At 35.3% G+C, this 144,179-nt stretch overlaps 1 protein-coding gene and 1 pseudogene across 1 annotated transcript; both read right to left on the minus strand.

Moving 5' to 3' along the window:
* Positions 1 to 17,575: 17,575 nt before the first annotated feature.
* Positions 17,576 to 100,824, minus strand: Cdh9 (cadherin 9). The gene is made up of 11 exons (XM_052159684.1): positions 100,600 to 100,824; positions 49,176 to 49,470; positions 44,783 to 44,902; positions 44,128 to 44,295; positions 42,216 to 42,403; positions 41,013 to 41,266; positions 23,659 to 23,795; positions 23,075 to 23,196; positions 22,049 to 22,166; positions 21,479 to 21,730; positions 17,576 to 18,063 (listed from the first exon to the last, which is right to left on the minus strand). The coding sequence occupies exons 1-11, from the start codon at positions 100,822 to 100,824 to the stop codon at positions 17,576 to 17,578; spliced, it is 2,367 nt and encodes a 788-aa protein (XP_052015644.1).
* On the minus strand, positions 86,102 to 86,220 carry LOC127667129 (uncharacterized; annotated as a pseudogene).
* Positions 100,825 to 144,179: the final 43,355 nt, after the last annotated feature.

A 144,179-nucleotide genomic window follows, 5' to 3' on the forward strand; every position in this document is an offset into this window, starting at 1 on the left:
GTTGTTCATTCAAGATTAAAAATCGAAACTTATTCTTGTTCAACTGCCAGCACAAACAATAAACTTAGCTCGGTGGGATCTTGCCCAGAGATCACCACTCCCTTAATCTCTTTCTACTTGAATATGGGATTCAGTTTCACTTCAATTCCTGGTGCCCCTTTAACACTTGAACCATATATTTTATAAGTTTTCTTTATAAGCTTGCTATGCTTAGTAAATATGCTCTTTGTGAGACTTAGCCAGAGAACAAAGTCTATGGGAGGTATTTCTGAGACTTCCCTTGTCAATCCAAGTCTCTTCACCTTAGCTTCAGGCAGACTCTTCAGATGAATGAAACAAGTAGTTCAGTTCTTCACCAAAATATAACATGAACAGTTTCTAGCCACATAGTAACTAACATTCCTTTCCTTTGAAAATTCTTGAACCAGGCCCCAGAGTTCAAATCACCCTCAGCAGCAATGTCTTCCATATTTTTAGTAGAATAGCCTATTAAGCCCCAGCTAATGCACTTCACTGCTTTCCAAATACAAAGTCCCCAAATCCACATTTCTCCAAACAAAAGCATGATCAGGCCTATCACAGCAATAACTGAGTCCCTAGTACTTCTGTCTTAGGGTTTACTGCTGTGAACAGACACCTTGACCAAGGCAAGCCACATAGAGACAACAATTATTTGGGGCTGGTTTACTGGTTCAATTGTTTAGTCTATTATCCTTAAGGGTGGAAAATGTATAATTTTCTTTTCTAAGCTTGCTGTGTTTGTTCAAACTGTTCTTCGCAAGACTTAATCAGAGACACATGGAAGCCTTCAGGCAGGCTAGAGCATAAGAAGCTAAGTGTTCTATATCTTCATCTGAAGGCAAACAGGAAAATAACTGGATTCCAAGAAGCTAGGAAAAGGTTATTAAAGGCCATGCCCACAATGACATACCTACTCCAACAAGACCACACTTTCTAGTAGTGCCACTCCCTGGACCACACATATACATACCAGCACAAAGAGTATAAACGTGACCCCACCTACAGTTGGGAGATGAGCATGGAGCATTGGTTTGGTTTGTTCTACCTTGTTATTCTTCACCAATAACATGCATATTGGTTCCCCTTACAGAGCTTTGTTGATCTCAACTCTTGGTAGTGCTGTCATTGAGAGATTATTACACAAGGATTGTTACTGAGGTTCCAAGGCCTCACTCCATGGTGGTTGATGACCCTTGTTGTTCCTTTAGTATTGAACTGGAGATGCTGGTTCATGCCTGGTGTGTCTTTCTGTTGAAAAGACTGGTCTGCAACTATAGAGTCCTATTTAGTATTTGTTCTGAGACTAAACTGCTGCCAACGAATATTAAGATGGGAACCCTAAGAACTATCACTGAACAGGTTCACTTCCCCATATCCTAATAAATTTTCTCTTCCACTACCTGTACTGTGTAGTGGGCTAGAGGAGAAGTCAAACACTTATTAGAAATAGGTCACAAAATTGAATTCCCACAGAGCATAATAATGCCTATACCAGAAAGTAGGTGGGTAATTTCACATGAATTAGAAAGACAAAAGAAGGGTTGTAGGGTAGAAACATAGACAAAATAACTATTGCACACTGTTGATGGGGATATAATTTAGACCTGAAGAAATGTGTGAATGTACCACACCACACACACACACACACACACACACACACACACACACGTAGATAAAACATTTGCTCCAGCTTCTCAAAGGTACACATACATGATTATGTTTTACAATGAAATTATTCTTCTGTTTAAATTGTCGGTCAGAAGCTGCTCACATGACTAAAATATGAGCACCTAACTATCAACCTATCAATCACCTATCTACCTACTTACCTATGAAGCATCTTTATAAATGTTTGTTTAACTAGCTTTTCTTTGGCTTTCCTCACATAGAATTATAGCACTTTCTCTAAGGATGCATCTAGAAACACTTCACTAGAATTTTAGCAGCACTGTTTCTGCTCCTCTGTCTCATGCAGTCATTGCAAACACAGTTTTATATCTGTGAGTCACATAAACAGGCACAGAACTTAAAGTTTCTTCTTTTGTCTATGCTTATTTATTTCGTGAAAACTAATAAAGTTAGGCACTTGAAATATTTAAGAAAGGAAATTTTCAAAAGTTCAACTTAAATTAGATAGACCAGTAGAGAACATCCACTTCTCTTACTGTCGAATGATTCTTTTGTTACTCATTTTAGATGATTCAGAATGTATTATTAGAAGGACCACACATCCTTAAGAGGCACAAGGACATTTTCCTATTAGCATACCATCTTAAACTATTGTCACCTTGGTTTATACTGGATTATAATTTAATTTTTCTTGAGCTTGAATTTCTCCTATATGGGTTTATTTAAAGATGCATTTTTTTTAAAAAAAAACTGCATTTTTTTTGCTCATGAGCTGGCTTAGAGTGCAAGGATAAGCTTTCTTTCTTTTTCTTCAGAACAGACTGTCATATCCACTTAAAAATATAATGCCCTAAGAGATGTTAGTCTCTCTTCTAGCTCTAGACTTTTTGCTTTGATCACTTCCTTTTACGAGTATTTTCTCTTGGTCCTTTCATAGAAACTTATAAAAGTAGCTTTTTCTTTATCAAATGTAAGTAGAATGTAAAAATTATCTAATATTCACCCCCGTGCTCCCAATGCACAATGAGTTTTTTCATAACATATGCAGGAATTTATGACAAACAGTTCTCTAAAGTAAATATAAATTTTTTTAGCCTCTTTGCTTTATTGAAGGTCTTCTGTTGACTGTAGATATACATATGTATTCTAAAATGGAAAATGAATAAAGCATGGAGAATGCATCTATAAGAAGCAGAAAATAAAAAGAGATCACAATAATTAATTTGTAATGTGTGAACTATCAGCAGGTACTTTATATCTATTAGTTCCAACTGAACTAACATATTTTTAAACATACCTTTTTAGATATTCTAAGCACTCTTACCCTTAACAAAGATTTGCATTTAAATAACTCTTAAAATTGTTTCTAAATTATTTGTTATTCAGTGAACAAAACTAATGGTTATTGCATTGAAGTTTTAATGAGTAAAGGTTGAGAATATTTAATATAATTCCATGATAATAAGTATGAGAGTAGATTAATAATGAAAAATGCAGAATTTGCTCTTTCATTATCACTGGAAGGTTAAGGAATTAATTTTACAGACCATGAAATGGAAATAGCTTCCCCACTATTTTATTAAGCAATACTTAGAGCTGTCTAATCAACTCTTGTATTCAGATCACATCTATTTCTTAGTGGCACTAGACCAGCATTCCCATCACTTCATTAGGTTAATATAACCCAATAAATAACAGCTAGATCATATTACATGATTATTTCTTGATAAGACACCATAGTTCATTAAGGAAACAATATCAATATTCAGAAACTGAAACAAGTATATATTAGTAGTCTATATTTTGTTCTTTTTTTCTAATTATGCAGTGATATCATGTTGCCATCAGGAGGGAAATAATTACCTTGAGGGTTGCTCATTGGTAGAACATTTACTAATTATATGATGTTTAAGGCCCTGGGTTCAATCTCTAGCAAATTATCATTAAAAATAAATAAATAAAACATAATAAGTACACAACAGGAGATTAAGAAACTTTCAGATGAATAGATAGATAGATAGATAGATAGACAGATAGACAGATAGACAGATAGATTTATGAGATATGCCAGAAGCTGGGAAGAAGAGAGGGTAGGCAATTGCCCAGCTACTGTGTTGCTTAAGGCATATTAAAATGTAAGGTTCTGTGTGGGCCTTTCTTCCATAAACATATGGTCACAGGCAAGAAGGAACTCCAGGATGGGATTTTTTAAATTATATTTTACTATCAACATCAAGATAAAGTATATGGGAAGGTTTGGAAGGAAAATGACAAGGGAGAAATTATATAATTTTATTTCTAATCTCAAACATAAAAGATATTTAAAGAGGGTAATTCTGAGACTGAAGACATAGCTCAACTTTTGTGGTGGTTTTAAGAAGAATTTTTCACCACAGGCTCATATATGTAAATGTTTGATCATTACGAAGTGTTGCTAGTTGACAGGAGTTAGGAATAAGGCATTGTTTGAGGAAGTATAGCCTTATTGAAGGAAGGTGGTGTACAACTCTCAGCCACCTCCTGAAGCACCACTTCTGCCTATATGCTGTCATATTTCCCATCATGATGATAATGGGCTAAACCTCCAATATTGTAAGTAATCATCAATTAAATGTGTTCTTTTACATGAATTATCTTGGTCATGGTGTCTCTTCACAATAAAACACTGGCTAAGATAGTTTTTAAGAGCACTTGATGGTTTATCAGAGAATCAGAGCTTAGTTCCAGCACTCACAGCAGGCAGAATACAGATACTGTAAATACAAACCCATATACACACACGCACATGCATGCACATTTACATACACACAGACAGTGAAAGACAGAGACAGAGAGTGAGAGAGACAGAGAGAACACACAGAGATATATACATATAATTAAAATATTACAGTATTTATATATTTATCCTGGTGTGATTATTATGTATAATTTGTGTAGAGTCATCACAATATATTCCTGGCATTCCCTGTTTTGGGTTTATTTGATTGTACTTTGGGCTTCCCACCTGGGCTCACCCAAGACACAGCCTACAAAGTTGAATTATCAGCCTACAGAGGAGAGCCCCGTTGACTATTCCAGAGAAGCATTGAGGGACCCCTAGAGCATCCTCCTTCTCTGTGAAAAGGCAGAAGCCTACATATTCACGGAAACTGAACAATGCTCACCTCAATGAACATTGGGTCAGAAAAGACATAAAGGAATTAAAGATTTTCTAGAACTCAATGAAAATGAGCACAGAACATACCCAAACTTATGGGAAACTATAAAAGCAGTGCTAAAAAGGAAGTTCATGCATTAAGTGCCCTCATAAAGAAATTAGTGATATCTCATACTAATGAATAAAAGTTCACCTAAAGGCACTAGAAAAAATTAGGAAGTAAACACACCAAGGAGGAGAAGATGACAAGAAATAATCAAACTTAGGGCTGTAACTAATTAGAAACAAAGAAAATGATAGAAATAATAAGAAAAACAAGAAATGCTTCTTTGAGATTATATACAAGATAGACTAACCCTGAGTCAAACTAACTAAAAGGCAGAGAAACAGTGCATAATACCAAATCAGAAATGTAAACGGAGGCATAACAGACACTGAGGGAATACAAAGAATCCTTAGGTCTTACTTCAAAAGCCTGTACTCCACAAAATTGGAAAATGTAAATGAAATGCAAGATTTCCTAGACATATACGAATTACCAAAGCTAATTAAAGCACAGATATACTATCAGAATAGTCCTTTAACCCCCCAGAAAGTAGAAACACTCATTAAAAGTCTCCCAACCCAAAACATAATCTACACATCAGATGAGGTACAAGAAGAAAGGAAGAGTGGCCCCTTGTTCTGGAAAGACTCAGTGAAGCAGTATTCAGCAAAACCAGAACGGAAGTGGGAAGGGGTGGGTGGGAGGACAGGGGGAAAGAAGGGGGCTTACGTGACTTTCGGGGAGTGGGGGGGCTACAAAAGGGGAAATCATTTGAAATGTAAATAAAAAAATATATCAAATAAAAAAAAAAGTCTCCCAACCAAAGAATGCCTTTGAGTCAGATGTTTCTAGTACCAAATTATATCTGACTTTTCAAAGAAGAGATAATGCCAATACTTCTCAAATGATTTCACAAAAGAGTAACAGAAATAAAGATTGCCAAACTCTAAAAGGTCATAGTCACCCTGATACCAAAACCACAAAAAAACTCAAAAAAGAAAGAGAATTTCTGACCAACTACATCGATGAATTTTGATGGAAATATACTCAATATAATATTTGCAAACTGAATCCAAGAACATAAAAAAGACATCTTCCACTATGATCAGGGTGATTCAATATATGAAAATCCCTCAATATAATATTACTACCATATAAACAAACTGAAAGAGAAAAAACCAACTCATTCTTTTTTTAGATGACAAAAATCTGCCCTAACCCTAACCCTAACCCTAAAAAAGATGTTGACAAAATCCAACAATGCTTTATGTTAAAAGTCTGGAGAGATCTGGCATACATGGTGAATAACTAAACACAATACATACAATAAAAAACAAGTCAATAAGCCATGCAGTGATGGTGCATGCCTATAATCCCAGCACTGAGGAGGTAGAGTCACACAGATTTCTGAGTTCGAGGCCAGCCTGGTCTTCAAAGTGAGTTCAACGACAGGCAGGGTTGTACTGAGAAACCCTGTATTAGAAAGAAAACAACAACAATAACAAAAAACCCAAAAACAAATCAATTGCTTTTATTAAATTAAACAGAGAAACTCAAAAGTAAGTCCCCTAAAATTGGGGGCAAGACAAGGCATTCTACTCTCTCCCTAGTTTGCCAATATAGTACTTGATGTTCTAGATAGAGCAATAAGACAACAAAGAGAGACCAAGGTAATAAAAACTGGAAAAGAAGTCAAAGATGATGTCATCATATATGTAAATGACCCCAGTACTGTTACCAGAGAACTCCTATAGCTAATAAACACCTTCAACAAATTAGCTGGATACAAAACTAAGTCAAGTAAATCAGTAGCCATCCTTTATACAACTGGTCAATGTATAAAAAAATTAGGAAGACAATACCACTCTCAATAGCTCCAAGAAATATAAAATAACTTAGTGTAACTCTCACCAAACAAGTTAATGACCTGTATGACATGAATGTCAAGTTTGAAGAATGAAATTGAAGAAGATACCAGATGATGGAAATATCTCCCATGCTTATGGATCAGTAAGATTAACATAGTGAAAATGGTTGACATACAAAAGCAATGCAGAGATTAAATACAAGTCTCATCAAAATTCTAATACAATTCTCTATAGATCTTGAAAAACTAATTCACAACTTCATATGGAAAAGCATAGAGTCAGTGGAAGCAATAGTGAACAATAAAAGTACTGCTGGAGGTATCACTATTCCAGATCTCAAGTTGTACTACAGAGCAGTAGTAGTAAAAACTGTATGGGTTTGGTACAGAGACAAGCAGGTTGATCAACTGAATCAAATAAAAGGCATTAACACAAACCCTAGAACCTACAACCACTTGATTTTTGACAACGAACAAACAAAAAAATTCCACATGCAATAGAACATACAAGAGAAAAAAGAATAGCATCCTCAAAAAATGGTGCTGAGAAACAGACTAGGGCTGAGGGGGTGCAGATCATATGTAGGGAGAACATATAAATGAAAAATTTGCAGTGATGGTGGGTCATTCTCTAGGATGTAAAAAAGATGTGGCATGGGGGATGCCCTGGAGGATCTATGAGGGTGAATCTAATTGAGATTCCTAGCAGTGGGGGATAGGGAAGCAATAAAGGTCATTTCCAGAAACCAGAGAAGGTCTCCCAGAGGAGGTATAAGAATAGCAACTCACCCAAAAGACCCTCATCCTAAAATTTGTCCTGCCTACAAGATGTGCGAGGAGAAAGACAGAGCAGCAGTTGAGGAAATGGCCAACCAATGACTGCTCCAAATTAAAACCCATCTTATGGGCAAGAACCAAACCCTGACACTATTGATAATAATCTGTTATGCTTGCAGACAGCAACGTAGCATAACTATCCTCTGAGAAGTTCCACCCAGCAGCCAATGGAAAGAGATGCATAGACTTTTACCCAAACATTAGACGGAGGTCAGGGAATCTTAAAGAAGAGTTGGGAGAAAGAAGGATTGAGGGACCTGAAGATGACAGGTACCCCACAGGACAAACAACAGAGTCAACTAACCTGTACCTTTGTGAACTCCAAAGAGCAAGCTGAGCTGGACCTGGGCACCATGAATACATTTAGCAGTTGAGCAGCTTGGTCTTTACGTAGGTCCCCCAATAACTGGAATAGAGGGAATGCCTGAACCTGTCGCCTGCTTGTCTGTTCCCCTAAATGGAATGCTTTGTCTGGCATCAGTGAGAGGAAGTTCCTAGTCCTTCAGGGACTTGATTTGCATGAAGGGGGCTTTAGTTTCAGGGGGGTGATTATATCTAGATTGGAGCTACCTATTCTCAAAACAGAAAGGAAGGTGGATTGGGAACAGGATTTCATGAGTGTCACTGGGAAGAAGGGTAGCTGATATTGGGGTGGACAGAGCATAAAAAAAAAGGAAGAAAAGTAGGGAGGAAAAATAGATATAAAACTAGAATATTTTATTCAGTATGTAAAGAAAAAGAAGGCATATGGAATTGTTTTGCATGTTTTTCATTCTTTCCTTCCATGTATTATCTACTTGTGTTACCTATGCATAAAACTGTATTATCCACTGCCAAGTAACCTTCTCAGATGAATAGAACTCATGATGAGTGTGATACTCTGATATTTTGTTATAGTTCATCCTCTGCCATAGCACGTAAAAGACATCAGGCCAACTTTCATTCTTGCTTGTCTTCACACTACAAAAACTTCTTTAACTTTTTCCAGGAGACACAGTATACTTTATTTTTTTTCCTCTTGAATGAAAACAGATTCTTCTTTTATCACGACCACAGTTTCCCCTCCCTCTACTTCTAGCTCCCCACACATTACCTCTCCCCCAGAACTACTTTTATAGCTATATGAAAAATGAAGCCATACCAAAGGACACAAATAATAAATATTTTAGCTACTGTGAATTTTAACACCTTATATGAACTAATATTTTACTTACATATATTACATGTATGTACACATATATTTTAAAATGTACACATATATGTACATTAAATCTGAATTTTCTTGAGAGAGTACACAGTGAAGAATCCAGCTGTGTTAACAACAGAAAGAGGGAAAAACATTGTTTGAAGAACGTCAGTGATGAGAGAGTTTTCAGAGAGAAGAAAAGACAATTGTATCTCCTTCTCTGAGGCTTAATAATCCCTTGGCAGACTCAAAAGACCTGGGGTAACTTTCTCTGGAATATTTTGGACTGTATATTCAGAAATTCCATAGCATCCATAATGCCCCACTGCCAAATTAGCAAGAAGACCGTGGAAAATTCATTCAGAGTTGCCTACTGTCCACCCAGATTATATGATTGGAGGGTCCCATCCCCATATGTGTGGGACCTTGTAGGGTAGGCTGTAGCCTGGTTGAACAAGGCTCACTTCAGAGACCCAGTAGAACATTCTACAAGGGACTGAACTCGTGAGATATGTTCCCAGACTTCTGACTCCTCAACTCCATAATCCTGCGGCCATCAGCCATGTATAGCCACACCCCAAGTCCCTGGTGTTCTGGCTCGACTCCATTCTTACAGTTACCAGGCTACAGGCAGGCTTCTCCAGCCCCATGGTTACATAGCAACAAAGCCCACTATTAAAAGAGGCTTCTTGCCCCCTCCTTGCTCTCTCGCCCCTCTCGCCCCTCTCGCTCCTCTCTTATCTCTCTCTGCCCTCTCTTATCTCTCTGCTCTCTCTTCTCTCTCTCTCTGCTCTCTCTTGCCCCTCTCTCTCTGTTCCCCCCTCTCTCACTCCATTCTACCTCCTCTTTCCACGTGGTCAAGGCCATCCTTCTATCTTCTCTTTATCTCTTTACTTTTCTATCTCCTTTTTTCTTCTTACCTTTCTATAATAAAGCATTGAAACTATGAACTGTCTCTTCTTATCAAAACCCGCTGCCTAAAAGCACAGAGCAGACCTCAGCATTTGTAGGCACCAGGGAAGGACCCAGCCTCATCTCAACCAAGCTTCCTCTACACGAACCCTGGAGGCCCATGCCAGAAGGGCACCACCTTCTCAGCAAGGACCTCACTCCCTGCTAGCCAGGCAGTCTCTATAGGTGTTCCGGTGCCAGCTCCCCCTACCCCAGTGCAGTGTGTGGGCCTTGCCAGTGTCCCCCCATGCCAGGTCTTCTATGCGGGCCTCCGCCCCGCCACCACCACTGCTTCATTCTTTCCCACACATATGCCCATTTTGCATCCATTTCTCACTCTGGTTTTTGATGTTTGTCCTGGACCGTGTGGTAATACAAGTGCTGCTCTTCTATCCATTCCTCAGAGCTACCTAGAGGTAGCTTCAGTGTTTATAGTTATTTCCATGTCCAAAGCGTAATGTAGGGTCTAATAGATGGATGCTTTTTGTTAGAAGCCACCCTTACTTGTAACTTAGTCTCTTATCATTATCTGAAATTCTTTTATCATTATCATAAGGGGATGAGTGTGGAGGGAGCAACCTGCCATCACCGGCTCAGAGTGGGATCCTTGTCTGATACAATGGGTCAGTTCCTAGCACACCGTGAGCGTCTGTTTTTGATGCCTAATGTTATGGGATTCTGTGTTCTAAGTGTAATATCCCTTTTAAACCTAATGTCCATTATCCTTCTTACATATTTGAGCCCCTCGGCAACTTTCATCTCTATCCTTTTCCCTTACTACTCACTGAGAGCTAATCAATGTTGTTTAGGCAATTAGGCTAACGTTATATAGGATACATTAAAAACTTAAATAAATTAAACCTGCCATAGTAGGGCATGTAATATGACGTAGATAGTTTATTAAGTATCAGTAATACAGATATTTACTCTTTACTCTATAGTTCAGCACATGCTTAATATTGGCAAAGGCTCAGTCAATATTTTGAGACAAAGAAAGAAAGAGGGAAAAAGCTTTAGGTTTGCACACAAGGTTTTAATACTATTATCTTTAGATTCTTTAAAAGTACTAAATAGGACCAGGGTACATGATTTAGTATCGAGGACTTTCTTTTTGTTTTCATTGGGATTGTTTATAATAATACTATTGGCTTAAAAAATAAGCAATAAGTTCATTTACAGCATATATAATATGAAATATTATATACAGATTGAACATTCATTAGCTCATGATCATGAAGATTCTGAAATAGTAATTAAATCATTTGAATACCACATTTTGAGTTTCATAATTTTAAATCAAATTTTGTTAACTACCAGAAAATGCCTTACAGTGTGCTCCAGGCTCCTGTCAGGAGCTGCTTACCTACAGCATCTGAAATGATCCCAGGACATTCCCTGGGTCACTCCACTGGACCTGATTTAAGCTTTCTTGGATGTATTGCTGGCATGCTCTTTTGGCATTTATAGGCATTTGTTTGCATTTGCCCAGGGAATACTACAATGAAAACAAGGGCCCTTAGGTCAAAAAACAGAAGGATGGGGCCCCAAAAGAACTTGCTTTAGAGTCTGAGACTCTACAAAGTATATTCAGACAAATAATATAGAATTAAGAAGTATACTCTGGAATATAGAATAATATAAAAGTATAGTCTGGAAAACAGCAAAATATATACAAGAAAATATTAGCATAAATGATTTTCTTAACTTTAAATATATGAGAAGTCACACTTATTATTCATGAAAATATTCAATGCTTTGTGTTTAAATTTTTTCAATATTTTATTTGCTTATTTAGACAGTTAAAAACTCAAAGAAACTATCTAGAGAAGTAGCAAAAGCTTATAAAATTATCTTGGGTAGAATAAAGTACAAGAAAAATGTCTTTAATTTTTCAATAAAATGTATAAACTTTGATTCCTGTTCATTGGTTTAATTTTAATGCTTAAATTAGGGTAACTTGATTAGTATTTTGTTTCTGTGTATGAGCTCACTGATTCTGCCAAATAATGACAAAAGATTAGATGAGGTGAAAAGTCACTCTGTGATGTTTATGACCTAGTTTTAAAGAACTTGGGTCTCCACATAGATTAGGATCAATAATGGATTATTTAGATCAAAATATTTCTTTTGGTTTTAAGAGCCTTATGAGTTTGAATATGCTTTGCCCAGGGAGTGGAGCTATTTGAGGGTGTGTCACTATGGGCATGGGCTATAAGACCTGTGTCCTAGCTGCCTAGAAGCCAGTCTTGTTTGCTTTTGGAACAAGATGTTGAACTCTCAGATCCTCTTGTCTCATATCTGCCTGGGCACTGCCATGCTCACATCTTGATAATGGACTGACCCACGAAATCAGTAATCCAGCTCCAACTAAATCGAGTCCTCTTAAGAGCTGGCTTGGCCATGGTGTCTGTTCACAGCAATAATTCCCTAAGACAGAGCCTATCTTCTAGTTCATCTTTATGAAATAATAGTGATCTATATAAAGATAAGATCACTGTTACAGTTGGAAATTAAAGCTCCTTCATTTCTTTCTTGTGATGACATTCTTTGAGATAATATTTAGAATCCTTGAGCAAAACATTGCAAAATCACATTAACTTCTTGTATCATAGATGAAATTATTGGTATATAAATATTATATTATTTTATGAACTGATAGAAAGGCTTGTTTATAATTTTTGTTAAAATTGAAAAAGAAATTTTAAACAAAATTTTAATTTTGTCTCCAAAAATTTATCAAGGATTATTTTCTGTCATAGTTTAGGTGAAATTTTCAGTTTCAGCAGTAGATAAATTGTCATAAATTATCATATTTCTCTCTTTGGGGTTCAAATTTGTTTTGCTTATAATGTTATATGAATTTATAATGTATGAGCAAATACAATTAATATAATAAAGTATAATTAATAATCTCATCTAAATATTGACAACTTTATTCAACTTTTGACAAATCTTTGATACCTTTCAACAAGACATGTGAAAATAATCAAGGTGCTTATGATGTTTTAACGAAAAAAGGAATATTTTTGAGATAGTTTAAGCATTTTAGAAGACAAAGAAAAACAAAAATTAAATTTGGACATTTAATAGAGTATCTTGATGGTGAAGCATATATTTATTTTGAAATTGGAAAAGAAAAATGTCAGTGAAGTCACAATATTTAACAGTTTATCAAAACCCTCACTAAGAAAGTGATTTTGGAAAAGGTCAATTACTTTCCTAGAGACCTTGGAAAACACTATTTCATGGAAAGTAGCTAGTTCCTGCAATAGAAACATGAATGACATTTTTGAAGAAGTACAAGGATCCCAGAATGGGTAAAGAAAAAAATTAAGGAAATAGAAGAAACACCAGAATGTTGATAGAGGCCTTTATAAAGTCCACTATGGCCAAAATCATATTGTAGTTTTGAACGAACAAATTCAATTCTTGGACTTACATGAAGAAAGAAATGAAGAAAATGAGTTATCGCAATCATATTTTGAATAAATTAAGTAATAAGGGTAGAATCTAAAAACCATGAGCATTTTGAAGGTAATTAAGCAATTTAGGTATAAATTTTAGACTTTGGTTGTAACACATGATAAAGTCCCTGTAACATAACAATGGTGAGTCAAAAATTTGCTAAAATATTACTTATGGGAGAAAGAAGAATGAGGAAAGTACAGGTTGACTCAGGTTTATAGTCCACATATTTAGTGTAGAAATATTAATTAGCTAGTACTTGTAATAAGAGAGTAATTTACTATTTGGCAGTATGGAATGAAATTTATGTATTCAAATAGAAATGTGTTATTTCCAAATACTCTGAGTGTCAAGTGATTAGTTGGATATCTGTTGAGATAATTAGAGTTGAAATAAGAATATTTGAAATAAGAATAGTTGAAATAAGAAAATTTGGTGTTAGATAATTATTGTATTCTCTAAAGAAGACTATTTCTCTTGCTCAGCTTCTGTGCCTGGAGTTACTTGTGGATGACTGAGAAATCTGGAACTTTCTTTCAGCCCTGAAGGCACACATGAAAGTAACAGTATAAGCGTTTGTAAAATGTTTTCATATACTTTGGAATGTGTGTGTCTATGTGTACACATGTGTGGTATAACTGTAGGAGGACTGGCTGTGACTACCTCTGCTAAAATGTCTGGGGTTGCGAAGAAGAGGCAACTCCTAGATGAAGACCTAATTGAAGATTGCCTAAACGACTAAAGATTGGTGATACAGACAATGCCTGACATTTGGGAACTGCTGCTCAGAAGAGACACTTGCTTAGGACCAATGGGGTACAGGTGTAGGGTAGTAAGGGTGCCCCCAGGATTAATGAATGGGCTTACAGCGGGGTTTAAACAAGCTTGCTGTGTCCTCTTAATCTGCTGCTGGAGTCTGATCCATTTATTCTGATCCACCTCATCTCCAACCCTCAGGGCCAAGCAGGGTCAGCAGCAGGCAGTCCAGTGCACGGGAAGCATAGAACAATTTTAAAGCCAATGAATTTGAATAAAGAACATGGAAGTATATTGAGAGGATTGAATGGAGGAAAGATAGGGGAAACATTATCTAATTATATCCTAGTCTGAAAATTGACGAAAATTATTTGTGTGTTTGTTTTTAAATTGATGCTAGTGTCTGGTAACCCTCCACAAGCTAAATAACTTCCAGTTCCTCCTTCTCTGCTCCACATCTCTTTTGACCAGCTATGACCTTCACACAAGGTAAAATGTTAAGCACTATTTACATAGCACTTAGTCCTCTAATGATAACAGAAGAACTTGATTTCCTTATTATGTTATATTTCTCAAGCACACTTTTCTTGTTTTCATCTGATCCTTCCTAGAAGATGTCTCATAGTGGGAAAACATATATTTAAATAAAAGTAAAAAATTTCAAACCTAAAATAATAAGGCTTTCTATTTCTGAACATGTATCTATTAAGTGGAAAGATTTCAAATACTTTTTAAAGGTCAAATATGATGCCTTTCATTATATTAAATTAAATACTTAATAAACATTATCCTTTGCTGATAAAATGAGTCACTCTTTAAAACCTTCTAAAAATAGCAACATAATAACATATAAGTACCTTTTTATAATATTGCAAGTGCCCATCAAAGAGAAGAGAGAACCCATAGAGACCATACCTAGAGGTTAGGCACAGCTGCCCACCCATCTCAAAAATATTAACCCAGAATTGCTCGAGTCTAAAGGAAATGCCGGGACAAGAGTGCAGCAGAGACTGAAGGAAAGGTCATCCAGAGACTGCTCCACCTGGGATCTCTCTCACGTGCAGCTAACAAACCCAGACACTACCTCTGATGCCAAGGAGTACATGCTGACAGGAGCCTGATACAGCCATGCCCTGAGAGGCGCTGCCAGAGCCTGACAAATACAGAGACAGATGCTCACAGCAAACCATTGGACTGAGCACAGGGTCCCATATGGAAGAGTTAGAGAAAGGACTGAAGAAGCCGAAGGGGTTTGCAAACCCATAGGAAGAACAACAATATCAACTAACCAGACACCACAGAGCTCCCAGGGACTAAATCACCAACCAAAGAGTACACATGGAGAGGCTCATGGCTCCAGCCACGTATATAACAGAGGATGACCTTATATGGCATCAATGGGAGGAGAGGCCCTTGGTCCTGTGAAGGCTCTATGACCAGCATAGGGGAATGCTAGGGTGAGAGGGTGGGGGAGCACCCTCATAGAAATAAGGGGAGGGGCATGGGATAGGGGGCTTGCAGAGGGTAACTGGGAAAACTGGAAGGTGGATAACATTTGAAATGTAGATAAATAAAATAACCAAAAAGCAGAACAAAATAAAACAAAAACAATCAAAAAACAAACCCTCTTAGTCACAAAGTAGCGAAACTTGAATTTGTCCCATATGAACTATGCCATTTATTACTGACATTGTGACTGATTCATGAAGGTGTGTCATTCTTGCCACAGAAAACAAGTACGACCTCCCTGTGGATTGTTATTTGGGTTTGATAACTCTAGGAAAACAGGAGCGGCATCATCCTCAAAGTCTTTCGCAGTTGGATAAATGTCTTGATTCATCTCCTATCTTCATTCACGTTTTAAAATGCCTGTCTACCATTTTATAGACAGTTCTAATTGTCACTAAAACAATTGACTTTAGTGGTTTCAAACACGTTCTCAAATTCTATGAATTTTAGGCTTTTTGGTAAGAATATTACTAAAAGCAAATATTGATGTCTGTCAACATTCATTTTAATTTTACTTCATTAATTCAAAATATTGTGATCATTATTCTTCACCTCCTCCAAATCTCTCAGACCCTTTCTACCTCCCTCTTTACAGAATTTCATGTTCTTATCATTCTCTCAGGAATACAGAAAACAAACAAAACTTCAAAATAAGTAAGATAAAGGGCATCAAAACAAATAGATCAAAACAAAACCAAAAGCATACAAAATTCATGAAGTCCTTTTAGCCGCCCTATTATCCTGGACAAGAGCTTGTTCTGGAGTATCACTCATTTGTCCAGGGCCACTCCATTTTCCCCCTCGGCATGTATCAGTTGGTAGCAGCTTCTTCGGGGTTTGAGTCTGTATTCACCTCAGCCTTGGGGCTTTGTTCAGTTTAAAAGTTTAGAGGTCACTATACATTTTCAATAAGTTAGCCGGAACTGAGAATGCATTCAATCAATTTCTAGATGCACACACACAGACACACACACATATACACACACACGCACACGCACACGCACATGCACACACACAAGCATACACACACATATACACACACGTGCATACACAAGTGCTTGTACACGCATGCGCGCCCACAGAAGAGTGCACGCACGCACACACACATACAAACACACACTAACATGCACAAACACACACACTCACATACACACATACACTCATAAGCACACACACACACTCACAATTACCATGTCTCATTTAAAACAATTATATATAAAATTATTGATATTTTGAGCTTTTTCTAATTTTTGAAACATGTGTGACTTACACTCCATTTATTCAAATACAATGCATTGTTTGGTAAATCTTGCAAAAGCTTAGTTTATTGGCCACAACCACATATATAATAATTTATACTTCAAATTGATTTCATAGTCTATGCATGAGTAGACATTAGTAGCTCAATAAACATTTGTCCACACTTAAATATTGAAACAGGAAAAACAACAATTCCTACTACATCCCACCCCTAGATATAACTCACTTTACATCGGTGACCTATGCAGTGACTGCTCAGCTGCTTTTCCCTGAGAAAATCGTGTTTTACTCTCAGAGCGAGAAAAACACTTCTGTTGTGAGATCAACTGCTCCCAGGACATAAATAAAATGGAATTTATTTTTATAAATATTAGTTTATTTCATAAAAATACAAAAATATAAATATACATTTAGAAAAATATGAGTGAATTAACACAAAGACATCTTTCCACTAAATAAATATGGCAGTAATAGTCACTCCTATTTCATTAGGTATATTTTCTTTCATATTAATTTACAAAGCAGTTGAACACATGTTTACTTTCATAGTATATGTGACTGACAATCAGTTAAGAAAACATTTATAAAGTTCCTATACTAAGACAAGGCACAAAAAGCCTTTCAAGAATTTTTATTGATTATTAATGTGATATATTTTTCCAAGCTTAATAGGCAAAGAGGGTGAACGGGTTATTATTACTGTTTTAAAATCTATATCATTCATACTCATTCACGGAAACTTACTGATTAAGCAAACCCTTACTAGGACAACACTTATGTATTGTTTGGAGGTGTTATTTTAAAATTTTCCTCCACAAAGGGACAACACAGGCCACTCAATCTGGTATCGATGACAGTTTTTCTACTAAGGTTGATCAAGTCATACAGGACTCAGTCCCGGTCACTGTCGTTACCCCCATACATTTCTGCGAGTTTTTTGAACCTAGGCCCCCAGTCGCTAAGGTAATCATAATCCTGGTTGCAATCAGCTGTGAGAGATTCTAAGGAGCTGAGAGAATTGGCTACAGAATCATTCCCTTCATAGGCATAAGTGGCCAGGGAGTCGTAAGGCGGCGCACTTGGGTCTGAGTCGTTTTCTTTCAATCTCCGGTGGATAAAATCTTGTACGTCAATATTTTCCCAGAGGGGCACAGTCCTCCTTATCTGAAAAATTGTTTCCGGCATGACATCTCTTCTAAGTTTACTGTCTTCTCTTGCTTCTGGGTTCCTTAATGTGCCGATGTCAAAGGCCTGTGTGTCTTCCTCTCCACCACCTTCGTCGTTATAGGTCACAATATTGTCCCGGACGTCATCCTTTGAAATGATCAGAGGCTCCTTTTTCCGTTGCCTCTTCAATGCAGCAAACAGCACAATTAGAGCTATTGGTTAGAAATGAAGAGATAGTGAGACTCCATGATTAGAGTTAATATGCATAATTATAGAGTATGTGAAGCTTGGATAATGATCTGGACATACAGGGTAGCTATCCAGTTGGAAGGATAGAGAGCGACATAGCATCATTTGAGATAAAATAGAAACAAAATAAAATGGTAAGAAATTAAAGAAAAGGAGATATTAAATTGTTACTAATTTACATTTTAAAACTTAAAGACTGACTTTGAAAAATATAATTACTATACTATTTCAAGTAAAATGAACTGAAATGTTATCCTCACCAATATACATTTACTTCAAATTTAAGGAAATAATTAATGGTTCAGTTGTCATCAAAGTGAATTTTACTTGAATAGTAATAATCTAGGGTTATGTATGCAAATAATGTCTCATAAAGATGAATATAAAATGCTGTACTTATTACATATATTTATTATATACAAACTCAGTTTATATATAATTGAATAATATATATAAATATATATATGAATATTGATTTTTTCTTATTAAATATTGTACAAAGGCTTATTCAAATTTCTTTATTGGTATGGTCATCAATGTTTTCTGAAACATATGAAATGTGACTCTAAGCCTGAAGATGTACATGCCCAGCATTCTCTCTGGGTACCAGATTTCTAAATCTATGTTTCTCAATCTGTGTTTTGTGTGAAAAATATTTTACCAACTGAGTCTTCTCCTCAGCTCCTGTAAAGTGCACTAAAATTAAAACATCAATATGATCTCTAAATCATGTTTATGCTAGAAATCATGCCATCTTCTCACTTATTCAAAAGGCAAATCAGAATGTGATAAAGACATATTCCCAGAAAACTATTACATAAGAAAAATTCATCAAATCGGGAAAAATATTCTCACAAATGTATTTAAATGGGAGAAACTGGAAAACTGCATTTCACTTAGTACAGCAAATCCCATGTCCCGCCAACATTATTTTTGAGGCAGTCTTGACTATGCGTGTTCATAGTTCCAGCGTGTTAGGACCTGGAGCGGTAAGTGGCCTGTGCTGCACACTGAGATATTGTCTCAGAGGACAGAAGAAAGGGAAGATGAAAAGCATAATTCACTGAAAATAAGAAAAAAACAGCACTGAACGTCCCACCGCTTTCGTTGAACTCTGATTTAACATCATTGTATGGTGCTATTTTTTCTTTTTAGCGTTGGGCTTTGAGCATATTAAAAAGCACTCTACCACCGAATAACATCTCCAGGTCCATTGTTAATCTCAAATAGAGTCGGCCAAAAAAGAGCTTGGGGACTTGGCCTTTATTCCAGTTCATCCAGCAACTATTAAAAATAAATGAAGCACTCCTGTTTTGAAATATATAGAACTATATAACTTAGTAAAAGCAGAATAAAAATTAAGACTGAAATAGTTTTAGCATTCACAGAGCATGTGTCATGAATTAAAAAAATAGAGTTATTTTGCAATGTAAAATCAAATGAGTGGATTTGATTTTGCCTTCGATATGCTGTATAGAAACACTAGGTAAGTAAACTTATCTGAAAGCTTTCCTAGATATGAATTTGTAATACTTCAATTAAGTGAATCTTTGAGGCATTCATGTCTATTTTGCTCTCTGTTCTCCTAGGTAAGAAATATCTGCTTCATTTAATGGGTAGAAAATAAATGTTGGGTGTAGGGTAGTACAATTCAGGCTATTTGGAAAAGGCATCAATATTTTCACCAATGTACGATTAGAATTTATTATTTATTTGCTAAATTCCTCACAACTTATATATATAAGCAATAAAAGAAAATCATAAAATAAACAGATTGTCTATTGTTATTTGACAGGTATTTTTAAACTTTATGAAATTTCTGTAGTTTGAGTATATATTCTTTTACTATTCATTATTTTTACTGACTTTTATTACTTATTTTTGGTTTTCATTGAATTTGGTATTAGAACTGTGGTCTTTTACTACTAAAATGCTTTGTCCCTGAGCTCCAAAATAAAACATTCTTCTCAATTAAGTTATTATGATAATTAAACCCATACGATTCATCACAGTGCCAAAGGTGCCTCTATGATCAAAATCCACAAAATCCCTGAACTAGGTTTTAGTTCCAAGGTCAATTTAAAAGAGTCATCAATCAGACAGTAATGGCATCTAAAGTGTGTACCCCTGCCCCTTTCTAAACTACCAGATGATGCTAATCTTAACAAATATTTTACACTTCCCTTTACCAAACCCCTAATGAAATCCCACAGTAATATCTGGCCAAAGGGCTTTTATCCACAGAGCTTGAAGGCATTTGCAATGAAAGGAAGCCAGGATACATGAGCATTAGATCATAAACTTGGCCAGCTCTCCTGCCCTAAGTGTAAGTATTTTGGATGAATATTTTATAGAGATAAGTTTTGGAGTGGTTTACCGTGAAACAAGTGTTTAATTGAATTAAATCCGTGCTGTGTTAGCGTGGGCTTAGATAAAACATGTGCTAACAGAAACATGACTGGAAAGTACCTAGTGAGCCATCTGTGAGCGCCCTCTCAAAAGGACACTTTCGACGCCGTGATATTTGTTAGTATGCTTGTTTGCCTTGTATGTGTCTCATAATAGTTCTCTGAACTAGTATGTATCTTAAGGTGGTTATATTAAAGCCTGATATATTCCTATACACTCTATATTATTAGTGAAAACATTTTTTTAATCTTGAAGTACTCTTGGTTTTGTGTTTAGAAGAGTGATTTAAGGCAGAAAGATCTATTAACCTGCCAGTTTATGCACTTTAGAAACATCATTCAGAAACTGGGGACACAGATCAATGGGTAAGCTGGCTTGTTTCACAAGAATGAGACCATTAGTACGGATCCACAGAAGACACATATAAGGCCAGACATGATGATAGCGTTCTGTAATTCAGAGCATAGGAATTTGAGACAGTAGGTTCCCAGAGCTCTACTAACCAGGAAGTGTCACAAGTCTGTAAGCTTCAGGTTTGGTGAGAGACCCAGTGTCACTTGATGCTAACCTCAGGACTGAACATATGATTACATGTTCTGGTGTGACATCTATTCCAGTACACACAGACATGCAAACATACAAGGAAAGGGCTGTACATGGTGTATTATTTAACTATTGCCTACTTGAACAGATTCTGTAGGATTAAATTACTCATTACGTCAAAAGTCATTACAACTATGGCCTTGCGTAGTCCTCAGAGGTCTGAGTGTATTAGCACTTGTGTTATTATATCTTTGTTTTAAAACTTTGTACAGATACTCCTTTTTCACAGAAAATAAGATGGGGGTGATATGATTTTTCTGATTCACAGTAATTTTAGTAAAATATTAAGTGTATGCAGTTTCCTATACAGTGGCGATGGAAATGACCACGGGGAGAGGAGAACCAAAAGGAGAGAGCGCAGCTTACTAAGCAGGATGATGACACACAGGAGGATCGCGATGAGCGCCCCTGTGCTCAGGCCTGCAGCGAGCATCAGGGCCTCCGCGTTGCAGGACTGCATGTTCCCTTGGTTATCACACGCGCACACACGGATCGTGAGCGTGCCAGTGCTGCTTTGAATAGGGTAATCATTGTCGAAGATTAAAACCGGCAGTAGGTAGGTGTTCATTTTGTTGCGGCTGTACCCGTCTTTTCGAGTTATAATTCCTGCTGTGTTATCTGAAGAGGAAAAATAAATTATTAGGAAAAATCTTCGTACTCATGTTCCTCTCTCCCTCTTCCTTCCTTTTCCTTCTTCTTTGGTGCCTTCCTCACATCCTTACTTTCTGTGTTATTTTGTTTTGTTTTTGAGATACAGTATCTTGTAGCCCAGGCTAGCGTCGACCTCATTAATGTAGACAATTGAACGTGCACTTGTTCCTGAGATCACTTCCAAGGTGCTGGGGGGGCAAAACCTACCACACCTTGCTTCATAGTTTCAATTTCAATTCTTAATCTTAAAAAATTACACTGTATAGTTTTATAAATGTTCTTTACCTTTATTGTCTACAATCGTGAAGTTTGGGTTTAGAGGAAATTCTGGCACTGGCTCAAAGAAGAACTTGTGTCCTCTGGGAGGATCGTCTTTGTCCATGACACTTATAGTTTGAATCAACTGAAACAAAAAACACATTCATTAATTAAATCCTTAAAACTAGAAACAATGCGCCATTAATTCAAGATCATTTTAAGTAGTTATGTTTTATTGGGGTCACATCCTTCTCAGTTTACATTTTTTATTTAATTAAAAATGTCAACTTATATATAATTTTCAGAAAGTCACTTTAGTGGATCTAATAAAGTTTCATATAAGATAACACTTAATCAATAATGAAAATTATCTCTGAAGAGAAGTGCATGGGGTCCTTCAGCGCATCATTTTCTCCTTTCTTATATCTCTCTCTAAGGAAAACATATTAATTTGACTAATATCATGCCATTGCTGAAGTCCTGATATTTCAACCTGTTTTATTTGTACTTTATCAGGATCTTGTTTACTTATTAGAAAAAAAAAAGTTAAACGAAGCATAAAGTACCTTTCCAGAATCAAAACTAAATAAAATATAGGAGGATTAATATCAATCCCACATATTTTTAACTGTCTTATTGAGAAATGTTTTAAATTTTAAATTTAAACTAAATTAAAATAAATCACAGAGAATATTTAGGTCACTCCTTATTCTTCTGAACTACTTAATATAGCAAAACATGATAAAAACACAATTACAACTGTTTATTAATACTGAGATATTTTTTCTTAAAACATTAGTAAATATAATTAAAAATCGGCTTAATTATAGCTCTATATGAAAGCTTTTGGTCATGCTCTACATGTATTTATTTTCCTATAGCCAAGATAAAAAAGCTCATTTTAGGAACTCCTATTTTAAAGATCACGGTGAGTACTCCAGTGCATGTAATGAAAGGAATGTAAGAACAGTAAAGCAGAGGTCAGGCTAGTGAAGCAATGATTCCTGCCTTCCTAAAGATACACATTTATAAACTTCATAATGATATAGTTACCTGGCCAGACTTTGCATTTTCACAAACAAATGTTTCATAGTACATGGCAAATTCCGGAGCATGATCATTTATGTCAAGAATTCTGATGAAGACAGGGATTTGGCTACTTTGTTTTGGGTTATCTGCAACAAGAACTTCAAGTGAGGTTTCAAGGCCATGCATGAAGGAAGCAGTAAAGCCACAATCATGATCAGTAACTTAGAGGCTGATCGATTCCCTGTAGCCTCTAGTGCATTTGCATGGATAACACGTATCTTAACTTTATTACTTGGTTCAAAAAATAAAACATATTAAAAGGAGAAAATACCCTGGAAGAAAATCAAGTAATACAGAGAGTATCCATAATCTCATGCATAAATTTTATCAGGCTAGGTGAAATTCAAATCCATAACTACTTGTAAAAGAATACAAAACATTTCAAATTAATTATTTGTTAGTCTGTAAATAAAAATGATCACAAAGTATTAACATCTTCTGACTCGTTTTCTTTCTTAGATATTGCCAGTATTGCAGCAATTTCCAAAGAGTATATTACTGTCATTTATTTGTTAATTTGGTGAAACACGGATATACCTAAAACTTACTTATTTCTGTGGCTGTGACGGTAATGTTGTGCCAAGGAGATGATTCCCGATCCAGGGGCTTCAGAGTGAAGATAGAGCCATTTTCTGGGTGAATACTGAAAACTCGGTCCATGTCAGTGTGCCGGTCCACAGAGTATCTGTCAGGAAAGAGACTTGTAAATCCAGCCCTGTCTGGAATTGACCATATCATTCTCTATGTCCTATTTTGATCTGACAAAAGCGTGAGTTGTAAGATGGTGAGTTTCCTGGGTCTGTTTTGTTTTGTTTTTGTTTTTGTTTTATCCAAATGGACGCATTATGAAACAATTTGAGGCTCTAACTATTCCCGTGGGAAGGTCAGGTTTGTATATTTAGAGACATTGCATAAGTACCATGGGTAATTGTGTAAATCTTAAAAGTATCAAGTGCTTCTTGATTTCCTTATTTTTCACAGCCCAGTCAGTATCAAACAAGTTCTAGTATAAACAGTCCGATTAAACATTAAGGTCAGTAATAATGTGCACATTGAACATGGCCATAGAGCAGACAGATAAAGGAAGATCATTAAAGGAGAAAAGTGGACTACCCTGACACCTAGGCACTGCTTATTTTTCTATGTGTCTTCTTAAAGGCTCTTACAAGAATGTTGTGATCTACTAAATTAGGGAGATTGCAAAGTCCTGTGTACTTTATTGTAGTTGTTTATTTTTGTTGCTGTATGTGTGTGTATGTGTGTGTATGTGTGTGTGTGTGCACATGTGCACATTCACATGCATGTGTTTAATTTTTGTCTTCTTGTTGGTTTATTTGTTTTCAGACATGGTTTCAGATAGCCAAGGATCGCCACTCACCATTTAGTCCAGGCTATCCATCAAAACCAGCTATTCCTGTCTTTCCTTCAAAAATACTGGAATTATATTTTGAGGCATGTTCTTCGTATGCACCCCAGGTTGGCATCTAACTTTCAGTTCTCCTTCCTAATTCTCAGCAGTCCTGGCACTAAAAGCACAGGCAGCGAGCTTAGCATTGTGATCTTGGGTATTGCTATAGGAAATATAAAATTGGAAGGAAACTGAATGTGAATTCAGTTCTTCTAAGGACAATTTTTTATTTTGTGTTGAAGAGTTCGGCTCATGAACTTTGGAAAGGTCATGGAACACTTGCCCCTCCTGAATTGAGAGGCTAATTAATATTCGTCAGACTATGGGAAGGTGGGGGAACTGGTGTAAGAGGGGGAGGCGACCTGCAAGTTGAGACACATTCCACAGGGCAGACCTTTGGCCACCTACAGACAAGGGAAGTCCTGGCCACCTCATTCCCTAAAGACCAATCCGTTTAGACATTACACAGTTCTGCCAATCACATTGTGCCTAATGGCAGCTGCCCTGAGGGCTGTATAAAGGCCTGATGAAGGGGCCGCACATAGTCTTTCTCTCCCCATGTGTGGGGCGACTACAGCACGCTGGATTAAATAAAATTCCTCTTTCTTTTGCTTGATTTCCATCTCCACGTTGTTCGCTCAGAGCTCTTCGATGAGGTAAGGATGGCCAGAGTCTCACAATGTGCATGTATGCTAATGTACTGCATGCATACTTCGAAATTTGGAGGCCAGAAGGGGAATGTGGATCCCTTGGAACAGGAGTTTCAGAAGATTAAAAGATTCCAGGTCGATGCTAAGAACAGAAGCCACGTTTTCTGGAGAGTCAGTGGTGTAAACCATCAAGATATTTCTTACCCCTGTAAACTCAGGTCATGGATTTAATTTTACCATTTTTAATGCAATGTATGTGAGTTCTTGTTAAAGTTTACTCTAACTTGTAAGGTAATCATTTCAGTGTTTTCAGTATTGCTGCATTACAGTTTTCAGACTCTTAGAAATATGAGCACCAACATCTGAGAAGGAAAAAGGCTAAAAATAGTTGAGTAGTTGCATATTTATTTACTATATTTGATTGTTTGGTTGGTTGGTTGTTGTTGTTGTTTTACTGTGGTTTGGAGACAGAATCTCAGGAAGTCCAAGTTTCTAATGAAATCTCTGTGTAGCTGAGGCACACCATAAAATTCCTACCTTACTCTTAACTCCCAGGTACTGCCATTACTTCTATACCTATGAAATATTATTCCTAATTATTGAATGTATCATCTCATTCATCAATATGAATTTTCAAAATATGGCCAAATGGGTGATAGTATTATCTCAAAATGTGTTGCTGTTTTTTTGTTTTCTTTGTGTGTGTGTGTATGTGTGTGTGTTTGTGTGTGTGTGTGTGTGTGTGTGTGTGTAATTTCTAGGTCTTCGATAATTTTATCAAGTGTTACTTAAATTCCCTTGAAAGATAAAAAATAAAACTTATTTGTGAGATCAGGTAAATTAAATCAAAATGATATGATGACATATTTCTGTTGAATAAAATGCAAATCACAGTGATTACCTATATATTTGTCTATTCCTTGGTAGGGAAGCCAGCAGTTAACCATTGTCTGATTATGTATAAATTGGTTGTTTTTTTTTTCCACTAGTTGAATGATGGACATAAAGAGAGAGAGAAAAAAAAAGCCTTTTGTATCAATTAACTTTTCCCTAGAGACTAATATAAGGACTCTGATGAAAAACAATAATTCTAATATAAAAGTCACAGACTGAATAACTTGTAGCTTATAGGGGACCAAAAGTAGATCTGAGCACCTGCCAGACCTCTACTTTGGTTTACCCTTCAGCAGACATGCGTTCCAGGCTATGAATTCACGGAGGAGAATCGTTTTGACAATTTGGAAATAAGCTCACTTTTTATCATTAACAGTGAAAACTTTCTGCTCTATTTTTAGATATTCCCCTCAGCGAGAATGATATCCCATGAATTGTCAAAGCCCAGAGATAATATTCTTTTACATGGCAGCCAAGTTCTATTTTCAACACAGAACTAGAACATTCTGAGTTACCAATTAATAATAAATACATTGAATAACCAGGAAATTTAAATGCATTAAACACTTAACACTGAAAAAAGTCATTCCTCTCTTCTAGAAAAAGGATTTATAAAATAAATAGTATTTTACTAATTTGACTTCACTGAATTTTGAACACCTATCTGAAACAGACTACTTACATAAAGCTATTGTGGGAATGCTATCTGAAAAGAAGGTACTCTTTCATATGGGTGACATAAAAATCAAAATGTCACAGCATAGCTTACTTGTAAACTCTCTGCTCAAAAATTAGTAGTTCTCATTTTATGTTGTACAATCAAACATTAAACACATTAATAAAATCCTGTGTTTTTTAATACAAAATACATAGAGGGCCCAATTGTAGACATGAGAGTTAGTGGTTGTGTCACTATGCTAAATTCTACCTCATTTTATCAATGGCTAAGTCAATGTAGTCAGAATATGGTTTTCCCCTTTTCTCTTCATAGGATAATTCTTTCCAGAAATGTGCTTTTTTCACAATGTGTACAGTAAAATCATTATGTTCATGGTTGAAATGGATTTAATGAAATTACTTATAGTTTCACAAAAAATTAAAAGGAAATTAAAAAAAATAATTGTTTTATTTTCTGAACAGCATTATTATTTTCAGATAGAGAGTGTCTGGCGTCCACAATGTATATTCTATACAATCCAAAATTACTTCATATCATGCTATAGGCATCTGTGTCTCAAGATTAAACTTCAACTACCACATCTGGCTAGATTCTTTTTTCACAGCATAGCAAAAGAAGAAATCTGGGATACCCTCTGTGTATTGATCTTCCCATGGATTTGGTACAGCACAAGTTAGAATGTGTGCCCTTTTCTGAAGCTTAACTCAATCCCTTGCCAATAACACTGTTTTGCTACTTACTTTTAATTGAAAGCAACTGAATTTCTTCTATAAAAAAAAATCACTGAACTTTAAAAATGCTGAACATAAAATAGGTGTGGATTGTGACAATATGTTCTTACAGAAATGCATATAATTATAGCAAACCTTAGAATCTGAGAGATCCAGAATGATTACTGGGGTGGAGCAGAAGTGGCGGCATCTGCTAACTGTGACAGTGAATTTATGTGGCCAGTAGCACTTCTTTTAAGCCAATAGGTTTGATGCACAGATTTTCCTGGTTTGTGGGTGTAAAATAATTCCTCAACTTTCCTTCTGAGTGTGCTTTTGATACTGATTTTATTCTTTCTGTTTTGGGATTCTCCCTCACTTCCTTTATCTTTGATGATTAGTTGCTGATTTTTCATTGGAAATCTAAAGAAGTTCTCATTACATTTTGCATTTCAGTGGATTTTGCTTTCTGTTTGCAGGCAGAGTTGTATTTGTTGGCAGATTTGGTGATATAATTGAAAGAATACCATAATTCTTGAGGATTTAGGACTTAGAAACAACATCTGAAACAACTTTCCCTCAAAAAAAAAATCGACTTCCCCCCACCACCACCACAAAAAAAATCCTAGGTTTTGACAAGAAGTGGAAACTTCAAATATATCACACACAATAAAGCAAGCATACACACTCTCTTGTTGGCCTTTTAAGCAGAAACATCCCTTTGAGTTACTATATTTGGGAAGTAAATTTACAAATATTCAAAATTACAAAGGTTCATAAATAATGCATGAATTGTAGTGCATTATTAATACAGAAAAATGTATGAAGGCATTTAGAGATTGAAAAATCATCATTAACAGTATAACTGTATAAATAAGGAGTCAATCAATTCAGAAGATAGCAGAAAGCTATGGTATTTTACTGAAAAACAGCATTTAATAGTACAGTAAAAATATGACTGATAGCCACTGGGTGGAGCATAAAATATTTTTCACTTACTGGGTAGAGCATAAAATATTTTTTTACTTACAGTAAAACTGGGCATGTATACAAAGGACATGCCAACATACAATAAGGATACTTACTCAACTAGGTTCATAGCAGCTTTATTCATAATACCCAGAAATGACAAATAACCTAGGTGTCCTTCAACCAAAGAATGCATAAAGAAAACATGGTACATTTACACAATGATGTGTTTGTTACTCCACTGTTAAAGACAACTATTTTATGACTTTTGCACGTAAATGGGTAGAACTAGAAAAGATCATTCTGAGTGAGGTAACCCAGACTCAGAGAGAAAAGCATGGTATGTACTCATATGAGTGGGTATTAGCTGCTAAGTAAATTATAACCATGCTACAGTCCACAGACCCAGAGGAGCTAAATAAAACATTCTCAAGTAGGAGGAGACATAAATGTCAAAAGGGAAATTAAATAAATATAGTGGGTGGAAAGCCTGCGGGAATTCAGAACAGAAGATGGAGATGGGAACAGGGGGAATCTGGTTGGGAACCACCACGGAAGCAGAGAACACTGGCAAAGACAACTGGAATGGAGGGACCATTATTGGGATGAACTAGAAACCAAACCTGGTGCAGTGGGAACTCCCAGGAATCAATGAGAGTGACCCTAGGTAAGACTCCTAGAAATGGAGAATATTAAGAATAAACCAGCCATCTTCTGTAACCAGGCAAGACTTCCAATGGAGGGATTGGGCTACCCACCTAGCCACAAAACCTTCAACCTACAATTTGTCCTGCTAAAGATTGATCTTGTGCTGAATTTAGCATGGCCTTTGTGGGGACAGAGTGATATGGTCCCTGCTCCTGGGGCAGACAACACTGTCCGTCTCCAGAAGAGTTGACAGCTGCTGTGGGCATTAGTCTTGTTTGTATAATAATGTTCATATTTACTGGAACCTGTACTAGCCCAAGAACTCTTTTTTTAATTTTTTATTCGATATAATTTTTTATTTACATTTCAAATGATTTCCCCTTTTCTAGCCCCCAACTCCACGAAAGTCCCATAAGCCCCCTTCTCTTCCCCTGTCCTCCCACCCACCACTTCCCACATCCCCGTTCTGGTTTTGCCAAATACTGCTTCACTGAGTCTTTCCAGAACAAGGGGCCACTCCTCCTTTCTTCTTGTACCTCATTTGATGTGTGGATTATGTTTTGGGTATTCCAGTTTTCTAGGTTAATATCCACTTATTAGTGAGTGCATACCATGATTCACCTTTTGAGTCTGGGTTACCTCACTTAGTATGATGTTCTCTAGCTCCATCCATTTGCCTAAGCATTTCATGAATTCATTGTTTCTAATGGCTGAATAGTATAGTACTCCATTGTGTAGATATACCACATTTTTTGTATCCACTCTTCTGTTGAGGGATACCTGGGTTCTTTCCAGCATCTGGCAATTATAAATAGGGCTGCTATGAACATAGTAGATCATGTATCCTTATTACATGGTGGGGAATCTTCTGGGTATATGCCCAGGATGGTATAGCAGGATCTTCTGGAAGTGAGGTGCCCAGTTTTCGGAGGAACCGCCAGACTGATTTCCAGAGTGGTTGTACCAATTTGCAACTCCACCAGCAGTGGAGGAGTGTTCCTCTTTCTCCACAACCTCTCCAACACCTGCTGTCTCCTGAATTTTTAATCTTAGCCATTCTGACTGGTGTAAGATGAAATCTCAGGGTTGTTTTGATTTGCATTTCCCTAATGGATAATGAAGTTGAGCATTTTTTAAGATGCTTCTCCAACATCCGAAGTTCTTCAGGTGAGAATTCTTTGTTTAACTCTGTACCCCATTTTTTAATAGGGTTGTTTGGTTTTCTGGAGTCTAACTTCTTGAGTTCTTTATATATATTGGATATCAGCCCTCTATCTGATGTAGGATTGGTGAAGATCTTTTCCCAATTTGTTGGTTGCCGATTTGTCCTCTTGATGGTGTCCTTTGCCTTACAGAAACATTGTAATTTTATGAGGTCCCATTTGTCAATTCTTGCTCTTAGAGCATACGCTATTGGTGTTCTGTTCAGAAACTTTCTCCCTGTACCGATGTCCTCAAGGGTCTTCCCCAGTTTCTTTTCTATTAGCTTCAGAGTGTCTGGCTTTATGTGGAGGTCCTTGATCCATTTGGATTTGAGCTTAGTACAAGGAGACAAGGATGGATCAATTCGCATTCTTCTGCATGCTGACCTCCAGTTGAACCAGCACCATTTGTTGAAAAGGCTATCTTTTTTCCATTGGATGTTTTCAGCCTCTTTGTCGAGGATCAAGTGGCCATAGGTGTGTGGGTTCATTTCTGGATCTTCATTCCTGTTCCATTGATCCTCCTGCCTGTCACTGTACCAATACCATGCAGTTTTTAACACTATTGCTCTGTAGTATTGCTTGAGGTCAGGGATACTGATTCCCCCAGATTTTCTTTTGTTGCTGAGAATAGTTTTAGCTATCCTGGGTTTTTTGTTGTTCCAGATGAATTTGATAATTGCTCTTTCTAACTCTGTGAAGAATTGAGTTGGGATTTTGATGGGTATTGCATTGAATCTGTAGATTGCTTTTGGCAAAATGGCCATTTTAACTATATTGATTCTACCGATCCATGAACATGGGAGGTTTTCCCATTTTTTGAGGTCTTCTTCCATTTCCTTTTTCAGAGTCTTAAAGTTCTTGTCATACAGATTTTTCACATATTTGGTAAGAGTCACCCAAGATACTTTATACTGTTTGTGGCTATTGTGAAGGGGGTCATTTCCCTAATTTCTTAATGCTGTGTAATTTCTCCCTGTTAAGGTTAATGACTCCATGATAATTAGAAGAAACAGGAATCCAAAAGTCTAGTATGTGGCTGTGTCTCAGCAAAAGGTAAGCACTAGGACCTTCAGGACAGGCCTTAAGACTATGGGAAAGAGGAAAGAGCTCTAAATGCACGAGTTTTAAAATATAATTTCTCAACTATGCAAAAAAATAAGGATGCAATATGAGTTATATGAGGGGCTTCAAGAGCCTAAAGGAACAGAAGCAACTGCCAGGGTCACCATGTCAGATAATTACTAAAGAAGGAGGTAAAGAGATTTAGGGAGTGGTGATTGTAGATCCCATCCTGATAAGTTTTTTGTTTATGCTTACAAAGGCTGATGGATTTCTGAGTTCAGCACCAGCCTAGAGCAGACTAAGGTTTGGCTCTAGTGTAGTGGAAATGGTATTTTCAGGGCAGTGTCCTACCCAACGAGTTTATCTTGTGTACTTAACAAAGGCAGCCAGAACCCTGAATTCCTTTGCAATGTTAAAAGAAATATGTGCTTGCTGACTCCTATGAATTCATGGGGTCCAGGGACGCTGATTCGTAAGATAACCAAAAGGAAACATCAAGTAAATGACTAGATCGATATGGAAAATAAAAGACCAGTGTCCTGCAGGAGATGCGCTATCCTGAGAATAGTTTTAGGATTAAAAAGAGAGAACTGGTTGAAGAAATGACACAAACAAGCAGGACATGGACAGAGAGCATTCTCAGAATGACAAGCAAGCAAAATAGAAGCAGAAAATCTCCAGAGAGGAAGCAGAACATATAAGCAGACTGGAAAAGCTGTTTCAAGCAGGACATAGGTCAGCTTGGACACACGATTTGACTTTGAGTTGTTCTTTTTGGTGCCAGACACCCCTTTCTCAGAATCCCTCTCCAAGACAAGGCTAAGCCTTGGAAATCTTCCGTAGATTTGGCACGGAAATTGTATGGAGTATTCAATTAATAACTAGTCCAGCTTGAGACCCATGCTATGAGAAGAAGCCCACCCTTGATAGTGACGTGGCCAGGACACACATGCTAGAGCCAAGCCCAGAGACTTAGGATAGAAACAAACATGACAGGATAACTGGCATTAAAACAAAACAAAACAATAGCAACAACAATAAAAAGAATATGAATCCTAAATTTAGTAGAATATAGATAGAGGATAGATAGATAGATAGATAGATAGATAGAGATATGGATATATATGAATATGCATATGCTTTTGTTTATATAAGCATCTTTGTAGGTCGCAGGAATATAAAAGAGTTCATGAAAATGTTGACTGTCCACAAAACAGGCCATCTCAATTAGCTTATTTTGAATTCCTCCTCTGCTAATGTTAGTTTTTGCTAAACAATTACATAGACCTAAGCATCTTCACATCTTTCCACTTTTTGGAAAAATCTATCCATATACTTCTTACTCATTCTCATCAATTTCCTAGTCATGCTCTTTCCAAATACCTGTCCACCCAGTAACTACATTGGCTATAGCCCATGGATTATGAACAATCAAACATCTGGGCATTTCTCCATTCACACAAAATTTATAACCATGTGTATTGCCAGTTTTGCCCATTGTGAAAATTTCCTCTCTTTTGTGTCTTTTTATTATCTTTTTCAGAAAAGGGCTACAGTTATCTACTTATGGATGGCCTTATGCTTCACTTCTTTAGTCAACAGATCAGAGGACATATCCCATGAAGCTATGAGTGCATGCTTTGGCAGCAGACACTATTGTCATGGGAGTTAAAACCATAGACACTTGGGCAATTTCTTCATGTAACTTCCTTGTGCCTTCTGAAACTGCTTATGTGTATATCATTTTCATTTTTTTTTTTGGTGTCATAAGTATGTAGTTATATCAGGCAATCTTTTACAGTGAAATATTAGAAAGACCCTTATATAGTCATATTCAGAGCAGGCATAACCAAATACTTAAAGTATACTCTTTCTTTTTTTTTTCAATTCGATATAATTTATTTACATTTCAAATGATTTCCTCTTTTCTAGCCCCCCCACTCCCCGAAAGTCCCGTAAGCCCCCTTCTGTTCCCCTGCCCTCCCACCCACCCCTTCCCGCTTCCCTGTTCTGGTTTTGCCGAATACTGTTTCACTGAGTCTTTCCAGAACCAGGGGCCACTCCTCCTTTCTTCTTGTACCTCATTTGATGTGTGGATTATGTTTTGGGTATTCCAGTTTTCTAGGTTAATAACCATTTATTAGTGAGTGCATACCATGATTCACCTTTTGAGTCTGGGTTACCTCACTTAGTATGATGTTCTCTAACTCCATCCATTTGCCTAAGAATTTCATAAATTCATTGTTTCTAATGGCTGAATAGTACTCCATTGTGTAGATATACCACATTTTTTGCATCTACTCTTCTGTTGAGGGATACCTGGGTTCTTTCCAGCATCTGGCAATTATAAATAGGGCTGCTATGAACATAGTAGAGCATGTATCCTTATTACATGGTGGGGAATCCTCTGGGTATATGCCCAGGAGTGGTATAGCAGGATCTTCTGGAAGTGAGGTGCCCAGTTTTCGGAGGAACCACTAGACTGATTTCCAGAGTGGTTGTACCAATTTGCAACCCCACCAGCAGTGGAGGATTGTTCCTCTTTCTCCACAACCTCTCCAACACCTGCTGTCTCCTGAATTTTTAATCTTAGCCATTCTGACTGGTGTAAGATGAAATCTTAGGGTTGTTTTGATTTGCATTTCCCTAATGACTAATGAAGTTGAGCATTTTTTAAGATGCTTCTCTGCCATCCGAAGTTCTTCAGGTGAGAATTCTTTGTTTAACTCTGTACCCCATTTTTTAATAGTGTTGTTCGGTTTTCTGGAGTCTAACTTCTTGAGTTCTTTATATATCTTGGATATTAGCCCTCTATCTGATGTAGGATTGGTGAAGATCTTTTCCCAATTTGTTGGTTGCCGATCTGTCCTCTTGATGGTGTCCTTTGCCTTACAGAAACTCTGTAACCTTATGAGGTCCCATTTGTCAATTCTTGCTCTTAGAGCATAAGCTATTGGTGTTCTGTTCAGAAACTTTCTCCCTGTACCGATGTCCTCAAGGGTCTTCCCCAGTTTCTTTTCTATTAGCTTCAGAGTGTCTGGCTTTATGTGTAGGTCCTTGATCCATTTGGATTTGAGCTTAGTACAAGGAGACAAGTGATCCATCATTTTCATTTTATACTAGATTGCAAATGTACACAACCTACTTTATGTCTTGATTGGTCAGACAATACTTAGTTCATGATCAAAATCTCAGAATGTTTTGTTCTTTTGGGCTATTGTTTCATGGAGGCTTGCTCTTTTCTGAAGAGGAAATAAAGGAGGAGTAGAACTGAGGGAGAGTGGAGGTGTTAGGGGGAGTTAGGAGAAGTAGAAGGAGGGGAAACTGTGGTCAGGTTGCATCATGCTACAAGACAAGAATGTATTTTCAATAAAAATAAAAAGAAAATTCTTGAATTGTGTTGGATTTTTTACCCATCCTCTGATAGGCATATGTGTTACCAAAAACTTGAAAGTTGTTGTTAACTCCTGTTCACTTGGTTAACTAGCACAATACCATCAATCCAGTGGAATAATGTGATATTTTTAAAAGAAACTGATCATCAAGACCCCTCCAAACAATGTATGTTACATGGCTGATTAGTTAATATATGCTTGAGGTAAAACTGTAAAGGTATTTTGCTGGCCTTTCAACTGAAAGTAAACTGATTCTGATGGTCTTTATATACAGGAACTAAGGAGCAAAATTTTCTAAATCAATAGCTGTTTATCGTATATAGTATATCAGAAATTAAACTTCAACTAGAGTCACTGATTTATTGAGTTTCTTAGAGTCATTCTCTATGGTCAATATGTCTTCTGAACTGACCATGCAGGAGAGTAAGTAGATGGTGTTGTGAGAACCACCAGTCCTACATCTTCTAAGACCTTGATGAGAACACTGATTTTTTTTTTACTATTCCTTCAAGGATTTGATTGTTTTTGATTTATTATTTTAAATGGCAGAGACAACTGTAAAAGCTTCCTTTAACTTTTCCAAATGTATTATGTGACAATGTGTAAGTCAGGAACCAATATGGGAATTCTACCATCTTCCAAGTATATCTATCTCAATTACATATTCTAAGGCTGAGGATATAACTACAAGATTTGATTACAGACACACTGGACCTACTGTGAATCAGATTTCACATTAAACTCTATTATCTTAACCCAATAAGCCTCTACTATAAGTGGGGAAAGGGGTCTTATTGTTTCTTGGTGGTCTCCAGAAATCAGCATCAATTCAGAATCAAGGTTCAATAGATGTTACAAAGTCTGATTGTTTCCTTTTTCCCAGGGTATAGTTATCTTTGAGAAAGTCTATAGGTTCCTTTGGAGGAGGACTGGAGAAAGGCTATCAGTAAAACTCTGAGGTATTTTATCAAGATCCTTCCTCAGGGAAACCTGACCATCATTTCAGTCAAGAGATTCTGGGTCTTCAAATTGGCTTACACTGAAATTAGTTAACACTGTTGAGTTTCCTGTTTGTCCATGATCCAATATAAACTTTCTGTCATTTGCTTGTGAATGATTCAGGTTTTGCAAATCAAGTAAAATGTTGTGGGCGTCTTATTTATTTCATGCCTGAAAACATAGCGATTAATTAACCAGTAGCAAAGGGCCATAGGAGTCACGTCCCCATAAAAACCTCCAAAACTGTGCTGCTCATTTTGGATCCTTAAGAATATTTGTTTGCCTATGCTATGCATTACAATAGCTATGATCATTTTGCCTTTGGCAATTAAGTACTGCCATGTGACCCAGCTACAGGCACATGAGAGAGTTTTGACAGGTTACAGGGGCATGCATTAAACACATTACATTTAATTCATCTAACTGGGAAAGAGCTTCTAAGTCTCTAAGGTCTGTAGCAAGGAAATGAGTGACAAAAACAAACAAGCAAAAAACCTCTTCTAATACATTGTTATCCCTTTTCTCATTTTCTGTCTTATAGAATTACTGAAGAGCATGTCTTCTGGGCCTCCCTGTTTTGGAGGATTAAGTTTTTCACAGTGTACCTATTCTAAATTTGCAATCCCCCAAGACTTAAAGTCCTCCCTTCATCAACACTAAAACAGGGGATATCTAGCATTTCCTTTTCAGGGATATCCGACTTTGTTTTTAATTGGTTATTTTATTTATTTACATTTCAAATATTATCCCCCTTCCCAGTTTTCCATCTACAAACCCCCTCCCCCCCCTTTTCCCCTGCTTCTATAAGGGTGCTCCCCTACCCACTCATCCATTACTGCCTCAGTGTCCTAGCATTCCTCTACCTTAGGTCAGGACCAAAGAGCTTCCCTCCCATTGATGCCAGATAAGGTCATCCTCTACTACAACTGCAGCCATGGATCCCTTCACGTGTACTCTTTGGTTAGTAGTTTAGTCCCTGGGAGGTTTGGGGGTCTGGTTGATTGTTATTGTTCTTCTTCCTATGCAGTTGCAAACCACTTCAGTTCTTTCAGTTCTTGGCCTAACTCCTCCATTGTGGTCCCCATGCTCAGTCCAATGTTTAGCTGCAAGCATCTGCATCTCTACTGGTCATGCTCTGGCAGAACATCGCAGGAACAGAAATACCACGCTCCTGTCAACAAGCACTTCTTGGCATCACCAAAAGTGTGTGAGTTAGGTATTTGTATATGAGATGGGTCCCTAGGTGGGGCAGTCTGTGGTTGTACTTTCCTGCTCCACAATTTGTCCCTGTACTTCCTTTTGACAGGAGGAATTCTGGATTAATATTTTTGAGGTGGGTTGTAGCCCCATCCTTCAACTGGGGTCCATGCTTATCCACTAGATATGGTCTCTACAGGTTGTCTCTCTCCCCTTAGCTAGGTAATTTGGCTATTGTCCTCCCTATTAGATCCTGGGAACCTCTTGGGTCCCTGGCATCTGGGAATTTCTAGTGACTCACTCCAGTTCCCCCTCCCCCACTGCTACACCTCTCCTTTCAAATTTCTGACCCTCTGTATTTCTTCCCCATCTCCTCCAGTATCTGAACCTGCCCCCCTTTTCTCTCCCTCTCCTCTCTTCCTCACAGATCTCTCTCCCCTCTACCTCATTCTTCTTTCTTTCTCTGTTTTCCCTCACTTTTAGCTGTCGTCTGTTCCTTCACTGACATTAGAGCCTACTTCTTGGGGATTCCCATTCATACTAAAGACCAGATGAGACATATAGACTATTTGAGTGAATAATTAATGGATGTCAGAAGATCTAATAGGGCAAGCTAATAATTAGCAGTTGATCTTCTTGAGAAAGTGTGCTTCAGATTATAATTATAAACCGCGACAGATTCACTTTCATAGGCAAGGCCAAGGAGAATTTATTTTGGGAAATATTCCTGCAATTAATATGCTTTTCCTATTTTTATTAAACATACATAACAATCACTATATATTAGCTTACCCCTTTTGACCAGATATCTGCAGATCTACAAAGATGTATTGTCTTGTCGTGATGCTATATAGACAAATAGATGGCTTCTTAAATCCTAATGATGATTTTATAAGAATTCCTAAAATTGTAGCAGTGATTATTAAGCTTTCTTATAGTTGGACTACTCTCAGATCCTTTCTGATAGGCAAAACTGCAATGAGAACTCTGCCATTTCCCATGTGTCACCAGTTAATGCTGTAAGATAGTAACCAAACTTTCTCCTACTCAGAGCACATACCAAGAGGTTGTAAGACAATTAACCAAAGGTCATAAAAAGTGAACTAACAATTTATTATAGGTGTTAGGAAAGAAGATAAAATATTAACTGAGTTCCTCTATACAAAACTTCACTAATAACTTAGTTATGGTTTTCTTTCAGTGATTCTGTGGCACAGAGACAGATGATGGATGTTTAGCCAGATAATTAATTCTAATAGATATGCCTGTACACATTCTCCGTTGTAAACTTCTATTTAAATTTATGGTTTATTTTTTTGTGAATTTGTAATGAACATTTAAGGTGTTATTATGTTATTATATATTCTGAATGATGTATAAGTACTGAGGACAAAAAGAGGAAGACAGAATTTTCTTTTCCTTTTCCTGCCTAGAAATTTTTGTCCCTTTCCCTGGTTAGAGAAGAATTTTTTTCTTTCCCCACTTAGGATCTTTCTGTTTTTCCCTTAGATAGCTTTCGTAGGAAACTTTTACTTAGTAATAAACTTATTAATAAACAGTATAATCACTTTTCAGTGTCCCTTTATCTTCTGCCTAGCAGGCTGGACATTAGAGCCTAGCATTTCCTGCAGGGAGAGAACAAAGGCCACATTGCTTAGTCCTCCCTTGTTAGGCTACAGGTGTCACTTGCCTAAACCAGCAGCCTTTTACTCAGAAAGAGCAAGAACTTTTTAGAAGTTATCATCAGCATTTCAGTTCAGTTAGAGAGTTAGAAGATCCAGAGACCTTCAGAATTTAAAGTGGCACCAGAGTCCTACTCTATGCTCTGCCAGCCACTACCCTCTCCAGGCCAGGCAGCTCCTCCCTCTACCAACCGCCCCCAAACACCTGTAAATGGATATGTGAACATTCCTAAAAAGAAACAATTATTGGCTTAGCTAATCCACAGCTTGTAAGCTTCTTAACTAAATCTAGTATGTAAGTATGTATGTATGTATGTATGTATGTATATATGTATGCATATATGTGTGTTGTATAATCCCATATATATAATATATATTGTCACTTATGTTCCTCTCAAGGATCCTGAATGATACACATGCTAAATTCACATACACTAAAATATAAATGAATGAATAAGTAATTTCAGTATAAAAAGTATTGTATGTATGTCTCTGTATGTCCCATATTTTCTATATCATCCCACACATACCTATCCCCATCATCCCCCTATATAAATCATTAGCTCAATTATATGACAAATATATTTACATATTTACTTTTTTAAATCTTAGTAATTTAAATCATAGTAAATATTTTTTAAATATCATATATAATATGGCTTAAGAGAAGAACTTTTAAGATAAAGTTTTAAAAACCTTTCACGTGTAAAAATATATTTAACATGACACCTTATGCTAGATACATTACCAATATGTGTTAAATATGTAAAAATTAAGCCAAATATCTATAACATGGCTTAGGCTCATGAAGTGTTTATAGGGCAAAAATAATGACTAGAATTCAATCACTACTATCAAACTAAACGGCAGTCACACAGCTATAAATTCAGTACTATGAGGGTTGGGGAAAGTGTATGATCCAAATGATTTGCTGAACATTTTGTCTACACAAATTGACAAAATCCATATTCAATGAGGAATACCATCTCAAAAATGAGAGGGAAACAGATTGAGAAGTAAGACACATGACATCAGCCCCTGCTTTTCACATGCATGTATGTGAATGTATAAGCTAACATGCACATGCAAGAATGCTCCTCACCCCTCTCTCTGTATGTTCAAAAATGACATTGATGATGGGTATTTTTGATTTTTACTTGGCTGACGTTTTTTTGGAATCATTGTTATACTGTTTAGAGTCTACTGATATTTGGAATTGATAGTTATTGAAACTATTTTGAAACCATACAATTTTAATTGCTTGATTATTATAGAAAATGGAAATACCATCTCAAATGTCAAAGAGTTTAACAATTATTTGAAACCAACTCTATAGGGGTAAAACCGTTAAGGACTTGAATCAGAAGAAAAACTTGTTAACATTTAATTTTAGACAAAGCATCTATAGATGATAAAATTGTCTAATAATCATCATGAAGTAATGGAATGAATAGCACTAATTTTTAAATATTTCTAATCCTTAAAAAATATATGTAACACTCAGAAAGGAGAGAGATCAGAGAGAGGCCAGTAGAAAAAGGCCCTCAGAATTAACAAAGCAAGGCACATATGAACTCACAGAGACTGAAACAAATCTCTTTATATATTTCTTAATGGAAAGCTTACAAAAATATTTACATTTCAGAAGCACTACTTTCTTAAATGGTGAATCAACTGATCACCTTTGGAAAATAGTATGCCTTACTAACTGATAATAATTTTTACTCTGTTGTTTCATATGTCTTTTTAGGAACATTTTCTGTGGATATGTGAACATAATTAATAAAGCTACCCATCAACATTTTGATATCTAGTATTTTATTATCTAAGTTAACAGCATATATATATATGTAATATATATATATATATATATATATATATATGTAAAGAATTTACTACAAAGTTTCTGTTCCAGATATTTATTTATGTATATTTGTTGTACATATCTTAGTATAAATCATCAGATACTTAGCTGTTTACTGAATCTCTTGTGCTTTTAAATGTATTTATTAAATAATTTAAATTTAAACTTTAAGACATAGAGGCAATAAACCTTAACAGTTGAGAGATTAGAATTTGTGGCTGAGTCTGGAATTGAAATCCTGTCTCAATTTTTAGATACTAGTTTTTCTGCTATAGAGAAATTACTTAAATGCTCAGTGTTTTAGCATTATTACTCTTAGTAAAGTGTCATAATAGCATTTACTTTATGTAGTCATAAGACTCACATGGTGTCTAATTCTTGGAACAATCAGAAGAGAGCAGAGGTGATCTGAAGTTGGATCTTAAGGATGTATTTATTGCTGTGATTCACCATGCATAATTATATGACTCAGGTTTTTGCATAAGTCTTAAAATGGATTGAATGTTTACACAAGTGGATACATGCTTTTCAGGGACTTACTTTATTATGTTGTTCATGGAATCTGGGTCATATGCTGTGACTTGTCCTATGATACTCCCCTCCTTCACATCTTCATCCACTTCCATCAGGTAAGAGAGCTTACTGAACACAGGGGGCTCATCTACATCTTCCACAGATATCTTAACCATGGCTGAGTCTTTGAAAGGTCCAAGGTGTAAGAATCGAGGATCAGGGTGGGTATTACTTGCATCCACTCTTAAAGTGTACAACATTTTCTTTTCAAAATCTAAATTCTGAGTTTAAAGAAAGTAAGAAATGTTAAGATACATCTGAAGACAGTAATCGTTGACAATATGAATATTTAATAATCTTTTAAAATTTAATATCAAGTATGGCTAAGTAACTATGCTAATTATGTCTTAATCATTTTGAACAACAGACTAGTGCATTTGCTTTATACTTATACCAGATAACTATCCTGGAATGCATAATAAACTGACAGCCATTTGGTAATTCACTTCAATTTTTCTAGGCATAGTTAAATGAAATATTATCTAAATCAATACTGATTAAATAGCAGCATTATTTAAGCTAAACATTATTAAAATCAGAAGTCTGATTAAAACATATATCTAGAATAAGTTTTATATTTCTTCCACTTGAGTATTTATCAAAAAATGCATAAAGTAGTGAAACATAAAAATAATGAATGTTAGATGTATTGGTCTTCATCTTTTTGCACATCATTCTCAAACGTTCAATTAAAAATTAAGAAAATGCATGCAAACAAGAACATCTTACGTAGTGCCCTCTGATACTTTGGTTCTAATCCTCAGGGACAAGGTATCAAGGTCAATTCTAGCTCTTAGGTGTTCATCTTTTTTTTCATTTATTTTACATAGACAATCACATTTATAACAAAAGGTTTGAAAAATGTACACCATATCAGTGCTAGATCAGTGTTTATTGTTTATACTGTGGAGAAATACAAAATGAGCACTCTTGAGTTTTCTATGAGTCTGATTCTTGTCTATTACATGCACAGTCATTTGAGCAGAAGCAGTGGCATAACTCTCAGTGACAACATATCACTTATTTGAAAGGAAATCACTTTTCCAACTTCCTATGGTTGATGGACAGCACATAGAAGATGATGAAAAGTAGATCCAGATTTATTTTTCTCTCTGCTGAAAAGCCAGAATAAAGAGCACTTGAGAAACTAGAAAGAAAGGCAAGAGATACCTGCTTGACAGTTATGATTCCTTCCTGTGTATCTTTGTCAGTGATCACATCAAACATGTCTGATCCTTCTCCTTCTGAAATGCTGTATTCCAGTTCGGCATTCTCCCCCATGTCGGGGTCATGGGCTTTTATCCTTCCGAGATGAGTTCCAAGAGGTGCAGACTCCAGAGAATTAAATTGATAAGTGCCTGCAAAGTAAATCACAGATTTCTTCACTTTCAACTTAGTATGACACAATTTTTCTATTTTTCTCTTCGTAAAGTGATTTAAATTGAGAGACATTTACATCAAATTGAATTGTATGCTGTTAAAAGTTATAATTTGTGGAATGGAAAAATAATGTACAGAAGGTGAGCTTTCTTGGTTTGTACATGGAGATAATCTTCCAGAAAGATTAAAAGAATGTCCAATGTTACTTGAAGAACACACAAAAGCCTGCTATAAGAATGTAAACCATCAGGTTAACAATCATGATAACCAATTGCTTGTTACTTGACCATGATTTTTGATACTTTAATCACACATTTTATCCACATTTAAAAAAAAAGAGTCAGAGAGGGATTTTTCAAATAAAGAAGTTTACATTATTTGAAATATTGTACCTTCACTCTTTTATTCTTAGTTCTAGAATTTCAAGCAGTAACGTCTTTGCTAAAGTTGTTTCTGCTCATATATTTTAATTTTAATGTCTTTAAGTAGCATATTTTCCTTGTTTAATGCAAATTTAGACATACATTACAATTTGTTCTTCTCATTTACAAACTATCAATGGGCAAATATGAAAATTTAAAATAATTAAAGAAATATATTTAAAAGTGGGTGCTTGCATTTTATAAATCCAAGGGTTTTCTGTAGTGGCCTATTTAGACCTTTCAAAGAAGCAACTCAGGTAAATTATTTTTAGTTGATAGGCCAAAGGAAATTATCTTGCTGAGTTGTGAAAATGGTAATACAAAGCACAGTCTCTCTTACTTCAAAGTCTAATCTTTTACCAATGATTTCTATGGTTAGAAATGGCAGGTTTCAAGTTCACTGTGGGACTTCCCAAACTTTACTGTAAACTCTTGGTCAGTAAAATAAGAAAAATTTTGATATTAATTAATTCATATGTCATTATAGTTATAGTCTGCTTAGTTCACTGTCCTGTCCTCAGCACTTATTCACTATTATAATGAACACAGATCTTCTGTTAGTATCCTAATGCATAACAGAACATTAGTGTGGTAATTCATCCAGGTATACACTTAGTTTATATTTTGAGAATCTGAATGGAAAGTTTAGATGACAACTAGAAGAAATGAACTGATCTTTAACTGATTCGGGAAATTAAATAACACTAAAAGTTAACATCTTGTTACATATTAAGTGACTTCAATATTAATAAGATATTATCATCATCAAGTTTTCATGACTTTTAAAGTAAACCAAAAGGATATTAAAATGCTGCCAATTTAACCCACATACATTGCTTTAAATATAGATCCTGTTTTCAGAGATGATAAACATCCAATCTGTGTTTTAAAATCCATTAAATAAAGGCTTCTGATGTTGTTTATAAATTAGCTAAGAGTTGTGAACAGTGTAGACTCTGAATATAAACAGGCAGACTTTTGCGCCCACATCCCCACCCAGTGTGGTTGGAAGACTGTGGAGATAGCTGTTTACAAAGTGTTCTTACTCATCACCTGCTAGGAAACATTAAGTTGCGAAAGAACTTTGTTGTCTTGTTTTCTTCCACCCCTACTTGGTGATGTGTATCATCACTTATAGGGGATTTGAACCACTGTTTAGGACATGTGCTCTGATTTGCTCTCAGCAAAGGGACTAGAAGTGCAGACACTATAATCTACAGTAGTTCAGGTCGGTATGTTTGAGAAGATCCCCACGACACCGTCAGGACGGACTGTCTTACTCTGTGGAAACCGAGGAGGGTTGTTGTTGACATCTGTCAGGGTGATGTTCACTGTGGTGGTCCCCGACAGGCCTCCCATCTGGCCGCCCATGTCCTTAGCCTGAATCACAACTTGGTACTGCTCTCGGTTTTCTCTGCTCATGTCTGGCAATGCAGTTTTTATTATGCCTTTAAAAATTTAAAAAAAAAATTGAAGCATTTTCTCTGAAATCAATATGTACTTTGTAAAATCCGTTTTATACAGGGTAGATGAAGAAAATGAGAATATGCACAATTAATTTAACTTAATTCATCAAACAGATAATCATTCTATTTTGTGCATTTTCTATTTGAATGGACTGACTTTTCTTAATTTACGTACATTTTATGGTCTTTAAGTTTGGAGCATTTTCTTATTCTGAAAATTGTATTAATCCCTTTGAAAACTTGTAGCCTCTTAAATTTAACCCCAATAAATAATAGTTAAAAGAATAAAATTAAAATAGATTGTGTTAATGTAAGGATGTTTGATATTTATTTTCCTAAAATAATACAGAAAGAAAGAAGCTATGCACAACTGATTGGATAGATTTAAAAACAGAAAACAACCTAAAGAAATGTGTATCAGGCTATCTTATAAAATGAAATAGACTGTGGAAGGCATATGTTTATTTACCTGACTCCGGGTCCACTGAAAAGTATGGCTGGCCTTGCACTATGCTGTAGACCACTTTGGCACTGTTCCCATAGTTAGCATCATCTGCATCAGTGGCAGTTACTTGTATAACAGACGTACCTGCATCCAACCCCACCACAAGCAGAGACATGTCAGTTCTTTTAAATATTATCTATTTTAAGAGCCATTTCTCACTCATTATTTTCTTTAAAAAAAGGGAATCCTGGATTTACTCCTCACTATCGAGTGTATGAAAATGTATAATGTATTTTACCACGGAGATTGATAGAATTAAATGAATTAAAACCTTAGTAAATAGTAATACCATCATGGGAAAAGTCCACACTAAATACAAATAAGAGTTCAATAAACACATGCATTGCTACATGAGAAATGACAAGTTCAACATTTTGAAATATGTTATTCTGTGCCTTAATGAAGCAGGATTATAAATACAACAAAACAAAGAGATCTTATGATGAAGAAGCAAACAAACAAAAAAGTAATATTGTAAAATAGAGTCTTAGCCAGGTAGAAAACCCGAGTTTAAACATCAGAGCTAAACACACACACCTGCACAGAAGAAAGAAGAACTGAACTATAACTTTTCGGTGTACACAGAGTCTGACATTGTAATTTGTAAATCCATAAATAGTAAAAAAAAAAAAAAAAAAAAAAAAAAAAAAAAAAAAAAAAAGCTTTCTCAAAGGTTAACTTGTGATTTTCATTTTCCTCTAATTTACAATTTTATTTCCTACTAAAATGAAAGTAATTTAAATCATTAAATTATAAAGCTAAAAAATAATATCTTATTCTATTCTGACATGTTTTCAATGTTTTCACAAGGTTATTCATTTTATTTCCTTTGGCCTCTATAGGATACAAAGCAAGCTTATTTAGGTTTGATTAAGTGTATCAATAAAGGGATGAAAAGGAGACACACCTGTGTAACACTCCCTTTAGCCTGGGATGCTCACCTGTTCTTTGCTGTGCTTCTTCACGTTCATTAACGTAAGAATCCATGAGATTAATTCTCACCTTACTAAGCATATGTGTATTAGGGACACAAGAAAAGAGCACAGTTTCATAAACTCAGAGGAAACAACTACTACAACAAAAGTCTTTTAATTAGAATTGGAGAAAATTACTCTGTACACATTAGACTTAGGTTTTGTTTTTCTTTGGAATAGTATAAATTCTCTGCAGACATGAAAATGTGGCCTGCTATTCAATATCACAGCATGAAACCAAGCACTGTTTATAACTCCATGCCATAAGCTTTCCATAGGATGATTAGAGGAGGCTTAGCAGATTGGCAGGAATTCATTTGTATTAAAACTTAATCCTCACGGCACATGTAGGACACATGCCTTTAGGCCACATATCAGAGATCCAGTAAGCGACAAGACAGAAATTAGAACTAGCTAGTCTGATTAAAGATCACCCATTCTCTGTGATTTTCCCAACAGACTGCTTAGTTAGGGGTCTCTACTTGAATCCACAGACAGTGAGCCTTTTTAAAAAGAGTCTCAGTTGGCACAGGAAAGAATCAGTATGCTAGCTTGAAATGTTCTACAGTGTGCAGGACTAGAAAGTTCTTTCAGAATACAAGTCAGTTCATACTTAGAAATTGCAGAAAACATGTTTATCACACCCAAATGTAGCAAAATAGCATGTAGACTGAAGAATTAATGCAAATATAGAAACTTAATATTTGATAGTTATTACAAATTCAATAATTGAAGGTTTTAAAAATAACATTTAAAGGTAGTTATTTCAGTCTTAAATTGTTTTATTTTAAATAAACAATGATGAAATAAATACTTATATCAAATATGATAAAGAAGACACTGAATTGAGTGGATACATGTTTAGAATGTAACATAATGATGGGAAAGTAGTACATTAAATATTAAAGAATATTTATCAGAAAGAGTAGAGAGTGGGGAATACAGTAAGATATAGCATGATATATTGTATGGAAAAATCTATTTTCAATAAAACAAAAAGAGCAAATGTTTTACTGTAAAGATCAATATATTTGATACAGAAATATTCTCTTATTTTGTTTATTTATTTTTGTATGCACATGGTTGCTTTGCCTGCATGTTTGTCTGTGACCACAAGTATCCTTGCTTGATTTCCCTGGAGAGCATGGGAGGCCATGAAATGACCAGGGACAGGAGTTACATAAAGTGACAAGCCACCATGTAGATTTTGGGAATTGAATACAGACACTCAGAAGAGGACCAGATGGTCTTTATCTCTGAGCCATCTTCCTGTCCTCCATTCTGTTGTAAAAACAAAATAAAAACTGAACAATTGTTACTGAAGCATTTGGTTCAGTGTGTGTGTGTGTGTGTGTATGTGTGTGTGTTTTGTCTGTGTGTGTGTGTGTGTCTGTGTATCTGTATGGGTATGGGTATGTCTATCTGTGACTGTTTGAGTTTGCTTGTCTTTGTGTCTGAGTATATGTTGATCTGTGTATGTCTGTGTGTTTGTATGTGTGTATTTGTGTGTTTGTATGTGTATATATGTTTGTAAAAATAATTAATGAAAAAAAGAGGCCATGACTTTGGAAATGAGCAAGGAAGGTATATGGGAATGTTTTGAAGAAAAGTAAAACAGCAAATAGAAATGATGTAATCATATTATAATCTTAAATAAAATAAATATTTAAAACCGTCGAGTAATGTCATGAAAGTTTAAAGTACGTGACATACGAAGACTTCTGATCAGTTTTTCTTTATTTTTCTTTCTTTTCTTTTCTTTGTTTTTTTGTTGTTTTTTTGCTTGTTTGTTTGTTTTGACACAGGTTGTCTCTGCATAGCCCTGGCTGTCCTTGAACTCACTCTGTAGACCAGGATGGCTTCGAACTCAGAAATCTGCCTGCCTCTGCCTCCCAAGTGCTGAGATTAAAGGCATGTGCCACCACTGCCCAGCCAATTTTTCTAATAAACAAATATTTCTGTCATCTAAATCATGTTTATTACATGTCTTGTTATGGAAAAAAATCTATGAAAGTATAAATAAGGCCAAATAATTTGCAAATTAACATATTAAAATGATGTTTTTAAAACTTAAAGGATATAACTATAATTCTGTGATTTATGGTTAACTCAGAATTAAAAATTTATCCAGAGAATATAACTTTACATATGTTTTCTTCTCATTCATAAGTACATGCATTCCATAATATGAATGTAAAATAACTTAATGCCTGGGAAATATGGATTAATTCAGGAAATTATAGCCGTCTAAAGTTATTAGGACAACATTGAAGAAATCCCATCTATGCTACGTTGTATACGTTTATGATCTCAAAAGACCCCTGTTCTTTTTGATAAATCCATTTTAAATTTTAAAACTGAAAACTTGAAGAGATAATAGAACCTCAGCTTCCCCATATAGGTGGGCTTACATGAAATAATAACTTCTTCCGAAATTTTCAGTGCCTTTCTGTAAACAGACTATACCATTAAAGAACATTTATGCCACACTATCAGTGAAGATACATAAAGATTTAGTTTTTTCTAATAGTTTCTTAAGTCAAATGTGCATTATTATATTATTTAGAACTAATATTCAAGTGAGTAATGATAAATATAGAAAAATAAATATCTTATTTGGATATTTTGATCAACATTATTTCGCTAATATTTTAAAACACAATGTATTTCTGTTATAGAATACGTTGCACATATATCATTGCACATTGATAAAATTAATCATATTAACATGCATACAAGTAGCAATTATGTGTATTAAGGAATGGTGCTTGACATTGGAAGACTCTCAGAATGTGAGTAATTACTGTTTTCAGTTTGCATGGAAAGTCAAAGACCAATAGAGAAAAATATAGAGATATAGAGCAAAAATTTGAATCCTAGTACGATGCCACAGATTATGTGATCTTCATTCAGTTGTTAAATTCTTCTAATTCCTAATCTGCAGGATGGACTGTTAAGTTCTATTTCCCATACTTACAAAATAAGATTATTTTGATGATTAAATGAGCCAGTTATGTAGAAACAGTTTGTCAAATAGAGCAGTTTCCTCTTTGAGTTTAATGTGAGAAGAGCTGCGGACATAAGTAACTCCCTCCCTGGTCAGGTGGCAACGCATTCTTTAGGACATTTATTCTGAATGATAGAGCAGGTGCTACTGCCACTGGAACCAAACAACTTCACTCATTAATTATAATTAAAAGAAGACATGGCTACAATAATAATTGAAATTATTTAGAAAGGATATGTTTGACTAAAATAAGAGTTTGTAGGTAGATACAGCTCTGATTATGAGAGGACACGTGAAAATTCCACATGGCTACAAAACTTTTAGTAAGAGTATGAGACCAATCATGTTAAATTCACACGGTTTACGCGATACCTACCAACTCCAGACATTTCCGGAACACTGGCTGTGTACAGGTCTTTTGTGAATTTAGGCTCATTGTCATTGATATCATGGATTTTAATAATAAACTCGGATTCTGGCTCCACTTGTCGCCCGGTCTTTCTGTCTATAGCCTTGGCACGAAGAATGTATAGAGATTTTTCTTCTCTGTCTAGTTTCTTTGCAGCATGGATATCTCCTGTATTTTCATCTATAACGAACAGATTGCCTGCTCCATCTCCTGTCAAAATGTATTTTAAATTTCCATCTCCTTTATCTTGGTCAGTGTGAAGCTTCAAAGAAGTAGAAAAGAATAATTCTGTAAATACATGTGTGGTTATTCCATCAAAAACATTTTGATATGTACTAATTTCTTGTCCCCATTATAACACCAATAAAGATCTGAACAAATACCTCAGATCAAGAGGAAACTGAACATGTTCGATTTCGGTAGTCTTAAAATATTAAACAAGTATAGTTAGTCACCATGAGATGATGGACTGAGAATAATTGATACTTGAGTTGTTTCTAAACACAATGTTTAAAATATACTTTTGATTAGAATATTATCAAAATTTAAACCTCTATTGTCCGGCAATGGAGAAAGATAAATTCATCTTCAACCCCCATGTGAAATATCAAACTTAATTTCATCTGAATAATTAAAGATACAATAAGGCATTATAATTCATCACAATAATTACTGTAGAATAAATTCTTTAGTTTTTAACTAGTGTTCTCCACTGCCTATAAGACTGTGAAAACCTTGCATCTATTAATGGATACTGACTAGACAGAGGAAGAGTTTTCAAAGTTAAATCATTTTCAATATGACTTTACGATACTACTTTTTCTATTTCCATGTTCTAATTGTGAGACATAATCCTTATAAACATGTTAAATTTCAAGTGATATAAAAAAGTGTCATATATTAAAAAAACGTAATAAATTCTAATTAATATCTATCCTATAAAGATAGCTTCACAAAAAATCATATAAGTGGGTTATAATTTGCTTGTAAAGCAATGCCTAAATGATCCTAAAATGAATCTCACATACCACAATAATGATGATGAATTATAAACAATTATCATACAGAGAAAATCAACTCATAAGAATTTTAACAATTGTAATGTATTATTAGCCATTGTGAATTGAATGAAATCTTTATTTCGGCAAAAATAACAGTATACCCTGAATTTGTCAGTATGTTTTTAGACAGATATAATTTTATCTTTGTATATTGTACAATATCATGAACTTATATATATGGAATGAACTTATAATATGGAATGAAGAAACCAAAATATTTTATAAATAGCACTCTCACAGTTTAATCTTCATTCAGTGAGAAGCATAGAGAAGAATGTATGTGAGAGCTTAAGATATTGATCCAAGTACCCAGTCTTCAGATAGGCAATGTGATCTTCTGTGATATACTATATAGAATAAGACTAATGCTAATGAGAATAAAACTATACAAGTCAGTTATTTCAAAATTGTATGTTTTCCTTCATGTAAGTACCTGTTCAAAGTTTCAAAGTTTTAAAATGCCGAATATTTTCATGGTCACTTGCATGTATAATCTAGGAAATATTCAAAGAGATGTTTTAAAAAACAATTGAATTTAACTAGCCTCAAGTTGTGCAACTATGATACACAAAATAAATAATTTGAAACAAAAAACCCCACACATTTCAAATCAAATGCTAGTCTGAACTGGTCTCTTCCTCTCACAGTTTCCAGAAAAGACCTCATTACCCTTTCTACCCTACCTGACACCATCTCTCAATCTCACTGTGCTTTCCATTTGAATTCTTTCTTAACAAACTAAGCATAAAAATGTGTTTTATCATTGTCCTCTGTTCCTTTAAACACCATCAAAAATAATTGCCACATACGAGAGTTGCTTGCTTCTCTGAAACACTTATAAAAGGTAAATTATTAGTTGGGCTATAATTAGACTTTTTTCTTTACCATATTTTACCTGGCAGAGAGCTGCAATCTCATGATGACACTGTTTTCACTCTTGTCCTACCACATACATTTTTGGATACTAAAGAAAATTATTTTTCTACAACATGAATTCACTCATTGGGAAATTTCCAGAAAAGTACACTTTTTAAAGTACATAATAAGGCTCAATAAAATAGAGTTAGTTACTTGCATGTATATGTGTTCAGATGGATGGGTACATAATTTTCCTTTTTAAAATTTGTTTAGTCACATAGCTTCTTTCAACTAAATTTGATAACATTATTTTTAAAAGAAATTGTTATTCTGCCCTCCTAGTTGATGGCTTTATTTTTCACATACAACAGTTACCATCTGTTTTTGTACCATCCTTTTATTGTAAAATGTGTCTTCATTACTTTTAACTTCCTTAAGCATGTAAATCAAGAAGTTCATTTTCCATGAAGACTTTTATTCAATTTTATACATAATGTTTGTATGTTTCTTTCACTCTTTTAAAAAAAATATTTACGTTTTTACACTTCATATTTTTCCCCCTTATCCACCCTCTGACTGTTCCACATCCCTTACCCCCTCCCCACTTCCCTGTCTCCAGATGGATCTCCCAACCCACCACTCTACCTGACCTCTAAACTCCCTGGGCCTCCAGTCTCCTGAGGGTTAGGTGCATCTTCTCTGAATGAACACAGTCCTGGCAGTCCTCCACTGTATGTGTGCTAGGGGGTCTCATGTCAGCTGGTGTATGCTGCCTGTTTGGTGGTCCAGTGTTTGAGGGATCTCATGGGTCCAGATTGAGACTGCTGGTCCTCCTACAGGGTCACCTTTCTCCTCAGCCTTTTCAGCCCTCCCTAGTTCAACAACAGGGCTCAGCTCCTTCTGTCTAATGGTTGGGGGCAAATATTTGCATGTGACTCTTACAGCTTGTTGGATTTTCAGAAGTGTGGTCATGCTAGTTCCCTTTTTGTGAGCTTTTCATAGCCTCAGTGGATCCCACTTTGGGCCTTTTGCTGAACCTTCTTTTCCTCAGGCTCCACTCCATATCCATCACGTTAATTCTTTCAGACAGGAACAATTATGGGTCAGAGCTGTGACTGTGGGATGGTTCCCCCCTCCCTCGTTTGATGTGCTGTCTTCTTTTTAATATTCTCCCTTCTGTTCTGAATTTTCTTCTTCCTATATATGTATCCTCTTCACATTTCATGTTTCCTCCCGCAGGACACTTCCTCTGATTCAGTAGGTTAGAATGGGTAAACAGGCACGGTAATTGTTAGCACAATGCCATTCCCATTATACTCCTATCAATGTCAAGGAACTTTTTACTGTGTCAAACTAATGCTATAGTGTCTTAAGGAAAGACAGATATATATGTATGGTCACCTAAAATATGTTTACAAGTCATGGTACTATAAATTACTCAATTTTTAACAAAATATTTTTCAGGTATTTGCAGAAAATTCATCTATTAGTGATTATAGGTAAAATAAGGTTGTGCAATAAAACTACTTCTAAATTTAAATACCATTTCAGAAATATTCATATTCAAAAAATATTTTAATGGTAATCTTTTCTAATTATTGATAATAAGCATTTTGTTCACATAACCATTACAAATTAAGTTGAAATAATAGCTTAGTCAAGGGAAATACTACAAGAAAGATTAGACAAATAAAGAATAATATAATAATATAATAATTGTGTTAATTTGGTAAAAATTGCATAATTACCTAAACATTTAGTTTTATTGTATTATGAAATCACATTTTGATATCTATGCTTTAGATGTTTAGACTTAAATATAAATCATCCACTAAATATTGTAGTACAGGAATATATATAGTATTTTTAACTATATCTCATAAAAATTTTTTATTTATTCTTTAATCATTTTTTACATTCCAGACTTTATCCCCATCCTGGTTCAGCCTACAACTGTTCCACATCCCATACCTACTTCACCCATCTCAAAAAGGATGTCCCACCCCTACCCCACCAGACACCCCCACCTTCCTGAGGCCCAATTCTCTCGAGGGTTAGGTGCATCTTCTCTGACTGAGTCCAGACAGCCAGTCCTCTGCTGTATATGTGTTGTGGGCCTCATAACAGCTGGTGTATTACATACATTGTTAGTAATCATTTCAGTTTTATTTTTCTTCTATTATTAAGGAACCCGAACCTTAACATTTCAAGAGGAAAAAGGACAAATTCCTTCCTGTATATTGTTCTCTGATCTTCAAATATGTGCCTGTGAACACATGTACCAAGAAGCAAAAAAATAAATAAATGCAAAAAAAAGTTTAAAAAGGAAGAATAAATTGAGCTAATAATTTCTTGTAATGCAGGCAAAAAGAAATGAGGAACCATATATAAAACAAATAAGATGTTTTCTCTAGTTTTGTCATATTTTTCAAAAAAGGAATAAATATGAGAAATCTGAAATTTCTCTACATTGTCAAACAGTTTTGCACTGAGCCTAGAAGAAACAAGACTGTTGGAGCAACGCTGTGGGGAAAGAACAGTTGTATCATTTCAAAGAAATCTATCCAATGACTGTCTTATAGAAATTATTCAGAAGCAGTTACAACACACAGGATAAGTTTAAAACAGAGCAATATGTTTAGCAAAAGCATTAAATACACAAGCATGCAATTAAAATAATTTCTGCTCATTTATTCTTCCCCTGTTAGTCACTGTGTTTAAACCAATTATACAATTATAATACTCAGACATTTTGTATTTCAGAAATAAATTTATTCTGGTATTCTGATATATTTAAATATGCAGAAAATTCATAGTATAATTACTATAGTCATCTAAGTATGATTCTATATTTTGTTTAGGTTTATTTTCATATATCTATTTTAAGGTTTACATTGTATTACATTTTCCACGTTGAAAAAATATCTAGAATCTGGATTCATAACTATACTCTTCCTGGACTAAAATACTACATTATTAATTTAATTATTTAATGATCCATCTTGCAATATTAAAATTGAGCATTAACAATTAGAAAAAATAAGGGCAAATAAAAAGAAAATATTCATAGGGTCAAGAATATAAAACAAATTTTACTTAATATTGTTTACATAACTATACTATAGTATTTTATTTTCTTCTCAGATAAAGAATTCTGCAACAAATATTAAATCTGAGCATATATTTATATCTTTATATACATGTAATTATATGTATGTATGTAATTCTCTATGTTTTTTTTAAAACAAGATTTGTGTGTGTGTGTGTGTGTGTGTGTGTGTATGTGTGTATCCTTAGCATTGTAAACTGAGGCAGTAAACTTTTGTGCTAGGGAACATTCTTGAGTACCTAGCAATGGCTTTACAATAAGAAAACAGTTAAATACTGTGTTGGCAATTATTTTATAAATATACATTTTAAGTTTACTTAGTTCTTTCTTATTTTTCAGCATGTGACCATCTATCCATAAAATTCTAAATTTAAATATCAATAGACAACCTGAAAAAGTTTATACAAACATATATGAGATTTAAATCTTAACAATATGCATTCTATGTGTTCAAACAATTTAAATTTTTCATAATGAAAGCTCTCAAAACCTTCTTCCATTTTTTAAATATAGTCAGTTTTATTCTATTCAGCACTCACACAACTTGTTTGCTGCTCTCATTTAATTGCAGCTTAATATCCATTGGTAAACCTGTCCTATCACACCGCACTTTGCTACTACCAAAGGGAATCTTTCAACTAAACAGTTATATCTGTAGTCATACACAGGATTATCAAATAATCACAGTAGCAACATAGAAACCTAAGAGTCAAGTGGTTGGAATGAGTCATAATATTGACGTGATTTAGTTTCAACAGTGCTATTATTTAGATATGAATGACTTCAGTAGATTCATGCATTAAAACACTAAATTCCTATCTGTTTTGTTAGCAGTGTTACCTTGAGGACATGAAACCTTGCAGGAGGAATGAAGACTCACTACTAGTGGTCTTTGAATATGTGATAATTTGGCTCAACCTCCATTACCTTCTATGCTTCCTGACTGCAAACACAATATGATCATTAAGTGTTTAACACTTCTGCTACCATACCTTGACCGACATGATGGCGTTTCCGACTTTAGTCATAAGCCGAGATTATTTCTTCCTCGCCTAAGTTGCATCATGGAAAACAGGCCAATGCAATCAGCAACAACGACATTACTCAATAAGCTCATGAAGAAAGTTGACATGGCCCCAGGTGATGAGGTTGTGTCCATGTTTGGCACACAGGTGTTGGTGCACCAAGGCCATCTTTGCTGGAGAACTGCTGAATGTCCAGCTGTCACCAGTTTGAACTAATATGTCACCAGTGGGAACTAATATGTCACCAGTGAGAACTAATATGCCAGTGAGCTATTAGTGCATCACTATTGGAAAGGGAGATTTTAAGAATGAGTTCTTTCAATACATTTTAGTCACTATATTCAAAATTAGGCCAAAACTTCTACTATTGACCAAACAATATAAATTTTATTCAACTACTATTCTGACCAATAAATGTATTACTTAAAGTGGAACGTAGAAGTGGATTCTCCTCCTGAAATTCCATGATCCAATGAAATTTTCCATCATCATGAAGTATACATTCCCTGCCAGAAAAACTGTCTTCAGTCTTATAAGATACTAACCCATGGGCAATGTCCTTTTAACAAGAGGCCATTACTTTTTTATTCTAAATCCAGTTACTTCAAGATGATGAAGTCCTGACAAAACCAAAATGTACTCTTCTGAGCTGATCATCAGGATTATTGAATTCTAATTTCAGAAAATAGCACCTTATAAGTTAGCATTTTATGTATGAATAAAAGGTACATTATATATTAAAAAGTATGATCTAAAATACATCAATTCAAACAAAACTTAAGACATGACAGGCTGCCAGGCAGTGGTGGCACATGCCTTTAATCCCAGAACTTGGGAGGCATAGGCAGGCAGATTTCTGAGTTCAAGGCCAGCCTGGTCTGCAGAGTGAGTTTCAGGACAGCCAAGGCTACACAGAGGAAACCCTGTCTTTAAAAAAAAAAAGACATGACAGGCCACTGTATCAAGTGTTATGTCCATATTTGCTCCAGAATATAACAAAGAGAAAGGCATCGTAAGTTCTCATTCCATGAAATAGTAATTAGCTTCTATAATAAAACCAGCTGAGACAGATGAGGAAGGGATTAAAAGAAGAAGAAAATTATAAAGTAATACAACATCTGCTTTTTACAAACCCAAAAGCAAAAGTATACAAAGGAATCTTAGTAAGTCAATACGTACTGAATCCATGGAGCTCAGGACCACAGCATGACTTATACCAGTGATATAAGACTACCCTAACATCTTCAATAAATTAATGTAAATTCCCATGTGAAGGCCTTTAAAAGATACAAGTATAAAAATATATACTTAAAAATTTTTAAAAACTTCCATTATTGGATGATGACAAAAACTCTCAAAAACCCATGCTACTAAATGACAAAACTGGGCTTTTGCAAATGAGAATCCAAGCAATGTCTAGGATCACAAACAAAGACATGATATTACTTCTGTGGAATATATCATTAGAATTCCTATCCAAACCAGTAATGCACATCAATGAGAGCTGTAGTTATGCTGATTGAAAAGGAAGACATGTATCTGTGTCAATAGTATGGAAGTTTACTAAGAATATATTCCAAATTTTCCATAATATTAAAATCACAAGTTAATTGCTTCGTGTAGCAAGTGATGACTCTACAATGTAAAGTTAATATAAAAATAAAACACAGAATTTTTAATCTTAGCCATTCTGACTGGTGTAAGATGAAATCTTAGGGTTGTTTTGATTTGCATTTCCCTAATGACGAATGATGTTGAGCATTTTTTAAGATGCTTCTCCGCCATCCAAAGTTCTTCAGGTGAGAATTCTTTGTTTAACTCTGTACCCCATTTTTTAATAGGGTTGTTTGGTTTTCTGGAGTCTAATTTCTTGAGTTCTTTATATATATTGGATATTAGCCCTCTATCTGATGTAGGATTGGTGAAGATCTTTTCCCAATTTGTTGGTTGCCGATTTGTCCTCTTGATGGTGTCCTTTGCCTTACAGAAACTTTGTAATTTTATGAGGTCCCATTTGTCAATTCTTGTTCTTAGAGCATACACTATTGGTGTTCTGTTCAGAAACTTTCTCCCTGTACCGATGTCCTCAAGGGTCTTCCCCAGTTTCTTTTCTATTAGCTTCAGAGTGTCTGGCTTTATGTGGAGGTCCTTGATCCATTTGGATCAGGAGACAGCAGGTGTTGGAGAGGGTGTGGAGAAAGAGGAACACTCCTCCACTGCTGGTGGGGTTGCAAATTGGTACAACCACTCTGGAAATCAGTCTGGCAGTTCCTCCGAAAACTGGGCACCTTACTTCCAGAAGATCCTGCTATACCACTCCTGGGCATATACCCAGAAGACTCCCCACCATGTAATAAGGATACATGTTCTACTATGTTCATAGCAGCCCTATTTGTAATTGCCAGATGCTGGAAAGAACCCAGGCATCCCTCAACAGAAGAGTGGATGCAAAAAATGTGGTATATCTACACAATGGAGTACTATTCAGCCATTAGACACAATGAATTCATGAAATTCTTAGGCAAATGGATGGAGCTAGAGAATATCATACTAAGTGAGGTAACCCAGACTCAAAAGGTGAATCATGGTATGCACTCACTAATAAGTGGATATTAACCTAGAAAACTGGAATACCCAAAACATAATCCACACATCAAATGAGGTACAAGAAGAAAGGAAGAGTGGCCCCTGGTTCTGGAAAGACTCAGTGAAGAAGTTTAGGGCAAAACCAGAACGGGGAAGTAGGAAGGGGTGGGTGGGAGGACAGGGGAAGAGAAGGGGGCTTGCGGGACTTTTGGGGAGTGGGGGGGCTAGAAAAGGGGAAATCATTTGAAATGTAAATTAATTATATCGAATAATAATAAAAAAAATAAAACACAGAAGGGAGCTGTAGGAACAAAAATGGAGAAGAGACCGAGGGAAAGGCCTCAGTGACAGACTCAACTAGGGATCCATCTCAAGGGACACTGCAAGACCTAACACTTTAATGACGCTGTGATGTGCTTACAGACAGGAGCCTAGTATCCCTGTCCTTTGAGAGAGAACCAACAAACAGCTGAAAGAGTCAGATGGGGATATTTTCACCCAACCCCTGGACTGAAGTCAGGGACCCCTGTGGCTGAAGTGGGGAAAGACTGGAAGCGGTTAAGGAGGATGGCAACCCCATAGGAAGACCAGCAGTCTCAACTCACCCTGACCCCTGAGATCTCTCAGACACTGAGCAATCAACCAGACAGCATTCACCTCCTAATATGAGCCTCCACCCCACCCCCAACACATATACAGTATAGGACCACCTGGTCTGGCTTCGGTGGAGGAAGCCTTTCTTAACCCTCCAGAGACTTGAGGCCCCAGGGAGTTGGGAGGCCTGGTGGCAGAGGGGATCCTTTTGGAGACAGGCATAGAAGGAATGAGAAGGGGAACAGTGGGAAGGTGGACTGGGAGGAGGATATAGAAGTGATAAAAATATAGAAGTGATAAAAAAAGAGAACAAGAAAAGAAAGAAAAGAACATAAATAAATAAATAAATAAATAAAACCAAGATTGTTCGCCTTATCAATAAAAAATTAATGGATTCATTCACATTGTTCTATTTTTGCTAAAATCGGCTCTCCAAGTACTCACTTCCTGAGTTAGGGATTATTGTCATGTGTCTTCACACTCAGTTTTTACATAATGATAGGTAACTAATCAATTCATTGCCTTATTTGGGCTAGAAATTTCCATACCTTCCAAAATCTCCATTCCCACAGATCACACTTATAATAATATTATTATGATCTATAATGATATTATGTGTATAATGTCATTATTGTTATTTATTTCATATCAACATTCCAAATGAAATCCTTAGTTAAACTTTAATGAAACCTGTACAAACATTTATGAAAAAAATCTTCAAAACTTATTTAATATAAGATAAAAAAAATCAAACAAATGAGGAAGACGGTTATAGTCATAAACAGAAGAACTGAGACTGTAAACATATCAGTCTTTGCCTTTAGTGTATGATAAGGGCAGAAGTGAGTTCTGCTTCATTTTGTGCTAACATACATTTTGAGGTTCATACAAAATGGTCATAAATATAAGCATAATGGTAAGGAGTAGATACCATAGCCTAGGTTGACAATTTAGAAAGTATATGCGAGTCAAGAGAACAGAATAAAGAATGTAGGAACTAATCCAAACAAGACTCTAAAATCATCTTTCATAGAAGAGGAAGCCTATTGCGTACTGAATGGCACAGGACAAGTGGAAAGAGTAAGCAAAGAATGAATCTATAGAACTTATACACACACACACACACACACACACACACACCAATATGCATGTTAGCACTAAATACAAAATTGCTGTGAAGAAAAGTGAGTACAGAAGGAAGAGATGGATCGTTTCTATAACAACTTAAACTCTTCGGGTAAAGCTTCATAAACTGAAGACAAGAATACGAGGAGTTAAAGGACAAGGCCATCATTCCAAATATTATAAAAATGTAAAACAAAAGTAGTTTTGTCTAAAATAGAAAGTGGTGCACCTTATAAGAAAATCATTCCCAAGTCTATGCGCACTTTAGATAAAGAGTTATAATTACTACACTCAGTTGCAGCTAGAAATTTTAATTCTGAATGCCACTAAACAATAACAATCAATATCAATGACAGTACTACTAAACAGAAAAAAACCTCAAACAAAATATATTTTGTTAAAATGTAGAGAAGAGTTCATTTGAATCCCTATGTATGATTCCTCACTTTAAAAATATGGATACAAAGACAGCCATATGTAATTTACTTGGATATTAATAAACCTTCTAATGCCAGTGCAAAAAATTTAATGTAATAAACTTACAGAAGATATGACACCTTCTAATTCATCTTATATTTTATTATGTAATTTTAGTGGCAAGATTAGAATACCGTTATCCAGAATTTATAAAAATTAAAGACATCTACTTTGTCAAAACATTATTAATATTTAAATAAATGCCACATACCGGGAAAATATTTGCAAAATATTTATCTAGTATAAGTATCAAAACAAACTTAATGAAAGTAATTATTTCAATTATAAACTGATTAAAATTTTTAATCAAAGAAGATTTTCAGACATGTATGTATATACAATATATATATATATTATAAGAGCTAAAAAATTTAACTACATTCCCACAATAACACATGAGACTGAAATGTAGCAAAAGGATAATTCAAATCCTACAAGCACATTTCTAGTCATTTTATGTCTTTTGCAGATGAATTTTTGTAAAAAAAAGAAAGTAAATTAAACAATTTATAACTAAGAAAACTAAGTCTGAAGAACATGTGGCAAAACTTACATGGAAACTTGGCTTTCTCTTCAGTTTTTTGTCTGCAAATCTTAATCTGCTCTAAAATTGAAGTTTATTAATTAGAGAAGAAATAAATATAGATTACAAAATCAGGTATGTAGAGAAAATGAAAAGTAAACCAAAATGTTCAAATGTTTAGAAAGCTTTGGAATGATTCATATGAAAAGTTTTGAATTAATTAATTAATTAATTCAACCAGCACATAAATAGGAGAAAATAATTAGATATTTCAGGGTAAATATTAGGAGAATCCAAAAGTAATCAAGAAATGTTTAACTGTTTGAATTTTTAGCAAAATGTAGATGTAATGTTCTCTGGATGATACTACACACAATTCTTTAAATGGATTAAGTTAAAAATTAAATTAAACAAGCAAATATAATTAAGAAATATAGTAATTCAAAGTATTACTTGTTTCACACATTTAATAAATATTTTGGATAAAATAGTAACAACTGAGGTCCCTAACACATATATTGCAGAGGACTGCTTGGGCTGGCCTCAGTCAGAGAGGCACATAATCCTCAAGAGACTTGAGGCCCCAGGCAGTAGGGAGGACTGGCAGGTTGGGCTGGGATGGATTGACAATGGGGACATTTTTTTTGAAACAGGGGAGGAGGAATTGGATGAGGAAATGCCAGAGACCAGACCTGTAGGAGGGGGGTAATGACTGGACTGTGAAAAAGATTAAAGATAATTAAAAACAGAGAGAGACAGAGAGAGAGAGAGAGAGGCAGAGAGACAGAGACAGAGAGAGAGAGAAAGAGAGAGACAGAGAGAGACAGAGAGAGACAGAGAAAGACGGACAGAGATAGATAGACAGAGAGACAGAGAGAGACAGAGAAAGACAGAAAGAGATAGATAGACAGAGAGACAGAGACAGATAGAAAGAAAGAATGAAAGAGTTTATCACAGATTCATAACAAATCAAGAGTTATATGAACAGAAAAGCAAATACCTTAAAAACTGTAATAAAGCAGAGATCCTAGAAATAATTCAATATGTTATAGCTATTTATTTTAACACATATAAAAAATAATCCACATAGAAAACTAGAGGATTAAAAAGCTTCTTCAATAAATGTTGCCATACAAGATTTCTGCAAGCTGAAGAATGAAGCTACATCCCTATATATTGTGCTATATAGCGATCAATTAAAATGGATCAAAGACATTAATTTAAAACCTGAAAATAGGAGATAGCTAGAAGGAAAAACGTTATACTACATAGAATATACAGGCATGAGCAAATATTTATTGTGAATTATTCTAATAATCTAATAGCACACCAAATAATGAGATTATATGAAACACAGTAAAGAATTAATTATGTAGAATATATAGAACCTGAAAAAAATTATAAATCTTCCGATAATAAAACCTTAGTAAACTCAATAGGCAAGAACACATGCAGAAATCCAACAGATTAGGAAAATGTTAACATTATCAACTGAGACTCAACAAAGTGGCAATGGCTCTCTTCAAAAGCAAATACAAAACATGCTGGTGAGAATCCTCAAGAAAAGAATCCTATAAACAACAGCTGAGAACACATACTAATGAAGGAATATTACATATTATCATAATAATATGGGAATTAGCATAGAGGAACTCAAGACCAAAGAGAGACTTTTCAGACAGGCAGTCACATGATACAAAGATAGTTAACTGCACATCTATATTTATTACAAAATATGGAGCCACAATACAGAACCATTCATCAACAAAGAATGGTTATCAACAATGGATAGTTGACAGTTGTCAACAATGAATGGGTATTTATATAAATAAAAACACATTTATTTATACAAAATAAAATCATAATAACCAGTATGAAGAATGAAATTCATTCGATTTAAGAAAATGGACCAATTGGAGACCATCATTTAAATGTAATCAGTTTGATTTAGAAAAACAAATATTGAATTTATTTTCTCTTATTTATAATGGAATTTGAACATATACATATTTGAATGAAAAACATGAGTACTGGTCTAAGAATTTTTCAGAAAGAATGTAAAAGGAGGGGTCAGCAACTGGAAAATGTAGTGACTAAAGCAAGACAAATTATAACATATTTTATCATAAATGAAACTAGATTTAGTTATTAACTACATATATGCATGTGTATATAACCTATGTTCATTGTGTAACTATATGCATTTATATGACGTGAAATACTAGTTGAATCATTCAGTAGGAGAGAAGGATGGGACAAGTAGGCAGTTGGAAGGAAATAATCTTCACCACTATGAGGGTGGGTGACGCGGCATCCATGAAAAAGTACCATGGCCATCTGTGAATCAAGGCGTCATCATGCAGATTGCTAAATAAAGACACACAGTGGAATTCATCATAGGAGTTGTAAAGAACAATTTTAATTCTCAGAAAGGTTATCAAAAGATAAAAAAAATACAGCAACTTACTGCTTCCAAATATACAGTGATAAAAGAGTATTATTATTTTTGGAATGGATGCATAGAGAGGTAAACTCTTGGGAATGTGTGAATGTGTCTTTTTCTTAATTGTACCAAACAGATGCCCATATTAAATCAAATAATTAAATACACACATTTATTATATGGTAATTACAATGCAGAACTTTTATGATTATACACAAAACCTAACAAATTATATCTCTAAGGATGCTGTTTATCTTGCTGTTTTAATAAAAGTAATAGTCACAGGTTTCTTAATTATATATGACTCTTCTAAATTATTGTGTGATTATACATATATCACACATTATGCACACACACACATATATACATATATATATAAAAATTTAAACATAGGTCACTTAGGAAATGACAGCTTGCTTAGGATGGATGGCATAAAGCAGAAGAAGGTGGAAGTATTCTTATTTCTGAAACCAGAACAACAGAATATTTGACATTCATGTGCATGGGTGTATATGCAATATGAAAAAGACACTGGCCAAAAGATGAATTCATTCGTCTTTCTAATCTTTTTATTCTGTATTCCTCTTCATGCCAAAGCTCCAGCAGCTGTATTATTGGTTCAGATATAGCTTTCTAGTTAAATAATAAAACTGACTGAGAGTACACATTGTCACCCTAGATAAATAAGAGAAAGTTTGATACACTCTACCAAGATGTAAAAATCCTGACTGCATTCTGTCTGTACTTTTTGTGTGTTGGGGAAATATCCAATGGAGACACCATAAGGTATACAGGCTTCATTATTTCAGTGACCCTAACAAGGTTCCGAGCCATTTTCTTTTCTATTGCTTTTGAAGAAAAAATTTATGATTTTTATGTCTTGTTTTCTCTATTTATTGGATATTTTCTTTATTTACATTTTAAATGTTATCTCCCTGTCCCCAATAAAATCTCCTATCCCACCCTCCCTCCCCCTGCTTCTATGATGGTGTTCCCCTGCCCACTGGGACATCTAGCTTTCTCAGGACCAAGGACCTCTTCTCCCATTGATGCCCGACAAGGCCATCCTCTGCTACATATGTTGCTACAGCCATGGGTCCTTCCATGTGTACTCCTTGGTTGATGGTTTAGTCCCTTGGATCTCTGGAAGGTCTGGTTAGTTGACAATTTTTTTTCTACCTATGGAGTTGCAAACCCCTTAATCTCCTCCAGTTCTTTCTCTAACTCCTCCATTGGGGACCCCGTGCTCAGTCCAATGGTTGGCTGTTAGCATCTGCCTCTGTATTTGTTAGCCTCTGGCTGAGCCTCTCTCTATAACAAGCTTCTGTCAGCAAGTGCTTCTTGGCCTCCGCAATAGTGTCTGGGTTTGGTGACTGTATATGGGATGTATCCCCAGGTGGGGCAGTCTCTGGATGGCCTTTCCTTCAGTCTCTGCTCTGCACTGTGTGAGTATTTGTTCCCCCTTCTACAAAGGACCAAAACACCCACACTTTGGTCTTCCCTCTTCTTGAGTTTCATATGGACTGTGTATTGTATCTTGTGTGTTCTGATCTTTTGGGTAATATCCATTTATTTGTGAGTGCGTACCACGTGTGTTCTTTTGTGATAGGGATTTCTCACTCATGGTGAAATTCTTAGGCAAATGGATGGAAGTGGAGCCATTTCCTACAGAGATGTTCCTCAAGAAGGATCTTACAGCAGGCACAGCTGATGCTGTGCAAATGCTTAAAGGTGAGAACAAGGGCCCTGAAAGTTGCTGGGGACATTTCATTTCTTTTACATTACTTAAAAGTTTAGTAAAACTGATTCAAGAAGAAAAGAGGCTCTCCTCTCTAACTCTCATATTGTTCAAATAAAAATGAACACTGCTTACCCAAACTGAGTATATGTAATAAATAGTTTTAGAAAACAGAATTTGTGCTTAGCAAAGAGTATGTGCTTCATACATATTCCTATATTGATCTAAATGAAAAGGTGTTTTCCACTAATCCTCCTGCAAAAGGAAACCTAGCATGTGATACCAGTCACTTTCACCTAGCCTCAAAAATTCCAGGTATTTTATCTCTAAATACAGAGTGATGACACACTATTGTGTTGCTAAGAATACTCTAGTCACACATTAACAGTGAGGAAAGGTCTTTCCCTGTGGTTCTGTGAAGATACCCATGTTCATAAAGCAAAATAAATTAGTTTGATGTAATTTGGGTTTGAAAATTTTGTTGTCATCAAAATATTCTACAGCTTTTAAAATATTTTTAAATGCATGTGAATAGGCCTTTGTTAGTTTGTGTGTGTTGCCAGCAGAAATCATCATGGTATTACAACTCTTACAGCTGCAGTAACAGGTGGCTTGCAGCTGTGATGTGGGTGCTGGGAACAAAAGCTAGTCCTCTGTAAGAGTAGGAAGTTCTCCCAATGCTTAAGAGAGTTCACCTTGCCCAATCAAAAGCCTTTTGATGTTGTTGTTGTGTTTTGTTGTTGTTGCTATTTTATTTTGCTTTATTGTGTTGTTTTGATTTTAAATGGTACTTACAGACTTTAATTAAATTAACTTATTTCTAATTTTAAGTGAAAGGCTACGGAGATAGAGTGTTAGGCAAGTGAGTAAAGTTTTTTTTAGAGCAATAAGGATGTGAATTTGGTTCCCAGAACCTATGTAAAAGAGCTGGGTTGCTAACACAAATTTGTAATTGCAGGACTAAGGAGGTCAAGACAAACAATTCAGCAAAGGGCAATTCTCCTAAAGATGTAACATACTTGCTCCTTTGTACCATAAGACAAAATATATGCATGTGTGTTTATACACATATGTGTACATACACATATATCTTTCTAATTTCCTTTTTATTTTCTGTGTGTGCATGTATTTGTGCATGTGAATTTAATACTGGAATGTGCAAACTAAGGTTCACAAGGACAACATTTAGAAACTTCTCTCCTTCTTCCATCAAATTGAATTCTAGAACTGAACTTATTTGGACATCCGGCTTGTAAAGCAAACACTTTTATAAGCTGAGACATCTCTTTGGCTCTTTTCTTATCAGAGAAGATTCCCCTGCAGCAGATGGGAACATATACATGCACCCACAGCCTACTATTATGAGGAGAGTGAGAGACCTTGCAACACACAGTGCTAGATGGGATATCTCCATTAAATCACTCTCCTCAGAGTTTAGTGATAATCATGGTAATGAGTTCTGGCACCTGTGCTTAGATAAGATCACTGTCCAGATAAGATCAGGCAGAGAAGAGAAAGCCCTACTGAGAAAGGGAATTCTCTATTTAGCTCAGAGAAAGGAGAACTCATCTAGACATAGTGGACTTTGATCTTAATAGCACAATCTTCCAAAATTCTCTTATATATACAGACAGAATCCTAACATAACTGCCCTCTTAGAGGCTTCATCCAGGAGCTGATGGAGGCAGATGCAGAGAACCATAGTCAAACATTAGGCTGAGCTAAAGGAATATTGTAGAACATGGCCAGTAAGGAATGAATGAACCAGAGAGTTCAAGGACACCACAAGAAGACTTACAGAATCAGCTCTTCTTGGCTCACAGGGGCTCACAGAGCCCGAACCACCAACCAGAGAGCATGCATGGAATGGACCTAAGCCAGAGGCACAATGTAACAGATATGTAGCTTGGTCTTCATTCAGGACTCCTAACGGCAGGAACAGCAACTGTCTCTGATTCTGTGCCTGCCTTTGGATCTGTTCCCTTTAACTGGGCTGCCTGGCCTAGCCTCAATAGAAGAAGATGCAGCAAGTCATACTGCAACTTGATATAGCAAGGCTGGATGATATCCATGAAAGTCCTCTCCTTCTCTGTAGAGAAAAGGAGGTGGGAAAGGGAGGAGATAGAGAGGGACTGGGAGGAGATGATGTAGGGGAAGTTGTGATAAGGTTGTTAAATAAATAAATAAATAAATAAATAAATAAATAAATAAATAAATAAACTTAAAAATAAAAAATAAACAAATAAGTAAAAATCGCCATACCAAAAGATTTTAAGTGGAATTTCCCTGTGATGGAGCAACAATTTTCTTAGCTACCCTCCAAAACTTTAAGATGACAATCTATCCCTAAAAAGGTCATACAGGTGAGTGATAGAACATGGAGAAATCACGCTGATACTGACTTGGAAACTTCATCCCTAGTGACTAGTTTAAGATGCTGGGAACACTACAGAAAGAGAAAAGAAATCACAAGTCTAACACAGCTGTAAACCTTGCAACCTATACTAATGACAGGCCTGGCAAAATATGCCCAACAGTGGTGTGAACATCATGGAATAACCAGCCTCTTTCTTATTGGATTTAAATCTTGCCATGTAAGACGAAACCCATACCTGGCACTGTTACTGAGCTAAGAATCTATTGTTGCTAATTATATCACAAACCCAGAGTAAAAAAAAAAAATCTATTCCTATTATTCTTGTTGGAAAAGATATGAAACTGACTGTTTTTTATAAATTTTTTAAATCTTAATTATGTATGCCTTTTACATCTGTGGGTGTTTTGTATGCATACAAGAAGAGGGCTGTGTGGATAATTAGAGTTGGATTCAGGACCTCTGGAGGAGCACTCAGTGATATGAATCACAGAAGCATCTCTCCAGCCCCTAAAATGATGCTTAACGACTTGTGCTTATACCCATAGATTAATGCGTCAATCAAACCTCATCAGAGAGGCTTCTCTTTGTAGTACATGACAATTAACAAAGAGACCTGTAACTGTTCAAGGTGCAGGGAATAAGAGACTGTGTACTATTCAGCCCTAGATAGGACATCTATATACACTTCCTACTACCCAAACTGAGAGATTGTTTGTAGAGAGGTCAGGAAGAGTGCAATAGTCCATGGATGAGCAAAGGAAACACTGCTTTTGAAAGTGATAAATATCATGCAAATGTGAATTCACATAGGCTAAACCAGGAAACAATCCACCATAGAGAAACACACACACACACACACACACACACACACACACACACACACACACGAGAGAGAGAGAGAGAGAGAGAGAGAGAGAGAGAGAGAGAGAGAGAGAGAGAGAGAGGGAGAGAGAGAGGGGGGCAGAGAGACAGACACAGAGACAGACACAGAGACAGAGAGACACGGAGACAGAGAAAGACAGAGAGACAGAGAGAGACAGAGAAACAGAGACAAAGAGAGAGACAGGGGGAAAGATGGGTTTCAAGTCCTACTCTTACTAAAAAGCTGCTGCAAGTGGGGAAAGTCAGTTTTCTTTAAAGGCACTCTGTAGTAGTGTAGATGTAGTCCATCTTTAAAGGCATGGCCTCTGTAGGGGTTAACCTTCACTTTACCTTCCAGTGAAGACCACATCTCCAGGAGTTATATTTACATAATAAATTGAATTTAGCCTAAAACAGCATAATTTCACAGGCCAGAGAATGAAAATGAATCTGAGAGAAGTGGGGCAAGGGATAGGGGAACATGACCAAAACTTACTTGACAAAACTCTTCTTAAAGTAAAGGAAATAAGAGAGGGAAACCTGGTATTAATTATGTTGAACATTTTCAGTCCCACCACTGTGGAATTATAGGTTGACCCTTCAGGCTTTCTGGTTGGCCTCCTTAGCTTACTTGATTGAGCTTTAGACCAGTGAAAGATGATATTTCTGAAACCATGTCTAATAGTGGCTGAAGCGCCTAAAGGTTTCCCTTACCTTTCATAATCGCCCTCATAAACAGGTATCCCTACAAACTTAAATACACACACACACACACACACACACACACACACTTACATGAAATAGGCATATATTTCTATATATATAAGAGAGATAATGACATGCACAGAAGGCTTTTATTTGAACTCAGGATAAAATTTTCAGCAGAAAAGTTAATCTGGTGACCTTCACTGAATATATGATGCATGTCTGAGAAACCTTTTCTGGGATTGTTTGAATAACTAATGTCAATTATTATCTTAACTCTTCAAAAGGTCTCTGCTCATGACATGTCTAGTTTGTAAACCATATGTTTGTTTAGATTATTGCTGTTAGGTATGGTTGTAGTTTTTGAAATTGAGTATAGAACTAAACCAAGATTTCACATCTGAGGAATCTCAAGTGGCTTAAAAGACCCTAAAGAAATGATCAAAGTTATTAATGATGAGAGAAATGAAAATCAAAATGACCCTGAGATCCCACCTTACACCAATCAGAATGGCTAAGATCATAACTTTGGGTGACAACACATTTTGGATAAGATGTGGAGAAAGAGGAACACTCCTCCATTGCTGGTGGAATTGCAAACTGGTACAACCACTCTGGAAATCAATCTTGAGGTTTCTCAAAAAAAATTGCCATAGATCTACCTGAAAAACAAACTGTACCACTCTTGAGAGTATAGTCAAAAAAGTTGCCCCACCATGCTTTAAGGGGTAAGTGTTCCATTATGTTCACAGGAGTATGTGTTACACTATGTTCATATCAGCCTTGTTTGTGATAGCCAGAAGCTGGAAACAACCCAGATGTCCCATAACAGAAGAATGGATACAGAAATTGTGGTTCATTTACACAATGGAATACTACTCAGCTATTAAGAACAAGGACATCCTGAGTTTTTCAGGCAAATGGACGAAACTAGAAAATATCATCTTGAGTGAGGTATCTCATACCCTAAAGGACATTTATGGTATTAAGTGGATATTAGCAAAAGCAAAACAAAACAAAACAACAACAACAACAACAACAAAAAAAAAACCCTCAAGATTCAGTACAGAGAACTTAAAATGGTCAACAAGCTGAAGTGCCCAAGTGAGGGTGCCTCAGTCCCATTTGGGAGGGAGAAGAAAGCAATCCACAGGTGGGGAGGTAAGGAGGGACCTGGATGGTAAAGTGGACTGAGAGGAAGGGTAGGGGAAAAAGGGGGACCTGATCTGTTATTGGGTGAGGGAAAAGGACTGAAGCCCTGAGGGCCAGCAGAAAAAGAATGGAATCCAGCAACCTTGGGAGGTAGGAGGGCGGGAGACACTTAGGCATGTGCCAGAGACCTGGGAAGTGAGCAGGAGGGAGAGAGAACTTCTAGAACTTACAGAGCCTACCTCCAGCAGGAAGACAGGACATTAAATGAGGGAGTGGGTGTCCATCCCATAGCCACAACTTTGACTCATAATTGTTCCTGTATAAAAGAATTACAGGAATGGAAATGGAGAGGAGCCTGAAGAGAGGGTCCAACAACAGGTTTAAAGTGGGAACCAGCTCAAGGGTGGTCCCAAGGCTTGACACTATTACTGAGGCTATGTAGTGCTCACAAAAAGGGACCTAGCATGACCACTCTCTGGAAGACCCACCAGGCAACTGAGAGAGTCAGATGCAAATATTTGCATGCAGCCAATGGGCAGAAACAGCTGACCCCTGCTGTTGAATTAGGGAAAGACTGAAAGAAGCTGAGGAGAAGGGTGGCCCTGTAGGAGGACCAGAAGTCTCAATTATTCTTGACCCCTGAGATCTCTCAAACACTGGATCATCAATCAAGCAGCATATACCAGCTGACATGAGGCTACCAACACACATACAGTAGAGGATTGCCGGGTCTGGATTCAATCAGAGATGATACACCTAACCCTCAAGAGACTGGAAGGTGGGGTGGCAAGTGGCAGACATCCACATGGAGACTGGGTTGCAGAAGAGTTATGGAATGTGGAACAGTTGGAGGTGGACAGAGGTGGGGAATACATTATGGAGTGTTAAAAATATAAATTAATTAATAAAAAAGTGAAGACAGGCCAGATGGTGGTGGCACATGCCTGTAATCCCAGCACTTGGGAGGCATAGACAGGCATATTTCTGAGTTTGGGGCCAGGCTGGTCTACAAAGTGAGTTCCAGGATAGCCAGAGCTACACAGAGAAATCCTGTCTCAAAAAAAAAAAAAAAAAAAAAAAAAAAAGAAAGAAAAAGAAAAAAGAAAAAAAGAAAAAAAAAGACAGACTGGCAGTAATCCTATTCTATTTTACATTTTCTGGCAGCTAACATTCTCCATTACAAAACTCCTTGAAGATGAGTTGATAGCAAATTCTCCCCTCATTCTGTAGCCTTATGAAAAATGTTCCTGTATAGTTATAGGATTACAAAAGTGGGCTATTTGCCTGAAAACTCTATAGTAATTGAAAGTCAATAACAAATGACTCCTGAGGCCCAAGATGTTTTGTTAATGAGCTCACACATTACAAGGAATATCAGCTGGAATATATGCACCTTTCAGTTCACATACATCTTTCAGTTAATAATTGGATAAGGTAGCATTCATTCTGATTGCAAAAATATGATTAATGACATTTTGATGGTTATGAATCTTTTATCTGTTGAGTAATTTTATGCAATTATTATGTATGAACAAGGCATGAACTTCACCCATTACACAGGGCATTTCCCTATATTTTTCTATTCAGACATACAAATAGGGTTTTGGACTATTCTATTCCTATGTAATGGCAAACACTGTGAAGTTCAGAATTCTGGGAATTAAGCAATATATCACAGCAAGGCTTAAACCAATTACTGCAGCGGCTGATTTGTTTTCACCAGCTCCTGTTTAGACAGGTTCTGAGTCAGCAGTATAATTCCTATTAACAGACTGAAATATGAATTTGAGTGAAATGGCCCAGGAATAACCAATACAGTATTTGAAGGGGTGGTGGCACAAGCAGTCCAAGATAGCTCTTACAAATCAGCTGCTCTATGGTAAGAGAACTTGCCATGACAAAAGTAAGCATACATTGTAATAGGACACTAATCAATCATGGCTCCTTAGCAGGAGCCTCTGGAGTCTTCATCTCCAGCAGTTTTCTAAGAATTACAGATTACTTGAAACACAATTGCTAACACTAGTAAAAATTTTTACCACCAATGTAGCACTTCAAACATACTGAAATATATAGATTGTTTCTTAACTGGGGATAGAGAAGCACCTGGAAAGGCAGCACACTTAGGTTCCATTACGACTTGATGTACTGAGGACCAGCATTCTGCAGTAGGTCAGAATGTCTCCCCTGTAAAAAAATCTATTCCTTAGCAGGTTGCTTCTTGTTTCAATGGTCAAAAACTGAAGGCAGAGTCTTCCCTCTATTTCTGTCCTTGCCATTTTGCAGTACAAACTATTCGTAGCTTGCCCTAGACCCCAAAATACTTCTTGATCATTGATAGGAACTCAAGATGGAGGATATGTTAAATATGTATAGATTGTAAGGCTATGATTAAGAAGGGAAATGAGAATTTGGGAAAACAGTTGATGAGAAATATTTAATCATCAAAGTAAAGTTAAAAAGAAATTAAACAGAAGTTATAGGGAAATATTTCCATATTTGTGGATTCTTGTAGAGTATCATTTTTCTGATATGCCAACTTAAAGTTCATGTATAGTGGTCTAACTAGATGGCATACAGACTAAGAAACAAACAGTAAGAAAATATCAGTTCTTGTGGAAAAGGCAATTCTAAAACTGTGCTTCAGTGTCATTGTGGCTACTCACGTGGGCTCCAGGGAAATCAAGTAGACAGACAGACAGACAGACAGACAGACAAAAACCCCAAAACTCTAATATCCAATAATTTACTCAATGTGTTCAGAAACCTCTGTATCAATAGGAGGAAATTATTGGAAAATCTCTTGGCTAAATATCTCCAAAGATGAATCAGGACAGCACACTAGCTGAACTCTACTGGCACAATTCATGTCTGAATTCTCTATTAGGGCTAACTTTCATTTTTTTCTTCAACTTTGTGAATTATGGACTAAATTAGAAACATACAATAAGTTATAGAAAAGGAAGGGCAGAAAAAAGTATACTCCATACTATACTCCAATATAATAACAACAACAATAAGAATATTAATTTATTTCTTTATAGCCTACATCACTATGTATTTATACTAAAATACATATATTTGTTATCAATTTATAAAAAAATACCAACTGACCCTTTATGAATAAAAAGCAGATGCCAGGCAGTGGTGGCGCATGTACTTAATCCCAGCACTTTAGATGGAGAGGCAGGTGGATTTCTGAGTTCAAGGCCTGCCTGGTCTACAGAGTGAGTTCCAGGACAGCCAGGGCTACACAGAGAAACTCTGTCCTCGGAAAAAAAAACCAACAGAACAAAACAAACAAACAAAAACAAACAAAAAGAGCAGAGAGGTGCTCTGCTCAAATTGAAATAGGTTTTTGTTGTTGTTGTTGTTTGCTTCTATAATGACTCAACAATCTGAACTTCCATCCTCAGTAGAAGGAAAGAACCAGTTCCAGAATGGTGTCTTCTAATCTCCAGATGAATTCTAAGGTATGCAAGAATCCATATGCATACAAAAAAGGGAGTTAATAGGTATCATTTTAATAAGTCAGCTATGAAACATCTCTTCTTCCAGGGCTTGAGGATGACTGCAGATGAACAGAAGAAAAGACTGTAAGAGAAAAAGCTACTGCATGATTGCATCCAAACGGGGTTCTGTGGACATTATAGAGCTTATGTATAACACAACATCCACTGCTGTGATGGTGAGCACAAGATCTGTACAAGATTAAAGCTAAGGAAACTGCAGCATGAACAGGGCACATGCCATGGAGTCCACTGAGTCCCACCTTTGGGAGAAGCTACTAGGGAGTCCTGGCTCCTGGAGGAGGGAGTCAGTTGACTTTGTGGAAGGGAGAGCCCTCAGAGGCTACTCATGTTTCAGTGCATGGCCCTGTTCTTACACAATTCTGAGTATTCTAAGTGTTTATTCTAGATAAAGTATGGATGAAGTTGAAAAGGAATAGTGGTAGAGAGTCTGAGAGAGAAATTGGAGGGTAGGTGATGGGGATAGCTGATAACTAACCTTGTTAAATTAAATTATTTTTAGAAAGGAAAGATTTGATCTTGATAATGTGGAAGGAGAAAGATCCCATGGGCAGATCTACATGTTTAAATACACAAGTCCTCAGGTTCAGTGTGATAATTTCATATAGTTAACCTCAAAAGAACAAGGCCTTCGAAGCAAATACGTTACCTTCATCTTCTACAGGAAATTTTTGTTGTTGTTTCTATCATTCTCTTGTACTGTTTTCAGATGTATTTTATATTTTGGTATAAAAAGTGATATGTGTTACTTAATTTTTGGTGACATTGAATGGATCATAGTGGATTACTAAAAGTATTCTGTTCTAAGTCAAAACATTGACCCTTCAGTGTGACTAGTGTTACTGTTAAAAGTATCTCTATTGCAAGCATCATGCAAAATAAGGATTCTTTTGTGCCCAGGGCTTTTAAATCTCTTCTAGACTAGAGATTGGAAAATAAGTATTTTTGAGTCTATTCTAGACAGGCTTTGGAGGTAACTATAGGTCTCCTATTTTTAAGCATAATTACTCTGAGGATATGAAAATACTACTAAGTGTGAAAAATAAACAAAAAAAAAACCCCATACTCATGTAAGGATTAACATCCTAGAGAGGAGTCGATGCATAATTTTAAAGTGAGCAAGTCAGATCAAAGGACCAATGATCTTACTTGTTTTTTCTTTGTATAATATGGTTTCTGATTTTGAATTTTTATGAGGTTTGTGTGTGTGAGTGTATGAGTGTGTATGTGTTTCTTGTGCTCTTTCTCTTTGTGTTTCTTCCTTTTTCTTTTTCTTTCTTTCTTTTTTCCTACCTTCTATTTAAATTGTTTGTATTTGCCTGTATTATAAAGGGAATGTGGGTGGGGTTGAATATGTGAGGATGTAGGTGGGAAGTGAAGTCCTAACCAGAATATATTGTATGGAAAATTTACTTTTAATAAGAAAACAAACAAGCAAAGAGACTTGCTTACCACAGTCTTAATACATATAGATCAGAACTCCTGCATCTAAGGCTCAGGAATCATTCTTAAGGGCAGAACAAAGAGGTTGCAAGAGCATGAAAAACACAGTGTTTGTTGGAAGTTTGTAATTCCTACAATTGTCAGAAGCAATGGCTGCAAGTCTTACCAACATGGATGTCTGCATATAACCTGAACAAAGATGATGCCAATTGTCATTCTAACATAGCAAGTCAAGAACCCTCCATGTTGCATTAAGAATTACAGGCAACCAAGGAACACTGAGGGGAGGAGAATTAAAGCCCCAGGTAAAAAAGAGCACATCTATTGGTTATCTGATACAAAGTGGGCTGTCCTGAAATCATACACATACATGTAATGCTATATGAAGTGATTTGATGTTTGTAATTAAATAAAAAAGAGTAAGGCAGTGTACATGGATCTATCTGGAGGGAGAAAATAGAAGGAAGAAATTATGCAATTATATAAATCTCAAAAATAAAAGAAGAATAAAAATGAATTTAGATGTAACAAACTGTTCTTGGGAAAATCATATGAATTATGGATATATGTTGGAAATATTAAATATCCCAAACATGTTCTCTAAAGTAGTAAGGGCTACATATTTCTTAGGTACCTAAAATGGGTGGTGAAGAACACATCCCATAATGATTCCAAAGGCTTTATACATACATTGTACTTCTCTGCTTTACATTTTGCTCCAGGTTTGTGTGTGTTAGAAACCATTATTTAAAATTTATTGTCTAAAGTATCTTTGAACCAAATTCTCAAACAAAATCAAGCTATTTTGCTTAACTTTGGCATACAATATTTATCTTTGCTTAATTAGATTTGTGGTGACCTAATGTTGACTTCAAACTCTAACACTTCTTTCTCCCTCCCTGTGTCCTTTCTCTGACTTTGTCTCTCTGTCTCTCTTTCTCTGTGTCTTTCTGTCTCTCTGTTTCCCTCTCTGTCTCTCTCTTTGTCTCTGTCTCTGTCTCTTTCTCTCTCTCTCACACACACACACACACAGACACACACACACACACACACACACACACACACACACACACAATAATGTTTTTAGTAACATCAACTCTAGCACGTGTTCTGGAAAAAACAGAAGGTAATTCTCTACTAATTTGCTGTTTTCAAGTAAATCTCACTAATTAAACCAAAATGTCTCATTTGTAACAAATAGGTATATAGGTTACAAAGAAAATAAAGTAGAAATTTGAATGGTAAGCAGGTGAAAAAACTAAAGTCAATTAACTAAATACATAATTAGGGGATAGTTTACATGAGCATCTTTAATATCCTATGTAGTATAAAGTGTAAAACATGTCCTCCTGTGCTTTCTTCTCTATAATTTTAGTATCGTCAATATTTATAGAAGCTTTATTATAATTCTGGCATATTTTCTTTCAGTTTTTATTGTAAAACATTAAAGTTTATATCCAGCAATGCATCAAGTACTCTTCTTAAGAAAACTTATTGTGGCAATAATTTGACTTTTATAGGGGCATTATATAATTTGAATCAATTATTGCACAGTAAATTGGAAAATATGACTGTTATTATATTTCTTTATTGTACTTCAAAAATATTTAAAACTAAAATAAAGTGCATGTGGTTTGTCCATGATTGCACTTCTAGTGTTTGTCCTTTATAACATCATCATGGATGCTGTCTTAATGAATGACAGTTTTCAATACATACAAGTAATTCTTATGGGCTACTTTTTATGTTTTTAGAAACATTTATGTAAGTAATTAAAAAGAGAATGTAAAAGCAAATGGCACTAAGTGGAGGGAGGAAATGGATGAGTAAAATGATGTAATAAGATTATAATATTTAAAAAATAAAAATTCGACTATGAATACTTATAAGATTATTGAAAAATGGCTTCAATAAAAATCTCTATTCCACATACCTATTTATGCCTTGTCCATAAATACCTTATGCAATGTCTTTGTTTATTAATCATATGTAAAGGCAGTCACAAACTAGTCTTCATCATACCCCTGACATTGACTTCAAATCTGATATTTCAGAGCATGCATTACTGGTTACTAGGTATTCCAAGTCAACTCTTAAAAGGTTATGGCTGCCTTACTTCATAATCAAATGATATGTCTGGTGCTGGATTATCTGCAAGAAAAAGAGGTTTATTTAGTATACTATGAAGCTAGCTGAAGCCCCAAGTAGTACAGTAGTGGATGCTGGCTGCATCATATGTTGGATGATACCAAAAATAGACTCAAGTCCTAAACAATAGAACATGAGGGTGCACAGAATAAACTTGTCTTCTGATTTTAGAGCAATCTCATTTGTTAGGAACTGGAATGGCAGAACACTGTAAATTCTGTAGTATTCTCTAAGAACAAATTGTTTTGCCCTAAGTACCTCTTAGTTATTAAAAGGGTTCAAATGTTTTAATAACTCTATATTGAGGATCAAGCTCCCCATGTGTGAGCCACTGGAAGACAAACATGGACCTAGTTAACCAATAGCAATGACTATCAGAGAATGCTCTGTTATACTCAACCACCTAATGTTCCTCTCTCATCTTTCATTTTACAGCACACTCTGCTTTGACATGTTGTATTGCATTTTGTGAATTTATCATATCAAAATCTATGTTTCTGACATAATTTTATTCCATATATCTGTATATCTGTACCTCTACTCTTTCTATTTTTTTTGTATGCTCTGAAAGCAACAATCATATTGAAGCACTTGGGTTTGTGTTGTGGCTTTGCAGTTAGGACCTATGGCTCTCTAGTCTAAAAATATAGTAATATGACACTTAGTTTGAAAATACAAGTAAATTCTTTAACTCACATTCTTAAAATATATACGTGTCTGCTGGTTGTCTTAAATATACAGAAAGTTATACATAAATCAAAGGAATGCTCTATTATTTTCAGTGCTTATAAAGACCTCCATGTTTGTTTCTTCAGTGTGTTGTGGATCTGTATTTTGTTATGTGTATTGTAGTATGTGTGTAGTGTAGAAACCTTCATGAATCGGTATTTGCACATATTCATGGATGCCTGTGCAAGGAGGTCAGAGGTTGACTTCTGTGTCTCCCACAGTCATTCTCCACCCTTATATTTTGAGCTAGGATCTTGCACTGATTCTCATCTGCCTGTGTCCCCACCCTTTCATACCCCTCTCTGACTTAATGATTGGTATCATTATTCCTTAACTTGTGGCCTCCTTATAAAAGGAGTAATAAAATTCTACTCCTTATTTTTTGTACTGGCGATTGACTACTAATTATCTCAACAGAATTAAACAGCTATAATGACAAAAAACAAACTTTAGTTTAGCTCCAAATCAGTTACACTGTGTAAGAACATATTCAGATTTTTTTTGAAGAATAGTATACAATTGAATATTATATGACATTGAATAATTTTTATTTATTTATTTCTATAAATATGTATTTTTCCAATTAGCTATAATGAAATAATAAATTTCCTTTCACTTAAGTGTAACAATTGGATTTGATTGTTGAATTTTAATGGAACTGACAAAATTTTAAAGCATTTCCTGGTTGGTGTTTTCATGTTTGTTTTCCCTGCCTTGGAAAAAGATGATGATTCTTTGAATTTTGGAACTGCCCTCCTGTGGTGACAGTAATGAGTTAAATTACTCTGTTTGAAAGAAAGCTAAATAAAATTTATAATTATAGTCATTCTGATAAAATTTCGTAGTGTCAGGTGTTTACTGTGTCATGTGTGTCTTCATAAAATGCAATTTGCATAATTTATAATGGACTGTTATACTCTCATCATAGTAAGCAATTATCTACTGTAAGTGAAAACAAAATATCACTAAATTTCTCAGCAATTCTAATGGTTGTCTCACTCTATTTAAAATTATTAGACTGACTGCATGAAATGTGCACCCCAACCCTTTGATGTATTAATTCCTAGTTTTAAAATTCACTGAAAGTGAGTAATTGTGAAATACCCTGAATCTACAGCATTTTAATTTCCCATTGCTTCCGCTGCAAATTACTGCAATCTTATGATCTTAATACAACATGAACGTCATTATCTTATTGTACTTTAACTTCATAAAGTTTGACATGCTTCACTAAGGTTGAACTAAAGTAACACGGAGGCTGAATTACATTATGGATGGTCTGAGCATAACTTCTTTACTGGCTTTGTGAATATTTTATAAAGGGCTAGAGAAAGCACAGAGCAATTAAAAACACTTCAGGCACTTATAAAAACTCTTAGAATGTTTCCGCCGCACCATTGAGATGGTACAACCATTCAGTTAATGGAAGTATAATAATACAATGCTCCCTTATGACCTCGGGAGATAACTCTGCATATCACACGCACACACACACACACACACACACACACACACACACACCACACTGAGTCTATTTGTATTGTGTTGATATTCCTAAATACGGGGCCTGGTTGTGAATGTGACTATTATACCTAGTACCACTCCACTGAAGAAAATAAATTCTTCTTCTCCAATTGGGTATCCGTTGCAAGTTGGATTTTAGTGAGTTGTGGGACTTTTTGCCCCCTTCATCTTAACTGTACTGGGATTTTGCTAGCTATGACTTGTACAAAGCTTGGACAAGCCAGCCCAGTCTCTGTGGGTAATTCTGCATCATACCTGCTTTCTCTGGAAGATATTTTATGTTTGGAGTCACCCGCTACTTACTGCTCTTCCAATACTTCCTCTATATAGAGCCATTATATTTGAGGGGAAATTTTGATAAACACATCTCATTTAGAACTGAGTGCTCCAAAGTCTCTTACATTCTGCACATTGTCTGGTTTTGGATTTCTTGATTAATCCCAGAAGCATCTCTTATGACGATTCTGTGGTGCACTGAATTATGGCTACTGCTATATATCATTGAGAGTAAATTTACTACTGTAGTCCTTCAGCAGAATGATAGTGGCAGATTTTCCACTAGGGGCAACCCCTATGGAATCTCAAGTTTTTGGTCACTTAAACAATGTCAGGTATGGGTTTCGTTTAATGGGCTGATCGCTTAAATGTGATTAAAATTGGCTGCTTATTTTCATAACATTTGTGGCCCTCATCCAATATATCTTGCAGTCAAATTGCTATTGTAAAACAAAGAATTTGGGATGGTTGATACTGATTATTTCCTTTACCTAGCACTGTTTTTACATTTACCTTATGGTACCACAAATGCTAGACCATAGGAATGAAACATCTATACTTATGTACAAGACACTGTGCAACTAATATAAAGATATTCATGTTTTAATCATGTGCCGTTTCAAAGAAAAAATAAACGTACATTTTTAAAAATGCATATACACCTGCATTTTGGAAATAAATGCTATAAATCATTTGGTAAAAACAGTTTTGAAATTGATACTCTCTGAGTAAATTTTTGAAATAAGGTGTAAGTATTTACAACAGCTATACCTGAGTGGGTAAGAGGTTTAACTCCAAATAAGTCAGATTTTTTTAAGAATATGTAAATTGACGAGGATGCTGTAGTCATGAAATATAAACATCAGTGTGGTACTACCCTAATTATTGGCAGGTGATATGTCCAACTATTTAACAAAATTTGAACAGGTAAAATAAAACAGACATCAATGTTAATATTCTATTTCTTTATAGTCATAGAAAATAATTAAGATCCCTCTCTGGTTTCCAGATTTTTCTGTTATTATTCTTTTATGAGGAAAATAGACTAACTTATTTATAAGTGCAGACATTTTAAAACGGTTCAAATATTAAAGCAAAGTAAATATCATTTGATATGTTTTCCATCTCTGATATGAAGAACATATTCTAATACACCATAAAGATTCAATTAACCAATTATCCATCTCTAGCCTACTCATCCAAAAATAGAAATTATTACACATTTCTATCTTCATTTTACTTTTTAACTAGATGATTTTTGAGATTTACTCACATCACTTATGAATACACTACTTTTACAGTGATTTTTACTTTTACTACTGATACAATTATATCAATACACTACTTTCACAGTGAAGAACTGTTGGCCATTTTAAAGACAATAATTTTGTGTCTAGATGAAATTTGTTTTCTTGCTAGTTCTGATATTTTATGTACAATCCAAGTTCCCATACGTGCAATTTCCTTTGTCTTTATAGATTCACCTATTGTTTAAAGTCCACTTTTACAATCACCACACAGGCTATGTTAACTACCCCTGCTTTCAGATTTCTCTCCCTAGAACCAATTTAAAGAATACCATGCCAATTATCAAATTACTCATTTCCACGAGATTGACTGGAGAACAATGGCATTTCACTATTGTTTTTAATATTACTATTGGGAAGAAATATGTTCAAAATATGTTCATTGTTACTTGCCAAGAAAACAACACTTTCATTTCAAATAGTTAAGAGTTGGTGTAATCAGCTAAAGCAGAGAAGGAAACTGTATGCTGGGAGTGATTTCAACAGTTTTTAAACAATGGAGAATTTTCCAGTTTAAATTTCATTGGTTGGATCTAAGCATAGTATGCTCTTTGGAAGGAAAAAAAATCAAAGTAGACATATTCTGAATTTTTTTATTTTTTGTAATAAAAGAAATACATGCAAAAATTCTTACACTATAACATTTGGAGAAGCATGTTTTTTTCATTTTATTTTTTATAAGTATGTCACCTAATTAAATATTGTTTATTTTTCTTAATATAGACATGTAAATTTTATAGTATTTTTATCAATTTTTTTCTGAAGACCTATTTTCCTCTCTGCCTATAACTAACTTATGGGAAAGTATAGAGTTTTATAACACAAAGAGTAAATTTATTGACCACTTGTCTAGTAACTTAACCTAAAAGACTTGTTAAATTCAGTTACTCTATCTGTACTTTCATACACAGTATACATATCATTTCATCTAATGTATATTTCCCAATAAATCAGAACTTATTTCATTGTGATAGATTTGTAATCTTCAGGTTATACCACCTATATTTTCAGGTGTATTAGGTCAAAGCCAGCAGAAATGATGCAAAGATTATAAAACTTCCACATGTGAGACAAATATATTGGTAGTTTTGATCTTCATTTCATTACTCCAGATGGGCTTTGGTAAATACACCCAAGTTACATCTTATTTACAAGGAAAAAATAAAACACATTTGAAAATGGAAAATTTACTTTGTCCTGTACATGTATACAGGATGGATTTTGTTTTTGTTTTTGTTTTTATTTTAACTGGCAAGACCTGTGCTTGAAATATCTGCAAAAGAATCCAGTAAGAATGGTTTTGGGTGTGCATATATAATTCAAATTGAATGCCAACAGAAACTTTCATTTCCTCTAACTTTTTTGAGCCAAAAAGGGGGAACGAATGCTAGTAACAAAATCACAGGCAAGCTCCTGACAGGGAAGAGACCACTCTTATCACAATGCCCACATTTCAGCTACCTTTTATTCTTTAGCATTCATAAATGCAAACGTCTGCTCCTTTCAACCTCCTTCTTGCCTATGCAAAGCTAAAATAGAAGCCTCTATTTCTATCCTTGACCAGAAAGTCAGAAAAGAATGTGTTCTTTCTGATTCAAGCATTACTCACTGTGAACATGGTCAAGATGAAGCACACATTACCAGGAGTGAAATGACAAGAGAGAAAATTAGGATTCACCCATTGCTCTTATTATATCTCACACAATGCAGACAAAGGTTGTAGCCTTGAACACATTTTCAAGGGGTAATTTTTACACTCTGAAGCATGCTATCTATAGTAATGTATTTCCACTCGCACTATTTCATTTTAACTTTAGAGAAATACATGTTAAGTAGAGCTAGCTTTAAGTTGTAATATCCATTGAGCTCTCAATGCATACAATTCATTAAACATAAAAATTCACAGCCAGAGGGAGATGTTTATAGTGAGTTAATGTCATGTGATATTATGGGTATAGTTAAATCAAACCTCATAAGAGAAAAACATTTTTGCAGTAGGATTTATTTAACGATATTTACATCTAAATTGTATTTCTTATGACATCTTGTAATTATTAATCTACCAACTTGCTGTCTTTCTCTGTTTTGTGATGTGGGGTGTGTGTATGTGTGTGTGTGTGTGTGTGTGTGTGTATGTGTCTTCATTGTGCTATGCCCTTTAATAAATCTAGGAAGATTAATTTTATTTTCACAGCCTTACTATAAATACTATTAAATATGCACACAAACACACACACACACACACACGCACACCGAGAGGGAGAGAGGAATATTAGTCATGCATTCATGTATATAAACATAAATATATGTACACTACTTAAACTGCATGCATAAAACCAAATATATTAAACAATATACAGAGAAAACCACCATCACTTACAAGAAGGTGTGAAAGGCTCATAAAATGCAACAATGCATGGTGACCCTTTTAATATCAACAATAATCTACCATCAATGAAATGTAGATAAACTGTACATGTATGAGAGTTTAATTTTTCACATAGTGTAGTCTAGTGTGAATAATAGTGAAAACCTCTTCATAGTACTAAAACACGGGTCATCGAGCAGTTTCCCATTAAAGGTGTTAGGGAACAAAGGTAGAATGGGGTCTGTAGAAGAAAGTCCTCCACCAGGGGGAAACAAGAAGCCAATTAGAGAAGGGTAGGGAAAAATCTAGGTTGCCAGTAACTGTTGGGTATCAAAGACACATCTCCAGACTTAATGTGTGCTTAGAGGACCAATAGACATGAAACCACAAGGAATTAAAAGAGACTAGTTAGAAGGATGAGGATAACTACAAAGAAGATATAAAAAACAGAGAAACATCAAAAATAAATTAAGATATCTTCCCCTGGAATGCTATTATATTTTATATATGTTTTGGTGTATCGGTGTATGTGTGTATATGTGTGTGTGTGTGTGTGTGCGTGTGTAGCAGTGTGTGTGTTTGTCTGTGCACACTGGCAGTCAACCTCTGATAATACTTTTCAGGTCCTGTCCATGTTATTGTTTGGGACAGTTACTTTATTGGCCTGGAAGCAACTAATTAGGCTAAGATGGTCGATACCTATTTAGAGGGACACACTTCTCACCGATTTTCTTCTCACTTGACTACAACTGCCTTATTTACAAGGGTTCTTGGGAATCCTGCTTGTATCCTCATGGTTGCAAGGCAACTACTTTATCAATAGAGGTATCTCTTAAACCCTGTTAGTACAGTATTTTATTGTATGCTATTCAGGATTTGTTTGCTGTGACATTAAAATAATACTTCTCTGGGTGGCCTTTCCTTTCGTCTCTGCTCCATTTTGTCTCTGCGTTTCCATTAGATAGGAACAATCTGTGTTAAAATTTTTGAGATGGGTGGGTGGCCCTGTCCCGCCCTTCAGTACATGGGCGGTGCCTATGTACTGAACATGGTCTCTACAGGTTCTATCTCCCCTTTGTTACGTATTTCATCTAATGTCCTCCCCAGCTGGGTCCTGGGAACCTCTTGCTTCCCTGTCATCTGGGACTGACTACCCTGTTCCCCATTCCCATGCTACATATTTCTGACCCTCAATTCTCTTACCACTCCCTCCTTTCGCTCTCACTGCTTTTCCTTTCCAGGTCTCTCCCTCCATCTATCTCCTGTGATCTGGAAAGCCATCCAGAGACTGCGTCATTCAGGAATTCATTCCACTTGCACACACCAAACCCAGACACTATTGCTGGTGCCGAGAAGCGATTGCTGGCAGGAGCATAGCTGTCCCCTCCCCCCACCCCCAGAGGCTCTGCCAGCACCTGACCGATCCAGATGCAGATATTCACAACAACCATCAGGCTGAGCATGGGAATCCTAATGGAAGAGTCAGTGGAAGGACTGAAGGAGCTGAAGGGGATCACAAACCTATAGGAAGGATAACAATATCACCTAACCTGACCACCCAGAGATCCCAGGGAATAAACTATCAACCAAAGAGTACACATGGAGAGACCCATAGCTCGAGCTACATATGTAGCAGAGGATGGCCTTATCTGGCATCATTGGTCAGGGAGGTCCTTGGTCCTGTGGAGGATTCCCTTGATACCCCAATGCAAGGGAATGTTAGAGGGGTGAGGCAAGAATGGGATGTGCTTCAGGGAGCACCTTCATAGAGCCAAAAGGGAGGGGGATAGGATGGGGGTTTGTGGAGGGCAAACCTGGAAGAGGGACAGCATTTGAAATGTAAATTAATAAAATAACCAATAAAAAGAGAAATAGATGACAGAATAGCAAAAATAAAATAATACTTCGCAGGACTCATTATACGTCAGACTTTGAAAATAGTTTTCAAGAAGGAACTGCTCATCTACTTTATTTGCAGAGGAAGACCACCTGTAACTATCCGCAGTTAGGATGAAAGTCTTAATTTTAAGATGAGTAACTGAGATCGATCACAGCAAACACAGATTTTTATCCAATTTTAATGTAATAGCTGAACACTGTTTATTAGTGGGATTTTAAAATTAATAGATAAGGCTTTAGAATATGTTTAGTTTTTAGCATTCAGGGGCTTTGAATTGATGATATGTATTCTTTATATACATAACTTCAGCCAAGGTTACAAGTGGAAAACCTGACCTAAAACATAGTATTCTCTTTAGCCCTGAAAGTATTGTATAGTTATTACAGTTCAAGGTAGCATTATTATCTTTAGGAGATTGTCTTTTGCATGCTCCATTATTAATTTGCATTTTATTGTAAATGCTTTTACTTACAATATTCTGTACTAGGAGAATAATCCAGATTAACTATTGATACACTATTGACACTGGATTTGACTATATATCTTTACATATACAATATTGTAGGTTAATTTATAGCCCCTTCAGCTCTAAACCTTTTCAAATGATTTCATCAAAAAAGAACTACATTTCTTCAAATTGGTGTCAAATTGGTGTCCCATGAGAGAGTGAGTTAGGAGCATTTCCTACATTTTTTTTCTTTTAATTTCTTAGAATGGATTTTCTTTCTTTTCATATTACTGTTTGAGTTTTGACTTTAATATGAGGATGAATATGGGCTTTTCAAACAGTGTTTACAGTGATTTTCTGCCATTTAGAAAGGAGCTAAAATGTTAACAGAATGTAGTCTTTGTCTTAATAAGATTCAGTTTTTTGGATCCTTTGTAATTGTGAGACAAGGTCTTCTAGCAAATTACTCACAGCAGACTTTGAAAGCTCATCCTGGAAGGGAGTTCACAAACCTTACATTTCATTGTCCTGAATGCTAGACTTATAAGGATGTGCTTCCCTGTGCTGTAGCTCAGTTGTTTATTTAGGCCTAGAGCACCTGGTATTCCAAGGCAGTCTCCCAGCCAAGTACTAACCAGGCCCAACCCTGCTTAGCTTCGAAGATCAGACGAGATCTGGCAAGGTCAGGGTGGTATGGCTGTAGACTGATCTGTTTTCTGTTAGTTTGTTTCATTGTAAAGTTTAGTCTAAGCAGCTCTTAAAATCAGTATCCTCCTACCCTACCCCATTCACTTCTGATACATTCTGATATACAATGAGTATTGATGAAAATGAACTATATATATTTCACAGTATAGTTCAAAACTATTTTTTGTCACGCCCATTGTCTCCACTCAGTTTTAGGAAAGCGCCATCCTTTATGGGACCAAGTGATGACTTTCTACTTTGCTAAAAGAAGCAAAGCTCTATTGTATCTGCTATCCCTTGCCATTCCTCCTCCTCCACCTCCTGCTTTTCAAAGAGGCAGGAAAACACCTCACTGCTTTGGAATGACATCTGCCTATTCATTTTCTACAGAGATTGACATTATTCTTGTAACTGCTGATTATTGAAACATTTCAATACTTTTGTGTCACCAGCGATGCAGGGTTTTATTTTTTTCCTCATGTAGGAGGGCAGATTCAACAAGAGAACAGGCACAGATGAGGAGTACAGATGGTCCATAGATGTTTACTCCATGTAAAACTAAAAAAGGCTGCTGAGTGCATCTCTGCCAGCGATGGTGAAACTACAGTGTAACACCTGTATGAAAGCAAGCCAGCAGGATGAGAAGAAGACCTGTGCACAAGGACAAAATACCCTGAAATCATTTCTTATAATCAGTGCAGCAAGATAAAGCATTTTATACTTTTATTTGATGTTCTATGCTGGCAAATGTGTTTGGCCCCCCCTGAGTGCTATGCGAAATGAGTAAAGGTTATTGGTACTCTGTTTGCTTAACTTAAATACGTGCTAATAAAATACTTGCTTATTTAAGAAAAAAAAACTGATGGTAGAAAAAAAAACATCATTTTCCAAGAACACTAATAAATACAAAGAAAAATTAAATCCAAATGTATTTACTTTCTGCTAGAACGTATCATTTTTCTTATTAAATATATGACAATAAAACATTCTGCTCAAACATTCTGCATATTTGAAATATTTTCCCTAAGTATATAGACTATGATACTAACTAACAATTGTAAAAGGAAAGCTACATCATAGGCTTAAAATTTTGGTTGTATTACTCTTATGCTACTTAACCAAAGATGTGAAGAATTAAAAAAAAATAATAATATGTAGGAATTTATTTTTAACATAAAGTAATTTACATAATTCTTTCAGTAAAAGCTAGCTACATAATTACACTAGCTATATTCTAAGTTTACCTTTCCTTATTTTTATATAAGAAGAAGGCATTTTCTAGATATATTAAAATAATTTTATCTGTGTTCTTTGAAGCATATTTATACTACTAATTTCACTTCATAGAACAACATTTTAAGAATGCAGTGGCTCTTCCTATGGTATGGCTCTCCTCCTCAGCTTCTTCTAGCCTTTTCCTAATTCATTCACAAAGGTCCCCCAGGATTCTGTGCATTGGTTTGGCATAAGTATCTTCACTTGAGTCTTTCAGTTGTTTGTTGGTCAAGACCCCAGAGATCGCTCAGACACTGAGCCACCAACCAGGCAGCACATAGCATCTGATATAAGGCACCCAACACATAGAGGAGAGGACTGCATGTCTGGACTCAATAAGAGAGGATGCAGCTAACCCTCAAGAGAATAGAGGCCCCAGGGAGTAGACAGGTCTGGTGAGGTGGGGGTGGGGCAACATCATCTTGGAGACAGGGAGAAGTTGCAGGAGCAGGAATGCGATGAGGGACTGTAGAAGGCCATACCAGGAGGGCTATAATGACTAGATTATAAAAAAAGATTAAAGAATGATAATAAAAAAAGATGCAGTGGCTGATCCAACACTCATTTGTAGTAATATCAATTTGAATAAGAAAAATGTATATGTGATGTTCCATGTGATATAAGTCCAGCAATAACCATACCATTATAGGTCATTGAATTCCAAGAAAAATATGCACAAAACAGTCTATATATCAATGTAAGATCATTGAAAATGATATCCATATGGATATCATGCACTTATGAGCATTCAGAAAAATAATGGACAGCAACATTAAGAATCGTACTTATTAACACAAATGCCAACCAAAACTACTATATCCAGCAAAACTCTCAATCACCATAGATGGAGAAACTAAGATATTTCATGACAAAACCAAGTTTACCCAATATCTATCCACAAACCCGGCCCTAAAAAGGATAATAGGAGGACAACACCAATACAAGGAGGGAAACTTCACCCTGGAAAAAGCAAGATAGTAACCTTTCATCAAACCCAAAAGAAGTTAAGCATTCAAATTTAAAAAATAACGTAAAAAATGATAGGAAGTAACAATCACTATTCCTTAATATCTCTTAACATCAATGGACTTAATGCCCCAATAAAAAGACACAGACTAACTGAATGGATACGTAAACAGGACCCTACATTTTGCTGCTTACAGGAAACACACCTCAGGGTCAAAGACAAACACTACCTTAGAGTAAAAGGCTGGAAGACAATTTTACAAGCAAATGGTTTCAGGAAACAAGCTGGAGTAGCCATTTTAATATCAGATAAAATTGACTTTCAACCCAAAGTCATCAAAAGAGACCCTGAGGGACACTTCTTGCTGGTCAAAGGAAAAATACAAAAAGAAGAACTGTCAATCCTGAACATCTATGCACCAAATGCAAGGGCACCCTCTTTCATAAAAGAAACTTTATTAAAACTAAAAGCACACATTGCACCTAACACAATAATTGTGGGTGACTTCAACACTGCACTTTCCTCAATGGACCGATCAGGAAAACAGAAACTAAACAGGGACACAATGAAACTAATTGAAGCTTTGGACCAATTAGACTTACCAGATATATATAGAACATTCTATCCTAAAACAAAAGAATATACCTTTTTCTCAGCACCTCATGGTACCTTCTCCAAAATCGACCATATAATTGGTCACAAGACAGACCTCAACAAATATAAGAAGATCGAACTAATCCCATGCCTCCTATCTGATCACTATGGAGTAAAAGTGGTCTTCAATAGCAACAGAAACAACAGAAAGCCCACATACACGTGGAAACTGAACAATACTCTACTCAATGATACCTTGGTCAAGGAAGAAATAAAGAAAGAAAATAAAGACTTTTTAGAACACAATGAAAATGAAAACACAACATACCCAAATCTATGGGACACAATGAAAGCAGTGCTAAGAAGAAAACTCATAGCCCTGAGTGCCTCCAAAAAGAAAATGGAGAGAGCATACATTACCAGCTTAATGACACACCTGAAAGCCTTAGAACAAAAAGAAGCTATTGGCCCAGGAGGAGTAGAAGGCAGGAAATCATCAAACTCAGGGCCGAAATCAATCAAGTAGAAACAAAGAGAACCATACAAAAAATCAACAATACCAGGAGCTGGTTCTTTGAGAAAATCAACAAGATAGATAAACCCTTAGCCAGACTGACCAAAGGGCACAGAGAAAGTATCCAAATTAACAAACTTAGAAATGAAAAGGGAGATATAACAACGGAAACTGAGGAAATCCAAAAAATCATCAGATCCTACTACAAGAGCCTATACTCAACACAACTGGAGAATCTGGAGGAAATGGACAATTTCCTTGACAGATACCAAATACCAAAATTAAATCAGGACCAACTAGACCATCTAAACAGTTCCATAATGCCTAAAGAAATAGAAGGAGTCATAGAAAGTCTTCCAACCAAAAAAAGCACAGGACCAAATGGCTTCAGTGCAGAATTCTACCAGACCTTCAAAGAAGAGTTAACACCAATACTCTTCAAACTATTCCACAAAATAGAAACAGAAGGAACACTACCCAATTCCTTCTACGAAGCCACAATTACGCTGATACCAAAGCCACACAAAGATCCAACAAAGAAAGAGAACTTCAGACCAATTTCCCTTATGAACATCGATGCAAAAATACTCAATAAAATTCTTGCCAACCGAATCCAAGAACACATCAAAACGATCATCCACCATGATCAAGTAGGCTTTATCCCGGGAATGCAGGGTTGGTTCAATATACGGAAATCCATCAATACAATCTACTACATAAACAAACTCAAAGAACAAAACCACATGGTCATTTCATTGGATGCTGAAAAAGCATTTGACAAAATTCAGCATCCCTTCATGCTTAAAGTCTTGGAGACAACAGGAATTCAAGGCCCATACCTAAACATAGTAAAAGCAATATACAGCAAACCGGTAGCCAGCATCAAACTAAATGGAGAGAAACTTGAAGCAATCCCACTGAAATCAGGGACCCGACAAGGCTGCCCCCTTTCTCCTTATCTTTTCAATATTGTACTTGAGGTACTAGCTCGGGCAATTCGACAACATAAGGAGGTCAAAGGGATACAAATTGGAAAGGAAGAAGTCAAACTATCATTATTTGCAGACGACATGATCGTCTACCTAAGTGACCCAAAGAACTCCACTAGAGAGCTCGTACAGCTGATAAACAACTTCAGCAAAGTGGCAGGTTATAAAATCAACTCAAGCAAATCAGTGGCCTTCCTATACTCAAAGGATAAGCAGGCTGAGAAAGAAATTAGGGAAATGACCCCCTTCACAATAGCCACAAACAGTATAAAGTATCTTGGGGTGACTCTTACCAAACATGTGAAAGATCTGTATGACAAGAACTTCAAGACTCTGAAGAAGGAAATGGAAGAAGACCTCAAAAAATGGGAAAACCTCCCATGCTCATGGATCGGTAGAATCAATATAGTTAAAATGGCCATTTTGCCTAAAGCAATATACAGATTCAATGCAATACCCATCAAAATCCCAACTCAATTCTTCACAGAGTTAGAAAGAGCAATTATCAAATTCATCTGGAACAACAAAAAACCCAGGATAGCTAAAACTATTCTCAGCAACAAAAGGAAATCTGGGGGAATCAGTATCCCTGACCTCAAGCAATACTACAGAGCAATAGTGTTAAAAACTGCATGGTATTGGTACAGTGACAGGCAGGAGGATCAATGGAACAGGATTGAAGATCCAGAAATGAACCCACACACGTATGGCCACTTGATCCTCGACAAAGAGGCTGAAAACATCCAATGGAAAAAAGATAGCCTTTTCAACAAATGGTGCTGGTTCAACTGGAGGTCAGCATGCAGAAGAATGCGAATTGATCCATCCTTGTCTCCTTGTACTAAGCTTAAATCCAAATGGATCAAGGACCTCCACATAAAGCCAGACACTCTGAAGCTAATAGAAAAGAAATTGGGGAAGACCCTTGAGGACATCGGTACAGGGAGAAAGTTTCTGAACAGAACACCAATAGCGTATGCTCTAAGAGCAAGAATTGACAAATGGGACCTCATAAAATTACAAAGTTTCTGTAAGGCAAAGCACACCATCAAGAGGACAAATCGGCAACCAACAAATTGGGAAAAGATCTTCACCAATCCTACATCAGATAGCGGGCTAATATCCAATATATATAAAGAACTCAAGAAGTTAGACTCCAGAAAACCAAACAACCCTATTAAAAAATGGGTACAGAGTTAAACAAAGAATTCTCACCTGAAGAACTTCGGATGGAGGAGAAACATTTTAAAAAATGCTCAACTTCATTAGTCATTAGGGAAATGCAAATCAAAACAACCCTAAGATTTCATCTTACACCAGTCAGAATGGCTAAGATTAAAAATTCAGAAGACAGCAGGTGTTGGAGAGGGTGTGGAGAAAGAGGAACAATCCTCCACTGCTGGTGGGGTTGCAAATTGGTACAACCACTCTGGAAATCAGTCTGGCGGTTCCTCCGTAAACTGGGCACCTTACTTCCAGAAGATCCTGCTATACCACTCCTGGGCATATACCCAGAAGACTCCCCACCATGTAATAAGGATACATGTTCTACTATGTTCATAGCAGCCCTATTTGTAATTTCCAGATGCTGGAAAGAACCCAGGTATCCCTCAACAGAAGAGTGGATGCAAAAAATGTGGTATATCTACACAATGGAGTACTATTCAGCCATTAGAAACAATGAATTCATGAAATTCTTAGGCAAATGGATGGAACTAGAGAATATCATACTAAGTGAGGTAACCCAGACTCAAAAGGTGAAACATGGTATGCACTCACTAATAAGTGGATATTAACCTAGAAAACTGGAATACCCAAAACATAATCCACACATCAAATGAGGTACAAGAAGAAAGGAGGAGTGGCCCCTGGTTCTGGAAAGACTCAGTGAAACAGTATTCAGCAAAACCAGAACGGGGAAGTGGGAAGGGGTGGGTGGGAGGACAGGGGAAGAGAAGGGGGTTTGCGGGACTTTCGGGGAGTGGGGGGGCTAGAAAAGGGGAAATCATTTGAAATGTAAATAAATTATATCGAATAAAAAAAAGAATCGTACTTATTATTATTATTGCTAGCAAAGCATTATATTAATATACAATAATAAAGTTCTAATGAGAAAAATGAAAATGCCAACACAAGCTATGCTGAAAATATTGTTTAATCTTAAAGTTAAATGAAGATTTTTTTCAGATAAACAAGACCAAAGAAAATCTGTGAGAGCATAAATAAAATTATACCAATTAAATGTCAAAGATTTCCAAACCTAAAAAAATGCATAAACCAGTAAAAATATATTAAATATGTTAAATATTAGAGAGGAAAACAAACTCTGAGCTGCTTATTTAAACCATTGTATGAACATTTTAGAATTATATTGAAAGACTCAATGCTAAATTGCAAATTTTTTTTCGGTAAATTAACATGAAGCAAAGGACTTGAAGTAAGATCTTTGTAGATGAAGGATATTTGAGACTAGAGCCCCTATGGTGGGATTGGCAGTGATCAATTTGTTAAAGAGTATGTGATGAGGAGAATAATTTTGAGGTAAGTGTAGATGTAAACATTAGAGACAGAATGTAAGGTGCTAATTAAAATGTGCATAACTATAAAATTTTAAACTACTATCTGAAATATTTTTTGAAATGGAAGAACATTATATACCATCAAATTATTTTTGGGAAGATATGAAATATTTACTAAAGTCACTTTTGAAATGGTACCGGTAGTTCTTTATTGATTTTATAGGATAAAAACAACAAAATAAAAGTCATATGAGAATATTCTTTTAAAGAAATTCATGTAAAAAATACTAGAGACCATTTACTTACTGCTGCAATGAAAAGAAAGCAGTCTTCAGTTTTGCCTAACCTGGTCAACTGTTATTCATTAATATTAAATGTATATCTCTGTTTTTAATGTCTATTTCTTACTGTTGGACTGTTATAATCACATTCAGGGAAACGTTGTCATTAAATTGATTTCCTGTTTACTGCACATATCCTGTTCTGTATATAACTATTGAATATCTACTGTGACTCCAGTTACCTCATGAGCTAAATGTAAGGCATGGTGAGAATTTTTTGTAATCTCCTAGCTCTGTTTCCATGGACACCACCACGACAAACCTGTGATGCTTAATGCAGGTCAAGAAGTCTTTCTCTGTGCAGATTACAAAATATTTGCACAAGAGAATATCAAATATTTGTGGCTATCTGGAACAAATACCTTTGTTCTTTGAAAATAAGAAGCACCAACCTCTTAAACAAATAAGCATGCATTACTAATTTAGAAAAAAAAAGCTCTAGTGTTACATCAGGCAGAGTAGGATTAATTAACCACCCAGTCGATTATGTCTTCATTACTCTGAAATACCATTTGTCAGGTCATTGTTATAGCTACATGTGAAAATAGCATATAGTTCTTTGTAATCACAAGTATTGCTTAAGATGTGGATGAGGTCACCTATTCACTCCTCTTTATAGGATTTAACAGTGTTCTGTTCACATTGTTCAGTACTTTTTGCATTAATTGAATATCATTGAAATGAAGTACTAAAATTTATACCAAAATAAATCACAGTCTTACAAGTACATATCTCCTACACCTAAGACTAATTTCCCACATAGGTAATTGATTTGTCACGTTTGTATAAAGTAGTTACAAATGTTCAGAAATGTAGTTGACTGATATGCATACATGTACAATCGAGAAATTGTTGATACTTAACATTGAAAACTCTCCCTAACATAAAATGATATTTGCTATTAAACTCTGTACAATTTTATAACAGAAACCTGTGTGTTTAAAAGCAGCAGAGAAAATCTAAATACTAATATTAGTTAATACTATCTAGCATTTTATTAACTTATAAAGACAAGATAAAAAAGAAAGAACGAATTAAAAATGTTGCCAACTGTGGCGGCATACCATTAATCCCAGTATTAATGAGAGAGAAGAGGAATGCTCTGTGAATTAGAGGCCAGCTTTTTCTACATAGTGAGGTAACGTTCCAAAGTACCTAAGACTACATAATAACACCTATCTCAAGAACAACAACAACAACAACTAGATGATTAGCAACAAGTTTGGGTGATATGATTATTCTATTTTAGATTAGTATTATTTAAAGAAATGTTAAGCCCAGTTTTCTATAAGAAAATGACATGCTATGTCATGACTATGGCAAGAATGAGTGCTGTCCCATGCCTATCCAGTTGTTAGAACCTTAGCTCTTCTGTACACAACTAATTAAACCAAAGATATGGCTACTTCTGCTAATCGGCTTCTTGTGTCTTTTCTTCTTATCCCCCTCCTGTTCTATTTTAATGTTGGACTACTAATGTAATATAAGAGTACATTTTATTACCTTCATCCATTGAAGTAGATCAAGAGGATATTGGTATAATATAAGACTGAAGCCAATAAAAGTAAAAGTGTTATAAAAAATATGTGTGTAGTTTGTTGAAAATAAGAACAATATTTTTACCTTAATAGTTAAACTTATTGCTAATCATCTAGTTGTTGTTGTTGTTGTTCTTGAGATAGGTGTTATTAAGTAGTCTTAGGTACTTTGGAACGTTACCTCACTATGTAGAAAAAGCTGGCCTCTAATTCACAGAGCATTCCTCTTCTTTCTCATTAATACTGGGATTAATGGTATGCCGCCACAGTTGGCAACATTTTTTATTCGTTCTTTCTTTTTTATCTTGTCTTTATAAGTTAATAAAATGCTAGATAGTATTAACTAATATTAGTATTTAGATTTTCTCTGCTGCTTTTAAACACACAGGTTTCTGTTATAAATAGAACACTTAATAGTTAAAGCAGTTTTTCAGTTACTTATTACACACACACACACACACATACACACACACACACAGACACACGCCACATGCATGTGTACATGCACACACACACACACACACACACACACACACACACACGAACACACACACACAGCGCAACCAAACAACCAAACAAAAAAGCTTAAAAGTAAGAAATTTTTAATTTTAAATTCAAGGATATATACAAAGCATTTCAAAATTTCATTCAGTATGATTTGGTGTAGATTTTACTTTTAAATACTATTTTAGTGTTTTTATAAGATATAGAGATAATTTTGGAGAGGAAGTAATCCTAATTACATGCTATGAAGCAGCAGTATCCTGAAATATGAGAATCATTTGGGCAGTGTAATAGGACATGAAGCAAGCCTGTGTAGGCTGTCTTGAATGCTTAATAAATTTTCAAGTGTTCTATGTTTGAAGTGACAGAGCTATAAAGATAATTCTGGGATAAAATATATTTATAAATTAGAAGTAGCTGCTGCACGCACTGTACAAAATCATGACAATCTAAAACCTTTGTAAGGATATTTTATTTAGATTCTTAAAAACACTATAACATAACTGTGCACGAGGTAAGTTTCAGTGAATTTCAGGGCTCATTTCTCCATGTAACTTAATTTTTATTTGTTATTTCTATACATTAAATTGCTATGTTCTAAAAAACAACAAAATAAAAAGAAACAGAAATTAATCTATTGCCCATTATGTTACATATTCTTTTGGGATATATATACTGTCTGGCAGACATACTAGTATGTGCAAATGAGAGGAAATAAATTTCCATAGTTTGAAAATGAAAAAAATAAATTTCTATCCATTTTTCCCTTTGGATCTGTGTCCATTTTATGTTCCAAATGGCTATAATAACCAAGCAGAGAATTTTCCTATATTGGCCGGTTTTTGTGTGTCAACTTGACACTAGTTGGAGTTATTACAGAGAAAGGAACCTCATTTGAGGTAATGCCTGCATGAGATCCAGCCATAAGGCATTTTCTCAATTAGAGGAGTCAGAGGGCTCATTGTGGGTCATGCCATCCCTGGGCTGTTAGCCCTGGATTCCATAAGAAAGCAAGCTGAGCAAGCCAGGGGAAGCAAGCCAGTAAGTAACATCCCTCCATGGCCTCTGCATCAGCTCCTGCTTCCTGACCTGCTTGAGTTCCAGTCCTGACTTCCTTTGGTGATCAACAGCAATGTGGAAATGTGTAAGCTGAATAAACCTTTTTATCCCCGACTTGCTTCTTAGTCATGCTGTTTGTGAAGGAAGAGAAACCCTGACTAAGACAGCTCCAGTGAGGACTAGAAGTTCATTGTGAATGCTCTGACTATTTATTCATGGAGATATGAACAACATGGTAGCAAAGCTGTGAGTAAAATCTATGAAATTTCAGCAACCAGCTTCTTGTATTTTCAACAATGAATTTTTGGATAAAATTCTATAACAATTTTTCCTAAAAAAAAAATTTCTTCCTAGAGAGAGGATGGAGATTCAGGATATAAAAAATGAATTAACAAAACAAATAGACCAAATAAAACAGGAGTCATTAAAGGTTCTTGAAAACTCTAAGATTCAATAGGTCCTTTCCCGAGCTTGCCTAAGCAGTAAGCAAGACAATGTTCCTTAGACAATGTTCAGTGTCTTACTTACCACTCATGAGGTCTATAGGTTTTATTTATATCCACTTAGGAAGTTATATAATAGCAGGTCAAATTTATCATGTTTCTTATCTTATAGCAAGCAAATACTAAGTATATTGCTTTGAGCTAAATTAATACTAATTTATGTTAAACACATTTATTAAATATAGTGTTAATTCATAGAAAGCTCATGGATTTACATATATATATGGCAAATGCTGTTTATATTTCATTTATTTGTAAAACTACCTCTTTAAATTTAAACTGAAATCTTAGCTTTGTTTTGAGGGTTATATTGTATTCCTAACTATATAATTTTGAATTATCTGTAAATTAGCTTTTTTCATATTTCTTGTGTTATCTACTTTTTGAAACACAAAGCAAAAACTGTGAATATCTCTTTCTGTGAGAAGATATGGTACATTTCCCATTTTGCTCTGTTCTAAAGACACTAAGTAGCTAATTCGCCAGGTTTGATGTCACCAATGGAATGAATCCTAAAACAATAGATATGAATTTAATTGGGGAAACAATTGTACTTTAGTCATAAATTCTGTCCATTCTGTCACCAAAGTGTCAGTTCTTCATGGGAATTTAACCATGCCTACAGCTAAGGATGTAACTAGTTTTTGCATGTGCCAATGGGTACTTAACTAAACAGTCAAGTGAGCTGCTTAGTAATAATTAATAAAAACAAGCAACTGAAGTAATAATAAATAAGAACTTGATAAATCAGTAATCCTAAAACCTGCTGTGTAGAGGAATTTTAATCCAGCAACATATCGGTTCTGGCAAGGGATCAAATCCAAAGACCTTCTAGGTTTCTGTGATGCAACTGGAAAGTAGGCATGCCCAGGATTACAATATGACCTGGCTGGAAAACGCAAGCATTTAGTACACAAGTTTAAACCCTAACAAGGGAGGTAATGTTAGTTTGTATAAAGGAATCAACCTTGTTTGAAAGTGACCTCTAAGTTAGGGGCAGACAAAGTGACAATGATGTAACAGAATGAGTCAGAGATAGGATATGCCCAACTCTTCCAAGGACAGGAGAGAGACATGACTACAGAGAGCATTGGAGAGATGGGGGCATTTATTGGAAAAGATTTACAGAGACAAGTTGCAGGTAAAAGACAAAACTAGTCAGAGAATGAGAAGGTGCCAGAAGGTTACAATACAATACAAACCAGAGCTGGTTTGAGGGCAAGCAGAGCAATTCAGTCAGTAGTGTGAGTCTATTCACATCCCAGAACAGATAAAAGTTACCTTCACACTGCCAAAACACCCATTTAATATCAAAATATGTGATCAATAAGTGCACATACAAGACAAAAACTATATCAAAGTAAATAAGGCACATATTTTTCAAAAGAAATATAAGTGGTTATATTGTTGCCATATTTCTTGAATTGTTTCAAATACAAAACTGAAAGTTGTTGAAAGATAACAATTTTGTATTCTACTCTTCCCTCAGCAAAAAATGTGATTGTTATAGAGCATCGACTATGTTGTCTTGAGTCTGCTGTTAAAGATAAATTGGCAAATAAAAAGAAAGGAAAATTGATGTACCTATCCTCTTAAATAGTTCATTGGAACAACTTGACAAAAATGGGTCAAATAGAAACATTACTTAGGAATCCTTTTAATTTTAGATGCCTGAAACAGACTGCAGTAGTAAGATTATAACTAACTCCATTCCTGTGACCATTTTCCTGCATCTGTGAAATGACAGGGGTGAACCATTTCTGAAAGACCCTGTGACCCAACTGTATGTCCTTTATATTCTACACCCAAAGAAAGAATCTCAAAGTAATTTCAAGCCCTTAGACACAAACGCTTGCTTGTTGAACTTGACATGTCCTAATGATACCTATTAACTAGAGTGCGAAAGTGATGTTAAATGAGGGACATGGAAGGATGACATATAACTAACCTAAAAAGAAATAAGATGCCAGAAGAGAATCATCAAGTGAACTGGAGTGGCCAAGTGTGTATGACCCAAGCAGGCAGGAAACAGAGCTCTCAGAAACAAGGAAATAATAGGCTTCAGTTAACAGAGACTTTATCTGAAAAAGCACATTGGCCCACACAAAATGAAGTAGAACAAGATTTTGACAATTCTCAGAATAAATGTCCTCTGGGTTTGAATGGTGTGGATCAGATGTGCATCAGTTATATTTTCGATTTTCATTTTTTATCTAGTCTAATTGTCTCTTCTTGTCAGTGAGTCAGTTCTCAGATCCTTAATAAAGTACTGGTATGCCAAGAACAAGGAAAAATAAAAGCCATGTGGATGTTGGCCAGAATGTAAGATAATTTGTGATGTTACCCTCGGGCTCATTTCACACCTGAGTATTGTAGTTAAGTTGCGAATGGTCAGAGAGATCAGGAGAAGTAAGAGTGCAGATGAGATTGACTATGAAAAATAAACAAGATAAAAAGATTGTATTAATAAAATTATAGGATACATATACTAAAATGGTAGAAGTTGTTAAAGAGGAAGAAAAGAGGAGATAGAGTATAAATCAAATTAAAATCTAGCATCCCAAAAGAGAGCTATATTTTTATGTCTTACTTCTCTTCCTAAATGCTAATGGGTATTCTCTTTAAAGCCATAAACATTAAAATATACACATAATACATAGGTGATATTACATATATATGTAAAATATGTTTGCATATGTATTTTTTCAAGTACATGTGTTTAACCACCTCATTGAAAGAGTCCAATATCACTCACTCTCAAGGATGTTGTAATTGACATTGTAGTGTATGACCCTAAATGTAGTGTCTTCCTTCTTTTCTATTTTCACTACATTCTTTCCCCATATTACAGTCATGCAAGAATCCCACTTTACTAATTTAACAAGCAGAACATTAAGAAATTGTTTCCTCCTCACACAGTTAATTTTATTATGAAATCTAAAGTAGTTAATAAGAATATTAATATATTTTAATAAATGTTATTGTATATAACTACATGTTTTTAATGCGACACATAATGTAGATATCATGATTTTTAAAATTTAAGGATAATTAGATCAATCATATATATATATACATATATATATACTTTATATACAGATTTTTAAATTAAATATTTAATACAATATATATGGATTTATATATATGTGTATATACGTATATATAATTTTCAATCATAGCTAGCTTATTAACTGTGAATCCTGACCTTGTGTGACTACTCTCTTTTTTGTTGCTAGTTATTTGTTTTCTTTTCTTTTCTTTTCTTTTCCTTTCTTTTCTTCTCTTTTTTTTTAATGTCAGGCAGAGTCTAGCAAACCTTCATTTGTATTTGTGATCTTCGTGCTTCAGCATCCCTAGTACAGGAAGTGTGGGCCAACCGACCTGGATGAATTCACATTTTGAGGTCTATAAAATTCGATTATATTAGGTACTTAAATCAAACATTTCACACACCCCAATGAAAGAATTTATAGTAACACCTTTCCAACAATAAAACTCATCAAATACTTTAGAAAGCTATGAGCAATACGGAGTTGTTATAAGGGATAATGGATATTCTTTTAGCTTCTGGATTTCCTAGAGAATAATTCTTACCTTTCCTACATACTGAGTGTCTGAGCCTGTGTACTCTTCTAACAGGAAGAACTGATTCCACATCCAGCCACGCTTGGTGCGATGGAGCATTTTACCATCATTCTTGTGCAGGTTCACTACCCTTCTCAGGAAGTGACTGCTATCCTTTCCTTGTAATGCACTGTTCTCAGCCGTATGGAGAATGCAAGTCCAGATGACTAGTTGAAGATAATGGTGAGTCCTCATTATCTTCAGCTTCAGAAGGATGAAAATTTCAATGTATATTCTGTAAAACAAAATGTAGGAGAGAATGAATACACATTCAACAGCACAGTTTAAGATGACAATATTAAAATCATAAAAAGATACATATGAAAATTCTAATCCCAAAATTCTGCAAATTAAACTTTCAATAAGAGTTATGAAATTAATTATTTTGAAGTTATAAGCCTTAATAGTGAGGTGTATTTAGATATATACACATGACAATGAACCCAAATGATTCAATGAAATATGTTTTATTCTCCTTATCCAACATTTTTCAGAATGTGCTCTCCAGCCAGGCAGTGGTAGCACACGCCTGTAATCCCAGCACTCTGGGAGGCAGAGGCAGACAGATTTCTGAGTTCGAGGCCAGCCTGGACTGCAGAGTGAGTTTCAGGACAGCCAGGGCTATACAAGCCTGTCTTGAAAAGAAAACCAAAAAAAAAAAAAAAAAAAAGAAAAAGAAAAAAAAAAGAAAGAAAGAAAGAAAATAAAACCAACAACAAAAAAAAAAGTGTGCTCTCCATCCACTTTGTTTTTCTGAAATGGAGCAAATGACAGTAAGGAAGGGAGGAAATGGGTAGTTTTTCACTAAAAACAAAAGCTATATTCAGTTTACTCAAAAGAGGTGAAAAATCTTAAACTTATGACCAAAATCCAGAAGGAAACAAAATAAGAATACCTTCATGGCATCCTTCAACACTCAGAATTAGCAAGTGTGGTTTTTGTGCAAACTCTGAAATCAGAAGAAATAAAAACAGACAAAAGACATTCCTTAAAACTAATGTTATTTTAAATAAGTCAAATGAAATAGTGAAAAGCCTTCACAGGTAACTTGCAGGAAGGAACAGAATGTTGAGATAACATATGTGATAGCTTTTGATCTTTTTAAGAAAATATTTATTTAATTACATTTCAAATGTTGCCCCTCACCTGGTCCCCTCTCCCACAGTCCTTCATCCCATCCTTTTCTCCATAACCTCTTAGAAGGTTCTCCCCAACCCCCGACATCTCCTTCCATGGTGCATCAAGTCCGTACAGGATTAGGCACAACCTCTCCCACTGAGGACAGATGAGGCAGTCCTCTGCTGCATATATGCTGGGTGCCCCAGCTCATCCTGAGCATGCTCGTTGACGGATGGTTTAGTGGGAGCTTCCATGGGGCCAGGTTAGTTGACCCTGTTGATCTTCCTATGGAGCTGCCATTCCTTTCAGATCTTCCTTTCCTTCCCCTAACTTTTCCATAGGAGTCCCTTACCAAATATATGAGATTTAAAAAAAAATTCAAATTGCCAAAATCATCTTGCTTAACCATGTGGAAGAAAGTTAAACAAACATTTTGGGAAGGAAAAAACTAAAATATTTTACAAATATTTGGAAGATTCAGTGTACAAATTTTCTCATGAAAATGCAAGCAAAACCATAATAGGATATTAAACCATCTCAGTGAGAATGACTGTTATTAAAAAGAAAAAAAAATGTGGTGATAACCTGGAAAATGGGACCCAGAGAAGCTGTTAGAAGGGTTTAATAATATATAGAAATTTTTTCTTTTATGAAAAAAAGCATAAATTCTCCAAAAAATTAAAAATAGGATTGTAATTAAAATGCTACGGCACGCAACATTTTGTGAATTTGTAAAATACAACTGACCCTTCAAGTTCTACCGCAAATGAGAAAATAAACAACCAGGAATTACTGCAGAAACCAGGAAAGTAAAGAGGGAATGTTGATGAGTGTAAGGACTGTGAGGAGAAATACGAAAGGAAATAATATGGTACAAGTGATCTGGAGGAAGATTGGGGAAAAAAATAACTGAAGGTGGGGTCTCTAATTGGGGAAGTGGAGGGAGATTAACATAGAATAACAGGTAAGGAAAGTAAAATAATAGAAAGGATGTCTCAAAAAAGTCATAACAAATCATACTATTAACTATTTACCCCAAAAGGCAATACCTATAATATACCTAAGTATATTGCATAAATGTACCTATATAATTTAAATAAATTTCCTCCTCTGGGTTGATAATGTTTCATCCAACAGCCAAAGACAACCTTTCATCTAAACAAAATAAGGCAAAACCAACAAGCAAACAAACAAAACAATAAAAGGAACAAAATTTGCACTTGATAACCCATGTATAAGTTATTGATCAACATTGTTCAAGAGACTCCCAAAAGATACAGGCCTCTACTGCTGCTCATCTTTGACTTCTAGAAGTGAAAGACAAGTTTTTCTTGCTAAATACAACATACATCTCAGATGCAGGGCAGAGAGGCCCACGAGCCGGACCTGATGTGAAAGTCTTCTCTCTGGTGACCAACTTTCATCGCACCAGAAAGCCCCATGCAAGGTTCCATTGGAAGGCAGGAAGCAGCACCCCCACTAAGCTATGGTGCCCGTGACCAAAACCCATGATCAGTATGGCACAATATCCCTACAGCACGCACATCTTTGGGAGAATCTGAGAGAAGGCAAATATTGTCAAAATATATTGTATGATCATTTTTAAACAGCCCTGTACGCAAGCCTGTAAAGCGATTCCTTGTCTACTGATTAATTCTGGAAGGCTTAAAATTTGGCCTTAGGCCATATAGGACATAAGGCTTATACAGAACAAAAAAATTATTTTTGGGAATATATACATATGTGTCTATTTACATACATACATACATACATACATACATACATGCATACACATACACACATTCACACACACACACTCACGCACACACAATTCTGATGTACTCCCATTTGTAAATTTTATTTTGACATTAACTTTGATGATCAGTTTTCAGGAGAATTTAAAATACTGTTCATTTCTGAAATATGTGTTAAAGGAGATATTCATCTTTTGTGGAATGTAGACATTTGAGTGGGGAAAAATCTAGTTGTATTTAATGTATCAGCACTTAGGCAGTGAAGATAATGTGCAACTTTGAAACTTAAAATAAATTAACATTTTCTTTCACTGCACTCAAAGCTGCTGAAGTATTCCAACATAACATTTAGAGAGGAGTTTGGCTAACTAGAGAATCTGTTTAAACATAGAAAAGAGATTCAGTGAGGAGAGACATGAGTAAAGCTCGAAGCTTGTTATATCTGTTCAAAGGACAGTGATTATTTCTAGAAATACAGCTTGAAATTAATAATGACAAATAAAAGTGTCTTATAACAATATGTGTGCTCCTTAATTGGAACACACACACACACACACACACACACACACACACACGTTTCTCTATGCCTTTTAAAAAATTGGCTACCGAAATGACTTCCTATATTCCTACAACTTTGCACATGTCCCTATCCTTCCTAAAGTACCTGAGGATGAAGCTGCACTGCATTCTTGTAGAGTCCTGCTTAAGTTAGTACTGTCTATGTGTATGCTTTTGGCATGTGGGCACATGCACACCTGTGTGTGTGTGTGTGTGTGTGTGTGTGTATGCTCACGCGTGCTGCATTTTTTTTAAAAAAAATTTCCTATGTATGATCTTGTGCACTTTAGATTGTAGACTGTGAAGTTGAAAAGGAAGCTTGAGTTACCTCACTTAGGATGATATTTTCCAGATCCAACCATTTGCCTAAAAATTTTGTGAATTCATTGTTTTTAATTGCTGAGTAGTATTCCATTGTGTAAATATACCACATTTTCTGTATCCATTCCTCCATTGAGGGGCATCTGGGTTCTTTCCAGCTTCTGGCTATTATAAATAAGGCTGCTATGAACATAATGGAGCATGTGTCTTTATTGCATGCTGGGGAATCCTTTGGGTATATGCCCAGGAGAGGTATAGCAAGGTCCTCCAGAAGTGAAAATATCATCCTAAGTGAGGTAACCCAATCACAAAAGAATACACATGGAATGCTATCTCTGATAAGTGGATATTAATTAGCCCAGAAGCCCTGAATACCCACGGCACAAATTGCATAACAAATGACTCCCGTGAAGAAGTATGGAGAGGGTCCTGATCCTGGAAGGATTGATCTAGCATTGGAAGGGAATATACGGACAGAGAAAAAGGAGGGAGGTGATTGGAGAATGGGTGGAGAGAAGAAGGCTTATGGGACATATGGGGAGGGGGGAACTGGGAAAGGGGAAATCATTTGGAATGTAAACAAAGAATATAGAAAATAAAAATATATAATAAGAAATGTTAAAAAAAAGAAAAGGAAGATTGGGGATTTAGATACTTTATTTTACAGATAAGAAGTTCATTTAAGGATTAGAATGTGACACTCCGGCTTGAGTGTTTGGAGCATGCTCAAATTCCTATGTCAATAACCTATTGCTAGCTAATGATAACTAGGAGGTGATTAAACCAGAGAACAGAGTCACTTATGGCAAAATTAGCTCCTTATAAGAACACGGCAGAAATTGAATTCCTTTTACCTGTTAGGTGCCTGAGACTATGTGAAAAGCAGAGAGTTGTCACCCTGCACCTTTAAGAGGACAACTTGCTCTGACACATCAGTACCCAGAACTTTCAGAAATAAGAGTTTCCTGCTAACCTTCTCTTTGAATGTTAAGTTATACATCCAAAGCCAAAATTAACAAGGACAAAGTAAACTCAGCCCATAAGCATGTATTTAAAGGCTTGATCTAAAATTTGCGAAATTGCCACTTTTGCCTCTATTAAGACTGTGATGTGTATAAATACTATTTGTGTTCATTCATTGACATTTTATTTGTATTTCTCCATCATATCATTTTTAAATCTCCAAGGAACCACGTGAGGCATAGAACATTTCACCTTTTTTTCTTTTTTCTTTTCTATTACACTGTCCATTTATGACATTTTCATGCTTTGACATAATCTGTATTATTTCAGTAACCTGGTATTCTTCATGATGGCCTTCTTCTCTAAGATATAATGTAATTTGATGTGAGAAATGTGTGCATCATTATGCCCTGCACAGAGCTTAGTGGGCACTTACTTATTTGTGCAAAACTGTTTGATGGATTAGTGCTAATACTTTTGCTGTTTACCTACAATCACGGGTCACCTTTTGAAAGCTAATCACTCACATATATAAACAACACAAGAGACATATGTAAAAATTGACCATAGAAGGTTTATTGCTTTTGAGGGGAGTCAGACATTATTTTTGTTTTTTTGTAACATCAGTCATAAAATTTGTTATGTTCTTGCTGACATTCACAGGAGTTTGCATAGCATGAGATTAAATGTTAAGAGCGAATATGACTGCTATAAATTATAGAATGTTTCTTATGAACTTTGCCACTGGCTGATTTAATACCTTTATTTTAGTCAACCTTTTATAGTGAGTATTTGTTTCACATTTAGTAAACACTATGGTAAACCTCCTGTGGCCAATTTAACACCTGCACATTCTTTGGCTCTGAGATTAAAAAGCGCAGTTTAAAGGGTTTTCTGCTGCATTTGATTTTAAAGTTAGCAATCTCTTGTCCCATGGGTTTTATTAAAAATTCCTCACATCCTTTATTTATTCAATAGCAACAAGCTGATTACTAAATTTTCTATGCCTAATTATCTCTATCAGCCTTAACTGCTCTGCAGTTTGATCACGATTTTGTTGATAAATAACTAGCACCGTCAAATGCATTATGAAGTACAGGCATTTTAAATTTGGGTGAACTTTGATTTTGTAATCAGGAAATTCACCTGAATCTTATTAGTTTAAAAACTGAACTTTGTTTTATCATTATTCCCTTATTTGCTTAATTATATTTAAATTCCACGCTCTTTCAGCATCAAGAAAAATTATGCTTTATTGAAAATAGGTTGAATATTTATGAGTTCAAATACCTAACTAAAATTAAATTTATTTCTGGCTCTATATACTTACATATTTATATAATTTTAATCTAAATAAATATTTAAAGCTTCTTTTATTATTAATCATGTGGATGAGTACCTATGAATGTACCTGTGAGTGCAGTTTCCCCTTCAGTCCAGAAGAGGATGTGAAAACTCAGGGCACTGGAAGTCTAAAGCAGTTGTAGTCCGTACAGTATGAGTGCTAGGAAATTAACTCTGGTCTTCTACAAGATCATTATACATTCTTAACACCCAGACAACCCATTTTGTCTCTTCAAGGAGATAATATATGACATTTTCTTGCAAGTTTTTCACAAAAAATAATGTACTCATAACAAGGTGTATGTGGTTGAATTTCCTATTTTATCATTATATAATTTCAAATTAGCTAAGAAATCTTAGAAACATTAAAATATTAGTCTTTAAAAATAAATGTTTTCCTTTTTTGTGTTTTGGGATTTTCAAGATAGGATTAGTCGTTGTAACCCTGGCTGTCCTGGAACTAACTCCATAAGCCAGGCTGGCTTCAAACTCAGAATTCTGCCTGCTTCTGCCTCCTGAGTGCTGGGATTAAAGCCATGTGACTCCACAGCTAGGGCAACAGATGTTTGCTTTAACATGCCCAGGCCATGTGGAGAAATGCACTACAGTGCTTGGTAGCCACGACAAGTGAAGAGATAATCCAAACACCTCTGGTAGACCCAAACATGACCGGCATAAGCAAACCAAAGCAAACAAATCATAATCAAGGAAGTGATTTCTAATCTTTCTGCTATATTCATAGAGCATGGCCTTGTCCAGTCTTAATTAGATTCCCTCCAGTAGCAGGTGACAGTGGTTACAGACACCCAGAGACAGACAATGTGCAGAGTCAAAATTTAAGTCTCCATCAGTTCCCACTGAAGATCAGGGAATCCCTGTGAATAGGGAGAGGAAGAATTATAGAAGTCATGGGATGAGGACACCAGGAGAACATTGCCTACTGAATCAAATAAGCAAGTCTCACATGGGCTAACAGAGACTACAGTGACAATAATAGCCCTTCATGGGCCTGTATCAGGTCAAGTGTGTATATGTTAGGGCTTGTAGCAGGGTATTTTTTTTTCAAGAATTTCTTTTTTTTTTAATTCGATATATTTTTTATTTACATTTCAAATGATTTCCCCTTTTCTAGCCCCCCATTCCCCGAAAGTCCCACAAGCCCCCTTCCCTCCCCCTGTCCTCCCACCCACCCCTTCCCACTTCCCCGTTCTGGTTTTGCCGAATACTGCTTCACTGAGTCTTTCCACAACAAGGGGCCACTCTTCCTTTCTTCTTGTACCTCATTTGAAGTGTGGATTAGGTTTTGGGTATTCCAGTTTTCTAGGTTAATATCCACTTATTAGTGAGTGCATACCATGATTTACCTTTTGAGTCTGGGTTACCTCACTTAGTATGATGTTCTCTAGCTCCATCCATTTGCCTAAGAATTTCATGAATTCACTGTTTCTAATGGCTGAATAGTACTCCATTGTGTAGATGTACCACATTTTTTGCATCCACTCTTCTGTTGAGGGATACCTGGGTTCTTTCCAGCATCTGGCAATTATAAATAGGGCTGCTATGAACATAGTAGAGCATGTATCCTTATTATATGGTGGGGAATCCTCTGGGTATATGCCCAGGAGTTGGTATAGCAGGATCTTCTGGAAGTGAGGTGCCCAGTTTTCGGAGGAACCGCCAGACTGATTTCCAGAGTGGTTGTACATCCCCAACAGCAGTGGAGGAGTGTTCCTCTTTCTCCACACCCTCTCCAACACCTGCTGTCTCCTGAGTTTTTAATCTTAGCCATTCTAACTGGTGTAAGGTGAAATCTCAGGGTTGTTTTGATTGTAGCAGGGTATTTTTGTTGGATTCCTAACAGTAGGATTAGGTATGTCTCTTACTCTTTTGCCTGCTCTTGAGAGGCAATTTTACCTCCAATAGGATTGGCTTGTTTTCATTGTCTTCTTGTATCTTGTTTTTGTCTGGTTTGGCTGTCAAATCATGCAGGCCTGCTCTTTTCTGAACAGGAAACTGAGGAGGAGTGGATCTCAGGGAGAGCAGAGGTGGAGAGGGCTGGGTGGAGTAAAGGAAGGGGAACTTTGATTGGGATGTATTGTATAAAAGATGAATTTAATTTCAATGAAAAAAGGAAAAAATAAAAATAGAAATATTTTAAGAAAGAAACATTGTGCTATAGACAAATAATTTATATTTTTCCCAAGACATTTCAAATTTCTGCAGTGATAAGGCAAAATATTTCTCATGTCTTACTTTTTTATTGCCATGTAAAACATTATAACCAAGGAAACATATAAATATATTTACCTTATTATTCACCATTCATGGTTAGAGAACATGATTCCCATTATCAGAAAAAGGCCATTAGGACTGTATCTTACAGGATACATTTTGTCATTTTGTTCCACAATCACAAAGCAAAGAAAGATAACTGGGAATGGCTGGTTTTTCTTTTTTGTCTTTTGTTTCTTTTTGTTCTGTTTTGTTTTTGTCTTTTAATTTAAAGCCTATCTCCTGTGACATAATCTCTTCCTATAAGTACATACCTCCTAATACTTCCAAAAAGTTCTAACAACTGGAGCTCAAATATTCAAATATATGATAGTTTAAGGGTTATTCTCATTCAAAATATCAATTCATGATATAGCAATTTTGTGTGTTTTCATATGTATGATGATGTATTTTTGACATCTGTAGTATGTCCACAGTCGTCTTTTGTTTTTATGCATTGTACTCACATGAGTAAGAGCTGTATTAGATAAGTGTGTACCTTATTTAGAGGAACACATTTTATTGGTATGTCATATCAAAAATGATAGGAAAGTAATTAAAATTATAAAAGATGCATGCTTTGAGTGAACTTCTTCCCAGATCATTTTATATTTTTCACTTATATAAGTTTACTTATTTGTTTTTAAAATATTTGTTTACTATTTGTTGGAGTCTCCATATTTAAAATAATAGTATCACATATTGATAAGGTTTTCTTTGATGCATATTTCCAGGTTTTTTTATATTTTAAATATATTTTAACAAAAGAAATTAAGTTAAGAAAGTCTAACAATCCAGTAGTCTTTAAGCAATATGAGAGTTGTGATCATCAAATTTCTTTTTGTTTACATGGTCCTTAGAAACCTCAAAATTTGAACTAGCATTTAAACTATATTTAGACTAAAAAAGAAACACTGAATCCACTTTGGCAATGTCCTATAAAAGTAATAACAATAAAATTATTTACTTAGGAATATCAGAAAATGCATAAAATATGTATGACTAATGATGAAGTCATTTAACAGCTAGAACCAGAAAATGAAGAAAATTAGCACTATACATGAAAATGGATTTAGATTAAGAGAAGAAATTATTAATGTCTTCATATATGCAAAGAACCAATTCTTCTCTATTTAAAGAACATGTAAAAAGTTATTCTTACATGGTTCCTTGAATGACATTCAGAATACCCAAAATGTCAAAAACGTAAATTCGTATCTCTGTTACAAATGTATCATGTGGTCTTCACCAAGGTATTATAATATTAATTTTGCATATTATAGTATTATAAGAGGTTAACACAAATGAGACAAAATGAAGATATCTATTATAATCTCATAATTTCAGCTAGTATCAGAGATGAAAATGCACTTGACGGGGAACACATGTCTATCTGCATTCATGTGTCTTCATGGTTGAAGAAGGTTAGCTAGCAGTACATTTCTGGCTTGAAGACCGATAACAGTTTTGTCATCACAAATACATGGCAATACACAAACACACGCACACACACACACACACACTCACACACACACACACACACACACACACACATATATACATATACTGTTCTTACAGAATATTTTGGCAAAAATCCTGATTTACAACATGTCCATCCAAAATGTAAATGGATTTGTATAAATCCAGACTGTAATAAAGTCAAGGGACAACAGCTTCAAGATTGACTAGAGAATTTAATAAAGGAAAGGTGCTCTTTTAAACAAATGGCCCTGGAGCCACTCAATATCACCATCTTTCAATAAACAACAACAACAACAAAACAATCTAGAAGCAGCTCTTACACTCTCCTGATGGTGCTGCTCAAACTGTACTAAACTAGAAATGAAAAGTTCGAACCCACATAATATTTCAAAGTAGATGAGTAGAACATCTCAATGATTTTGATTTTGACAGTGTTTATAAAGAAAATTACAACAGGTGATATTCATGTAAATGAATTTCATGTAAATGTAAAAGAAGTAATTTATTGAAACAGAAAACTTCTCTAAAAGAATTACTGGTCACTGCAGAGAACAATAGGTAGAAAGTACCTGATCAAAATACTTATTTAAAGCAGCAAATTCAACAAAATTAAAGAATTACAGTGAAATTTGCTTTTCAAGATTTAAAAAAATAGATGACAAATACAGATATAAAACATTGTACAAGGGTTAGCAATTAATCAGTTTCACATAAACATACACTGCTCAATAGAAAACTTATAAAAAATTTAAAATTTCCAGTGCTTGGATGGTGTACAACAGTAAGAATTCCCCTTCACTGCTTTTACTCCACCCACTACAGAGACATCATTTGCAATGTTCAAAGGAGGTTTTATATATATATATACAAATAAATAATTCTGTTTCTAGTTATGGGCACTGTGGTTGAAAATATTTTCCCCAAGGAAATAGCCTTATTTTTATTGATATTTATTCATGTTAATAATTTTAAATGATTATTGATTTTATTCCATGTGTACAGGTGGTGCATATATGTCTGAGTGTGGCTGCATGCACCACATGCTTGTAGAAGCTCATGAAGAGCTGAAGAGGACATTAGTATGTGCAACTAGAGTCACAGGCAGGTGTGAATGAACTGACACACATGTTAGAAAGTGAATTTGGAAATTTGAAGAGCAGGGGGCACCTTTAAATATGGAGGTATCTGTCCAGATACCAACTGTCTTTTACGAAAATGAACAGATACTTAATTTTCCAAATACACATGGAGTAGATTATAACTTAATGATAAATATGAAATTGGATTTTAAGACTCTAAAATACTTGAATAAATATAGAGTGAATGCTCTAAGGCATTGGCTCTATTATGAGAAATCTATGTGGGTAATTATTAAAATTCTATGGCATTCTTAGCTAGGTAAATTCATGAAGCTCCAAATTTCAAGACTCCAGTGGTTCCTGAGAAGGGGAAAAACTAGGTGGGTGAATCACAGCACAAGTTCTACTTACTGACACTATAATACTGACAAAATAATACATTGGTAGAACATAGAATCTTCACTTCAAAACCTATTACACTTTACATAAGGAGTTTCAGGAGTGAACCTTATTTCCTTCAAATTAAAAGGAAAAAACCATTCAGAGCTGAGGTCTTGAAGTTTAGCACATAGAGGACTCAGCCTAAAGAGAGAAGTGATCTCTGCCCCAAGTGATGAAAGGCTCCCAGTGATGAGGGCGGAAAGGGATAAAGAAACTCATGCATCTTGGAAAGTGAGTGTTGTTTCTGACTGTAATTGGAAAGCAATTGCAAACACACTCTGTACAGTACTGAATAAAGACTTTCCCATAGGGGTTGAGCTGACAAAATTCATCACGACATTTTTATATCCTGGAATTTAACAGCAAAGTGAATTGGTTAACGATTTTTAAGGCTTGTATTTTTTGAATCTTGATGAAACTCATAGATAAAAAGAAATGATAAACCCAAAGTTAACACATGAGGTTCCAGAACAAGTTTTCAATTCACTTACTACAATATGGATCATATAATTAACCATTCAAAATTGTAGAAATGTGTTTGTCTGCATATCTCTATCCATAAATAAACATATTCTTTGATTAGTCAAAGAGATATCCTAAAGGAATTTCAACTGTTACTAACGAACAACTTATAACACAAACTGCATTCAAATAAATATAATTAAAAATTAAATGCATGTATTGTTGGAGAAAAATTATCAGTTCTAGGACTGAATAAGAAAAATACACAGGATGAGTTTTAACACCTTGTATTCCTGTACGATAAAACAGAATCTAATACATACACGCACAAACATGCATGCACACACACACACAATGCAAAAACTACTGTGATACTGAGTATGAAACATATATAAGCTGAATCATTCCTAATCGCCTAAGTAAAACATCTTTTACAACATAAACGATAACATCGTTTTATAATAGAACAAGTAGCACGATACTTTATGCTTATGAATATTACAATTATACACATAAGTGATTGATTAAATTAATAATTGTGAAGAGATGTCTTCAAAAATGTATATGCCAAATAATTTATGTTTATATTTTGCCTTTATGAGGAAAACCTGTATTCAAGCTTTTTAACAAAAGGACAGAGTACTTTCCTTCTACAAGTAAAATGAAAATTGTGTGAGAGTCATAATCCTATTCTGGAAAGTCACAAACAATAGTGCAATGAGGCCCTGAGATAAATATCCATGATGTGAAAGCATGTACCCTACAAAGGTTGTGAACAGAATGCACTTTTCCCTTTGTAATGTTCCTCCAGCCCATAAGCAGCACAGTCCTGCTTACAAGTAACATCACACAAGTTGTGATGAAGGAGCATCCACTATCACTATCAGACCAGACCTCCACAAAACTGCCAAGGTCTTTATTAACAAGGAATGCCCAAGAAACTTTCTTAGCCAAGAAGGACTTTATGAGACATGACTGAAATGTGGTAGTCTGTATAAAATCCTAGATAAAAAAATATTGTAGATATGAACCATATGAGCACTAATACAACAGGTTATTGATAGTAATTTTCTACATTGTTCCATTAAGTATATGGGATGATTGTTTTATTGAAAACATTGGTGATATGGAAAATTGGTTAACTGATTTAGAAAACTAAATAAAACTTAAATTCTCATTATTTTTATAAAATCAAAAGCATGTTAAAAATTATCCTAACCTAGGAAAATAAAGTTAAATGCCGCAATATTAAATTATGTGCAGAAAAAAAGGTTTGTTATTTTCAGTATTACTATATGAAAGAGAACTTCTCAATTATGGTGACATTTTAACAAAATCATGGGAGAAGTCACCAAATTTCAAATGGTGTAGCCTCCTTTCCAGAAGACAAAGCAAACAGAAGTTTGGGGTTGGAGACTGGGGAAAGTGAGTCTTAAAGGGAGTGGAGAGGACTTTGAAGTGAACCAGATGTAATTAAATGTAAGTGAACAGGGACAATATAGCAAAGGTCACATGCTAAAGGATTCTTGAGTTCTTGAACTTAGAGTAATTTCTCACCTTTGCGATTTTTCTTAGTTGCTTTTCTGTTGCTGTACTTAAATTTCCGGACAAAAGCAACTTGGGAATGAAGGGCTTGTTTTAGATCATGGTTCATATTTTAGTCTACCGTGGCTAGAAAATTCAGATATCAGCAACCTGAAGCAGCTGACCACATTGTGCCCATAATCAGAAAGCAGAAATGTTGTGAATGAATGAGCTCACTTTACTTTCTTCCTTCCATACAGTTCAGTAAACTGGTCCAATAAATACATTCACAAACTGTGCAAGGGACTTCTTACCACTATTAACCAAATCAATACCAAGAGATGTACCCAGAGGCTATTATAAACTAGATAATAACTCACAGTAATACCCTATTCCTGTCTTACCTCAAATGAGTCTTCTTGGTGATTCTGCACCATGTTCTTGAGAAGTAACACTAATCATCTCAATGATAATCAAAATCACTTGGATGATTTGTCCCATCAATACACTTAATCATTAGTTATTAAACACAGGAATATAACTGAAATCATACCTTTACTAACTTTATAATACCAATAGAGTGGACGTTGAGGAAACCAAGGAATTAACATTCAAGAGGAGTTTATAGAGTTTATAGCATTTGATTAGTGACGAATTATTCCTGATAAAATATTCACACAATTTAGTTTTTAAAAAGTCACTAGCAAGGACTGCCAATGTTGTTAAGGAGGTAACGAGGTGAGTATAGTCTTTGACATAAATCAAAACCATATTAATTATTTGAATGATTTAGGGACAAAAATAGAGTCTATGTTGTTTTTCATCAATAAAATTTATGATTGTACATGAAAGTTCCTAAAACTTGGTGTTTTATCAAGTGACTAAAATTTTAGAGAATTTTTATTAAATTAAATACCAGAAAAGTAAGCTTAGCTAAAACATGTTAACTAATCCTGTGCACAATGTCTAAATACTTCTTTGAAGTTTAAGTACCTTAATTAAAAACCTTTTCAAATATTTCACAGGAACGTTGTGTCTGCTTTCTCAGAACATTCTACTAAGATGAGTGAAAAATTGGAAATAATTGGCATTAGTATCAGAAGAAAGGACTGAGACAAGGTGGTTGGAATATTTACTCCAGACCCATCATACCTGGTTGCTGTAGCAACCAGTGTCCCTGGTAGCAAGCAAGGCTGTGATTGGACATGAGATCCAGCGTGAGTGGGGTAGATGGAAGGAGGAATCTGTTGGAGACAGGTAGCAGCATGAGTAGTGTACAGAACAAAAGGTAAATGTGGAAAATACCTTGAGAGGCAAGGTTAATAACCCTTGTTAATCCTTTGGTAAACACCATTTTAGTCAACCAGGGATAATTACCTGGATATTTACCAGGATAATAAATAGGTAGATGGGTATTCGTTTGCCAAATGAAAGTGAAATACCTGCTTTGTAGGCATCTTTTTTAGATGTCTAAGGGAATTTACATTTTAACCAAATGATCTGCAGTCATTCAGAAACAAACTGTGCCTCATCTCTGAAGAAAACATTAGCATTAGAAGTCATTTGCTAAATGATATTTCATCTACTGAGCAAATGAAAGAGGAACTTACATTTGTGTGTCAAAGTTTTAATCAGCAGAGAAAAGCTATAAATGTATTTTTTTTCAGCCTGTGGCTTCATGTCAGCTTTCAGTGTCAGAAATGAACATCAGAGTCTGTCAGCTGCGAGTTAATGAACACGCTACATGAGTCACTCTCCAGCAACTACTTCTCACTGAACACTCACAAGTCAGAAGATGGCGGATGACACCCACATGCCAAGTGTTAGAATCTTCAGGGAATAGACCAGGAATAGTTGGAGAAGTGCTATCCTAGGACGAGTGCAGTGATGGAAAAACACTAGTCTGAGTAGCTAGGAAGGAAAGAAAATGTTAGAGAAAGAAACAGAAGGTTCTTTGGGTTCATCCACAAGAGTTCAGTCCCAATTAGGGAATGATTTCCTCCTACTGGGAGCTGAGAGAAACTGCAGAGAGGGTTGCAGCTCTTGCTTAAGAAAAAGTCTCAGAAAGCTTGTTAACTGAGAGAGAGAAAGAGAGGATTTTACCCTCCCATGTATAGTATCTATTGTAAATCTACTAACTGACATATTCAGTGTCAGTTGTGCTCCTGGAACCTCTGGAGTTTGTTATTACTGTTTGCCTTGGTTTTCATTTGTTGTCTATCTTTCCCTAAAACAAAACAAAAAACAAAACAAAACAACAACAACAAAAAAACGACATTTGTGGCTATGCTGTGTGGTAGCGAAGAGCTATTTTACTTATTTTTTATTGTATGTATGTTATGGATTTATATATGTATGTATATATCTCTGTGTAATACTGCCTTGTTTGATTCTCATTAAATATGTGCAGCATAATAGCCTCAAACCTACGAGGAAAGCCACTTTCCAGGACTTATACTAACTTGAGGGTGTTTCTTCCATGCACAGGCCTGCCTGAGAACAGAGGAAAAAATCCAATACTCCTCTCTCCAAGTCTTGGCTTGCAGATGATCTTTCTAGAGAAGATAAGATCTGCTTCAGCGGCACTCAGTACTTTTTATATTTTACATTTAAACACTTTTTGTTTTTCAGCTGCAAATAGATTTTTTTCAATTAATACAATCTCATTATGGTTTCTCCTCCTGATCCTCCCAATTCCTTCCCACTTCTCCTCCCATCCAGAACCACATACTTTCTGTCTGCCTTTACAACACAAACAAGTATCTAAAAATAATAACAATATACATCAAATACAAGAAGTTGAACCAAAGTGAACACATTGACACATGTTCCTTATGTAATGGAGCGGGGGGACATGCCTGAGCTATAGCAAACAAGGAGACTCGTGGAACCTTCATGATATAGATACACTCTCATACTTTCTTAAAAGTACAGAAAGTAGAGGCCATTATTAGTTTCCTCCATTTGCTTACTCTTTCCTCGATTTATTTGATGGATTTATTCATACCCTATTTCAGGGCCACAGTCTTCATAAAGTTCATTTTATGGTCTGCTACTTGTGCTTCAACACTGTTGTAATACTTGGGGCTTGATGTAGTAGGATAGTCTGGTTTTTGACAGGTGGCTCTGGCTGTTGTTGATTGTGCTGGCTTCTGAGACAGGCAGCCAAATATTAGGGAGAGAGAGAGAGAGAGAGAGAGAGAGAGAGAGAGAGAGAGAGAGAGAGAGACTGAGCAAGAGACACAGAGACAGAGACAGAGCCAAGACAAAACACCCAAATTGGAGATCTCCATTTGGTACCTTCCTTTGGAACTTGGGGAATCCAGCTGAAAAGGGGGAAGGAAGAATTGTAGGATTCAGAGAGGTCAAGGACACCAGGAGAACATGGCACACAGACATCTTCAAAGTAAGACTTTCAGGAGATCACAAAAACTGAAGCAGCAACCATAAGCCTGCATGGGTCTGACCTAGGTCCTATGCATATATATTATGGTTGTTAGCCTAGAGTTTTTGGTCGACTCCTAAGTATGGGAGTGGATGCATCTCTGACTCTTTTGTCTGCTCCAGGGACCCTTTCCTCCTACTGGGTTGCCTTGCCCAGCCTTGATATGAAGGTTTATTCTTAGTTGTATTGCATTTTGTTTTTCTGTGTCCAGAGAAATCCCATCAGGGAGGTGGAAGCCGTTCTTTCCTGAAGGTAAGGGGAGGTGTGCCTCAGGGAGAGTGGGAAGATGTGATGAGAAAGAGGCTGAGAAGTGTAGAGGGATTGGGAAGAGTTGATGGATGGGAAACTGTGGTGGTAATGTATTGAAAATAAAACATAAATTGATAAAAAAGAAAAAGAAAAACGTGCTGTGGTCCAAGACTCACCAATAGAAAGCTCACCAGCATCCTGTTCCACTGCAGCTAGACTGAAAGCCAACTCTAGTTTCATATCCATTCTCTGGGCATCCACAACACCCTCCTGCTACATGACAAATATCACAAACAAGCTGGAAAGCTAAATACCACAAACGTTCTGCTCCTTGAACGACATCCATACAGATACGATGAAAAGAAACATAGCTTAAAAACAGCACCTGCATGCACTGTGCTCTGGCAAGTGGTGGAATATCGAGTGTGCAGCTTTTCTCAGCCTGGATGCTGAAACGGAAATCCACTCCTGCACGCACAAGGATGGGCATACAGAGGTCAGAGCTATTACACATGTGGATCTAAGTTTTTAGACTACTTCATATTGCCCTGCTCCTCACCATCTGTTTCTTTGATTGGAACATTTTAGAAAGACTGTAACAAGAGGCACAGGATCAGGTTGGGATAGGGTTAAGTTGTCTAAAGGCCTTTTTTGTTCATTTCCCTCTTCCTTCTATCTCTATCTGAAGCTACTGTATCTTTTCTCTTCTTATTGTTTCTCTCTTCTATCCATTTCCCACTTCCACATCTTCCTCATTGTTTTAATGTTAATTGGCTGTCTTATTAATCTAATTTTATCTGCATTCCTCCACTTATCACCTATTAAGAGCACCTTAGAATATTAAAAGTACTTTCATACATCAATTACTGTTATTGTTCCTTTATTCCCACAAAAATAGTAGAGTTGAATAATTATGTTAATTGGCTATGACTTTATTTCAATACATATGGCATTCTGGGGACACCAGTAAGTGGTCAAATATATTTAATAATGTATCAAACGTATTTGAAAATAAAATCAATATATACAATTTGCAAAATCTAGGTATAGGAATTGGTCATTTTAATTCAGGAAGCATGTAGAAATTCCAAGTAGAAAAGAATAACAAAGAATATTTGCATAACTAATTACAGGTAAAACCCCAAGTTAACACACATGCGTTTGAGCACACACATAGAGAATATTGAAATCTAAAGAAAGAAGGATCAGGTGAAATGCAAAGTGAGACCCATTTGCATAATACTATATTTCTCACCATATACTCTCAAACCAAGTGGGAGGCAACTATGTATTTCACACTCTTAAGGAAAGCAAGTGCTAACTCAAAGTTACTAAATCCAGCAAACTATTCCTCACATAGAAGTAGAAGTTAAATTTTACAAGATGAATACTAATTAAGAGAATTTAAGAGTAACAAAGACAGTACCCAAAAGATTGGTAAAAAATCCTTACACCCTGTAGAGAAATACATAAGAAGTCTGTTGTTACAGTGGAAAGATTGTGAGAGATAAGTGTGTTATTTATTGAAGGTTGAGAAAGTATAAAACATTAAAAATCCCACAAAATTATGGATCAAGATGTACCATTCAATAACAACATTGAATGCTACAGCATTTGTTCTGTAATCAAAGGAAATAGAACAGCAGAACAGGCTATAAAAGAGGGCCCACATATTTTACCTTCAACAAATGCCTCTCTGTTTCAAAGACAATCACCACCTTAATTGGGAAAGCTGGGTCAAAAGGCTTGTCATACAGGTATACAAGCACAGCAAGAAATGAAGCAGGTTCATCTATGAGTTTCTGATGAAGTAGTTTTCAAACCCAAATAGTCAATAGTCATGAAGAAGCTCATTTCATATTATTTAAGGAAACAAGCCAAAATCATGGCAGCCAAATTCTAAAAATATATGCATTCAACTTCATAAAATAAAAAAAATGTCCCAAAGTCAAAACCTTATATGAAAATACAAAATGACATGAAATCTATGACAATGGGCAATTGCAATATATCACTTTCACCCGACTACAGACGGAATAAATGTCGACAAAGGAACTTCAGAGTTAAATGACATTCTGGATCCAGTGAACTTAGCACGTACAGAATACTCTACACAAACCATGTAGAATTCTGCATGCCTCTGTTTGCTGCAACACAATTGACCATTCCCATACTAAAAATTAACCTATGCAAATGTCAGCCAGTGGACAGATAAAGAAGACATACTTAATAGTTTTATTACTAAAGAAAATAATGTTTTCTCATTTGTTGATCCTAAGTTCCATATGCATGTACACATTTTATATATGATATTAAAACAGGTTTGATAATTTTAGAAGAATCAAAGATAGGGAAGAGAGAAAGTTAAGGATATATATTTTGCATATCAATATTTTAATTAAACCAATTTGTCTTGATATGCAATAAAAATATAAAAATAAATGAATTCATCATGTAAAAACTCACCACATTTACACACATGTGGAGTATAATGAATGCTGATAAGCAAAGCACAGACTGTGCAGGCCCATGTTAACCCCATCTCTTGAGTCTGTTCTACAACTCACTCATTTAGTACAAAGGCAGCACACACACTCCAAAATATTTGCTCCAATTTTGATGAGGAGGAATAAACTGAAATCTCTGCAGTCTTTCCCTATCCATACTACTGTAGCCTTGACTAGGAATTAGCAGTTCAGTACTACTCTGAGTTGTATAAATCAGTTCACTTCTCTAGCTTGTATATATCCTTCCCACGTGCAAAAATATCAGAAACACAGGACGAGTGGAATCATGATAAATATTTTCCTCTCCAAAATAACTAAACAAAAAAATTTAAAAAGATGTAGAGTCAAGAACTTTTTTGAGTGCTAATTTTTTTCTATTTAACATCAATGAATATGCCAAACTATGTGGAGAAGAGCCCATGAGAATTTAACCCTACACAAAGAAGTATGGCAACTAGACAAAGGAAGGGAAATGTTTTGGCCAGTGGTGAATGTCTACCAAGTTACATTTGTTTCCCAAAATTAAATATATTTCCTAGTGAATAAACAACTTGAAAACATACATGCATTGATATTATAGAGATTAAGCAGGTTTCATTTATGGATTTATATATACATATATTTATGCATAAACTCATAAGCACATACATACATGTATATATATGCATTCATATATATGAATGTAACAAAATTTAATGAAAAAGAAGCTGTCAAGTGGAAAGAGAGCTAGAGGTATATATGGAAGAGTTTAGAGTAAGAAAAGGAAATAGGGAAATCTTGTATTCATATTATAATCTCCAAAAACAAAAGAAGTAATCAAAAGGTAAGTTTATTTTAAAGTGAGGCATAAAATATAGCGTGTATATAATTAAGGATCATTACTTAATATTTCTAATGTATGTTTCATATTGCTATGTTTTATAAGATAAATATTTCTGTGTACACAAACTCATATTTAAGAGGGGAAAATGATATGTACTTTTATACTTTGCCAAAATTTAAAAAATGCACAATTTGATTACTACCTAGTCACATATGTGTGATAATACATGATAGATTATTATTCATGTTATGATATAACATTAATATATGTGTACATACATGTTTATGTGTTTGGGTACATGTATTATGCACATGAAAACCAGCTACTGATACTGAATGGTTATTTTTTTATCACTATGTGCCTTTTATTTATTTATCCTATTATGAGCTAGGGCCTCTCACTAAACCTGGAATGAACCAATTATCTGGGCACTCTATGCAGCAAATCCCACAGACCCTCCTGTCTCTACTTTTCCAATGCTGGGATAATTGTTGCGTGCTACCTTACCTGGCTTTTACATGGGTTCCTGGGATTCAAACTCAAGCCCACATACTTGTTCCTCCAATATTTTTAATTTAGCCACTTCCCATGGACCTAGCTATAATTTACTTACCAGTGATGAAACTCAGCCTCATTTTTTCATGGCTACATTAATTTTGAAATTTTGTATGGTTTCACACATATTCCTAACCCAGGACTCAACAATTAACCACAAACAGCTCACAGAGGTGGCCTCCCTATCATTTTTCCTATGTGTCTTTCCAACGTTTTTGAAATAATCCTTATTTTTTGACTTACTGGACACTCTGGAAGTCAGAGGATGGAATGCTCACACGGCGTGAGAGCTTAAATGTTTCCTTTGAGAGCTCATTAGCTGCAAATGCTGTCGGTTCCAGGATCTTTTCAACCTCAGTGAAACCCACACTTTTTGCTCTCTTTTGTAACACAACTCTCTTTGAACCCCCATAGAATCTTCATTTGACACCTATAAGTTTTGTGTGTCAAGAGGTACCAAAAATGTGTGGCCTGTTAAAGGATGCTAAAGTCTTCTACAATTTTCCCTTATAATTCTAGTAGTCAGGTATTACTCTGTCTACTTAATTATGGGCAATCTAGGCTTATTAATCTGTATTGGGTAATCCACAATTTTAAAATGAGAAAAAATTTGCCATTAAAGAGATTTAACATTCTTTAGTCTGCTTATATGATATAGAATTAGCATTAGCCATTCTCGCTGTAGGACTTTGAAGTGTTTTGCATAAGTGTACTCAATTTATTCCTTCAGAATCACAATTGCTCATACTGTTTTATCAACATGATTCTCTTGGTACTGCCTGCAAGCGAATCATGTGTCCTTCTGCTAAGAGAAATGAGCTACCTACACACAGTGTACTCATTTTAATCCTTTTGCACGGGTGTCAGAAGACACTTCATTCTCAGACTCAGTCTCAGACCCTCGTTCATATTTCTTGTTCAATCATGTACATTTTAGCCAGCCAACCAATAAAATTATATCTAGATTAATGAATTTGGTGCTTTGAAAATATCAAAATGTTGAAAATTCAACATGTGTTTCCTATGTATGCCCAAAATTGCCTGCTAAGCAAGAGTTTTGTAAAATAATATACCTGCAAAACTTATCTGGCTAGGACAAGGATGCTTTCAAAGCTGAAAAACCATGGCTTTTGCTGATGAAAAGCATTTATATTTTTGTTTATTTTTATTTTGAATGTGTCTCTGTGATATGTATGGATATGTTCATATCTCTGTGTGTGTTGTGTGTGTGTTTGTATTTTTGCATGTGTGTATATGTCTCTTCCTCGGGGTGTGTGTGTGTGTGTGTGTGTGTGTGTGTGTGTGAGAGAGAGAGAGAGAGAGAGAGAGAGCGCTTGTGTGTGCCACAGTATATGTATGGAGGTCAGAAAGCAAACTCAGGAATTGCTCTTCACCTTTAGTTTATTTAGGACAGTCTCTAGCAGCCACATACAACACCAAACTAGTTCCCTTGAGCTTCTGGTAATTCAGCCATCCACACCTTCCATCTTGTTGTCCCCTCACTCTGGGATGACAGATTCAAGCTGCTGCATCTGATGTCATGCATTTGAGCCATGGTGATGTGTCACTTTGCCCTCACACTTTGGCAAGGTGCACATTTGCTGAGTTATCCACCTAGCCCTATTTTGTTCTCATTATTTCTTAACACGGTGCCCTATGGATGAGACACTCCCAGTGGAATCAATAATGTGGTCATACATAAACTAGAAACCCACCATGTTTATTAAAGCAGAATTTAATGTTCTTTTCAATCCATATGAACATTAATTATGCAAGAATGCTTACAATAAAATCCTTTTGCGTGCTTTAATAATAATATAGTCAATGTATAGGGGAGTTTGAATCAGGTACTTGTTACGATATGAATTTATACCATACAGGCAGGGACAAGCATTGTTACAATGATTCCTAGATAAGAAAGTTGCTTTATCACTTAAGTTTCATGGTTTCCAAGACTGGGAATATGGAGAGTTTCTGGCTTATTACCACTCCACTCAGACAAAATATATTCACTATCCACTTACGGTCACATCGAAGGGCGAAGAATATCACATGAGGGTAGATATCAAAGTACTGTATGTGAGGATTTCAGACATTTTCTGTTTTATGTTGTACAAAGGTTCAAAGCCAAGGCCTTCTGTGTGAGGCTTTACCACTGAGCTATGTAACCAGACTGCCAACAATTTTTTAAGTGACAGAAAGAGAAGTATTTGATACCAAGAAGCACTTGCTGACAGAAGCCTGGTGTGGCTGTCCCCTGAGAGGCTCTACCAGAGCTTGACAAATACAGATGTAGATGCACCCAGACGTTCATCAAAATGAGCACAAAAACCTCAATGGAGATGTTAAGGCAAATACTGAAGGAGCCCAGGGGGTTGCAACTCCTTAGGAAGAACTACAGTATCAACCAACCAGACCCCCTCAAAGCTCCCAGGGACTGAACTACCAACCAAAGAGTGTGCATAAAGGGACCCATGACTACAGCCACATATGTAGCAGATGATGGCCTTGTCGGGCATCAATGAGAGGAGAGGCCCCTTGGTCCCTTGGAGCCTCGATGGCCCAAGTTGGGGAAATGCTATGGTGCTGAGGCAGGGGTGGGCGTGTCGGTGGGAGAGCACCCTCATAGAGGCAGGAGAGGGGAAAGGGGATGAGGAGATGGAGGGTAACATTTGAGATATAGATATGTAGAATAACCAATAAAAAATGAAAAAAAAGAACGTTTAACCCTACCGAGTGAGGTGGTGTTCCATTAACACGGGACCCACTGTAATCTTACCGGCTCTCTTCTTGAACGTTGACACACAGAAAGGGAGACATATTTGTCTGAGGACATGACAGAGAGGTAAATAACTAGAAATTAGACGTAACCAAGGTCTGCAGTTTGTCAGTGGGAAGAGCACACCAGACAGACAGGAAAGTCAGATTTTATTCTCCAATTGTAGGACTGAATAATATTGTTGTTTCAAACCACGCAGTTCTTCTCTCTTTACTAAGGACATGCCAGAAAGCTAGTAGATTGCTAATTAATATTCCTATTTATTATCCATTCTAATATTCCTTTAGCTTTACCAAGAAGAGATGAGAAATGCTTCAGCTAGAATGCAGCATTATAGCTTGTGATATGATTACAGAATAAATAAATACCGTTAATATGTAACACTTATGATTCTAAATAGCTATGCTACTGGCTAAATGGGTACATGTTGCCTAGACACTAATTTATCTGCCTCAGTTTCTTATTTGCCCATATTGGTAAAATAGTGTTTTTAAATATTAAAATGAATGTGTTAATAGGTAATTCTCTCATAAGTTAAGAAAAACTGCTCAATTAAAGAAAAAGAATTTAGAATTCCCATGTGTCTGTTTTCCACAGTGGAGTACAGGAATCTTTCAGATCTGAAGATAGCATCTTGGGACCCTCATAACATATTTTTAAAAAATATATCATAAAAGACATATGATTTACTGAAGCAAATATGGATTCAGTATTTTTGATTTACATGTTAGAGAACAAATAGTTACTTTAAATTTTAAAATGAAAATATAATGTAAAGAATTATATGAGTTAATTAATATTAATAATGTTGTCAGGATTACATTTTTAACAGATATTTTAATATATTTTCTTATGGTATTAAGTTATATACACATACGTATTATATAGGTATTAAAATGTAAATTTTTCTCTTATTTAGTCTCCACTCATGAAAACACCAAAATTCCATTTGCATTCCATAGCTTTTCTTTTGAATAAACTTTAGCAGATCAATAACACAGATTTCTTGGCATCAATGCCAATAGTAATGTAACTATAGCAATTGCCATGGAAATGTTTTCAATTAGTTCTACACAGTCTCCAACATAATGTTTCATATCGCATGCCATTTGGCAACTTCATAATTATTTACATATCATTTACCAGAAAAAGACATCCCTGCAACTTTATATATCAAGCTTGGTTGATAGTTATGACAGGCCTGCACTTTTCTGAAAAGAAAGGGAGGACGTGTATTAATTAATTAATTAATTAATAATTAATTGTGAAGACGATAGTTTAAAAGTGTAGCAATGTAAACCTCTGTGCTGAGTCATCTCCTAGAAAAATGAAATAGAAATAACAAGGGTGAAAGTATCAACTCATCAATAACTTGGAATCAGTATGCTCTTGTTCTATCTCAAGTATTCAAAACTTCCTTTCACATTTCTGGATACATTTAAAATGCATCTCCTATTGTTTCTTTACTGGAAATCAAATAGTTTCAATGCCATGATGCCTAGTCCATAAATCACTGTCTGATTAAATAAACATTTTTAGAATTTTAATATACCTGAGTATATTTTGCATCCCTTTCTTTGACAAATTCATTTTAACTGAATTTCAGAAACAAAACACTGTACATACTAATGAACATCAAAGTTTATTGGTTTGATGTGTATCGACTGTGTAATGCTCAAATCAGTTTAAATACAGTTAGCTTCTCTACAATTTATCATTTTGGTTTCTTCAGCCCTGTGCAAACCTCACCCTATCTCAGAGGATAGCACTCCATTACAATCCTGATTCAATATGTGGATTTGAGCCATAACAAAATGCTTAATGTTGGGAAGTTACAATGGAAAATAGCTGATGCAGCTCGCAGGTTTGGAAGATGGCAGTCCAAGGTCATATGGCCTCCTGTGTGTAACCTTTACAAGTTTCAGCAATGACTTGAGAACATGAGAGGAAAGTAGAAGAAAATTACACGACACTAACAAAACAAGAAATTGCAAGAACCAAAACGTGCATGACAATTAGACAATACTAAAAAGATCCAGAAAACAGGATTATTCCTTTTTTAAAAAAATATGAGCCTACATTACAATTATTAACAGAATAGCACAAGAGAGACATATTTTCCTCCAACAATGAGCTACTTGCTTTCTCAATAGTCCTACCTGAAAAGGACAAACAAATAAATGATTAGAGTCCATGTTCAAACCAGTGCAATGGCTACTGCTTGGTGAAATTTGTACAAATATCAGATTATTATTAGAAATAAGGCTTCTAAACAACCCATAATATTTTTAAATGTTTTTGCCAGAAAACACTACCCAGTTTAACTCTTCAAGTAATGACAGAGTTATTTCCATACACCAATACATTTGTTTAAGGAACAGGAATTTTGATACAAAGACACATTTTTGTTTGTTATTTGAGATTGAGTTTCAATGTTCTGTATTGACACTGTAAAATTTTCAATAATTGACAGATATCTTAAACCATGGATTACTCTTCATATCTGCTTTGTAAAGGATGATTTTCTACTTGATCACACAGTCACATACAAGTTCAGAGCAGTTAAATATACTATGATAATTCCTACTGACAGAAGATGCAAAAACTCAGTCGAATGATTATATCTGGTAACTGGCCAAAAAACTAACCTCGAAGGGATTATCAATGAATTGGAACTTGTTAATCTAAAGTTTTGGATCAAAATACTCAATGTTTTTGCCATTCTTATTCAATAAGAATTAACCATTTCCATCCTCATCACAATGTAAGTTTGTGTGTTAAAAATACTGAGTAAACCTATATCTCCCTTATAAAAAAAGGGTATTGGGAGTATTGAGTATTGCTATAGATTGATGAAATGTACATTAGGTACAGATAAATAAAAAGACTTATTTTTTTTTTGAGTCAGGGTTTCTCTGTGGAATCCTGGCTGACCTGGAACTCACTCTGTAGATCAGGCTGGCTTCGAACTCGGAAATACACCTGCCTCTGCCTTCCAAGTGCTGGTATTACAAGCATGCGACACCATGCCGGGCTAAGACTTAAATTCATAAGAAAAATTACCCACTAATACATTTTGCAGAAGACTAAAGCACTTCACTCCCAATTTGTGGAATATAATTAGTGTTGTCCTAATGCAAAGACTTCTCTAATTTCACTCTTTTATTATTATTATTATTATTATTATTATTATTGTTATTATAACACCAACTACTCCTGAGATTTTTAAAATAAATAAACAAGAACGCAGCATCCTAAATCTGTATAATAAAATTAGTTCTCAATAAAACATTCTGAGAGGTTAATGCATAATAATGAGGAATAATTGGCCAAGGATCAGAAAGATTTATTATGTTCAGTCTGTGCTTCTTTAATGTGAAGCCACTGAACACAGCAATAGAACATATAGACCACTTAAACACATTATATTTAACCTTACATAACCTGAACATAAATAAATTTTATGTTAAGAATATTTTAAAATGTAAAATGTGGAATGATTACAGAATGTGAAATGATTTTTTTTTAAAAGAGTGATACATTTGGGCTATAGATTCCTTAGTTCATAATGGGAGAGATTTTCTCTTTTAGAAGAAACTAACTAGCAGAAACACATCACCCTTAATGTATAATCATTCCTTTCTGAAATTATTTGCCCCTCTTGCTCTATCGTTATTTTTTTTGTGTGGGAAGCCATCCACCTGTCATGAACAGTGTATGTTTACCCAGGCAGTCTTCATTGTTGCTGAAGGAGCTTCATTAGGAATTAGAGGAGACATTGAAATGCATTCAACATATACATGAAATATAAAACAGTCTGAAATAGTTTCCTCTTAGGAAGTTGACTCTTAGTAAATTAATATTCTAAAATATAAGGTGTAGAATCTTGAGCATTCATAAATATTCCCAGAATTATTTAAGGTTAATTCTTTATAGTATTCTAACCACGTACTCAACCAAACACTTGACAATGAAGCATTTGCAAATGAGTCACCACCTTTTACAGCAGTCTTTTAAAAGACCATGCTTACTGAGCACAAGCAGTTTGTGTGTTAGCAGTGATGCTTAAGACACTTACATGCCATTATCTGCAGGTAATAATATAGGTGCAAAATACTCTCTAGCTAATGGTTTTGCTATTCTAATCCAATGACAATTCATCATTAACAGCATCATAACAACTCAAGTAGGTAAGAGAAATGACTGAGTACCCATAACACATTTTCATTTGTGTTGACAACTAAAGAAACTCCTTAGTGATGCAAGTAACACTTTAGCATTCTTATCATATTGTAAAATAGCTAAAAACAATTGTTTTGATTTATAGTATCTTTGTTTAATTATGTCTCCTCTCATAACAGCAGCCACCAAAACAAACCGCCTCTTACAGACCACAAAGATAACTAAGTACGTATTATGGATAAATGTTTTCTTATATTTTCTAAAACCTGTATGAATGGTGGATTGTGGGGTTTGGGCAGTACATTTACAGTTATTTTGCAACTAATAATTAATATCAATTATATTAGTGCTTAATAAAAATCAGAATAATTATAAGTAATTATAAGTGTGATTGAAAGTTGGCTTTATGCTTAGAAGATAAATATCAAATTGCTATTTTATGAAAAATCTTTTAGTGATTTTACTATTCAGTCCCACGGTAGTTGTATGAAAGAAAACAAAAGAAATCTAATTTGTATTAAGAATGTAGCTCCACTCAGAAATATGAGCAGACATCCTCTGAAAATTTAGCAAGGAAAAGTAAGAATTTTCGCAATAGTGTCTGGGAGCTCCCAGGGATCTAGCTTCATTGACTTTTAAACTACTATTTCTAACTATGTTGCAGATATACTATGGCCTTGTATTCTTAAAACTGGTCAACAAATATAAAAATAGTTTCCCATAAAATGTAAATAGAAAAGAATATTGGAAGTAATTCTAGAACATTTAAAGTAATAATTGGAAGGCTGGATTTAGGTTCTGTAATTTTGAAAAGAAAAGCTAAAGAACATGGAATAAGCTGTAAAAGTAATTTCATATCTGAGAACATATATATCTATATATCTATATCTATATATCTATCTATATATATATAATTTCAGCGATGGAACAAAAATTGATTATGATGTACATACTTGTGCAGTATCCTGACTCATTCCGGAATCTTCACATTTATACAAAAATTTGATTGTTGGTTTTATACATTTTTTTAATTCATCTTATCCACTTTCTTATAATATTATAAATCATAGGGTGTTTAACACAATTTAACAACTGCAATTAATCCTATTTATTTGTGTTTTATACTGTTCTGGGATGCTATGTAGCAGAGGAACATTCAATGTTAACATTCCCATCAGAATCTATTATCTACATTGTGATAATTGACCTAGTGCTTAAGTGCATAAGTCTAAAATATTTAAGTCAGGAAAAGGTTTTTGCTTTTCAATTTATTACATTATTAGGATTATAATTAGGGACCATTATTACTCAATCCAAAACTAAGTATGTCTTCTAATTACTTACAAAATAAAGGTTAGACAAATTACCTTTTTCTGTGATAAAATAGTAATAAAATATACCACTAACGTGTGTTCTGTGCCTTTTCATGTGTGTGACTGAGTACATGTTTGCATATGTGTGGACAAGTGTGTATATGTGTTCAAGTATGTGCTTGTATGTAGACACCTCAGGTTGTCATAGGATGGTTTTCTTGATCACTCTTCACCTATATTCTACAAAGCCTCTCACTGAACATGGAGCTCACCCATTCAGCTAGTCTGGGTAGCTAGCTTGATCTATGGATTCGTGTGACAGGTTATACTGCACACCCAACTGTTATTTAGGTTCCAAAAAATTTATACAGCATGTCTTTTCCTTTGCTAAGTCAGCTCTTAGTCCCTCACACGTTTTAGAACTTAAAATAAGAGTACAATTTTATTTTTCTTTGTATGATAATGCCCTCAAAGGTAATGTTTTCTCATAACTTATGCTTGTTGGTACTAAATATTAAACTTTAAATAGTTTGGTGACTGTACTTCAATTACTGAACACATATAAATATTGAAATCAAAAGATGATCATGTGATATTTTGGAATTTGGACCATTTTGTCGCTACTGTAGAATTATGTTACGTAACAAAATAGTCATGGAGGGACCCATGGCTCCTGCTACATATGTAGCAGAGGATGGCCTTTTCAGACATCAATGAGAGGAGAGCCTATTGGTCCTGTAAAGACTTGATGCCCCAGTGTAGGGGAATGCCAGGACAGGAAAGTGAGAAGGAGGACTTGGCAAGCCAGGGATGGGGGGAGGGATGGAATGGGGGGTTTTCAGAGGGGGAATGGAAAGGGGACAATATTTGAAATGTAAATAAAGCAAATATCTAATAAAATATAAGTAAAAATAATTGTATTAAGTAATAGTTCTATAAGAAAATTTTACCCTTTTTAAGAATATGTTCATATACTTACCTAAAAATTTATGTAGAGACTTTGAATTTAAATATGACTTTTCAATATCAATATAGGAATAATAAAATGATTAGTATTTATTCAATAATAAAATAATTAGTATTCTGCTACTGTATATTATCTGACAATATAAAAATATAGCATTCTTTATTATTGAATGTTTTAGGCATAAGTGGTATTTAATCAAGGATATCTTAAATACTGAAGATATAGTATTTTAAAAAATCCTGAACACTCAAAATTTATTTTAAAGAGTAACATTAAAACATCTAAATCATACATAGACATCTGTAATACAAAATACTTCAGACATGAACAATCAGAATAAAACTTAAGCCCTTTGTTATCTGGACTTATGATAGCTTCCCTTACATGAACTTATCCGTTGATTGTGATAATGTAAAAAAAAAAAAAAATCACTTACTTTGTGTAAAGTAATATATGTAAAAAACAAAAAGGCTTACAAAAAGCATGTTTTATTTTCATAATGTTTCTAAGCTTTCCAAAGGAGAGAGCTAATGTTTTACACAAAGTAGCCTTGCATTTGCGTGAATCCAGAAGTTCAAATGCTTTCATATGTGACTGAATATTAGGTTTACCTGTACATTTAGAAGGTTAGATATCCACATAGTACTTCTGAACTATCCTTCCTGAAATACCAAAAGCACTTGAATTAAAATTCTAAAACATTGTATTCTAACAGTGAAAAATATAGAATCTCATGAAATTAACATAAACAGAATCCCATGAAATGCAAATACATAAGTTACATTATTACATAAGTTGAACAGAAAAATGAAAGAAAATGTCTTCATAAAAACACAATTAGCATATCAAATGATACCGAAGAAGAGGGAAAAAGAGGGCCCTGGTTCTGAAAAGAGTTGATCCAGCATTGAAGGGAAGTACCAGGACAGGCAAATGGGAGGGGTGATTGGGAAATGGGCCCAGGGAAGAGGGCCTATGAGACCGATGGGGCAGAGGAAACCAGGAAAGGGGAAAGCATTGGGAATGTAAACAAAGAATATAGAAATTTTTTTTAATTAAAAAAAAATAAAGCCTTAAACACTCCTCCATTGCTGGTGGGATTGCAAGCTGGTAAGACCACTCTGGAAATCAGTCTGGCAGTTCCTCAGAATATTGGACATAGTATTACCAGAAGACCCAGCTATACCACTCCTGGGCATACACCCAAAAGATTCTCCAACATATATGTTCCACTATGTTCATAGAAGCCTGATTTATAATAGCTAGAAGATGCAAAGAATGCATATGTCTTTCTACAGAGGAATGTATATAGAAAATGTGGTACATTTACACAATGGAGTATGAATCAGTTATTAAAAACAATGAATTCATGAAATTCTTGGACAAATGGGTGGAACTAAAAAATATCATCCTGAGTGAGGTACTCCAATCACAAATGAACACATATGGTATGCACTCACTGACAAGTGAATATTAGCCCAAAACACAAGATAAAATTCACAGGCCACATGAAGCTCAAGAAGGAAGACCAAAGTGTGTGTGCTTTGGTCCTTTTTAGAAAGGGGAACAAAATATACACAGGAACAAATAAGAAAACAAAATGTAGAGCAGAGACTGAAGAAAAGACCATCAGGAGACTTCCCCACCTGGTGATCCATCCCATATAGAGTCACCAAACCCAACACTGTTGTGGATGCCACGAAGTGCTTGCTGAAAAGAGCCTAATATAGTTGTCTCCTAAGCTCCTCTGCGGGAGCCTGAAAAATACAGAGGTGGGTGCCCTCAGCCTACTACTGGACTGAGTACAGGGTCCCCAAGGCAGAGTTAAAGACAGGACTGAAGGAGCTGAAGGGATTTACAACCCCATAGGTAGTACAACAATGTGAACCAACCAGATCCCCCAGAGCTCCCAGGAACGAAACCACCAACCAAAGAGTACACATGGAGGGATCCATGACGCCAGCCTCACATGTAGCAGAGAATGGCCTTGTTGGACATCAATGAAAGGGGAGGCCCTTGGTCCTGTGAAGGCTCAATCACCCAGTGTAGGGCAATTCTAGGATGGGGAGGCAGGACTGGGTAAGATGGTGGGGAAACACCCTCACAGAAACAGGGGAAGGAGGGGTCAGATAGGGTGTTTCAGGATGGGGTTGATGAACCAAGAATGATGATAATATTTGAAATGTAAACAAAGAAAATATCCATTAAAAATAAGAGAAAAGAAGAAAGTCTTATAAAAGAGAGGAAGGAACATAACCCTGCAGGTTTATGAATCACATTATTTTTCTATATTTACAAGAGTGAAAGAAAGTAGTAAGAGTTGTTAGTTTTTAGGACATGTGTACCTTTAATTGTTCACAATGCTATAGATGGACAAACCATGGGTTAGAAATAAGTAAGATTTCATGTACATTTAACAAAATTATTTAAAAAGAGATCTTATGAACAAATTCTGTGTGTTGTTGTTCTAACATAGGTGTGAAGTTTTTTTCTGTTTAGACTCAGTTTAGATGAATTCATAAATAAAGTTTCACTTCAAATAGGCCTGATTTGCCTTTCTGACAGTGGCACTGTACAATTGAATTAATTTAATTAGTGAATAGATTAATTTCCTCCTTTAGATCATCAGAAAGATTTCTTCAATTCCAGGAGGAAATCTCAAGGACAAAGATAATTTGCCTGTAAATAATTAATTTTCATGTAAATAGCCTGTAAAGGCAAAATGCTTAATTGACTATGAGGCACTCCAATCGCTATGCCTCCTTAAGATAGCACAGAAGCAGAGGGCACTGGTCTTGTGTGCTTTAGGTGAGCTTGTCTTTCTCACTCATGTTTTCATTATCCCCAAAACACAAAAGATAAGGCAGGGTCAAGAACACGAACCTCTTCCCATTTTAATAGATATGTCTATATTGAAAAATGTCTGGGAATATTTTCTTTATCTAAGACATACTAATGTAATAGTAACCAGATAAATTGAAATATGACAATAGATAGAATCATAAAAAGGAGACCACACAAAAGTTCTATCTGTTATAAATTGTGGGTCGTGGTTCAATCACTGGACACTAGAATTACTTAGTTTAATGACTCAATTATGAATGTTTATTATCCAAATGGATATTGATGTTTTAGGAAAAAAAAGGAACACTCCCTATAATAAGTTTCTCTGTATCAATGTCTTGATGTTGTTAAAAACAAGATTGATGATATTTTACTAATAATAACTATTTTATAGCTTTAGAAGCTTCTAATAAGCTGAATCAAATAAGTTTATTATACATATTGACGTAGTTACTATCAAAAATGATTTTAAATAAATGAGGAAAATTAAATCAATTTTAGGTGAATGATATTTGATTTTTTAAATCAGGTTAGGATAGCTATAAACTTGTTGATGAAATACTCAAGATAGGATGATAGCTTTGATAGAATAACATATTTTTGATGATGTGTTACAACTCAAGAAACCCAAGCTGTATTGTTCATACAAACAATTGTGAGAAACTTCGGTTGTCTTGAAGTCAGAAAATAGACAAAACATTTGAATTTCAGTAACTGTCAAGATGGGAACATTAGAGTCAGGATGTTAGGATAAAGAACTGATTAAAAGTTTAGGATACCTTTCAAACATTGAGATGACTTTCAAACTAAACAGTTCTTTAGGTATATTGACACTATCGTGTCAAAATGAAAAAAATTAAACATGGGTGCTGATAGAAAGTTGTCTTGTTGGGATCTTATACCCACACTCTTGACTCTCTTTAATGAACTTACTGGAGTTGTATTCCTCTCTGCACAATTCAGGAACCTATTAGTTAACCCCACATTCATTTTTGATAACCACAGGAAAACTGTCAGGTCTTTCTATTATGAAAGAAACGGTGTTCACGCAGTTCTCTCAGTAATGTTTTCAAAGAAAGTCAGTCCAATAGCAATGGTGATTAAAATGGAAGTCCTTTGTTCATTAGAGTTTTTCATGATTAATATTTTCCTGCATTGCCTGACTGTATAGTTATGAATTAAAGTGATACTGTAAAACTATAGAGATTCAAATTGATAAATCATAATTAATCACCTGATTTATTCTAAAGAGACCTTTATTCTCTGCTTGTGTTTTAGAATCAGGATCGTTTTAGACTATTTGTCATGGTTTAAGATAAGGCAATTAAATCAAATGCCAGGTTTCTTCTTGCTCCAATAATCCTAGACTTATTGACTCATTTTTTCTGCTTAAAATTGTTCTTCTGATGCACAAATCAGATTTTGTAGTACAGACTTCTTTTTTATGGTAAATTTTATATATCATTACAAAACGTTATAATGTGAGTCTATTTTTAATAACAGTAGACTATAAATGCAGTTGTTTTAGTACTAATATAAGTTAAGTATTTTAGTGTACTCTAAGTTATGGTTTCAAATATGTTAAGAGATGATGCTTTGGGTTCCGTGTCTTTAAAAACCATTATAAGCAATATTTTGCAAATTTTCAAATGTGTTTTCATGATTGTGATTATTCCAATACCACGTATCCACCATGATATAGTAGCCTGCTTTACAGTGCGCATATACTACCTTAACACATAAAATCTCAGCACAAACTCTCAGTTACTTGGAGACAGAATTACTTTTACTTTTCTTACTTAATTTAACAGTCTGGACCAGTGATTCTCAGCCTTCCTAATGCTGGTTCTTTTTAATACATCTCTTCATACTGGGGTGGCCTACAACTATAAAACTTATTTTTATCACTAATTCATTATTGCAATTTTGCTACTAGTATGATTGGAATATAAATATTTGTATTTTTATGGTCTTAGGCAACTCCTGTGAAAGGTTCTTTTGATCCCTCAAAAGAGTCACAACTGCTTGAGAACCACTGTTCTAGACAAGGGTAATATCTAAAGATGTATAGAGTATTCATAACTTTTTTTTAAAAAAACAGGAAGTTAAAATTTATTGAAGATAATACTAGAAACTTTAGAGAATAATTTGAATATAATATTAAATAACTAGTGTTAATAATAGAGTATTTATTATAAACAATTGCTTTAGGTGTTATCATTAATAGCATGCTATAGAATCATAATTATATATGGATTTTATCATCATTAAGTGAGAATTGGGTAAGTAAAATAAACTAAAACCATAGGGAAAGTGGGAGGCGTGGTAAAAAGTTCTGACTTTAAACCTCAACTCTTTACTCCTGGACTAAAATCTAATCATGGGAATAGTTTATTCCCTGTTCCTAAAACAATATAATGACAAATTAACTTGACATGGGGTATGAGAAGTTAGAAGTAAGGACCTATAAATTTTGCACCTTTCCCAAATGATAAATACACTTTCATGTCCAATGTCATGTTTGAAACTTTCACAATTGAAAAATGCATTCACTTATAAATTTAGCAGGTCACACTTTACTCGAAACTGATAACCATGTTTTATTTCTTCCTGGAAAGAATATCAAATAATTTGTTGATATAATGTTAAATAATTAAATTGGGTACTATTTTAAATCACCTTTCTAACATTTTAGAAAAGTACACTTAGTTGGTGCTATCAGAGTGAGATAACACTACATGGGTTTTTTTGTTTGTTTTATTTTGTTTTGTTTTTTTCTGGGAAAGAGCAATGCCATTCAACCAGGCAGTTGAGACCTTTTGAAATGTACTGTTGGCAAGTATTTTTAAAGCAGAATTTCTAGACAGTTCCTTCAAGAACTCAAAGGTAGGTATTGACAGTGATCTCATTGTGTGTTTAAATTCCTAACTCAGAAATAGTGTGGAGGTTTACTGAATGCCAAGCAGAGAATCTCTGAAAATCCTCGAGCATGAGTTGCATTGCTAGGACTATTTGCCACATTGACAGAGGGCATCAAAGGGAAAAGCCAGTAAAAGCGAAGAAAAGCTAATGGCACAGAATGTTGAAAACACGTACAACTGTGGTGCTAGATGGTACAACGGGAAAGAACATTCTCAGAAGGGAAATCCTACATAGGAGAGAATAGCTGTAGTCATGGGCATCAATGTTCCTTATGGAAACTACAAGAAAAATTCGACTTATAATCCCGGTGAAAATTACCCAGATTTGGCAGAAATTTCTAGAATTTGAGAGAATTCAACAAAAACAAATTCTTTATTGCTTTGTGCTTTGCAGAAAGTCAAGCATTTTGGTAGACAAGGACTAATGTTGATGTAATTTTTGATGTAAAGTCTTTTTTGATGTAAAAAGATTGTACTGGCTGGTTTTATGTGTCAACTTGACAGAAGCTTGAGTTATCACAGAGAAAGGAGCTTCCCTTCGGGAAATGCCTCCATGAGATCCAGCTCTAATGCATTTTCTCAATTTGTGATCAGGAGTGGGAGGGCCCATTATGGGTGGTGGCATCCCTGAGCTGGTCGTCCTGGGTTCTATAAGAAAGCAAGAAAGGGGAAGAAAGCCAGCAAGCAGGACCCCTCCATGGCCTCTACATCAGCTCCTGCCTCCAGGAGGAACACTCACCCTGTGTGAGTTCCAGTCCTGACTTCCTTTGGTGATAGACAGCAATGGAGAAGTGTAAGCGAAATAAACCCTTTCCTCCCAAATTTGGTTCTTGGTCATGATGTGCAGAAATAGAATCCCTAACTAAGACAAAGATTAATCGTTTACTAAATTCTGTATTTTAGAGAGCGCTGAGATTTCCTATACGTCAGCATTACAAACAAGGCTACAGAGACAGAATCAGATCAATGACAACAAGTTGGTCCTCAGATTATTTCCTCATCTTCCCTTACCTGAAATGAGCCCTTTGAATAAATGCAGGAATCACTGAAGACTTAATTGTATAATCATAGTTAATATTACGTTTTAATATCCATGGAAATGCCCAATTCTGTATGAATAATATTGAGGCACAATTTCACATTGCATTCATGAAATATGAACATTTCAGTTGAGCTAGTTATTTGAGGACAGGATATTAAAAGTATTAATAAATCATTTGTATGAAGTGCACTACCATGCACTCATACTGAATATATAATAAGTGCTATTACTTCTTTATAAGTTTACATCGTGATATAATTTGAATACTTCCTTTCTAAAAAGTCATATGAGTGTACAGCATTTTTACAAAATCTAGAAAAGAATCATCTTAATTTTATGAAATTTTACTTTTAAGATTATTTTATTGAAGGTTATATGTGTATAACAGTGATTGAGTTTTTTGTTTAAAAACAAAACAAAAACAAAAACATTAAAATCTTTTCTAAACAAATCACTATTATAGACACCCTTTTTCTTTTCAGATCAAGAATGCCTTTTATTTTTAGTCATAAAAATACACCTCAAGAATGAAAGATTAAAATTATAAAAATTATGAAAGAGTGAAATATCTGATATAGTTAATGTATGAGACACTGATATTTCCTTCATTGATATAAAAGGCTTTCTGAGATCACCTGCATCTCTAAACCCCAAGACTAATGCACTTGTTTAAACATTCTGGAATGTACCAGAGACCTGGGAGGTGAGAGACTATCAAGACTGAAAGGGAGGGACCTTAGATGAAATGCCAGACAGTAAGGAAAGGTAACTTGTAGAGTCCACCTCCAGTAGAAAGACGGGGCATCAAGCTAAGGGATGGGTTTGCCATCCAACAGTCAAAAATTCTGACCCAGAATTGTTCCTGTCTAAAAGAACTACAGGGACAAAAATGGAGAAGAGTCTGAGGGAAAAGACGTCCAGTGACTGACCCAAATTGGGATCTATCTCAAGGGGAGGCCCCAAGGCCTGACACTATTTCTGATGCTTTGGTGATCTTACAGACAAGAGTCTAGCATGACTGCTCTCGGAGACGCCCACCAAGCAGTTGACTGAGACACATACAGATGCTTAAATCCAACCAATGGACAGAAGCTAGGGATTCCCTGTGATTAAATTAGGGAAAGGCTGGAAGAAGTTGAGGATGAGGGCAACCTCATAGGAAGATCAGTAGTCTCAATGATCCTGGACATCCAAGATCTCTCAGACACTGAGCAATCAACCAGGCATGCACCAGCTGCTAATAGGCTCCCAACAGAGGACTGCTGCAGGGTCTGCCATCAGTGAGAGAAGAGATACCTAACTCTTGAGAAGCTTGAGGCCCCAGGGGGTGGGAGATCTGGTGGAGAGGGGGTAGCGGAATAAGAGGATGGGAACATCCTCTTGGAAAAGGGGGAGGAGGAATGGGATGAAGAACTGTTGGAGGGATAACTGGGAGGGGATTACACCTGGAGTGTAAAAGGAGGTTAAAGATAATTAAAAAACAATTAACCTAATATACCATAATCTAAAATATTTCAAATTAAATTTTCAGGTAGTAAGAGCTTACAAAACAAATACTACTCAAGAATGAAAGCAAATATTTTCATCATATGAAATGTCAACCTAGGACATGATAAAATGTGTAAATCTATAATATCAATACTCTCTTCAACAAGGTTTCAGGAACCACAGGTATGTTCTTAGAATAAACTTAAGTCTTCTTATCCTATTTGTAGAGGAATCCAAGGCAACTTAAGCAGGTCTAATGCTAGCAAAACATTTCTAATCAAAATATTGATAGCATTACTTGCTTTCCCTCAGAATACTCTATATATGGTTGTTATGTTTGAAATTTCACATATACATTTCATGAAACATCAAGATACTAAAAAGCTGTCAGAAATTTACTCTTGACATATATAGCAAATTTCTTCTTATAACTATGGTGTCTGACTGTAATGTTTTTCATGCCCTTGATGCCAAAAATCAGTGCCAACCAATCTAAATTCTTCCTTATTATATTAAAAGAAAAAACAAAAACACTTTGAGTCTTTTGTAATCAGAAGGGAAAACTACCGGACATTTTAATGGACCAAATAAATTAGTGGTTACAAATAGACAGTCGGTAAGCTAACATATTTTCCTGTACTTTTTTGTTATCATATTAAAGCATATTAGAAAGCATTTATTAGGCATCTCAAAATCAGAAGCAGTGTATAATGCTTTACCATTTTTTCCCTGAGAATTCTGCATCATCTTCCTCCTTCCTTTTTCTTTCTCTAATTCTTCCCACATAACTGCCCTGCTGTTGTTCAAGTTCAGAGCTTTTTCTTCCATTATTTGTTATATATGCATACGTCAGTGTGCACATAAAAATCCATAAGAAATCATATTAGCTATCTACCTAAAATACATATGATGCATGTAAATTGGTACATAAATACACATATGAAATTTAAATAGAAATTTCTTTTTGGGGGGATTCTGTTTTTTGTTTGGTTTGTTTTGGTTTGCTTTTTGTTTTTGTTGTTGTTGTTGTTTGTTTTGTTTTGTTTTGTTTTTTGTTTTTTGAGACAGGGTTTCTCTGTGTAGCCCTGGCTGTCCTAGAACTCACTCTGTAGATCAGGCTAGTCTTGAACTCAGAAATCTACCTGTCTCTGCCTCCCAAGTGATGGGATTAAAGGCGTGTGCCACCACTGCCCAGCTAAATAGAAATTTCTTATCTGAATTGAAAATGCTCCCTGCAAGGGCCAGAAAGTATCTATTAATTAGCCACAAGAGAAGTCCTGAGAAATGCTGTTTTGGGGTCTTGGTCAGAGGTGTCCAAGAGAGATCCAAAACATTACAAGCTATTATTAGGTCTATTTGTTGTCTCAAGGAGGTAGAAAGTAGGTAATTGTTGATGAACATTTCATGTATTTCACACACATAACCCAGAGGCTACTGGCTAGAACTGATCTGTAAGCCTCCTTTCTTAGGAGGTATTCATGAATATATTTCAAAATGAGAAGCAACCACCAGGCTTGCCTAGTTAATGATACTTATGAACTAAAGCAAAACCAGCAGGTCACTATCAACCTAAGGGTGCAGTACTAGCATACCTGGCTGTATCTAACAACTGTCTAATTCGACTTCAGACCAGCTCAACAAGAGGAAAACCTAGTGAATATGACTTTCACAATTAGTGAACTCATAAATCTTGGAGGAGAAATTATTACCACCACCTTATTGTACCAATATTATCTCTACTTATATTCAAATATTTGTCTTACAGCAGATAAGTATAGTCCTAACCCTTCCTTAAGGAAACTTCTACTTGCAACAGAGCGAAACTATTACAGAGAATCACAACCAATCAAAATGCAGAGTTGTAGAGCCTAGTCCTAGTAGCTGCATATGCAATAAAACTCCTTTACCCATGGCCTTATAGAAGAGGAGGCAGAAAGATTCTAGGAGCCAGAGAATCAGAGAGTTTGTTTTGAGGTGGTGTCTCCTGGAAGTGCTAGATGTCACACTCTTTAACAAGAATGTGAGCTGATTGAGGATAGCGAGAGACATGCTAATCTGGATGCAAATTCTCTGAGGGTTCCACCCTACATGAATAACTACAGGCAGCTACGGAAGGCTAAGGATAGAAGCAGTCGGGAAGAACACACTGATTGGTTATCCAGTAATAAATGGTGAACCTAGGAACATACATGCAAGTAAGATTATACAAACTGAAAAGGATGTGAAAAGGAACAAGTAAGGATTGCGTGAGAAACTTCCAGAGGGAAGAGAAAGAAAGGGAAATAGATGCTACATTATTAATATCAACAATTCAACAAATATTTAAAATTAACAATCACTATACATATGAATATATTAAATGAGATTCAACTAATTAATGTATCAATTTTCAGCACCAGTAACAATATCCCAGAGTAACCTGAATGGTGGGATGAGCTACAAAATTGATCTGCATCGCTGATGTGAGGCAGAATGTTTATCATGCAGAGGAAATGCACACTGAACAAAATTTGGTTTGAATAAATTTAATGTGATCTGGAAGTCACGTGATGATATATTCTTTCTAAACTATATAGCTAAAAAGTAAGGTGTTTGTTTATATTTGTGTGCTTTTGTGTGAGAGTACACAGACATATGGCCCACATAGACAGTGAGCTGGGGAGAGATATTTTTGTGGCCATCATTAGCTGCACCTTAGGTTAGCAGATATTACTACTTTACTACACTGTTCTCTTAATTCAGCAGAAGTTTAGTGAGGAGTAATTCCAAATATGAGCAAATAAATGCATTAATAATATATAATAATATAAAATACACTTTCATAATCACTCGACTGAAAGAAAGGAAAGTGAACTGCTAATGCAGGGTCTTGATAAGGTAGGTGTATTCGATACTAAACACTAGAATATGATGAATGATGCAGTTTATTCTTAACATGGAGAATAAAATTAATAAAGTATGTTTCTCTGGAGGCCAAAAGCCAATTTGAGAACATGTCAAAAATTAATTTCTCTCCATTTGCCTCCCTTAAGAGCTTTATATTTATAAAAGTAGCTTTATTTTCTTTCTATTTCTTTATTTTTATGTTTTGCTTTACATTTTTCAGTTCACAGGCTGCCACTTTATGTGTGGGACATTCTTCCTTCACCAGTTCTTGTCTAAAGAAGTGCTACCCTCCTTCTTCTGCAATCTATTCTCCAATGCTGTGGCTTGAGTAACACTTACCTCCCTCCCAGGTCCTTTTCCAGTCAGACAGTGAAAGCAGGGTAGTAGAGAGAGCAAATGAGTTTCTAAAATTGGTGGTAGGCCATATTGACAAAATCACATTAGTTCCCGGCATGTAATGAATTCTCATGTTGGAAATGGCACTTCCTGTTACCCACTGAATCATCTCCCAGAATGAAAGCCAAGTTAAAAAGCATAGATGCTTACCCTTAAATGCGCAGCATCTTTGAAGTGGAAGTTAAGAGGGGTGGGAATAATGATAATGGGAAAGACGCAGCACAGTAGGTATAGAGAGAAGACAGGAGCTGCACTTCTACACTTGATGGAGCAAAGAAACCCCGGAGAGGCAAACCACAGTGCATTGCCCAGGATGATAGAGAACTGGGAACTCACTCATGTGCTCTTTGATATGTCTCATTGGTGTGTATGTTCTGAAACAAAGGTTAACACATACTAAATCAAAAGACATGTAATCCTACATGCTTTCTAGACTATTTGTTAAACTGCTTAAAATTATATTTTGGCAAATTTTGAATTTTCCCTGTAAAATTAGTAAAAAAAAATCTTCACTCTTATGAATTCTGCCTGATGAAAATCAAATAGTAGAGAAAAAATTCAAGACATTTTATTAGGACAAAAAAGGAATTAACTCAAATAAAAAATAAATATTAATGACTGTGAACAAAAATTTGACATTTGTAGAGAGCCAATCTATTCTATTGATAGATAGGTAGGCAGATAGATAGGTAGATAGATAGATAGATAGATAGATAGATAGATAGATAGATAGATAGATAGGAAGAGTGATTCAGATAGAGCTTTTACATTACTATTTCCCAAAGCCATGTTTTCTAAACTATATTTTAAGGTGCAAAATATTACGTATATATCATTAGTATATCATAAAATTACTTATATATCAAGCTTATTATGTAAAAATTATTTTGAACATAGGGTATAGTTTCATAAAATTCCATGAGTATTTCATCTTTATAGTTCTCTAATGTTTCAGACCAAATTTTAAAGGCAATGAATGATAATGCAAGACATAAATTCATGACATAACGTTTTGTGGCTCCCTCAAAGGTTTTGACTAAAAGGAATGTTATAAAGGTAGTTCTCTGGATCCATGTATTAATGAATAGTTTGGAGCCGATCTGGGAGGTAGCACCACTGATTGCTGCCTCACACTGGACAGATGCCCAGTCTCTATGTGAATGAACCTTTCCATCAATCTTGTTGTGAGTCCACTATGATATTCAATCAGTTTTCTCAGTAAGTTTTGATGTTTATTTTTGAATATGAATGTTTGTACACTCTAAGTAGCTTTCTGACATGCAGAACCTTCAAAAGAATATAATCAGAAACAAGTTTTTTCTTATCCTTGTTTAATCATAAGACTTTTCTATTGGAAATCAAGCTTGGTAGGTGCTATGAAATAATAATAGTGAGTTAAAAATATTTCAGTTATTTTTATATCTTGAATCTTTAGATATAGATTAAAAGTAGACCTTGGTATTATTAATAAAAAATTATTCCACGTATATAAAAACAATTAGATGTGTCTCTGCAACTTGAATGCATTTTTTCTCTAATGGCTCACACTAACATAACCTATGAATATTGATAAGGAATACTTCATTACAGGCATTCACTATTTGCATCTTATAGAACTCATTACAAAGCAAAGTTACGCTGATTTGAAACTATAATAACTCTCTTCATTGTCAAAATTTACATCAAACAGCTGAATTCTGAATAAAACTGCACAAGATAGATGAATACTCTTTTATAAATAAGTATCCACATAAAACCTTTAGGGGTTTGTTATTTAATTCTTGAAGTTGGGCTTACTGTCAGAAATAAAATCTGGATATGTTGAAGTGTAGCTG

This window comes from Apodemus sylvaticus, chromosome 16 (genome assembly GCF_947179515.1).
Source record: "Apodemus sylvaticus chromosome 16, mApoSyl1.1, whole genome shotgun sequence".
NCBI classification, from domain to species: Eukaryota; Metazoa; Chordata; class Mammalia; order Rodentia; family Muridae; genus Apodemus; species Apodemus sylvaticus.

Excerpts from the sequence above, each read along its gene's own strand:
- Cdh9 (XM_052159684.1), bottom strand. The coding sequence starts at position 100,824 with ATGAGGACTCACCATTATCTTCAACTAGTCATCTGGACTTGCATTCTC. Across the intron at positions 22,167-23,074 it reads AAAATGCAAAGTCTGGCCAG|TTGATTCAAACTATAAGTGT; the intron begins GTAACTATATCA and ends TTTTTGTTTCAG. Across the intron at positions 21,731-22,048 it reads CACGATTGTAGACAATAAAG|ATAACACAGCAGGAATTATA; the intron begins GTAAAGAACATT and ends TTTCCTCTTCAG.